The sequence below is a fragment of the Glycine max genome, chromosome 4, assembly GCF_000004515.6.
Source record: "Glycine max cultivar Williams 82 chromosome 4, Glycine_max_v4.0, whole genome shotgun sequence".
Classification (NCBI taxonomy): domain Eukaryota; kingdom Viridiplantae; phylum Streptophyta; class Magnoliopsida; order Fabales; family Fabaceae; genus Glycine; species Glycine max.
Genome location: NC_016091.4, coordinates 1,116,085 through 1,238,566, shown reverse-complemented (window position 1 = coordinate 1,238,566; position 122,482 = coordinate 1,116,085). Strand labels below are relative to the sequence as shown.

At 31.7% G+C, this 122,482-nt stretch overlaps 17 protein-coding genes, 1 non-coding gene and 1 pseudogene across 24 annotated transcripts in view; 13 read left to right on the top strand and 6 right to left on the bottom strand.

Annotated features, from left to right (window-relative positions):
- The first annotated feature begins 2,083 nt into the window (after window positions 1-2,083).
- Window positions 2,084-12,595, top strand: LOC102661518 (uncharacterized). The gene is made up of 8 exons (XM_006577867.4): window positions 2,084-2,126; window positions 9,212-9,227; window positions 9,322-9,391; window positions 9,607-9,664; window positions 10,415-10,466; window positions 10,605-10,629; window positions 10,727-10,818; window positions 12,155-12,595. The coding sequence occupies exons 1-8, from the start codon at window positions 2,084-2,086 to the stop codon at window positions 12,204-12,206; spliced, it is 408 nt and encodes a 135-aa protein (XP_006577930.2). The 3' UTR covers window positions 12,207-12,595.
- Window positions 12,596-13,219: 624 nt separating this feature from the next.
- On the bottom strand, window positions 13,220-16,596 carry LOC100811110 (probable protein phosphatase 2C 27; annotated as a pseudogene).
- A 4,979-nt stretch (window positions 16,597-21,575) lies between these two features.
- Window positions 21,576-26,092, top strand: LOC102661260 (glutamate receptor 3.3). Its single transcript, XM_006577866.4, has 6 exons — window positions 21,576-22,267; window positions 22,426-23,765; window positions 23,865-24,142; window positions 24,454-24,485; window positions 24,575-24,981; window positions 25,506-26,092. The coding sequence occupies exons 1-6, from the start codon at window positions 21,991-21,993 to the stop codon at window positions 25,947-25,949; spliced, it is 2,778 nt and encodes a 925-aa protein (XP_006577929.1). The 5' UTR covers window positions 21,576-21,990; the 3' UTR covers window positions 25,950-26,092.
- Window positions 26,093-29,659: 3,567 nt separating this feature from the next.
- LOC100806482 (glyceraldehyde-3-phosphate dehydrogenase B, chloroplastic-like) lies at window positions 29,660-32,932 on the bottom strand. 2 transcript variants are annotated; one of them, XM_006577787.4, is made up of 9 exons: window positions 32,695-32,932; window positions 32,485-32,598; window positions 31,939-32,103; window positions 31,678-31,845; window positions 31,420-31,580; window positions 31,219-31,280; window positions 31,076-31,125; window positions 30,326-30,732; window positions 29,660-29,965 (listed from the first exon to the last, which is right to left on the bottom strand). In XM_006577787.4, the coding sequence occupies exons 1-9, from the start codon at window positions 32,791-32,793 to the stop codon at window positions 29,833-29,835; spliced, it is 1,359 nt and encodes a 452-aa protein (XP_006577850.1). In that variant the 5' UTR covers window positions 32,794-32,932; the 3' UTR covers window positions 29,660-29,832. The 2 variants fall into 2 exon arrangements, with proteins under 2 accessions (XP_006577850.1, NP_001240080.1); NM_001253151.2 differs by having other exon boundaries at window positions 31,939-32,100; window positions 32,695-32,841.
- A 2,287-nt stretch (window positions 32,933-35,219) lies between these two features.
- On the bottom strand, window positions 35,220-37,918 carry LOC100306344 (uncharacterized). Of its 2 annotated transcripts, none has more exons than NM_001250407.2 (5): window positions 37,666-37,918; window positions 36,877-37,009; window positions 36,323-36,419; window positions 35,936-36,022; window positions 35,220-35,596 (listed from the first exon to the last, which is right to left on the bottom strand). In NM_001250407.2, the coding sequence occupies exons 1-5, from the start codon at window positions 37,703-37,705 to the stop codon at window positions 35,462-35,464; spliced, it is 492 nt and encodes a 163-aa protein (NP_001237336.1). In that variant the 5' UTR covers window positions 37,706-37,918; the 3' UTR covers window positions 35,220-35,461. The 2 variants fall into 2 exon arrangements, with proteins under 2 accessions (NP_001237336.1, XP_040870427.1); XM_041014493.1 differs by having other exon boundaries at window positions 37,487-37,709.
- A 4,102-nt stretch (window positions 37,919-42,020) lies between these two features.
- LOC100810044 (MLO protein homolog 1) lies at window positions 42,021-45,763 on the top strand. 2 transcript variants are annotated; one of them, XM_006578962.4, is made up of 14 exons: window positions 42,021-42,213; window positions 42,300-42,357; window positions 42,450-42,685; window positions 42,792-42,908; window positions 43,312-43,372; window positions 43,477-43,562; window positions 43,666-43,740; window positions 43,843-43,931; window positions 44,033-44,082; window positions 44,196-44,236; window positions 44,323-44,496; window positions 44,788-44,823; window positions 44,931-45,059; window positions 45,251-45,763. In XM_006578962.4, exons 1-14 carry the CDS (start codon window positions 42,085-42,087, stop codon window positions 45,611-45,613), a joined length of 1,644 nt encoding a protein of 547 aa, XP_006579025.2. In that variant the 5' UTR covers window positions 42,021-42,084; the 3' UTR covers window positions 45,614-45,763. The 2 variants fall into 2 exon arrangements, with proteins under 2 accessions (XP_006579025.2, XP_040870674.1); XM_041014740.1 differs by having other exon boundaries at window positions 42,073-42,213; window positions 42,512-42,685.
- Window positions 45,764-49,881: 4,118 nt separating this feature from the next.
- LOC100798857 (protein S-acyltransferase 21) lies at window positions 49,882-56,185 on the top strand. The gene is made up of 10 exons (XM_003522961.5): window positions 49,882-50,217; window positions 51,063-51,176; window positions 51,290-51,410; window positions 52,233-52,420; window positions 52,909-52,977; window positions 53,399-53,470; window positions 53,600-53,728; window positions 54,289-54,369; window positions 54,433-54,639; window positions 55,043-56,185. The coding sequence occupies exons 1-10, from the start codon at window positions 50,173-50,175 to the stop codon at window positions 55,943-55,945; spliced, it is 1,929 nt and encodes a 642-aa protein (XP_003523009.1). The 5' UTR covers window positions 49,882-50,172; the 3' UTR covers window positions 55,946-56,185.
- Window positions 56,186-56,930: 745 nt separating this feature from the next.
- Window positions 56,931-57,002, top strand: TRNAD-GUC (transfer RNA aspartic acid (anticodon GUC)). The gene has a single exon. It is a non-coding gene; the product is annotated as a tRNA-Asp (tRNA).
- Window positions 57,003-57,202: 200 nt separating this feature from the next.
- LOC100809512 (MLO-like protein 9) lies at window positions 57,203-61,909 on the top strand. Its single transcript, XM_003523476.4, has 15 exons — window positions 57,203-57,512; window positions 57,641-57,698; window positions 57,797-58,047; window positions 58,376-58,492; window positions 58,602-58,659; window positions 58,753-58,841; window positions 59,231-59,305; window positions 59,397-59,485; window positions 59,631-59,680; window positions 59,764-59,804; window positions 59,882-60,055; window positions 60,181-60,216; window positions 60,297-60,364; window positions 61,267-61,327; window positions 61,409-61,909. Exons 1-15 carry the CDS (start codon window positions 57,381-57,383, stop codon window positions 61,682-61,684), a joined length of 1,575 nt encoding a protein of 524 aa, XP_003523524.1. The 5' UTR covers window positions 57,203-57,380; the 3' UTR covers window positions 61,685-61,909.
- A 128-nt stretch (window positions 61,910-62,037) lies between these two features.
- On the top strand, window positions 62,038-64,147 carry LOC100527183 (uncharacterized). 2 transcript variants are annotated; one of them, XM_006577723.4, is made up of 6 exons: window positions 62,038-62,481; window positions 62,552-62,625; window positions 62,700-62,786; window positions 63,418-63,567; window positions 63,655-63,714; window positions 63,798-64,147. In XM_006577723.4, exons 1-6 carry the CDS (start codon window positions 62,220-62,222, stop codon window positions 63,849-63,851), a joined length of 687 nt encoding a protein of 228 aa, XP_006577786.1. In that variant the 5' UTR covers window positions 62,038-62,219; the 3' UTR covers window positions 63,852-64,147.
- Window positions 64,148-66,246: 2,099 nt separating this feature from the next.
- Window positions 66,247-70,768, top strand: LOC100796192 (dolichyl-diphosphooligosaccharide--protein glycosyltransferase subunit 1A). The gene is made up of 10 exons (XM_003522955.5): window positions 66,247-66,474; window positions 66,671-66,715; window positions 67,155-67,792; window positions 67,873-68,020; window positions 68,109-68,285; window positions 68,736-68,804; window positions 68,892-68,981; window positions 69,834-69,992; window positions 70,086-70,310; window positions 70,387-70,768. Exons 1-10 carry the CDS (start codon window positions 66,355-66,357, stop codon window positions 70,573-70,575), a joined length of 1,860 nt encoding a protein of 619 aa, XP_003523003.1. The 5' UTR covers window positions 66,247-66,354; the 3' UTR covers window positions 70,576-70,768.
- A 1,881-nt stretch (window positions 70,769-72,649) lies between these two features.
- LOC100794614 (RING-H2 finger protein ATL80-like) lies at window positions 72,650-73,563 on the top strand. Its single transcript, NM_001254654.2, has one exon. It carries the CDS (start codon window positions 72,721-72,723, stop codon window positions 73,273-73,275), a length of 555 nt encoding a protein of 184 aa, NP_001241583.1. The 5' UTR covers window positions 72,650-72,720; the 3' UTR covers window positions 73,276-73,563.
- Window positions 73,564-79,936: 6,373 nt separating this feature from the next.
- LOC100793031 (protein MULTIPLE CHLOROPLAST DIVISION SITE 1) lies at window positions 79,937-82,433 on the top strand. Its single transcript, XM_003522950.5, has 6 exons — window positions 79,937-80,110; window positions 80,204-80,380; window positions 80,463-80,626; window positions 80,864-81,251; window positions 81,875-81,991; window positions 82,092-82,433. The coding sequence occupies exons 1-6, from the start codon at window positions 80,066-80,068 to the stop codon at window positions 82,284-82,286; spliced, it is 1,086 nt and encodes a 361-aa protein (XP_003522998.1). The 5' UTR covers window positions 79,937-80,065; the 3' UTR covers window positions 82,287-82,433.
- A 2,118-nt stretch (window positions 82,434-84,551) lies between these two features.
- LOC100791976 (monosaccharide-sensing protein 2) lies at window positions 84,552-89,965 on the bottom strand. The gene is made up of 5 exons (XM_006577865.4): window positions 89,290-89,965; window positions 88,269-88,829; window positions 86,494-87,437; window positions 85,711-85,898; window positions 84,552-85,153 (listed from the first exon to the last, which is right to left on the bottom strand). Exons 1-5 carry the CDS (start codon window positions 89,366-89,368, stop codon window positions 84,709-84,711), a joined length of 2,217 nt encoding a protein of 738 aa, XP_006577928.1. The 5' UTR covers window positions 89,369-89,965; the 3' UTR covers window positions 84,552-84,708.
- A 10,873-nt stretch (window positions 89,966-100,838) lies between these two features.
- On the bottom strand, window positions 100,839-103,761 carry NAC157 (NAC domain-containing protein 157). Its single transcript, XM_003523475.5, has 3 exons — window positions 103,152-103,761; window positions 101,970-102,250; window positions 100,839-101,686 (listed from the first exon to the last, which is right to left on the bottom strand). The coding sequence occupies exons 1-3, from the start codon at window positions 103,354-103,356 to the stop codon at window positions 101,120-101,122; spliced, it is 1,053 nt and encodes a 350-aa protein (XP_003523523.1). The 5' UTR covers window positions 103,357-103,761; the 3' UTR covers window positions 100,839-101,119.
- Window positions 103,762-109,152: 5,391 nt separating this feature from the next.
- On the top strand, window positions 109,153-110,859 carry LOC100788466 (cysteine protease XCP2). The gene is made up of 4 exons (XM_003522941.5): window positions 109,153-109,657; window positions 109,890-110,125; window positions 110,226-110,366; window positions 110,491-110,859. The coding sequence occupies exons 1-4, from the start codon at window positions 109,201-109,203 to the stop codon at window positions 110,704-110,706; spliced, it is 1,050 nt and encodes a 349-aa protein (XP_003522989.3). The 5' UTR covers window positions 109,153-109,200; the 3' UTR covers window positions 110,707-110,859.
- Window positions 110,860-113,252: 2,393 nt separating this feature from the next.
- On the top strand, window positions 113,253-114,900 carry LOC121174759 (cysteine protease XCP2). Its single transcript, XM_041014739.1, has 4 exons — window positions 113,253-113,769; window positions 113,995-114,230; window positions 114,322-114,462; window positions 114,586-114,900. The coding sequence occupies exons 1-4, from the start codon at window positions 113,313-113,315 to the stop codon at window positions 114,799-114,801; spliced, it is 1,050 nt and encodes a 349-aa protein (XP_040870673.1). The 5' UTR covers window positions 113,253-113,312; the 3' UTR covers window positions 114,802-114,900.
- Window positions 114,901-115,416: 516 nt separating this feature from the next.
- LOC100808432 (AT-hook motif nuclear-localized protein 10) lies at window positions 115,417-119,442 on the bottom strand. Of its 2 annotated transcripts, XM_003523474.4 has the most exons (6): window positions 119,295-119,442; window positions 118,209-118,769; window positions 117,575-117,624; window positions 116,819-116,950; window positions 116,235-116,384; window positions 115,417-116,053 (listed from the first exon to the last, which is right to left on the bottom strand). In XM_003523474.4, exons 2-6 carry the CDS (start codon window positions 118,705-118,707, stop codon window positions 115,811-115,813), a joined length of 1,074 nt encoding a protein of 357 aa, XP_003523522.1. In that variant the 5' UTR covers window positions 118,708-118,769; window positions 119,295-119,442; the 3' UTR covers window positions 115,417-115,810. The 2 variants fall into 2 exon arrangements, with proteins under 2 accessions (XP_003523522.1, XP_014629892.1); XM_014774406.2 differs by lacking the exon at window positions 119,295-119,442 and having other exon boundaries at window positions 118,209-119,171.
- A 2,713-nt stretch (window positions 119,443-122,155) lies between these two features.
- LOC100785276 (psbP domain-containing protein 3, chloroplastic) overlaps window positions 122,156-122,482 on the top strand; it is a 2,385-nt gene continuing 2,058 nt past the window's right edge. The window contains exons 1-2 of one of the 2 annotated variants that reach the window (XM_003522937.5): window positions 122,156-122,317; window positions 122,393-122,450. In XM_003522937.5, coding sequence (XP_003522985.1) covers window positions 122,248-122,317; window positions 122,393-122,450 — 128 coding nt within the window. In that variant the 5' untranslated portion in view covers window positions 122,156-122,247. The remainder of the gene's footprint in view (window positions 122,318-122,392; window positions 122,451-122,482) is intronic. The other variant, XM_041014738.1, reaches the window with a different exon arrangement.

The following is a 122,482-nucleotide window of genomic DNA, read 5'->3' as shown; positions in this document are numbered from 1 at the left end:
CATGTGTGTGATTTATTATGCCACGTTTCAAGCTCAACGTGGTATAAAATATTTATATATTTTATTGATTATTAATTTTTATTGAAAAATTTGAATGATTATTTATGGGATTTTTTTAATTATATCTTTTTCATTCACAAAATTCAAATATAAAATTTTGTTTAAAAAAATTAAGCTCGGTTCCGATCAATAACATGATGGTGAATCTTTTGAGATTTAATCATGTGTCATGGTCATTTTTTTATCCTTTTAGTGAGGAGTGAGAAGTAAATATTATTAATTAACAAATTAATTCATAAAAAGAATTGAAAGAAAAAAAAAGAGTGACCTAAATGACAAGATAAGAAAACCCAAACATAACATAAAATGGATCCCCAATGGGTATGGATTGTTTGATGGCAATGTGACAGACACGACAACACAGTCCACACTCGACAAGAAACATGCTAATGGATGAGTTTGGGCTGAAAAGACAACCGCAAGTGGTGGATGGTGAAAATGGAATTAGGAGGAAGTTAAAGATGTTTTTAGTATTTATTAAGGTAACTTTCTTTTAATTCATCTATTCTAAAGCATCTCTAATAGACGTAATTTAAGCAACCAAGTTTATATTCTTTATCTCACTTAAGTAATCTCTCACCATGTACATTATAATTAAATAATTTATATATATTTTACGCCAATAATATATTCCATCCGTCTTAAAATAAACATTGTTCTAAATTATTTTACACATAAAAAATAATAAATAAATAATAAATTATTTTACAAAATTAATTTTATGTCATAATTAATGATATAAATTTTGTTAGCTACCATTAAATTATAAATGATATAAATCAAAAAAGATAATTAATGTTACATAGAAAATAAAATAATAATTATTTTAGAATAATTTTTTTTATACAATAATTATAATGAGATGGAGAATAATTTTAAACAGCTCTTAAATGATTCTCGTTAGATTACCTTTAAACGATAAAACAATATTCTTTTACCCATAAGTAACATTTGCTTATAGATTCTGAAAAAAAAAAAAAAACAGTTGCTTGTTGAAGCAACTAAAACTCAAAATTAAGCCATTTTAAAATAATGGTTTAATTTCAGAATGGTGAAAATGAGGAGAAGACTACACAGATGGCCGGTTTACGACTTTATCTATTATTCGTTTCTAACAGCAAATGCAGCAATTGTACACAAGAATTAAGGGTTCTTCTAAAGCACAATCCTCCTTGGATTGATTCTTGCAATATAAAAATATGTCAGCATTATTGTATTTTGTATCAGTATGTACTCTCTTTATATTTCTCAGATTGTTCAGGTTATTATATAAATTAAACTACATACTACAAGACATTTTAGGCAACCACCGCTCCCAATCTTTGTTGATTCAGATCAACACAGAAAATCCCTTTTGCCTTCACAATCCAGGCTATAATTGATATTACTACGTGCACATATAGCCAATGTACGTAACGTGCAAATTGCTAATTTTTTAGTGTAGAGAAGAAAATCACATCGCCTTAAAAGTAAGCGACAGAAATTTCAGTTTTTGTATGGATATAAGCTAGTTTGCACGTTTATTTCTCTACTATCTAAGAATCATATAAGATATATATGTTATGTACGTTAGAGTTCTGAAGTTCGGTTGAAATGTTATAATTCGTGCAACGAATTTACATATAGTCAAATTTTACTCAATTAAGATCTGTAAGAACTTGAAAAGTAGTGGTACATGATATTAATATGCAAGAAAAAAAAATGATAGGACACTCTTGAAATAAATTATCAAACGAAAAGATATAGAAACTAAACTGACCAGACTTGTATGTATATCATACCCCACAACAACGATACAAATCACAAATAACACAGAGAATATGTAAGGATATTTGTTATCCTACACACATGCATATATATATTAATCGCTGCTAGCAAGACATGAGCACAGCAACATGAGACAAAACCAAGCTTCATACACTGGAAAATGCTTAGAATTCTTCACTTTCAATCAAGGACTTGCGGATGAAGGGGTTGGAGAGAGGAATGGAATGGAGGGAATATCATAGTTGTGATTGCGGGAATGTTTGGAAATGAAGCTGGTGGCAATGGAGGGACTAATGATGGTATGGTTGGGATGGTAGGCAAGGGTAGCAGTGGCACATTCCCCTGATAAGGATTAGAGATATGAAACTTGTACCGTAATGGTTATTTGTTGGTCATCTAATTTTATTATTCTTAGAGTTATTTTGTCTGTTATCAGTTTCTGCCCATTTCAAATATGAAAATAAGAATAGTTTATTTCAGTTTGTTGGCGTTGAAATTAAGTCTGATTTGTTGATACTTGATAAGGCATAGTAAACTTGCAAGGAACAATTTTCATTGGCAAATATCTCTAATAATCCTTGGTTTTGTGGTAGCTTTCTCATGGAGAGTATTGACTTTTGTGACAAAATTGTCTTCATTCCTTTCTATTAATGCTGATGCAGATAGATTAGTTGACCAACAACTGTTCTGATTAAAGTTTGCTATATGGAATACTGTGTGGGTAACTTAGAAGTTGAGCTAAGAATACTAACACCATCCCACCAACTAACCATGCGTACCTCATTAGACAGTTTTGTCTATAAAAGTCCCACATACAACATCTTCAGTACACATTCACAAAACATATCTAAACACTTACAAAGATCTCCAACTCCTATTGATCCTCTTGAAAGTTCTTGTATTCAACCATGGCTACTTACAGTTTGTCGACAGTGTTTTTTTCATTTGTGGCTCTAACATTATTGTCTGCAAGCAGTCACACAATAGCTGTTGGAGCACACAATCTTCTAGAATTGACGTTGTCAAAGCTAGAAGTGCCCTAACTTCCCAAACCTGAGCTGCCACCTCCACCAAAAGTTCCTGAATTACCAAAGCTAGAGATGTCTAAAGTCCTTGAATTGTCTAACGTTCCTAAATTGTTAAAAGTAGAGCGGTCTAAGGTCCCAAAAATGCCTAAAGTACCTGAGCTGAGCTGCCTAAGGTCCCCGAATTGTCAAAACTTGAGCTGTCTAATATGCCTGAGATTCCTAAGGTCCCTGAAGTATCTAAAGCATTTCCAAGCACAAATCCTTGAGTTTGAATTATGTCTTTTGCTGTCTTGTCTTCTGTCACTGTTTGGATTCCAGTGTTTTTTTAGTTCATGCTTATATGATATCATTTATGTTCATTTCCACTTGGGCGTAATTTGTTGTAGCTACTTGAGAGTGATTGTCTCAGTTTACTAGTATTTTAAATCATACTAGAAGTTATGTTCAGTTTTGAAGCTATTCAAATCGAATATAGTTATACCACATTTTTTGTGAAGCATATCGGGGAAAAAGGGATAGCGAACAGGAAAATAACTAGTAGACATGACGAATGACTTGGTCCAGGTCCAAGATGACTGCGCTTTGTAGTCTTTCATGATCCACAATACAGTCCTAAAACTCATGAAACAGATACACAGGAATCCTCTCATCACCATCAAATGATATGTTTTATAGTCCAATCCATTGGCTATACTATCTGACACTCAAATCAAATGCAATAATCACGCGACGATTTCCATTGGATTTAACCATCAACCAATGAAGAGCCCCATTCAAGAGCAATACAATCCGTGACTGGGCTGAAACCCAATATAATGCGGAACAGTATCCTTAGTTAAACTCCATAAATTGGTTCTGAGAGAGAAACAATAGACCTTCGTGGACGACACTGTTACGATTAGCACCACGTAGTCATCAGTTGACGGGCCATGCCCAATGCCAAATAGACGTTCAACGTAGTCACAGGTTGACGACACATTGTTGATTCGTTTATGAAAACCGGTAGACGGATTCCATATGACAAAATAGTATAAGAGTATAAATCCAATGCAAGAACCCACGATATCCACCCTGCTTATAGATTCGGGAGCGGATGACGGAGGTGGAATATTAAAGATTACTTCCGCAGAATCACCATCACCGTGAAGTGATGCCCTTACAAACACATTTGGAACGCAGCCTCAACAGAATATTCACGATCAAATCATCAGGGACCCCCTAATCTTTATCATTCTTTTTTTATTCTTGAAAACTATAAGAATAAAATTAAAACTTAAAACTATTATAATCTTAATTAACCCTAAAAATTAAAAAATGGTCGTAATCTTGATCTTTTATTAGTAAAGCAAAAAGTTCCGCGTATATTTTTTTCTCCAATTTTGCATGTATTATCCCGCCCAAAATTTTACATAAAATCACGTAAATCATGTAAAATCCAGCATTATTATATTGGACGATCATGTCGAAAGGTGCTTGATTCTACACTGATCTCTTTGAACTCCACTTCTAACCTCGCATATTTAATGCACAGTTAATAGCTAGAAATTCTCTCTATTTAATGCACAATATTTTATGTTGAACGGTGCTTAATTCCAATAAGCAAGTGGAGAGCACGCCTCTTTAATGCATCTTTAGAAACATTCTCTCTAATCTTATTATGCATCGTTATTGGAATTAAGAAGAAGGATACCTAAATAGACTCAATAAACCAAATGGAGTAACGAATGGTATTATCATTTTAACGTTTATTATTGAAAAAATAAACCAAATAAATACACTATCGAAAATGCATAAGGCCTTCGATAAAATGCAAAGCATTCATAGCATCCAGTATATATATATATATATATATATATATATATATATATATATATATATATATATATATATATATATATATATATATATATATATATATATATATATATATCCATCATCTGTTCATATTTAGTCCAATTTAGCATCAAAATTTTGTGAGTAGTTATTCCTGTCAAATAAGGAAAAGGGTGACAGAGATTTCAAAGATTGTGCCTCGAAGGATTGGTTGGAGGTTGCAGGTTAGTGTAATTTGTTTGTGGTTCATTTCCAGATTTTAAAAATGTTGCTGAGATGAATAGCATAAAGATGCTTTTGGTTAAAGGTATTGAGTTCTTTTTCAACACCGTTGAGATGAAAGGAAAAAGATTGGTTGGAGGTTGTAGGTTGTAGGTTAGTGTAATCTGTAATTTGTTTTGTTTCTAAAAAATGTGGTGATCACGAGAATATGTTGATTGTGGGTAGTTTTCTTTCTTTGTAGGATAAAGATGATGAGTTTTTTGTGATAAAGAAAAGTTGGAGGAGTAGGTAATATTTTAATGTGAAGTAGTTTTTCATTTCCTTTCTTCTTATATCTCAAAAAGACATTTTTTTTCTGAGAGAAAAAAATACATCAAGGAGAAGAATAGACAATACCTTTTCACTTTTTTTTTTTTTGAAGAATTAAAAAGAAAACTTATTCAATTAGGTTAGCTATTAGCCTACTCATTCAAGGAGAAGAATAGACAATACCTTTTCCCTTTTCCTTTTTTTTTTTTTGAAGAATTAAGAAAAAAAACTTATTCAATTAGGTTAGCTATTAGCCTACTCATTCAAATTTCTTTTACCGATATCAACTAATCCATTTTCATTTGTCATGTTTTATGTCCGGTCACAGACTTTTTTCTCAGAATACAATATATTGTTTAACTTAAAATCCTAGACATGGCGGTAATTTACGTCGCTCATACCTGTACGATAAATGCTAACATGTGTTTTGCAGTAATTCACGTTTCTCATTTCTTTTTGATGCACAACATGGTAAGACCATCAACATAATTGTTTATTACTTCTAACGAATTTTTTTATTCGGTATGCATTGAAAATGATCGCCTTCTCATTATATAACCACAATGTTTTGGATAATAGGATTGTTGAAGTATAAATATAAAATGAAGTCCAACATCATAGAAATGAAAATTTTAAGTACGATATAAATAATAAAATTTAATTTATAAATCTGAATCTTAAGATTTGAAATTAAAATGTGATAATAAATTTATTTACGTGATTGTTTATAACCATTTATAAATCTTCTCATGTTTATCATTACTTCTTTGTGGATAATGTTTTCTAAAATATGTTTTAAGTTTTAACTTATAGTCATTTGCTTATTGGTTTCTTAAAATCATTTTGTATTTCTTTAGGCTACTAAATTTAAGATAGAAAACATTATCCAAAAGAAATGAGAAAATAGGTTGAGAATTGATTATTCAAAAGACTTGAAACTAAAATCATTTAGTGTGCTAATTTTGAAGTCAATCTAAATGTGTCTCAATTTATTAAGATTATTCAAAAGTGTGATTGAAAACTATATTCTCTGGCTTTTTATAAGATTAATTCTTGTTGGCTTTTTACATCATCATCTCTCATTTTATTTTCTCTTTCTATCTCCAGATTCTTATTCTCCCTGCTTATCTCACATGGAGATTCAAATGTAAGATCATAGTTCTCTTTCTTTTCTAATAATTTAAGAAAAAGGGGGAATGAGAACCCATTTTGGCAAGGGGGTCCATGCAATGGTTACCCTCGCCGAGGATATGCTTTAGGGAGACTATCCAATCATAGTGTAAGATATCACAAATAGCCTGAAGAATGGAAGCAAATTAATGGTAGAGGAGGCATCCACCTTAATGAGTGGCATTGCCATCAGAGAGTCTGGGAGGTAAAGGACTTCGTGATATCCTTCCCTCCGAGTCATGAGAAGCCATGGAAGATGGATTAAAGTTCTGCATGGACGTTTATGGAGTGGCCAATACGACCATGATTGTTGAATAGCCACACACTACATGGCCAATATGGAGTGGCATTACCTAAACAACTACCATCAACATTAACAATGGTCAAGAAGTCAAAGTCTTGCGCCAATTGATCCACCTAGCTAATATGGGCTAGGGTGTATTGGCATAAAAATTGGCCTCAACAGAATTTTCAAGGACGCAATTTGCTACAGTTTTGGTATTAGTTGCAGTTATCACCTTGCATGCAATCTAATAAAAAAAAAATCTTCAACTTAATATGGTATATCGAGATTTAAAATTAGCTTAAATATGTTTTTTTCTTTCAAATGTGGAGCAAATTTGATTTTATGAATTTTGAAAATAACTACTTTTATTTCATCGTTACGAACAGTGTTACACTTGTTTCTGAAATGGCTAACAATTTCATGTTATCAAATGGCACGCAGTCATCATAATTTTTTGACTTATAAAGAAAACCTAATTTGATAAAACTTCATGAAAATTTCACACCTATATGACATGGCTAGATCTTACACGTACAATCCTTGTTGCCTTCACAATCTAGGTTAAAACTTTTTTTTTTTTTGGTGAAATGCATTATCCGTTCAACCTAGAAATCTATATGAATGAGATACAAACTATATCCACTCTACGAGTACTACAAATAAATTAGTGCTATATCGAAAAACATGAAACTAACTTAAAGAATCATGCTCAACTAATTTATCATTAACTTGGTTTGCCTCGTGGAAAACATGCATCTAAATGATACTCCTTTAAAAATTATAAATATCATGAATACTCTTAACCAAAGAATAATAAGGACAAGCGACTATAACCTTTCACCAAAAGATTAATAACCACTTAAGAATCCAACCGTACCTTAATACGACAAAAACTTCTCGCCCAAGCAAGTTTAAGTCCGTGAACAATTCCCTAAAGTTCTTCCATCAAGATACTACGTGAACCCAATTTGAGATTAAAATCCCCAGACAAAATCCCATATTTATCTCGAAGAACACCACCACAATTTGGGATATATCTGATATTATAACTAACAGATACACACACAAAAAAGAAGAAATGATGTGAATTTGTTGCCAATTAAAATGAGTTTTGGACCAAGCATACTCAATCAATACGTTAAAAATATCTATATTTTTTTTATTCAGTATATTGAAGCTTGATTATTAGATCAATTGGTTAATTCATAATAATGACTGAGCGCATGGATGGACGGAGAGATTTTTCCATACTTATCTTACCCAATTGAATCGGGATCGTCTCTTATATTTGTGGTTAATGAAAAAAAGGTTAAAATATAAGAATTGTCTCTTATCTTATTTTTGGGTTATAATTTAATCCCTTGATTTTTATAAATTCTTAAATGATTTTCTTATTTAATTCATGACAAGTTAATCTCGTTTAAAAATTGATAATTTTTTTTTTATTTTTGAACATAATTTTAAACATTTTTATTTATTTATTGAAGAAGTCAAATTTATCCCATTAAATTCATGGATATGAAACTATACGAATCAACTCATGTTTAAAACAAAAAATAATATAATATAATAAAAATTGTATGAAAAATAAGAAAAAAAAGTGACTTTTTTAGGTTTTCGGTTGTTAATGAGATTTACTTTTGATGCATTTTTTCTTATTTATGTTACTTTTGATGCATTTTCACATAGATATAGATTTCAAATTTTTATATCATTAAAAAAAAATTAAATTGTGCCTAAAAATTAAAAATAAATAATTTTTCAAAAGGACTAATTTATCACGAATTAAATAAATAAAATGATTATTTTAGAACTTTTAAAAATTAAGAAATCAATCTAGAAAGAAAAAAATTTAATAATCCATTTATATATATATATATATATATATATATATATATATATATATATATATATATATTCTTCCTACAATTTTTCTTATTATTTTATTAAAAAAATATTAAATAAAAATAAACACATTTAATATCTTGAAAAGCAATAATTACTCTATAACTATTGTACTATTAAAAAGGATAAGAAAAATAATAGGAAGTATAAAGTTGTAAGAAAATATAGAGTTATTCTAATTAAAAAAATGTATTTCTTTACCGTAAAAAAATAAAATTAAAAATGTATTAATACGCGGAGAAGTGGAGAGAGGCCGTTTATCTGTTATTGAATTTTGTATGTGTGTGGTGGGAATGTTAGTGCTATCTGATGCCAAAGTCCTAAACTAATAGATCCATTATGCTTCATTTACGATCCATTGTTACACATTGCGTTTCTTCCGCAGGAGAGGCCACGGAATCACTTGGATATGCATTCAAAATTATGTAATCGAATGGGAAGATACTATGTTCCCTTCAATTGGACGGTGTTAGATCAAAGTCCACTCACAATTTTTTATTAGAAAATTAACATTGAAAATTGTTGAAATGGTAGGGAGTTGTTGGCAACTGAATCCTCTACTTTTTCATTTTCAGAATTCAATCTCACATCTGACACTGAAACATTTGGTCTTCTGATTTCTTCAAAACAGTTATAATTACATCTCTGTATGTTGATCTCTGGAAGATAAATGTATTTGTTCTACTTAGTTACTAACATCTTATGACTGTAACTGTGAAACTGTTTTTGTACAATATACAGGGTTAGCGAACTAAGAGTCGTTGAACTTCTTGATGGCCTTTGCGAAAAGATGCAAGATTATACACTCAAGGTGCTTAGTTATTTACTTTACATTTGTTCTTCTTCACTGTTCCAGTTTCTAAAATTGTAGCTATTTGTTGTGTTACTGTTTACATTTCTGTATGGTATTTTAGTTATAAATGCATCATACTTCTTTATCTACTACCACTTCTTTGCCCCTTTGCTTCTGCTGCATATTTAGATATTCCAGAGTGGGTGCCATTCTGTTTCCATCTGTTTTTGCAGATAGATACAAATACCTATGAATGGTTCAAAGTGGATAGCTGGGATAACCTCACAACAAGTACGCACTTTATTTCATCCAGTATAGATTTAGCACACTTGACTTCATGCAATTTCTCCTTATGTTTTCTGACCTGCCCATACATTTCTAGATGGGTTTTTCAAACATACGAAAAAACATATTAGAGTTTTCATGGAAAACAGCTAAGAAGCATAGTTAAGATTTAAGAAAACGTTTAAACTATATTTTAATCCTACACCTGTCCGTTCTAGAATATGTGGGCTTTATGTTACCCAGCATTGTACTGATATGTTGAACAATTAAAAATGATAAGAGATTAACCATTACTTTTCTTGTTGTGGAAGAAAGAATAAGAGTGTTAAATTGTAACTAATACAAAAATTTACACATACAGGATAAGAATATATATTTCATGTGCTTGTCTTGAATAACTGGAAAGATAACTGCAATTTAATTGGATTAATCAAGTATTTTTAGAGTCACGTTTTCTGATATGTTTGCATATTAAATTTATAAATTTGTCACCTAGGATACACATGTCTTGTTTTGAAGTCCTTATTTCATGATGTGGCATGCGTTCTTTGATGACTATTGTCGGCATCTTACTATATCAAACTAACCTGTCAAATATTTCAGTTTGTTGCATTGTGATGGTTATTCTTGTGTTTATCATTTTAGTTATCTGCTTCTCTTTTTTTAATTCTTTAGCAAATAAAAATTTAGTTTTTTTTTTAATTCTCATCCTAGTTTTCTTAACAAATACTCTATTCTAAATTCTTCTATTGACAGATAAGCAAGAAGCTCGGGCATATTCAAAAGATATATCTTCTTATTGTGGAAGGTAAGAGGCACTAGTTTTATGCCTTTACTCTAATTATATTTTTTAACAGGGATACTTATGGCATCAAAGCTTTGCCTTTATCTTTTGCAACAAGTGAGTACTGCATTTGTGCACTAACCATCTATGCACTATGACCAGGTTACTTGAAGAAACAGAGGATGAGGTGATTTTTCTGATTTTTCAGCATTTAATGTATATATGTTCATTTGCATTATTTGGCTATGATTTTATTTTTTTTTCAAATGATGCCAATCTTGCAGTTGGCTGAATTGATCAAAAAAGGATCTGTAAAAGTGGGAGGTGTGAGCAAAGTTCTTTGTCAAGATTTGAGCAAACATTGCAGTCAAATGAGGTAACTTCAATGATAATTGTAGGAATTTAATATTAACTTATTGGTCTGCTTGATAAGCCGAGACATATTTGTTGAATTTATGTTCTAAAATCATTATTTGGGTGTCCAATCAGGTTTTATGTTCTAAAGATAATATCATCGTTTATTGATTATGAACATTCTAACATGCTTTTAGCATTTACTGAAGTGACCTTCCTTCTGGCCTATCCTCCTAGTATTTTGGAATGAGTTTGAGTGTATCATAGAGGACCTGCATGTAGGACAGTTTCGCACATGCTTTACAAAGCTGTTGCTACTCTCCCGAGAATTTCCCTACATCCATTTCGCAAGTGACATTGTTATTGTGTATAGTGAAATAAACACATATGCCTCTTCCAAGGATCTGAAATGTTACATATAGTCCGTAAAGATACACTACACCCACCTGCCATTGGACATTAAAATCAATTTTCAAAGAGTAAAATAAAATACACTTTCATCCTCTAAGAAATGCTTAAATCATAGTTGTCAACGGCTGCTATAGCTGGATGGTGGAGCGGAGCAGCCCAGACCACTATTGGATTCAAATAGCCAAGCGGTTTTCACTACTGTTATATAGACCTAAAAATCCATTTTTACCACCCCTGGAACATCATTGTTTGGGTTTTTCTTGGGTGAAATATTTCACAAAAAATTATCTGTTTTGACCTCTATTCCTTCACACATTGTTGGACTATTTTTTATCCTATGTTCCATTCTTCCTTTAGACTTCCCACCTCGTTCACATTATGCTAATTTTTTTATCCAATTTGGTATGTTCTTTTTCTGTTAATTTCACCGTTGTCTTCCATTTTCTGACTTCATTATAATGTCCTTATTGCTCCTAGATTGATGGTGATTGTGTGTGTAAACTGTGACTTATTATTTATCATGAATTTCTTTAATTTTGGGTTTTTTGTTTTGTTTAATTCAGTATAAATTATTTAGTTTCAATTATAATGTTTAAAATAGCGGTCATCCCGCTATAGCATTTTCACAGTTAGCCATTACATGCTGCTATCTGTGATTGATAACTATGGCTTAAATTGTAGTGTCCTATCCTCTTATTTTAAAAGTTAAACTCCCTTTGAGAGCTGAATATGTGCTACACTTTAATTGTTAATGTAAACAAGGTTGTTACTGATGGTGAACGTATTATTATTGAATTTCGGATTATAATAAAAGAAATGATGTTTTTTATACTCCCAATATTAGCTTTAAATCTTAGAATTTTCATTTATTCTTCCGAAGTCTCAAAATTCATTTACATTAAATTCGTAGTATATGGAGATGACTAGAAATGGCTATATTTATGCAGTGTATCATATGCAGCAGAGGTTGATGAGGATGGACATGATGGAGAGCTCTAAAACCATGGATGTTAGGGTGGCTGAAAATATCAGCTTTTTGGGCAATTAATTATTGACAGAATGGATCCCAAAATTGATAGTGTTGGAATGATCTTTTTTCCCATTACAAAAAGAAGACTCTTTCAGCAATATGGTGGATCGGACTCTAATCACGTAATTATTAAGGGTTTGTGCCCAGCGCTCTAAAATTTTTTTTTTTTTTTTTTTGTATTTTATAAAATACTTAGTTATACCTAGTAATTCAGAGACATATTACGTCTACCGTTAAGTAATAGATACATAGACAAGATACCTGACCAATGGAGAATTCATCTAGGGATTCTTTAACTTATTTTTAGTGGACCTTACGCTATATAGAACTTAATGGTAGAAACTCAGTCTTAAAATAACTCCTACAATGGACTCCACATCTTAATGTTTTTTTTTTTTTTTGCTGGTTCTGTAATGCCAAATAATTTTTTAATGTTATAGAGTCGGTTCTTATATAAAAAATAATTCAGTTTCAATGATTAAAATTCATAATAAGTTCTCATTTTTAACCACAGTTGGAGATGGCCAGCTTATTTGTCTGATGTTGAATATTACCCATAGCCTTCTATAACTTTGATCTTGACTATAAATTGGATATTGCTTGGCATATTGCGATTTGCGAAAATGTTTCATCCATATCCGAGATCAACACATTACTATTAAACTGCTAATTTCCGAATTACTCTCTAAGATTTGAAAGTTATTCTGGGTGTGTTAATCTGATCTCTGGTGTTCTGATCCATGATGTTCACTGTCGGAGTATACCTATCACCGCTTACTGGGGCAAAAGCCTTCAACGATGTTACCACCACCACCACCTTTATTCCTTATGTGAAGAGAATAAAGGAAAAGAAAATAGACAAGTGGAAAGCATTATGCCCACCTATCGCGTGTTTCTCACTTGTATTATACCGTTCTTGGGAGGAAAGGAATCGCAACTATTGGATATAATTCATGAAAGTGAAGAAACTAACGATCTGCTATGTACAACAAAACAGTTCTAAGTAATGTTAGGAAGGTCAAAGGTGAACAAATAAAATAAGCTTGAAATGTATGGGAGAGCAGTGGAGGGCGAGGATCCTCCAACAACCTCGACATCAATAATCGATAATAATTTTATACACACAACAATAACAATATCCATCCTTTCTAAACCTCTAAATATAATCATCACGAGCTAACACTAACAGTCCAATACACCCTTAAGTAAATTGAGGCCTTCTGCCGATATACTCCTCCTGACTCGAGAAGGAGGTGTCTCTTTTCCTAGGAGGGAGGATCTGGGGGAGAAAACATATTCACGATAACTGTCAAAATTATCACACGAAGTTACGCTTTAAGAAGCCTTCTCTGAACCAACTCTCTTTGAAACCCTTTTGAGGATCATTATGTATCATCAATTCTTTCCTTGCCATGGTTACAGCACATTGGTTACTCATTACATCCCATAGGCCGTCGCAGCCCATAATCAAGAACTCATCATCCTCAGTCAGGTTGATTTCCTGCAGCTCTGGCTCAGCACTCAAGGGGTAGGCAGAACCCTTGTGACCCTTCATGTGCCAGTCTCCTAAGGCACGGGAAACAGATAACTGGCCATTCAAGTATCCATCATATACCACCCCGCCAAGTTTCTCAATCCTTAGCCTTTCTGAAATGCAATTTGGTTTCTGGTCTTTTGACATCTCAATTGCTCTACCACGCCTCCCCAGTACAGCTCTACAATCCCCAGCATTGGCAACTATCATGGTCCTGTCAACAATGAAATTTCGCAAATTGAGAAAGATAGCCAATAAAAAAAGAAATCATGCAACTAGGTGCATTTGCAGTCTCCTCATGGGATAATATAAATGTATGTTGATAACTCATAAGTTTCTTCCACTAACTTTTTGTCTTTCATCTACGAAGAGGGAAAAAAATCACTTCGACTGTTTCTTAAAATTTTGGATTTGGTTCCTTAATAGTAATAAGGATAAAGTAAGTAATCTCAGACATTGATGAAAAAATCAAAGTTTGATATCTAAGTTTTAAAACATTTATGATTTACTATGTATATGTACGCAATAATGATGAAGACTACTAACTTTATCCTTTAAAGTGAATTACTCACTTTAAAAAAAGTAAGATCCTAGAATTTTTTTTCCATATAAATTATGATTAAACAAGTAAAAGCCACTACAATACAATGTTGCTGAATGCTGCTAGGGGGCTATGTACTAACGTACCAACTTCCATTTATAAATTTTAGGATCGAAAAACCAAATATGCTAGGAAGGCAACTAATACTTGCCATAATTAGTGTAGTTGATACTGAATCATGGAAATTAATATAATCATAATGGAAGTTGATTACCTTCCGAATACAAGAGCAGTTAAAGCAGTGGTGCCAGATGAGATATCAAGCGAACTAGAATCTGCAAATGCATAATCAGCTTTTACAAACGCACTTGTAATTGCCTCCCCCACGCAAGTTGGAAAATGGGAGTCCTCAACTATGAATCTGAGGATGTTATTTCTTATGAACAAAGCTGCATCTGTACCCCCATGGCCATCAAACACCTGAACAATGAGTAGAAGTTAATCAATTGTTGAACTTAACATGCAAACAAAAAAATTGAGTCTGAAACACCCCAGACGAGCAACAAAATAAACGGAATATAACAGTATCTCCCAGCAAAAAATTAAATTATTTGCACTCTAATCTATATAACTAGTTTGAACTAATTTTCAGCTGTGCCAAATTTTAATGGATATCAAACATCAGATATAATACATTTCATGAGTATTACAGGAGCCAAGAAAGGTTGGATTCAAAACAGTGGTTATAGAACACAAACTTTCTGATTAAGCATATGATCCTAATTCCTGAGGAGGGCAAGAACAAATGTATCCAAGTAACTTGTAAGCCATGTATTAATGGAAAAATCAAACTTTATCGTCATAGCAATGTATGTAAACTAAAAAGTCAGGTAAAACAAAAACAAAATATATACAAACCCCATAAAAAGCTCCAGGTAAAGGAATAGTTGAAGCAGGACCTATATGCTGAATAAGATTATCTATACATATGTGTTCGTCTTCCATATATTGTTTAGGTCCTCTTTCAGCACAGCTTCCTGACCGAAGTATTGGTAGAAACTCCGTGTTTTCTTCAGAAGATGACTTGCTCCCAGTAACCCCCACATCCAAACTCTTAAAAAAGGGGAGAGAAACAAACAAAATTAGATAATCAAAGCTTTCCAAGTTACTATGACAAAAGGACCAGAAGAATTATACATGTGTGCTAAAATTGAACTGAAATTTCAGAAGCAGTTGGAAATAATATCAAATCTTCACATCATGTAAAGTTTATATTAGTTCTGCAAGATGAATCATAAATATTGACAAAAGCATTACAAGAAAATTACAAAAATTATAAGCCAACAGAGAAAGGAGATAAAAGACCAACTGAAAATAGTAGCTAGCAACAAAAGACAGTGATATCAAGAAGCTTTTTAAACCAAATTGTCAAAACATAGCAACAAAAGATTAACAAAGACATAGCTGATGAAGATGACAAACTTACCAAATCTGATATGGCCAGCAATCTGGTGTTGCTAATGCTGTGCCTCAAAGTCGAAGCATGGCGTGGAGGCTTACCCTTAGTCATCGGTTTTATATCATTCAAATCCCCTGATTTCTGATCATCCACCACAAATGCACTGTCTTTGGCCTCTAACATAGTAAACGGAGGAGGAAAATCCATTCCCACAGGCATAGTCGCTCCCAAATCGTACATATAAAAACCCACAACCGAAAAGAGAAACTTTTTTCCACAATTATGTGTAGTAGTGTATTTCACAGTAGATCATGAACTGAACAGTTATTAGGGTCCCAGTAAAGTAAATGTATGGTGGGTCTCAAGTGAAATGTTTGGATCCTGTAGGTATGAGAATTCTAACTGAATTGGGTATTGAAAATAGAAGGTACCAAGGAATGATTGGATCCAACCCAATATTCTTCTAATAATGATGTAAAAAGACGACCAAGTCTTAGAACACAGTATTGGGATCAGGTAAAGGAAGGAGGGAGGGAGTAGGTCATGGAAAACATTAAATTATGCTAAAATTTTCACATTAGAGATGGAAATAGGAACGAAAATTGTGGTTGAAGGAAGCGTCCACGTCCACAAACCAAGAAAGAAAAGAAACCAAAGGAGTTAGCCACCTAACCTCCAAAGCAACTACTAATCTTATGGGAAAAAAGGAACAGTCTATAGGAAATGGTGACGATGAAGGAAGGAAAGCAGGGAAACCTAAAACGATTGTTCCAACAAACAAACCCAGAGTAGGAGGAAAAAAAAAATAACTATGCACGGTTTTGCTTTGCGACCGGCGATTCCAGGTAAAATATTTGGTGCGTATGGGGTTCTGGATGGGGATTGTGCCACGTGGATCGTTCTTATTGGGTGTTATGGATGGCCTAGAGCGGATTGCGTCCTAGCCGTTGGATTTGTGTTCAGGGAAATGGACGGTTGAGCCTGAGTATGTCCTTTTAAACGTGCTAAAGGCTAGGGAAAGGCCTCGGATTCTCAAAGTACACGCGTTTAGACATGATTGGGTGGTAGTGAGAGTAAGCTAAGATAAAAAAATAAAAAAAGCATAAATGATTGGGTATGCTTTTTCGATTATCCTTGCGTCCACGTGTCCAAGACAAGGGTTTCAAAAAGCATAAATAATTTCTGTTGCTTGTTTTCTAATTTAGCGTAACATATATAGCTCGTACGTGTGTAAGAATTGAGATATGATTTTGTGTGCTTACCCTTTTGACCAATTAAAGGATACATCGTATGGTTATTTTATTTCTCGGGTAGGACTTTTCTATTGCTAGCAAAGGAATGAACATTTATCATCTGTCTATTGGGATTGGGTAGTTTTCTAATCCTTTTGCGATATGATGTTTTGTCTAGAGGTGAGGATTGTGTAGAATTTAAGGAGATTGTCGGAATTGAATATTGTTTGTTTCAACAAATGATTGCCTAAGCTATTATTTATGAACACATTCTACTGTACTAGTAGTATTGTGTTAGCCAACTGTAAGAAATCGTTTGTTATTCAAGTAATGGTACAGTTACTTATAAAAAAGGGGCCTCAACTTGTACGATGGAAGACAAAGTAGATAGCAAAGGAATCAAAGAAAATGGTGGGCGTCCAACAAGTGATCACATGTGCATGGACAGCATGGTGATGCTCATTATTGTCGACACAAAATCTTATTAACAGTCACAATCCTGCAAGTGGGCGTAGACTTAGTATGCTAGTTGGTGGGTTGGGTGTTTGAAAGTAAGGTTTTTTTTATCTATTAATGTTAGTTCTTATTGAGATGATTTCGAATACAAGTCTCCTTCCTCTCTTCTTACTTCAACCTTATAACTTTTGTTTGAAAGTAATTGGGAGTGCAAAGTGGTGAAACAGTGGGTTATGAAGAATTATGATCAAAGTCATAAAGGGATACTCACTCATTCCCCATGATCACTCAAGTTGGTTTAGTGTAAAAAACATATCAGCTTAGTATTTTTAAATAATTAAGACAAGTTTCAAGTCTTAAATTATTAAAAAAAAAAATTGTGTCTCAAAATTAAAAATATTCTTGTCTTGAAAATATCATTTTAACTCACTTGAAAAATTAAATTAAATCAAACTAAATTTAATCATAAATATAAAAGACTAAAAATGTATTTTAATCTTCTCTTTTTTTAGTTGTTATGTAGTGATGAATGAAAGACTGAGATATTGACAAAAGGCTGAGCGTGCACTGATACTCATTAATTGACACCTGAATTTGATATCTATAGCTACTACTCAATCATCAATATATATGTCCTGCTGAACACATTTGTCATGTGTGCACTGATACTCATTCACACCTGGACTTGAGAAGAGATGCAATTCATCATCTAAATGATATGCTACCCTTCAGCTTAATGGAGGACCCATCAATTCCCAAGCATCGCTATTCTTATGTTACTTTTGGGTGATTTAATAATTAATAGTACCCCTTGAAATTCAACACTGATGCTCTATACAAATTGACAGAATTATTTTTTATATATATACAAATGTAAGCAGGGACGGAAGTTGAAACTTGAAACAGGGGCAGTCACCCCCTTATCCACAAAATGTGGTTAATTATTAATTTCTCTCCTTTGGAATTTACATCTTTCTCTTCCTTCGCCCCCTTCCCCTTAGTGCAACTAGTCTTCATTTCGATATGTTTGTTTTAAAGGAATGAAATGAATGTGAATGTGAATGAGATGAGATGAGAAAGAAAGAAAGTTATTTGGTAAGAAAGAAAGTAAAAGAAAAGAAAATAAACGAGGGAAAAAAACATAACTAACAAAACATTTTTTTTCTATTTTTTAAAAGAGAAAATGAAAGAAAAAGTTATTTTCTAGATACAAAAATTTAAAATTTATTTTCTTTCCGAATCAAATTTTAAATTTTTTTTTTCTTTTCCTATTAAGTTCACAGAAAATTGACACCAGTATCGGTACACTAATTTATCTCCATCTGCCAAAATTATTTTCAGCTTTTACTTGAATACCAAACAAGCCACAAACGTAAAACTGCAAATCCATGAGTGTCCAAGTACGTACGGAAGATTAGTTTTTGCATTTTTACGATGAGTTAAAGTGGTCGGATTGATCGAACTATGTGCAAATGCAAATCAAAGCTGGCTAATGGCTATGGCGATGAAGATTAAAATATTAAAAGAAAAAGGAAAATTTTGTGCCAATACTGTATATGAACAAAAGAAGATTTTATTATTTGGACGCCGTCAACAGGCAATTTTATTTCATGTTATTTATACCATTTTTCGCTTTATTCTTTTCTTTTTATGAAAGTGTTGTATTATTTATATAACATTTTTTCTATTTTTTTGTTACAGTAACTATTTTATCTCGATTTTTATACCAAAAAAAAGAGAGGAAAGGACGGTGCCTTTGCTTTGCTCCCCACACAAATCTTCATCTTTATTCCAATACATATCTATCTTTTATTTCCCCAACATGATGCTAAAGCTACAATTCTACAAAAGTGTCCGCAAATCACATACTTTTAGATTTAGGCGCAAATTGTTAATTATGCATTGTAATCAGTGTTAATCTAAATCAAATATAAAAATATAGATATGAAAATTATTCTAGAAAATGTTAGTGTTTAATTAAAAAAAATTAAGGAGAAGGAATAATGTTATACTTTAAAATAGAAAAAATTATGGACTCAAAAATTATAAATTTTAGATTATTCTTGGTGTGTTTCATGGGAAAAAGGATAAAACTTTTTAATTGTGCTCACGGAAAGCAAATTAAAAGTAAAAAACAGAAATTTCTAAAGGTCATATTTAATTATCTTAATCCGCCACTTAATTTTATCTTTTTCCTGTACGCACGTCAACAAATATTGCTTCAAAATAACTGGAAAAAAAATTAATTCTGGCACGTAATACTTAAATAAGACAAATGTTATCTGGTGGATTTTTTTCCTACACTATACCTTCTTTTTTCTTTTTTTTTCTTTTTTCAAAATACACCTACATCAAAAATATTTTTCAAACTACACTTGTTTTGAGAGAGAAGTCGAGGTTAGGGAACCCGACTTCTCTTTGGTCCCTTTTTTAATTTTTTTAAAATTAATTCACTTGTTTTTATAAATATTATTTTCACATTATAAAAATAATTAAAAAATTTAATATTATTATTTTATTTTTTTAAATAATGAGAATATTTTTTGTTTAATTATTTATTAACAGTTTTAAAATAAATTAAAAAAATATATAAAATGATTAAAAAAATAGATTGATTAAAAACATAATGAATATATAGTTATCACATCTTAATTATATTATATGAAGAAATTAAAACACTCAACTAATAAAAAATACTAACCATTAGAAAGACAAGCATAATAAATGAAACATAACAAAACAAAAGTAACAGAATATATTAACAATAACAATTGAAATATGAAAATGACGAAATTAATCATAGTTTAAAAAATGTTATGTAGTGGATATGTTTTTTTTTTCAATAATTGAATTACTGGTTTGTTAAAAAAAGTTAAAATTTATATTAGACAAAAACGTTTTTAGTGATTGAATTTTGTTAACACCTTTAACATGTTCGTTATTTTTCAACTCTATTATTTGATATTTAATTAATTTTTTTGAATATTTTGCATAACTGTCGTCAAAGAACAATGGTCTCTGACAGCATGTAATTCGTGAATTACATAAGAAAAACCCCTGGAGGGACAACTTGCTTGATGACATTCATGAGTTTTTAATCAATCTATTTTTTTAATCATTTTGTCTTTTTATTTATTTATTTTAAGAGTATTAACAAATAATTAAACAAAAAATATTCTCATTATTTAAAAAATAAAATAATAATATTAAAATTTTATTTATTTTTTAATGTAAAAATAATATTTTAAAAAAGTAAGGAAATTATTTTTTTAAATAAAAATTTTAAACAAATAAAAAAATAAATTTTTATTTTAAATTAAAAGAAAAAACAAGACCATAGAGAAGTCGAGATCTCCAATCCCTACAAACTCAAAACAAGTGTAGTTTAAAATACTTTTCCTAGTAGGTGTATTTTGGATAAAATAAAAAAAAGGGTGTAGTACAAGAAAGAAAGAAACCTATCTTGTGTCTCTTCAAAAATTGGTTAAGAAATTAAAAGAATTTTTTTACCGAGATGTGCAAAATTGTATTATTTATGTTTTTTTTCTTACGTTTTCATATGATTTTTATAATAAATATATTTTTTTAATTTCTTGATAAATGTTTTAAGAAGCTTGGTTAACAATATCCTTTAAATAAGAAAAATGTTAATTAATATCTTAAAAATACTAGTTAATGAACTTAAAGTTGAAATACGGAAGATAAAAAATTACAATGTTCATATTTTTTATGATTTATGCATTTAATATTTTTTTTCTTTTAATTTCTTAACTAATATCTAAAAGCGCTAATTAACAAGAACCATAAAAGTAAACCAATGAGTAACTAACAATCCCGTTATAAAAAAAAAGGTTATCATCATGTCTTTTTTGGACTAATCATATCATCCTATGATTTCATTTGACAAATAATAAAGTTAAAAATGAATTGAAATTAAAATACATAGGACCGAAAAGGAGTTATGAGTTAATATATTTAATTAAGAAACATATCTGTTAACAAAATTGATACAGCATGAATGAATAAGGCGTCTCAGTGAACAAAATCTTGATGGTTTGGCGGGCCAATAGCACGGTTTAAATTGGAGATTTATTAAGGAGAATCTAGGAAGCTTCAGCTTCATGTGCTGTGTTCTGGGACACCACACACAGCGCTTTATTATTAATTAATTATTCACAATTTCCCACTAGCAACATTTTTTTACATTCCCAACACAGTATTAGTCCACCACCATAGACAAGCCGACATTCACCTCTTATGTTTTCTTTTCCACCTCGTATCCAATTTCTAAATCTAGTACTACTATTTTACTAAGTATTTCTTCTGTGCTTCGCTTAATGACCACCTTGCATCCTGCGTGTTGCAGTTTTCCATAATCCTTTCGACATGGGTTCGCTGCTCTGACTAAGGGAGAAACATATTTTAGATTTTGAAATTCTTTCCTTTGATCGGTTTGTACAAGGTTACCGTTGGAATCGGGTGCAATGAGTGGGTGGTTAAAAAATTAGAGGCAAATTCGTTGTTGGTTAAGATGAATTTGTTCTGGGTTGTTTGTTGGGTGGTGTCGTGTTTGGGAGTATCATCAGTAACTCCTTTTGTGGCGGCTGCAAATTTGTCATCCTCAAGACCCGCCTTTGTGCACATTGGAGCAATCTTCAGCATGGATTCTGTTCTTGGGAAAGTCGCTAAAATTACATTGGAGGAAGCCGTCAAAGATGTAAACGCCGACAAAACCATTCTACATGGAACTCAACTTGTTCTCTCTATGCAAAATTCCAATCACAGTGGTTTCGTAGGCATGGTTCAAGGTAATCTTTTCTATTCTATTCTTCAATTTAATGCAGATTACTCTAATTCTGATTTGAAGAAAAGTACCAAAAACACCTTTGTCCTTTAATTTTATATATAATTATTTGTTTGTGTCGCTTAAATTAGGTGATAAATAAGTATGTTGTATTGATTGCAGCTTTGCGGTTCATGGAGACTGATGTGATTGCTATAATAGGGCCACAATCTTCTGTGACTGCCCACATAATATCCCATGTTGCAAATGAACTCCGGGTTCCTTTAGTGTCATTTGCGGCTACAGACCCCACCCTTTCATCGCTGCAGTTCCCTTTCTTTGTGAGGACAACACAGAGTGATTTGTACCAAATGAAGGCAGTTGCTGAAATTATTGATTATTATGGTTGGAAGGAGGTGATTGCCATATATGTGGATGATGATTATGGGCGAAATGGCGTGGCCGCATTGGATGATGAACTAGCTTCAAGGCGTTGTAGAATCTCCTTCAAAGAAGGAATTAAATCAGGAACCAAAGTTGACCGGGGTGAAATTACAAGTTTACTTGTGAAAGTGGCACTGATGCAATCTCGGGTCATTGTTCTCCATGCACAAACTGATTCTGGATTTATGATTTTCAATTTGGCGCGTTATCTTGGGATGACAGACAATGGCTATGTGTGGATAGTCACAGACTGGCTCTCTTCTTTTCTGGATTCCTCTTCTCTCCCTTCAGAGACAATGGATGTTCTCCAAGGAGTGCTTGTTTTGCGCCAGCATACACCTGATTCGGATAGAAAAAGGGCATTTCTCTCTAGGTGGAAGAAGTTAACTGGTGGCTCTTTGGGGTTACATTCTTATGGCCTCTATGCTTATGATTCTGTTTGGCTAGTTGCACGGGCTATTGATGCTTTTTTCAGTCAGGGTGGGATTGTTTCGTGTACCAATTACACAAGTTTAGGTGGTGATAAGGGAGGTGATCTTAACCTTGATGCAATGAGCATTTTTGACAATGGAACTCTTCTGTTGAAGAACATATTGCAGAGTGACTTTGTTGGATTATCAGGTCAAATGAAATTTGAACCAGACCGGTCTCTTGTTCATCCTGCCTATGACGTCCTTAATGTGGTTGGAAATGGCCTTAGGAGGGTTGGTTACTGGTCCAACTATTCTGGTCTGTCAATTGTATCTCCTGAGATATTCTATGCAAAGCCACCTAATAGATCAAGTGCAAATCAGAAGCTATACAGTGTGATATGGCCTGGAGAAACATTATCTAAACCTCGTGGGTGGGTCTTCCCAAACAATGGTAGACAATTGAGAATTGGTGTGCCTATCCGAGTCAGTTACCGTGAATTTGTGGCACCGGTGCAGGGAACAGAGATGTTTAAAGGTTTCTGTGTTGATGTATTCACAGCAGCAGTAAACTTGTTGCCTTATGCTGTTCCTTACCGTTTCGTCCCATTTGGAGACGGCCACAAAAATCCAAGCTACACACAACTTGTCAACTTAATCACAACTGGTGTAAATAATGCCTCATGAATCTGATCCTTTATGTATGCTAACATTTTCTGGCATTGTTATTTTATTCAATTGGTTAATTCATTCATTTCCTTGGTGCAGTACTTTGATGGCGCCATTGGTGACATTGCTATTGTCACAAACCGGACAAGGATTGTAGATTTTACACAGCCATATGCTGCGTCTGGACTTGTTGTGGTGGCCCCTTTCAAGAAAATCAATTCTGGTGGTTGGTCTTTCTTGCAGCCATTTACTCCTCTTATGTGGATTGTGACTGGTTGTTTATTCCTTTTCATTGGGATAGTTGTATGGATTCTGGAACACAGGATAAATGATGAGTTCAGGGGTCCACCTAGGCAGCAAATTATAACCATGTTGTGGTCAGTTATTTATTTCATTATCTTACTGTTGTACATAGCATAATAGTTGCATACCTTTTACATATTCAAGCTATAAACGAAAACTACAACTAAAAGTAGCTTTGCTTGGTCCATGGAAAACAACATTGGCAGCACCTGTCTGTTTGTTAGCATCATATATACTGGATTTTCATGCCATTATGCTTATCAATAGGATGGAAAAAGCATTTTAGAATTAAAACTATGGCATTTACTTTTGTGTGGAGCAGTTGCATGACATGATTCTCCGCAATCAATTGTGTCTGATCCATCTATTTTAACCATGCCTGCAGGTTTAGCCTATCAACTCTGTTTTTTTCCCACAGTAAGTGATACTTCAGTTATTTTTTGTTTGGTGGAAGGACACAATGAAGCTAGTTTATTGGTTTTTTATTTTTTTCATTGCTTCTGCAGGAGAGAATACCATGAGTTCTCTTGGTCGGTTGGTGATGCTCATATGGTTATTTGTGGTTTTGATCCTCACTTCCAGCTACACTGCAAGTTTAACATCCATACTCACAGTGCAGCAGTTATATTCTCCTATCAGTGGAATAGAGAGCTTAAAAGCTAGTGACGAACCTATAGGGTTCCCAGTGGGTTCATTTGCAGAACATTACTTGATTCAAGATTTAGGAATAGCCAAATCTAGGCTTATTCCACTTGGATCTCCAGAAGAATATGCTAAGGCACTCCAGCTTGGTCCTAAAAGAGGAGGAGTTGCTGCTATTGTTGATGAACGACCCTATGTCGAAATCTTCTTATCAAGCCAGTGCACATTCAGGATTGTAGGTCAGGAGTTCACCAGAAGTGGCTGGGGTTTTGTGAGTATCTCTAGTTCTCTATCTTTTAGATCGATAATCAGTGGAATCAAAAAAGGATATTTGAATGCCCTGTCACAACTGTGGTTATTGCGTGTCTTTCGAAAGTTTTTATGTGAAGAGTGAATCAAAATTTGGTTGGCCAAGATTGAACTTAAATCTTCATCCTCAGTTAATTGCCTTTTCTTTTCACCATCGTTGTTCTCTTTAATATGCTTATATATGCCTGTGGCTGAGGCCAACTCATTATTTAATCTATTCAATAATGTTTTTCACAACAGAAGACTCATTTTGTTTTAATTATGTTAAGATGGATATTAGGTGATTAGATTGTCTTTCAAATATCTTTAATTGAAAAAATTGAATCAATCATATCAGCTGCATTTTCCCTTGATTTTCTTTTCTTCCTTACCCATTCAAGTTGCTTAAAGATATGGAGTTTTTTTAATATATATGCATCTGACTAACTCATCATAAGGTGTTTGTGTTATCAAAATTAATAATTCTCGTTTTGTTTGCCATGCTAGGCATTCCCTAGGGACTCTCCTTTGGCTGTAGACATGTCAACTGCCATTCTACAGCTTTCTGAAACTGGTGATCTACAGCGGATTCATGATAAGTGGATGACACGAAGCTCTTGTAGTTTAGAGAATGCTGAAATTGATTCAGATCGTCTTCAGCTTAAAAGCTTCTGGGGTCTCTTTCTCATTTGCGGGATAGCTTGCTTTATTGCTCTTGTTTTGCATTTTATGCAGCTTATGTTCCAGTTATGGCAATCTCCTCCTTCTGAACCTGCTTCTAGTGCTAGCTCAATTTCTGGTCGTTTTCAAAGATTTCTTACACTCATTGATGAGAAGGAAGATCCATCTAAGAGTAAAGGAAGAAAGAGGAATGGAGATGAAAGATCGCTTGAAGATCAACTGGGAAGGCAGCCAAAGAGGGTACAGACAGAAATAAAGTTTTCCACATAGGATATATATCTTGGGAGTTTTCCGGGAAAGTTTACATGATTTAAAAGATGTGGAGTCATTGAAGATATACATGACTATGTAATTTGAAGATATACATGACTATGTAATTTGTTTTATATCACAAAGAACATGTTAACACTTCACTTGTAAGCAGAAAATGTTAACACTTCACTTATATTGCATTCCACATAGGTACCACTAATGTCATGGAACCTCCTCCTATCAAGTTTATTTCATAGATAAAGTAATTATTTCATTTCTAATACGATTTATTTCATAATTAAAGATTAATTAATTAATATCATTATCAAGTTTAGTGCCTCTATATATTTAGAATTGTGAACATGAATGCTCCACTGCCCAGTACGGTTGTGCAAATTTGATTTTTATTTAACATTAAATCATTATTATATTAATTTAAAAAAAATATATAAATGATGTGATAGAAGATGGAGATGCAAACAAAATGGGGAGCGACTTATCAAAAGTGGGATGAATGAGTCATGAACACTCATTGTGCACAATCTAATTTAACATCTTATAGCAGGAGATATTTTTTATGGGGTCTCACGTATATTGTTACTTCTCTCCTTATTTCAATCTCAAACAAATGGTGTTTCTCATTTTCCTTTTCTCCTACCCAAAGAGTGTTCATGATTCAATCTGAAAGGCTTTTGACGAATTCCACTTGGAGGAATTAGATTCAATAGATTTTGAGGATACGTTTGAGTTATAGTTCGGGTTCTTCCAATCCTAGTCCAATTAAGATATTTATTAAATTTTAATTTTACTTAGACAAATTTAATAAATTTTTAATGAAATGTATTAATTAATAAAAATGAACTTTATTATTAAAGATGATAAGTATAATTAAGTTATCATCTTAATTTAACTAATAAATTTTACATAATTTAGTAAATAAAAGTGTAATTAATAAATACAATAATAGTATATATATATATATATATAAAAAGAATTATCTTTAAATTTGATAAGGTAAATGGCTTGTTGACCTTAGTAGTATTGTGTAAAAAAGGAGTTAGGGATCCAAACTTTATCTCCAATAATTTTACAAATTTATTAAAGACGCAATTATATTTTTTTCCTTTTGATTTAAAAACTTAGTGAGTTTTATTCCTAATTGTACGTGTTACGTTAGCATGTTAATATAACATTAACTTTATATCAATGTCACATGTATTGTAACCTCTTTTTTTTTTTCAACGTACATGCATTGTAACATTAACAAGAAAGTATCACTTCAAAATCAACTAACGATAATAGATTATCAATAAGGGGAAAATAAAATTCATAGAATTTAGAAATTGAGAGCAAAATATGTGAAAAAATTAGAAGCAATACTCACAAAATCATAGAATTAAACCTTTAAAGTATTATTATTCTCAAATAATATACAAAAAGTAACTCATCAGTAAGCATTAATATTTATATTAGTTGTAGACATTAATAAATACAATAGTTACTCGTAATGCCATGCCAGTACAGCTGAGTTCGTAACTCCAGAGGCAGAGAAAATAGTCAATGAAATATAACTTTATTCAACAAAAAGCCAGAGATCGAGGATTTTTCAAGACAGAACAGAAGGACCAAATATTCAAAATTCTACAGAAACGAACAGTGCGGAAAGTAGAAAATTTTGGATCCTCTCTCTTTCTGAATTATCATGATTCATGACATTCCTGGCGAGGATACCGGCACGCTGCAAAGCCTGTTCATGATCCTCACTGGACTTGAAGTCGCAGTTCCAGTAGTTTCTGCCATGCATCTGATAGTAAGCATTGATGGCGTAAGAAGGGTGGTTTCCTAAGGTGCTGAAACAAGGGTGGTTTGTGATCAAAATGGCCAGCACTAGTGTACGTGACTGCCACCTTCGCTGCTGCGTATTTGCATATATATCTTCTGCATTGCCTAGCTAGCTTGGAATGGATTTCAATATAGTATTTCCCCTTGCACCAAAAATACCTATAGTGACTGAGTGAAAGTATATATAGTAAAACAAGTCAGAAAGAAGGCCAATCATGATTTAACATGACGGAATATCAATAGTGGATGATTTGCTTGTTTTGTGGGACTCGTTGGCATCAAACCTTGTCTATATTGCCCAAAAGTTCGCGTTTCAAGACACTTCTCATCCTTTTTTTTTTTAATCTTTTTCCTCCTGTGGCATCATAAAACTCTTTGATAGCTGTATCTTTTTTTTCTTTATATTTTTTTTATTGACAAATATTAGGTTATTAGTAGAAGGTTAGTTTTATTAACAAATGAAATAGAATTCATCACTTTTCTTTCTCTTTTTTTTTTAATCATCCAGATCACCTTGTAGCTCTCTTTTAATTATCCGTTGAATTCAACCTACCTAACATTTTCCTAAATCAAATCTGTACAAGATAATGCATGGTCACAGGATTTGGCTTCCGAAATTTGATTTGTTGGACTTCTTTTGGCTTCAGCAACTCTCCTTCCAGCTCAAATTAACAGGCACGATTAGATGGATATCTGAAAGAAAAAAAAAAAACTAGCGTTCAAGTTAACTGAGACTCCAACTGAAAGCCAAAGGATATCTAAACATGATTGCATATACTTCATGGCAGATTTGGTTTAAGAGAAAAGAAAATGGAAAAGGAAAGAAAATAATAATATATAAAGTGAGACAATTATATAAGTTAATATTCTTACTTCTAGTTATGTAGAAAGTAAAACAAAAAAATTGCATGTATAAAATAACATAAATAACTCTAATGTACAAAAATGCGTAAAAGTAAACGTAATTTAATTTCTATTGTAATTTACTTGTTCGTCTTTCTTTCTCCAAAACCAATGGATTGAAATTGGTCGTGAATTTACAATTTTTTTTTGTTTTTTTCACTTCATCGATCTATTTTCAATTAACCAGGATTCATTCGTTCATCATGTGGGGCTTACCAAAAATTATTTACTTCTATTTCATTTCAACGATAAACAAACAATGGAAGTTAATAACTTTCATCTTGCTTCTATCCTCCTTAATTCTTTTCATCCTTTTCCCATTTAAATAAACAATGGGTTAGAGTGTATCTTAATTTCTTATTATATATGATTGTATCATATTGTAATTACTATACTGGGAAAGAGCATTTTTCCGGTAGCTCCATATAATGATCCCAATTTAACCTACATTTTACTCTTATACTATATCTCTAGATCTCAAGAAGGAAGGAGAAGAAAACTCTAAAAAAAACAATATCAAAATGATGGTGGAGGGACATGGTCATCGAGCCATCAGTCATGTGAGTGAGACAGTGAGTCGTATGGTCAACAGTGAATTATTTTCATGAGTTTCAAAAAGGGACATTGCCCTTAAAATAGAAGTTTTTTTTATAATAAGTGTTCATGAGTTTCGAGCCAGAAGCCTAGGCGAGCAACTGGGCCATATTTCTTCTACTGGATGGGCCTGCTGACCCAATTCGATTCCCAGTAAAGTTTTTAAATATATACTTGGCTAGTTTGCTACTTTGCTTTGGTTCATATCATATGTGTGGTTGCACCAAATATATATCATGTGTGGTTGGTGGAGGAAGTATTGTTTTGTTTTGTTTAACTAAATAGTTAAAGATGTATTGAGTTCCAATATCTATAGCTTGCATGTTTACTGTCTAGCCTTCCACTTAACACTGAGCAATGATTAAAAGATTCGAAGAATTGCAAATCAGTTACAAGAATTCAGAAATTCAATATCAATCAATATATGGGTGATATTCATTCAGTCACGCCAAAACTTATTATTGGCTGCAAATAAATATAAACTTTGAAAATCTCTCCTCAGATAGACTGTCTGAACAATTTCCTTCTTTTTCACATGATACGTTAGAAAAGGAGCTCTCCTCTATTCATAAACTTTGCATTCCTCATCAGCAGGGTTTGTCTCGCAGAAATCCTCCAATGGGTCTCCACTCCCCGCTTTAGGTGCCCCTGGCCACTTGCTTGCTACTAGATGTGCCAAATCGACCACTCTTTGGCTGCAATCCCCAACACAGTAACCATCAATAGCGTGATCCATTATAACAAGTAGCTTCAATTCAACCAATTGAATACTGAGACACACAATAACAACTAATAAAAAGAGATATGATTATGAATGTTTTAAGACTTTAGTTTCTATCCAATGCAATGTTAGCACAACGAGAAATCGACCTTAGTATAACTTCTAAAATAATTATTATAGAAATTAACAAACTCACTAAATAATAGTTTATGATTGAATAATAATGTAAAAATCAAATTACAAATGTTCTTATCTAATTCTATCTAGTGAGTATAATGTTTAAAAAATGAGTCAGTGATGAGAGTTTATTATACCAAGTCATGTTCCAACTAACCTGTAACCCCATTCATTGTCATACCAAGCAACCACTTTAACCATATCATCTCCCATGACCATAGTCAAGGAGGAGTCAATAGTAGAGGAAACATCAGAGCAGCGGAAGTCGATAGACACAAGTGGAACATCACACACGTCCAATACACCTTTGAGCGGCCCCTCAGCTGCCTTTCTGAATGCTGCATTCACATCTTCAGCAGTAAGACCCTTCTTCTCAACATTCACAACAAGGTCAACAACTGAAACATTGGGTGTAGGCACACGGAGCGCTATTCCATTGAGCTTGCCCTTCAGCTGTGGCAACACTAGAGACACGGCCTTGGCAGCTCCTGTGCTGGTTGGGACAATGTTAAGTGCTGCAGCCCTGGCTCTTCTCAAGTCACGGTGTGAAGCATCCAAAAGCCTCTGCACAAACACATACACAATTCTTCCTTAGCTCTATATAACTAGTTATTCATTCTCAGTTGGTAGAAATCATTATATCGAGTAAGAATGTTATTTTATATAAAAATGAGAAAAGTAAATATGGATCATATAACTAAAAAAAGTGACGTGACTCTCTAAAAACTCTCAGGATGACTTGTGTATTTTAATTTTGATGATTTATGATAAGATCTAAAGACTAATAGTTATTCTTCTCATTCTCACATCAAAAACCATTCTCACTAGATACATCCCCTTTGAACACATATATTGTAAGTAAAGTAAGGTTGGATTCCAACTAACTTGTGATTGATCAATATTGTACCTGGTCTCCAGTGTAGGAATGCGTGGTTGTCATGGTTCCCTTCACAATTCCTGGAAACATAGACCAAAGGGAAGTGACTTTGAGTCTGGAATATCTCTCTTAAATAATAACTGCCAGTATGATGTTGATGAGTGTTTGCTTACCAAACTCTGCATCCAGGATCTTCACAAAGGGAGCAAGACAGTTTGTGGTGCAGGAAGCGTTGCTGCACGTTGAAGAAACAGTATATAAGAAAAAGAAAATTTAACCGCTAAATAGGAATGAAATATGAATAATCAATCAATTGGCACAAAAACAATGTTTCGTTCACACACACACAGAGCAATGCTTTGGTTGTCACGGACCTTATAATGTTAGAGATCTCATGAGTGTAGTCCCCTTCATTTACTCCGACAACATAAGTTGGAATATCAGCACCCTTTGCTGGAGCAGTGATGATAACCTTCTTAGCACCTGCTTGGATGTGTTTGCCAGCCCCAGGGCCATCCACAAACACTCCCGTTCCCTGAACAAAAATTCACTCATTGATCTTTTTAGGAGCTCTTCAATAAGTAAACAATATTGGATCGTGTTTGAAATAAGTCAAGTAATGGGGACTTTACCTCAATAACAATGTCAATTCCAAGCTCAGCCCATGGAAGCTTAAGAGGGTCCCTGCTTGAAACAACCTTGATGGACTTACCATCAACAGTGATGGTTTCATTGTCTAGTATTTTCACATCTGCCTTAAAGGTTCCCAGCATAGAATCATATTTCAGCAGGTGCGAAGCCTGCAGGAATATATGTGAAGCAGAAGGTTTAGGTCACTAACTATTCTTTCTGTGCCAACAAAACAAACTCAGCCAAGCCAATTAAAAACTTACATTCTTGACACCACCACTGTCGTTGACAACAACGACTTCAAGGGGTGAGTCTTTTCGGCCGTGCCAGCAGCGAAGGAAGTTTCTACCAATGCGTCCGAAACCATTGATTGCCACCTTCAACTTGGCCACTGTCTCTCCCCTCACAGGAGTTGATCCATTGGTCTGCTTTTAATTTTTGCAATTTAGAAAATATAAACAAACATAGAAGGCTTACTTAAGGTGTCATCCATTTGTTATGAACTTATGATATTCCCTTCATAGCTTATTACGTAGTTTTAAAAGTAATAATTAAAAAGCTATGCATTTTTCATGGCAATTTCTGTAGCATACATGTTATGTTATGAATCTAACATTTTCTAGATATATATTGAGCTTATGTAAAAAAAGAAAGAAAGATATATATTGAGTTGTTTGAGATTCCCCAATGAAGAACACAAAGAAAGTAAGAGCTATTATATATCTATAATCCATACAAGCATGAAGGTAACTCTCATGATCATCCAATCAAATGGGAATGGATTCAAATATAACTATTAAGAAACTAACCTTGGGAGTGAGTTGGGAAGCTACAAGATCAAAAAAGGAAGATTCTCTAGCACTGTTAGCATATGTGACACATGAAGTGGATCTAAGCCCAGAGAATTCTGTCACCTCAAGTCTCTGCTAGCTCAAGCAAAGTGAAGTTAAAAATATATTAAGGTGATGAAACCAAAAAACCATGCAGGTGACATGTTAATAATTATGCAAGAAATAGACCTTTAAGGCGCATTGGGTTGGGAAAGAGTGAGAGGCCTTGGATGGGAACCTTGTGTTTGAAGGGATCCTTGTAGAAGCAAGAGCCGCGTGGGTGGCCATGGCAGCAACAAGGCTTTACAACAACTTTCTCTCTGTGAAGTTTATATCAACAAGTAAGTTGCATTTCCTCCTCTTGTTTTATTCTTTGCAGATTTTTCTAGAGCTGCTTGTCAAAAAAATAATAAAATGAAAATTATGGTTGCTGGGGAGTAACGGGAACGAGTGGTGAATAAGTTGTAAGAAAAATCTATAGGATAAGATAATGTTTGGACCTCAATGTTTTCCAATATACCGACTTCATTTTTCGAGCCACGTATTATTATTATTATGGCCCTTCATTAATTTCCTAGCTAGCTATATATGTCCCTGCTAATACTTAAAAAGTTTCTTTTTTGGCCTCAAGAGAAGAGGGAAAAAGAAAATGTCATACCACACAAACCATACTTTCCATCCGTACGTTCTTCTGATAAAGAAACTAGCTAGGGGATTATAAGATTTGGTTAACAGTGAAGGGAGAAAGAAGAGGATGGAGTTTGAATCTCTTAATAACAAAAAATAATAAATAACACATTTATCGTTTAAAAAAAATATAGGAACTAACCAGTAAATATCTCGTATTTTATCTGGGAATTTATAAGTTTATTTAAATGGTAAAATTGAATTAAAAAACTTCAATTTTAATAATATAAATAAATACAATTAAAGAGAAAAAAACTAGAATGTTACAAAATAAATTAAAAAGTATATACATAAAAATTAGAAGTAATTATTTTTAAATGATGAAATATGAGGAAAAAGGAAATACTTGTTTCAAAGTTAACTAATAATGTAAGACATTTTGCAATATAAAAGTATTAAACAATCACATAAGGCAAAGATAATACAATAGAAAGTGTTCTCAATTTCAATAGTGAAGAATTTAATTTCCTTTTATAGGTGTGAATTTAAAAAACAATGTAGCATGAGGAAGAGATGAAAAACTAAATAATTATTTTTCATGTTTTTTTTTTAAATTAGAGTGATTATGAAATGTTAAAAAATAATAACTTTTAAAAGAAAACAAAATAAGCCTATTATTTCATTCCCTTCAGAATAAATTAAAATGTGGCAATTTATGTATTTCATAAGAAACAATAGTTGAAAAATAGCAACAAATTGTTCTAGCACTATATTTTTTCTAATTTGTCAACATCTAGCTGGGTTGATAAGTTTCTTACACTATTTTTAATTGCTACTGATACAAAAAATCTTCTCTCCAATTTATATTGGGTGTATTTCTCTTGGGAACAAAACAAAAAGCAAACACGAAACCAAGCCTTAATTATCATTTTCAGGAGTACTACCTTAATTCATGAATAGTTAAGACTTAATAAAAAAAATTAAAGTATACTAATAAAGTAAAAAAAAGTAATGTTTTATTAGTATAAGAAACGTCATTGGACCAAATTTTTTTCAATAAAAGACATATATGGATCAGTTATGACGAGAAACCAAAATAAAATATGAAAACAATATGTCTTTATTTTAAGAATTTAAATAACTTTACTTTATACGATAAATGTTCTTCACCTAATTAATTTAATATGCTTCTTTATTAAATTTATTTTTTTATACATTGAATCCAAATCTAATAGTCTAACTTTTTATACCTACAAATTCAATTTAAATTGTTTAAATTAATTTTTACTAAGGATCCTAACTAAGTTGATTGAGCCGTGTGTGGTTGAGTAATTATAAACTCCCTAATATTGTATTTGATTCCTATAAATAAAAATATATATATTAGTCATATTTTAATTATTTTTAAATAGAATACAAAACTTCATCAGCTGACTCGCTGAGTACCTCTGTGCCACAAAAATAACCACATTATTACGAAATCCTCATCGTAATACATAAAAGCTAAAACATATGATAAATATTGAAGAATATGAGACTTGTGTTAATTAGTCTATAAATTTGTTATAAAAAAAACACTTCAAGAACCATTCAAGTTTCCCTTCTACAAAGAAGTTTAATTTCGATGCAGTACAGAAATATAATAATTTATTGCAAATAATACAATGCATTCAAATTACATTTTAAAAAACTGAGGCACTTTTATAAGAATTTCGAACTAATTTATTAAAATCTCTAAGAATTTAACTCTTTGTAAAATGAAAGATGTACTTTATCGGTGAAATTATTAAAATTCTAACTAGCAATTTTTAATAAATTAAAATACTCGTCGTCTTATACAAGCCAGATTCAATCTTCAACATGATATGCAACCTCTGTATTTGGAAGAGGGGGAAGGGATCAAAATGCTTGTTTTTAACTTATTGTTTACGCACGATTAAATATAGATTGACAGCTTATCGATTTCATGGTTGCTGCAAAAGTGACAACATCCTAGTATGGAGAATCCAAAGTGACATTGTTCACTATCTAGAGCAATCATCAATAGAAAGATACAAACCAGAAAAGGTTAACTAGAAATTCCAGTATTATGCCAATCATGGAAACTTTTCACTATAACTAAATGGCCAATAGAACACAAGAAATCAGCCATAAAAACAGTACGACTATATACCCACAGTAGCGGTGGCCAAAAACAGAAAACAACTTAGTTTATTATTAAGAAGAAATAGAAAGATATTACAAGAAATTCAAATACATTTTGTACCAACAAGATTTTTACTGGACAGAGTAATAGCCGATTGTGTACCATGACATCACTGCAGCAGTCTCATGTGGCAGCTTCAATTTCATCAGAGTTCACAGCTACTCCATTTGAGGCCTCCTCTGACCTTAGCTGAGCAGAAACATCATCTATGGCAGCATTCAGTTGTTCAATCTTCTCAGCCAGTACTTTCCGGGTTTTCTGCAAATCAAGCAAGCAAATTTTGCCAGCCATTAAAGGAATACCCTTCTCTTAAAACCAACATGTTGCAGCAAGTACCATGTAACATAAGGGCCTCCCAGGAGCAATTCCTCTCATAATATTAGGACTAATTTCATGTAAACTTTTTCAACAGTGTAATCATTATATAAATTTGCCATATAAGTCTTAACTCTTAAGATACAATTGATAAAAAAAATTGAAATTAATCACACAGCAGTTATGGCCTCCAAGCAAAAGGCTACAGCAAGATCAACTATGGCAAGTGCCCTTCATAAAGACAAACATGAAGGATAATATCAAGAGCAAGCAACTGCTCACCTCTAAAGCCTTTTCTTCATCATATATAAACTTTGGCAATTTTCTCATTAACTCCTTCCTGTCAGCTCCAGCTAGGGCCTTGCTGATCTGTGGAAGAATATTTAAGCAATAAAAAAATATTGGTCTGCATCATATAAATTTTACAAAAAAAATTACAATGCAAATCCTACCATCTTTAAAATTTTTAAGATATGTAAAGCCATTGCCAACTACTTGTAATTATGCTACATACATTGTTGACTGGATAAATAAAAGAGGTTAACCAATTTAATTTCAGTATGCAGTTACACAATTGATGAATTGAAGAGCAAGACAAACATCTGAATGTATCCCATTGAACACCAACATCTAGTACTTGAAAAAGTATATTTCAGTAACAAATACTACCTGAGGTGCATACACGCAACCAAGAGTACCAACTATTAATCCTCCCAAGAGAAACCCACCAACAAATACACTAGCACTGCTGGGCCTTCCACCATCACTGTAGTTCCAGAACAAGTAGTAGGTCAAATTAATAACAAATTCATCTAACAACTTCCACGATCAATTTTTTTTTTTTAACTCAAGAATATTTGCAGTAGTGATTTGATGGCACCTGATAATAACAAAAACAACAATAACTACCACTACTATACTATCACCTTCCACAATATGTATAAATATCTAAAAAGTTCAACTTCCTAAAACGGTTCTTCACCATGTTTTTATGTTTCTCCATATGTTCCCACCAAACAACAAAGATAAAATACTTTTCAGTGTATAAATAAGAAAGTTATAGCATGTGTGAAGGAGAAAGTTATAGCACAACAATGAAACACACAGGCCCCAATGTTTGAATAAATAAATAACTGACATTTAAGACCATTGTTGGCAGCTATTTACTGTACTCACGCAGACTTAAAGTTGTCATAACAAAACCAGAAAAACAAAGAGAATACCTATACGTAGCTTGAATTGTTAGAGGCCTTCTGGTTAAAGATGTTTGCATGGTCCCTTGACGATTTAGATTGAGAGAGAAGTTGTATGGTTTGATCTTGACCAGAGAGTGGTCCACCTTGTTTATGGAGGATGCTAGCAAAAGTTTTTGCAACAGTAGACGCTCAGTTAGGAAAAAACATACACAAATGATAGATGAGTCTAGTTGTAGCCAAAGCTTTTGCCAGAGTGCAGAAGCTAGCAAGCGAGTGATATTGAATAGAAGCATGGCAACATTGCATGAAACAAGTATACATAAATCTTTATATAATCTCCCCCTTCCCACCAAGCATGGGGAAAAGAATTGATATAGGTAAAGCATGATTTATAGCTGTAAGTGAATAGATGATCGTAACAAGTAACAACCATACTGCTATATATTTGTATTGTAGCATGCTGAAATCCAAATTGTTACAGAACACTGACCCCAAGAAAAACTCCTCCCATAAAATTAATGGGGGCAAGACAGGGAATTCCCATAAATGAGTGTTGAGCAATCTCAGGTGATAATAACCCAATCAATCATGAAAGAATAACAGGGAAAAAAAATCCAGAAATTCAAAGAAAAATTACATTTTTGAAACACTGACATCGTTAAGGCAGAAACCAGAATTTGAAAACCCTGGAACAAGAACCCACGTAGCTAATCAAATCAGGGGAATGCGCCTGGGTTATTTATTTTATGCTCCAATCCGTTAAAATTGATGAAGAATGTTGAAAAGGAGAAAAAAAAAATTGGAGAGAGAGGTTACCAGATTTGGTTATAGCGAAAGTGGTGGGAAGAGAAGCCATGGCGGAGTTAGGTGCGAGTGAGTATGAACAATGAAATGAATAATTTGTTAGATAATATCACAGCGAGCAAGTGATGATGTAAGTAAGAGAAAGCTAAACACTTTCTTCTCTGGCGATGGGTTCAGACTTCAGACAAATGCGGATATACCCAACTCCTTAAATCTCATCTAAATATTCGGTGCCATATATCTTTTTACATTTTCTATTTTTCATCATCAACAATTCATTTCATTTGCCTTTAAGTCTCAAATGAAAACAAAAAATCAATTAAAAATCTTTATTATATTATAACCTCAGACCTTGGTTTTTTCGTAAAGAAATCTTTATTTTTTTCTAAATAATTTTTTTGTTGACTTCTTTCTAAATAAATTACTTACTTCATAGAGATTATTTTTTAATAATGAAACTGGATAAGTTTGTTAGATGTTGCTTTCGGCTAATTTGTCAATATATTTTTAGTATTTATTAAATAATAAATTAGTTTTTTTTCACGCGAACTAATGTTAATAATTCATTAAACATATCCTGCTTTAGGTAAATCATTAAAATCAGTCAAAAAAAAGGTAAGTCATTGAAAACTGTTGAACATTATATCAATTAATTTTTAAAGATGAACTGGGGTTGGAAAAACAAGTGTTTTCAATTGTCGCTGATCACGATTTATTAAGGTGAATGAGATTAATTGAACAATTGAATCATTGAGCCAAAATAGTAAAAGACAAATACTCTTTCCTTCCCTAATTGTAAAATATAATTGATTAATTAATAGTATTAAATTTATTTTACTTTTTAAATGTATCCTTAATTTTATAGAAAACTTATTCATCTTCTTCAATCTGAAAGAAAAAAAGATAATTAATGTACAATAAAAATGAAATAAAATCTTATAATAAGAAAAAATGTTAATTATATCTTATGAATAGGGATGAAAGTAATACTAATTAATTTGTTAAAAAATTAAATTAAAAATTTATCAAAATAATATTATTAATGTGTTTTATTATAATTTTCAATGTATCTCTATTTTAATTTATTATGATCAGAATGAGTATTATTAATTCTTTAGTTAGCATTCTGAAATATTAGGACACCGATTAACAAGATCAAAAATAAATAAAAATATATATTTTTTAATTCCTAGTTGTTAACTATGATTTCTGTCATTTTTACTATTTTCTCAACAATTAATAAAAATATTAAATATGATAATGCATTTCGTATCTCAAAATGTAAAAGTTGGTAAATATTTCTATATGCAATAATGGGTTTTTTCATCTTGTGATAAAAGTCTTGAACGCCAAACATTAATTTGGTTGTGATTAAACGCTTGAATTTTTTTACAAATTATTTATTTTGGATAATTTGAAAAGTATGCGCTATTAAATATTGCATTAGGGCTCTATTTCGTTGTAAATATTTTACTTATAACTATTAAAGGGATGTTCATAAAGATTCAAAGTTATTCTTTCCTCTTAAAAATAACTGTCGTAAAAGATTTTGTAAATAATTAAGAAAGTTATTAAATAATTTCAATTCTAATTTGTCTGTTTTTTTTCAATCCATTAACATTTTACTATTTCAGTTGTTGAAAATATTAAGAAATAGAATAACAATTCAGTTTTAATTTTTTGAATGGTAAGTAATTATTTTTTTTAAAGTCTAGTTATTATATGATGTTTATTAGAGATTTAAGAGTACAAATGTTTTAACATATTAATAATGTATTCTGATTTTTCTTATACTTTTTTTTAAAATCCTCTTAAAACGCTCATTATCAATATTTTACTCTTTGTTTCATTTATTTGTTCACTTTTGAATTTGAAAGAATATTTTATTTCTATTAAGAAGTTGAAAACAATATTAATTGTTAGGATTTTTTTGTTTTTTACATTTTCAAGTAATCTAAAATTATTGTAGGTATGATTTTTAAATTAAATTTATCATACATAACAATTTTTAATTAGATGATAGCATAATTAAATGTTTATTGTTATCTTTTTATTATATCTTTTCTTTACTTAATTATTAAATATTTTGCACATTTATTATAAGTAAGTGAAAATAACAACGGAATTAATATTAGAAAGTTAAGTGTTGTTTTGATATATATAAAGGCATTAATTGTAAAGTTAATTTATATTTGATCTTTTAAAGTGGATTTTTTTTATAAAAAAAAAAAAAAGCAATACCATGAATGGACGATTCATTGGATATCGTTGGCTGTTGTGGGGGGATAGAATCATATAACGAGACTTGCCTCAGTCAACTCTGATGAAGATTGAGGCATAGCAATAATGGGAATGACCAATATTTTGCAGCTTTTAGTGAGTGGAATGGGTTTAGTTTTCATTGGATTTGGGTTTGACCTTTGTTAACCTAAGCCCATAATAATACCGTCATTATACGCATTTGAGATATTGACACCCAAAAAATGAAAAGGGCCAATGGAGATGTCGTCAATGAACAATAGCAGCTCAAACCCGTTCTCCGGCTTTTTAAACATTAACGAATGTCTTGAATTAGTCAGATTGAACAGACCGAGTAAAGTGAATTAGTCATATTGTTGAGTTGAATTATTCAAATTGAACAAAACAAGTGAGAGGGAACACTTTGCAGTTTGTCCACAATCTGAGGTTATTTCTTATTAAGTACTACTGATTTGTTAATATATGTTTTTTTTAAAAAATAACCATTTTAAAACTTTTTTTAAAAAAAAAATCAAATATCTGAAATTTAAAATAAATTCATTCATCAAAATATGTAATAATTATCAATGTTAACAAAAATTTAGACTTGCGACCAAAAAAATAGTGATGAATTTAAATTAAATATCTTATACATTCAATTAAAAAGAAAACCTTTGTATTGGACGTACATGGGTAGTAAATTATTTGTATACATACTCATTTATAAAAAAAAAAAGAGTAAATACATGTATACTTGGACTAAAATCTATTTAGCGCGAGTAATTCTTTTCCGGTTATCAAAAGAAAAAGAAAAAAAGAAATTCATGGCTATTTTTATAAGTATTTATTGAACTTGATCAAGTTTAATTATCACATCTACTCATTAAAATATAAGTAGAAATTAATTAAAGTAGTCCAAAGTTAATGAAAATTTGGAATTTGAACTAATTACTTTTATTATTTAATTCAATCAAAAAATATTTTAATCAAATAAAGATCTAATGTCAAATTATAAAATCTATGTATGAAGTTCAATATCAATTATTATTATTATTACTAGGGGAAGAGAGGCATGGAGTGCCTCTCTAATTTTTTTTAAATAATAAAAAAGTAGAAGTTAAATATATTTAATAAAAAATAATAGAATAAAAAAAAACAATAATATAAGAATAGTGAGAAGTTAATCTAAGTTAAAAGAAAATTTTAAAATTTAAGAAATTATTTAAAGATAAAATTGTCCCATGGAAGTAATGAGTGATTAGTGGGTGATTAGTTAGTGAGTCAGTTTTAATCTACATATTTAGAGATGATTAATGATTATTGTTACTTTAATATTATTAAAAATAAAGATAAAATAATCTAAAAAAATGTAAATATCAAAAACAGTAACGCAACATATTCTCTTCTTTATATATTGCTATACATTATATTTCATTTTACATTAATGAATTGTTTAATATGTTATATAAATATTATACCCATATACTAATTATTATCAACCAACGAATCCTAAATTAATACTTGGTCCAACAATTTCGAAGGACACGTTCAATATTAAGTCATCAAATCCAACAATTAAATTTACTCGTGGCTGCGGTGTCTCCTAAGATGCAGTAAATGCCCATCAACGACCATCAAGAATATATCACCACTTTCCTCAAAAAATAGGAAAAATATTTCATCACTGAAAACTGATCCAAGAATAAGACTCCACGCATAATAGAACAAACAAGTAAACGATAAGGCTTGTTGCAAACTAAATGAGTAATTAATTGATTGGATCACCAAAACTTTGCCTCAGGTATGATGATTGTTAACTGGCTCAAATGATAAATAAGTAGTATATTACAAACAAGAAAAATAATTTAATGGCATTATTTAGACCTAAACCCCGTGAAACTTAAACATGTAAATCTTCCAAGGGCCGGCTTTAACATTATTATCATATGCTTATTAATTAATTAACGTATTGTTTTCTAGGTACGTATGATTCCCGCAAGAGTAATATATACCATTACCGGTTACGGCCTCGGCGGATAAAACCTGGAAGCATATGATAAAACACCATTCTCTATAGAACTGAATATATATATATATATATATATATATATATATATATATATATAGCATTCTTAACTTAACTCGTACGTCGAGGGTAGAGAAATTGCATTGGTTGTTTGAGAGAAAATTAACATGGCTGGTGGTGCTGCTACTGCAGAAAGAAGCTTAAAGGAGACACCCACATGGGCAGTAGCTGCTGTTTGTTCAGTGTTCATCATCATCTCTGTATTAATTGAACACGGAATCCATTCACTTGGAAAGGTGCTTCATCCTTTATTTATTACTTGAATATCATTTTCCTTTCACTTTCACACACACTCTTGATTATAATTACTTTCTAATTACAGTGGTTTCAAAAACGACATAAGAAGGCCATGAATGAAGCCTTGGAGAAAATCAAATCGGGTAAGCAAAATTACAACGAGGCAAAGTTTTTTTTTTTTGAACTCCCTTCAAATTTTAATTATATGTACGTATATGGTTTTTGTGTTTTGCAGAATTAATGTTATTAGGATTCATATCCCTATTAATAACTTTTGGTACAAAATACATTGCAAAGATATGCATCCCTGTGTCAGCTGGTGACATAATGCTTCCATGCAAGAAGGTGGAAGTGTCAGATTCAGATGATGACTCAAATGACAGAAGGAAGCTACTTTCTTTTGACGACAACGTGGTGGAATGGCGTCGAGTTTTAGCAGCTGCATCTGGGGGTGACTATTGCTCACAAAAAGTAATTAAGAATCGATCCTTAATTAACTCTCATACTAATACTACCCCTTTTCTCAATTAATTAACTCTTAATTGTATGTATTATATGCATTGTTAATTTCTCTCAGGGTAAAGTGCCTTTGATCTCTCAGTCTGGGGTGCACCAGTTGCATATATTTATATTTGTCCTCGCTGTTTTTCACATTTTCTACAGCGTCATGACCATGGTTCTAGCCAGAGCAAAAGTAAGTTAATTAATTACTTTTCCAAATCTAAGATTTTTAATTTACGGTTCTTGATCAGAGCGCATGAATATGATTAATATTCTAAGATGTTCATAAATGAATTGACTGCCTTTTTAAGTTAATATTAAGTCAACTCATTAGAATCAAACAAGTGAATTGGTTTATTTGTATAAGTAAAATGATTAGTTACAACAAATAAGGTCCCAGCATAGTTACTAGATGATTAGATTCTTTAAACATATTTTATTTTCAGAAAAAAATGATTTGCTACATTATGAGAAATAATAATTTTTTATATATCAAATTATATATTTTAAAATGTAGTTAAATGCATAATGAGTCTATACTACCAAACTTTTTTTGACAAAAAAAAAAAAAACACCACCGATATATTGCTTAACAGATGAAGAAATGGAAGGCTTGGGAAGCAGAAACATCTTCCCTGGAGTATCAATTTACAAATGGTAATTCTTATTGCAATTTGTGAAAGCTCTTAATACATATAAATATATACAAAAATATAACATACAATGGAGCTTTGTCTTATGTATTTTCATGATTAACGCAGATCCTGCAAGGTTCAGGTTAGCGCATCAAACATCATTCGTTAGGCGTCACTCTGGTTGGTCTAGGATGCCAGGAATTCGATGGATAGTGAGTTTCATCCATTGTTCCTCAGGAATAAAATGAAAAAAAATATATAATTTATACAATAATTAACAATAAACCATTTTAACTATTTGCCTTTTTTTGATAGGTGGCATTCTTCAGGCAATTTTTCGGGTCTGTCACTAAGGTGGATTACATGACCATGCGGCACGGATTTATTAACGTGGGTGCCAATGCTTACATGTATAGTATATAATTAAATAAATGCAACTGTTTTTAATTAATTGAGTTTGTTACGGAAACCCAAAAACGTGACCAAATGCAGGCACATTTTGCTCCCGATAGCAAATTTGACTTTCAAAAATACATTAAAAGATCCATGGAGGACGACTTTAAAGTGGTCGTGGGTATAAGGTATCTGTCATCTGACCTAAAAGTCACTAACGCATTAATCTTACAAGACTTTTTAATGCCAAGTGTTTTTTTTTTTTACTATATTAGTTTTTGTTTTGCAGCATTCCGTTATGGGTTTTTGCAATCGTCTTTATGCTTGTGAACGTTTACAGTAACTCTCTCTTCATGATATCCCTCTTTTTTAACTGTACACCAACTCACACACGCAACGCACAAACCCGTGTTGTTATTGGCTTACTATTGTTAATTACTTTGTTCCTGCAGAATGGTACACGCTCACTTGGCTATCATTAGCACCACTAGTGGTAGTTCATAATTGAAAAGTTATTAATTATTAACCTGAAAAGAAAATTAATACTACTAACATCCATCGAACTTCATTGCTTTGCAGATACTTCTATTAGTGGGCACCAAGCTTGAACTTATAATCATGGAAATGGCCCAACAAATCCAAGACCGAGCCACAATTGTTAGAGGAGTCCCTATTGTAGAGCCAAACAACAAGTATTTTTGGTTTAACCGGCCCCAGTGGATTATCTTCTTAATTCATTTTACCTTGTTCGAGGTGATAGCTTGTGTCTCTGTATATAAATATAAATTGGGGGTTCGTGTCACTGGAAAATTTATCATATGATTCGAGATTATAACATGTCTATCGTCTCAATTAATTTTTACATGATATATGACTATAAATGTAAATTTACGGGAAAAAGTTAATAAAATTTAGTATCACTTAAAGATTGGTTAAAATTATAATAATTTTGAATCATATAATATTTTCTTTCTCTTTTGTGATTGTGACATGCTTAACTTGTAATACAATTTCATTCAAAGTTATTTATTTGTTGTTTTGCAGAATGCATTCCAAATAGCCTTTTTCTTGTGGACATGGGTAAGTAACCTATATAACCGAGATATTTATTTATTATGAGAAATTTTAAGTTTTGGGGTTTCAAATTTAGAGGATTCATTAATTTTAATGATGTTTTCAAAGTGCAGTATGAGTTTAAGATCACATCTTGCTTCCATGAAAACTTGCCCCTAATACTGACAAGGGTTGTCCTTGGGATAGCCTTACAAGTCGTATGCAGTTACATCACATTCCCTCTCTATTCCCTAGTAACACAGGTATATAATGTCAAACTAACCATCAAATTACTTAATTAAGACATTATTATCCTTTTTTTGTTGCACAATGATCACATTCAGATTCAATCGTATGACCTTATGTATACAATCCTAATTCTTCACCACTAGACCGACTCTAGTGGTTATAAATTATTTCCCTTCTCTTACTATATATATATATTACCTTGAAGATGGGATCTCACATGAAGAAAACAATCTTTGAGGAGCAAACTGCAAAGGCACTTAAGAAATGGCAAAAGGCTGCAAAGGACAAGAGAAAGTTAAGGAAAGCAGGAATAGATATTCCTTCAGGGACTATGAGTGGGGAAACAACACCAAGCCAAGGCACATCACCCTTGCATTTGCTTCACAAGTACAAGCCAAGCCACACAGACACAGATAGTGTTCTTTATTCTCCACGATCATACCAATCTGACACTGACTTGTCCGAGACAGAGGGATCTTCACACCAATTGAATGAAATAACACAAACGCGTCAAGCTTCAAGAAATGGAGAAACTCATAATATCGATTTTTCCTTTGTGAAGCCTTAACGATGACTAATTCTGAAGGACGTGTGCCTGTGTCAACAAAATTAATGGTTAATATATATCAACCAAGATTTCTGTTCAAATTACCACATAAACATGATTAATATAGCAATACAATAGTATAACTGCCCATAAGAGTCATGGGTTGCCCAACCTCTTTCGCAGGCTGATATTCAAATACTCAGCTAGGTCATTTTTTTGCTTTAATATTCTTTTATGACATTCTTAACCAAATAATTTAAGTTACAACCCAAGCAAGGTTTACTGGCTTTCCGGAAGAGGAAAAAAAATCTCAAGTAAAATTTGCTTAGCGTCTATCCATGTGACTATCACATGATTTTCATATCACTTAATGGCTTGAGGTTTTAGACTAAGAGGTGATTCTTTTTAACAATATGTGACCAGTGATTTTTTTTTTTACGAGTTAAAAATGAAATTTGAAAAAAAAAAAGGATCAAATTCATATTTATTATCTATGACTTCTTACTTCTATTTATTTAAAGTCTTCCTTTGCCTTCCAGTGTTAATATCTCATAAAAAAATTTCCAGCCCAACTCCATCTCCTGTTAAGTGTGTAAGCAGTAAGGGACAAAGGCAAAGAGCTATCAACAAACAAAACCACATAAATTAAAACTACAGAAAAATCAAATTACATGTTTTTTTGCGGGTGCGCGATTTTTATCCTTTTGTAGCGGTTCAATGAAAATTGTGCCTTTTCATAACATATTGTCGCGATATTTTTTAATATATACAAACAAAAAAAAAACTTTTTAACAAAATTAATTTAATTATTTATTACTCTTTCCTGTTACCTAATCACTTTAATTCAGATATTTCATCTCTTTTATCTCAAACAAATAATTTATTTTTCACTCTCTTAATCTCTTTCATATTTTTTTATTCATTTTCATTCCTCACAATTTCATATATTTTCTTAACTTTCTACCAAAGATAGGCTAACTCTTAAAAGTAATATAATGAGTGTGTTTTTATTTTATAAATAACATTGAGTATAATTTTTTATTGAATAATTTGTAAATAAAGTTTTTTATTCTAACATTTTATGTTTCATAATAAATAATAATTTTTATCTATCTTTTTGTTTTTATCTGATTTTAAGCTAAAAAATATTGTTAAAACTCAGTATGTATTTGGATCAATTTATTTTAGGAGTAAAAAAAGTAAGTTTTAACACTTATGTTTTATAAACTAATTCTCTTAAAAAATCTAAACATGTACTTCAATTTAACTTTTTTATTTTACACTTTTTTAAGAGCAAAGTAATTTTTTTTTAAAAAAAAAGTAATTTGCAAAAGCATTAAATAATCTAATTGCGGTTGGTAAGTCAAATCGGTATGCTTTTCATTCTTTTCTCTTTCCGTTCTGCATATATGTTATCGGCATATTATTAAACGTTGCTAACAAGTTTCAGCAACTCACGGTATTGCTTTTGTCACTATCATATGAAAGTGACATCGGAAGGAACGGTTTGAACAAAAAGATGATTAGTTGGAAGATTCCAAATCATTATGTTCTAAGTGAGGACGGCTGATTAAATAATTAATTATTGCCTCTGGTAGATTAATAGAGTGATTATATAAAGCTAGTCATCAAAGTATTTCACTAATAAAATAAATAGATTTGAATGCGAGTATTTTTTTTAAGTTAATAAATAAAAGAGTATTTATTATTAAATTAAACTTATCATTAAATTGAACTAATAATAAATGCATCCTTCCTTCTTTACTTTTTTTAAAATAAATTTTAATTTAAATACACTAATGTAAAATTTGTTTAGTCTATCATCCAATCATATATTCTTATATATATATATATAAATTATTAACTCTAAAGAATATGACTTCTTAACTATCATATATTTTCTGTAAAAATAAAATAAAGTCATATGCGTTCATTCTTATTTGATTTACAATAATTTAGTTGAGTTATATATTAAAGATTAATTGAAGTCAAAATAAGCTTCAAAGTAGTATTTATGGAAAACTTATTCATTAATAAGATTTTCATATTAACAATAAAAAAATCAAATCTACATTCTTACTTGTCAATTAAACATTCTTTGTTGGCTATCAGATATCTCCGTACAACAACAAATTCATCCAGACATATTCCAACATTATGTAGAAACGTAACAGTCACACTCAAATGGGGATTTTCAGCAAGTCAGAGTTTATTTTATGAAAAACTGATATAATATCATATCAATCGGTCTCTAACCGACATGTAAATATGTGACACCTAACACGGATAATTTATGTTCAGATAAACATTATTAATAAAGTTGTTAAAAAAAGTTTATATAACATGAGAAAGTGTTAAATAGAAGAGGTTTTTTTTTCAGTCAAAAAGCAAGAGTTTAATTTTTTGTTAGGAAAACATTTCTGTACAAACATTTATAACTAAGTAACCTAGTTTGACAATCACTAATTAAGAATATTAGTTTTTTTTTGTTTCATAATTAAAAAAATTAGTTTGATATATACGTAAGAAAAAAATTAATTTTGTAAAATTTTAATGATTTTTTTATCTCGACATGTAATGTAATTGAGTACTCCAAAATAGTATTCTTTTGAAAAATAATTTAATTTTCTTCCCATTTTATTTAACTATTTTCCACATGTATGCCAATAATACTTCATGTGAAAATTGTTTACGTGGACAAAAGTCTCCACCAGAAAGGGAAAGTCATTTTTTAAAAATTTCCACATCAATTAATATGTTTACATGCCATTGTTCTATTAACTTTTATCTAAAGATTAACAATGTGAGATGTTCACTTATAATAGATTTTGATCCTGGTCCTCTATCATCTATCTAGCCTCTCTTTTAGGGGACATAGGATTGATTTGAGTAATTAAGAAAGAAGAAATTAACTATTAATATTTATCAATAAAAAACAACATCACCTTTTTTCAAACACGACTGAGCCACTCACATCTCTGTAGGCGGACAGCACCTCCGTTAACCACCTTAATAGAATACTTATCATATACTAGTATTACTTCAGGTATCATTAATACCAATAACAGAAAATGAATAATAAAAATAAAGAAACTGAATATCTACCGAGCATGTTTTAAAATTTATTTTTGCCAAAAATTATATTATTTCTACACTTGGAATACATATTTTGAGTTTAAATCTTCATATATTATTTGTTTAAATTTTGTTTACACTGTTAAATAATTAAATAACATCTTTATTTTATTTTCTTTATTTTCTATAAGTATTCTTATTCGGAAGCAATTTTATTTGAGACACAATTAGACACTAAATATAGATATTTTTCTAAAAGAATTCAAATCTTGATTCATTATAGACTCAACTTGTATTTTAAATAAAATATTTATTACAAAAATTAATGATTTTTAATGATATGATAATTCAAGATTAGTTGATAATATATATATATATATATATATATATTCTATCAGTTTATTTTAATTAAATTAATATATTTTTAAAATTAAATGATCTATAATTTAATGATTATAATTATGATATTAAAAAGGAAGAAACCTAGGATTTTTATTTGCATATAATTGATACACGTTATTATACTGATAACCAACTAACTTTTTAATATACAATTACTTATTACTTTAATTGAGTTAAAAAATAAAGTATTGAAAATGAAAATATAAACGGACATTAATATTTCCCAATTCAATTTTGTTAGGAGTAGGTTGTGAGAAAATGTTTGATGTGAGTGTGACTTTCATATTTCATATTTCATTCCAGTTGAACAAATGAATGAATACAAAGACAAGGAATTAAAGGGTATAGGAGAGGAGAGTAATTACGAAGGAGTAGAAATGAAATGAATAAAATACGGTCCATTCTTCAAGAGACAGTGATCATTTCTTCATCATAAATAATTTATTTATTCCTTAAATGATCTGGTTTAATAAGTAAATTTTAATTTATTGGATCTTTTAATAAAATCAAATAAAAAGCTCCAAAGACATCATCCTGGGAGCCCAAACAAAAAATATATATAAACCGATAATATTTCCTCCCAAAATAATATTCTTACATGATTTTACATATATACAATAAAAATAAAAAATAATAATAATTAAAAAAACTAACCTTACGCCATCATTAATTTATTTATAAATTTATTATCTTCATTATTAATATTATAAACAATATAAATAAAAAACATAATCAATGTTACCTTAAAAAAATAAAAGATAACAATTAAAGTTTTCCTACCATTGCAAAGAGCAATAATGTATAATAATAGTGGGAGAGTGGGAGAGTGAGTGAGTGCCCTCATCTCACCTTACTCTTTATTCTCTCATCCTTTCTCACTCTCACATCACCCAACAACCTCTTACATTACTTCTCTCTCTCTCTCTCTCGGGTTGAATTTGACTTGGCAAACCCTAGCCTGGGAATTCAGAGAACTGGTTGCTCTGCTATTCCGAATCGGTTTCGAGTTTGCAGCATTAGGAGCAAAGTTTGAAGAGGGAAGTGGATGCTCCTTTTGTGTGGAAATGCTTCTGATTTGGTAGTAGTCCGTTAGAGTTTCGGTCATGGCTAGGCGTCATGGATGGGAGCTCCCCTTTCACACTTTTCAGGTACACTGGTTTTTCAATGCCGCAATCATGTGCAACTTTATTTTTTTCTCAGTTTCAGATGAGGTCTTTCTTTCAACTTTCCTCCAAATTTTCCATCTTCTTCTACCCTTTTGACTTTCTCCTTTACCTCTTTCCCATTTGATCCAACTGCATTGTTTTTCTCTGTGGTTTATTATGTTTTTCCGCTGTCAATTGATGTTCTATATTTATGCGGAATCTCATGCGTTTTGTCGTTTCCACGCCTTTTCTCTCTCACTTTCTGGGGGCGATTCTGTTTTTTCAAATCCAATATCCATCTACCAAATATTCTTTTTTTTTCCTTCCTTTTTCCAGCATAGAAACCACGCCAATTACTTTAGCATTATTGTGCTTCTTCATTTCAGGCTATGAATGTAGTGTTATCATAATATTTTCTCATTTGCAGAAAGATAAGTTTAAGAGTCATCATGTAGATGGAGTGACACTAAAAATTAAACCACAACCCTTCACCATATTCTTTTGTAGGTGTGGTAAATTCTTGGGTATAAATATTTTGAAATGTTGATTTTAGTCCCGAAAAAATTAGTATGTTTTTAGCCCCTACAATCTAACAAGAAACACATTTTAAACACATTTTTGTAGTCCTGACGAGGGACTAAAACTACATCACTTTTGGTAAATGTGTGGACTAAAAACACCTTAAATTTTTCTAGGAACTAGAATCAACAGTTCAAACTTTTTTGGTGAACCTAAATACTTTCACAATGCTGCAAATTGCCTAGTATTATTTTAGTTTTCATGTTTTAGAATTGAATATTTGTGTATTCTCATATAGTTTTTTTTCCCTGCTTATGATTCATGAACAGGTCGTGGCTATAACAGTATTTTTCTTGCTATCTATAGCATATTATGCTTTCTTTGCTCCTTTTCTTGGAAAGGACATCTATGAATATTTGGCTATTGGTGTTTACTCTGTATTGGTAAGCGGTACTCTGATTCTTCTCTGCTCATGTGTTTTTTCATACTGCAGATTCGTTCTAACAATGGGATTCAATATTCCTTCATTGACTTGAACTTAAATGTTGAACTGCAGGCTCTCTCCGTGTTCTTTCTTTATGTTCGATGCACTGCCATTGATCCTGCTGATAAGGGAGTCATGGTTGATTGTGACAAGACATCAAAGAATAGATCAAAACTTGATGAAGAGTTGGCAGGTTGGACTTTGAATGCTACTGACATCTATTGATTTTTAAGTTTATTCTTGGGAACAGATTTGTTAGAAATAATGTAATTATAGGAATAGAGCAGATAATACATTATGTAATTATGTTAATTAGAGTAACTGTATATTCTTGTAGTTGTTTTGTAATTATCGTTGTATTTAGGACTCTTGTATTGTTTTGTAATTATGTAATTATGTTAATTAGAGTAACTGTATATTCTTGTAGTTGTTTTGTAATTATCCTTGTATTTTGGACTCTTGATATAAATACCTGCTCTGTTATGTTAGTCAACACACGGAATTCATCCTATGCTTTTTGTTCTCTCTCTTTTCTCAACAAGATTCAAATTATGATTCAATCACAACTGTTGACAGGTCCCATAAATTTAGTATATTTTTTGTTTGATCAACAGTGCTTGCTAAAACACCAAAATAAAAGAAGTGCACTGAATTTAATTTTACAGTAATGACACTGTTGGACTAGGTTGTTTCTTGTTAATGGTTGCACACAAAACCCTAAATCAGTTGTAACAGATTTATATATGCCTTTTTTGTAGGTCTGGAACTTCTTATTTAGACTTTTACTTGCCCTATGAAATTATGAATGTACAGTCACTTTGTTTGTTACTTCCTATATTGGCTTATAGCTTTACAGACAAATTGTCATATGAATTTATTATCTTAATTGATTTGACCATGATACTTGCTTAGAATATATTGGGATATGATGGCAGCAATTGATATTTTCCTATGCCTTTAATAGCAATTTCTAGTGTAATTTGATAGTTTATTTAGTTTGCATCTCCTATTGCAGAACCCAGCAAGATGGGACTAAAGGGTGATGGAATGTCTGATCGGCACAATTCAAATTGGTGCTCTAAAGTTGGATGTTTCTTCTGTGGTTTCCTTGTTAGAGAAGATTGCTGTAGTAATGAAGAAATTAGTCTACAGCAACAGTCTGGGGAAGAGGAGGCTTTGTTCTGCACTTTGTGCAATGCTGAGGTTGATACGAGCTATCTGAAAAATCTTATTTAGTTTTCCATTACTTCTTCAAATAAATCAAAAAGAGAAAAACAAGTGATGAAAGGAAAATAGAGAAGAAAAATATAATATATATGGTCTCGTAGAATGCAACACAGTTTGATTCTAAGTAGAATAATCCAAATTTATTTCCTAAAACTGCCATGCTTATAGGCAAAACAGGAAAAGTTCTGTTATAGAGATCCCTTTCTTGATGCTTCATGTTTGTTCAAGAATAAATACAGCCCCTTTCAATGAATAGTAAGTCAGAGTCTTTTTGATTTGAGAAAACATTTTCTGTTTTAATTTTCTGTTTTCGTAAATAATTATAAAATACCTCCTTGATTTCACTTTGTTTCTTGTTTTTTTTATTTTAAAATATCTAGTTGAAGAGTTTTCTTTCCTTTCCTTACCTCACCAGAGTATTGAAAACCATGATGTATTTACATCTTTTTAATTATATTTTGCAGGTGCAGAAGTTTAGTAAGCATTGTCGAAGTTGTGACAAATGTGTTGATGGATTTGATCACCATTGTCGGGTAAATTGTGTTCTAATCCCACCCTAAGTCAGTTATTGGGTATTTTTATACTCACTTTTGTAGTGTCCTAGCCTGAGGTCTAATGGTCCATTGTCATACTAATAAAAAATTGATAATAAAAAAAGAGGTCAGGTCAACCTTTTAAATGCTCACTTTTACAGTTGTCCCTTTCAGAAAAGATTTTTTCCCCCTTCTGTTCTTTGGAGTTATTGTTTGTCTAATTGTCTCTAATGCATGATAATTATTTTTCTTCGAAGTTATTTTGCCTGTAATACTTGCAAGTTGCAATGTATAATTTTTTGATGTTTTGGACTTGAGATGTTGTGTGCAGTTGTGCACTTGTCATTACTCACGTGTTTTCCGTACCTATTAGGTTCTTCAAAAATTCATTATCATCTTATACTTTCTTTGTTTTGTTCAGTGGTTGAACAATTGTGTTGGAAAGAAGAATTACATCACGTTTGTGTGTCTTATGGCAGTGAGCCTAGTTTGGGTAAGTTGCATAAAGTTCATCTTGAATCTAGTTCCTCACCCCCCCTCTGGTCCTTCAGTTTCACAGAGAAAATTCCTTCCAGATTAGAATTTTTGTATTTTTCTTACTTAATCCTCATACATGTCACAGCTTATAGTTGAATGTGGAGTTGGGATTGCAGTACTTGTCAGATGTTTCGTTGATAAGAAAGGTACAGAGAATCAGATAGCTGAAAAACTTGGAGCTGGTTTCTCTCGAGTCCCATTTGCTATTATTGTGGTACATTCACTCTTTTTCTTTCAGATTTTTATTCTCCATTTTTATATAGGATAAACTGAAATAAACTTTACCTGACAAATGCTACTTTTGTATATGCTATGAGTTCTGTTTGCAGGAATGGTGCATAATGAGCTATGGGCCTTGTATGGGTTTTCAATAGACTTTTTCATTTGCATCTTCTATTGGTGCACATCTCATGTTAACTTAAAATGCTGGATTCTTTCTACTGATGGGACCCCTTATTTGGCTTGAAATGTCAAAAATATGCATTGATATAAAACATTTAATTCAATCTCATACATACTTTTTTCTTAAAAACATTAGTTCTTTTGTTGTTGGTTAGTGATCCTGATTGGAAAATTTATTGGTTGTGTTTGCCAAAATTATTCAACATAAACTTAAACTAATTATCATTATCCATTCTTTGAACATCATTAACTATTTGAATGGTTAATTGTTCCTAAATGATAATGTTCTTTACCAAGAATTTCTTTCTTGTTATTTTCACTTCAATAAAGTATGAATTGCTATTTTTTACATAATTTTCAATCCTTTAACAGGCCATATGCACAGCAGTTTCATTCCTTGCAACTGTACCTTTGGGAGAATTATTCTTTTTCCATATGATCCTGATACGAAAGGTATATTCATGAACTTTTCCTCCTATTGACATGTATATTCTAAGCTGTCTTTTTCTTTTACAGGGTATCACAACTTACGAGTATGTTGTTGCCATGAGAACTCTAAGTGAACCACCTGGGCCTTCAGTTGATGGGGGTGAACAGCAGAGTCTACCATCGTCTCCTACTAGTTCAGCTGTCACTGCAATGAGTGGAAGAAGCTCCGTTGGAATGAGTATACAGTACAAAGGTGCCTGGTGTACACCGCCAAGGATCTTTATGGACCACCCGGTACTGCCATCTTTGTGTAATTTGCCTGAATCACATATGACCAGTAATTTCATTGAAAGATGTCTTTCCCATCATTGAACATTACATATAGACAATTATGGTGAGAGAGATAGGACAGGAGAGTTGAGTGGAACAAAATGATTTTGCAAAACACAATATGCAATAGCTCTATTATAGGAAGCTGTTGTTCTTTGAGACAGTATGTTCTATATTTTTGCTTATATAGTATGAATTTCCATGGTCAATAGAAATAAACAACTGCTATAGGTGAACAGTTAAAAGCAAAAGTGGTGCATTGTTTAAATGCATGCCCTATAAGAACTGTCACAAGAGCTACTGTGCTTTCTGCAATAAATTAAGTTCTCATTTTATGTTGATTAACTATCTGGCCTTGGATAAGCAGGATGAAATTATACCACATTTGGAGCCGGGACGCCTACCATCCACTGTTGATCCAGATGCCGTACAACCACCTGACAAAGGGAGAAAAATGAACCAGCGCCCTGTGCGTATAAGTGCATGGAAACTTGCAAAATTGGATTCTAATGAGGCAACTAAGGCAGCTGCTAAGGCCAGAGCATCATCGTCTGTGCTTCGTCCAATTAGTTCTCGACCTCATGCGTATGATGTTGATCATGTATCCAGTAGCAATGTGAGTGGAAGAAGCAGCCCAATCAGCAATCAAGGATTTCATATAAAAAATGATACAGTGGGGACATCAAGGTTATCTCCTTCCAAGAGCTCGTACCCTCCTAGTCAAGCAAGCAAGGATGACATAGATGCATCATGCCAACACAGTATGAGTAACTTTAGCAGTCCACGAGTCTCCAACCTTACTCCTTCACCAATGCAGAGGCCAGGTTTGAACAGAGACCATTTCAACCCCATGTATCAACAACCATCGGGAAACCAGTCTCCTTCGTCAGCTAAAGGAAGTGAAGGGAACATAAATCCAGTTCACGACAATGTGCCACGTGTACCAATGAGAAGCAACACCTTAGCTGTTTCAGATAATAGAAGATCGTCAGTGTTTTGGGATCAAGCAGCTGGACGCTTTGTCTCGTCCTCATCAAGAGGTCCCGGAACAGAATTATTGTACACGGGCCGTTCTATATTTTTTGGCAGCCCCGTTGTGAATGAACAGCCAAGTACAGGAACAAGAAGTAGCAGTTCAGTAGTAGCTGGTATTCCGGATAGAGATTCTTCTACATTAAGGGATTTTCAGCAAGGTAGATCACATAGGGGTGGCCAGCTTCCTGTGTTTGTTCCTGGTTGTGGTTATGCCCAGCAAAACAAGTTTCCTTAGATTGCCTCCTTGTTACGGCAACTGTTTTTTATCCTTTTTTATTTTATTTTTTTTAAATTAACTAAACTTTTTAAATGTCCGTCTTTTTACTTCATCGTTTCCCCCTTATGACGGTATGAGTGCATTCGCCTTTCCATCTGTATAGGCTAATGAATGGATCACGACCTTTTACTGTACAAAATTATTGACCACTATCTTTGCATTTTAAGTTTGAATATGAACGTGAATATTCAGAGAGTAGTAGTTCACATGTAGCTTTGAGTACTGAGTAGTTTATAAGTTTATTTTATTAACTTAAAGTGGTTGTAATTTTTTTCCTTACTATTTTAGTACATTTCCTTTCTTTTATCTTTTTTTTTTCTTAATGGTTTTCAAAAGAAATGTATAAATGAATAGAAATAAATTATTTTAATTATTATTTTCTTTTTACTATTTTTTTTTTGGGGGGGGGGGGTTCATATAATATTATTTATATTAATGGTTACACAATGTTTAATAATTTTTTATCTTTTAAAAAATTAAAAGGATTTTAAAATCAATAAAAAAACTAAAACTAATTAAAAATGTCTATAAAACAAAACTGGGTTTTATATAAAAAAAAGTCTTATAAAATGTTTATTTATGTTATTTTAAATTTATTAATTTCTTAAATAACTTATTTTATCAAATGCATTTAATTTAAAAATTATCTTACAAGTTTTCAGGTTTTAGCCAGTAATTATAAGGTTTGAATCTAATTTATTATGATAAAAAATTAGGGTGTGATAAAATAATAATAATAATAAACTTAACATTTTAAAAGTTCACAAAATAATTTCAGTTTGTATTTTAAATTTGATCCTAAGTCTTTTGCTATGGCTGTAACATGAGGATATTGTAGTAAAATTGCTAGGGGAAATAAATTGAAAATGACTGAAATATATATAGGATTCATCTTAAAATAGAAATTGTTTAATATCTTTTGTATTTGAAAAGTATCATCCAAGTCGTTGTAGTATAGTGGTAAGTATTTCCGCCTGTCACGCGGACGATCCGGGTTCGATCCCCGGCAACGGCGAAATTTATAATTTTTTGCCTGATATTTGCATAATTTAATTCTTTTTGTTCATAATCATAAAAAACTAGAGGCGGGGAAACAATTATTATAAGAGTAAAAATGGATGAGACCGAAATTAGTTGATAGGTAGACAAATGGCGATGGGTGTAAAATCCAGAGTTGTTCCTCTCCGTTCATTTGGATCGCTGTTAGAATTCTGCAACATAGGAAACCAGTTCCATTCACGCTTGCATGAAGAACATGAACAATGTTCTGATTTTCATTTTCAACACAAAACTCACGCACACCATTAATAATTAAAACTCTGCTCATCACAAAACACATTATATAATCATCACTGTTACAACTTTTTTCTTGCCAACAATTGATTGAATATATATGGCGGGAGGAGGAGAAGGAGGTGACACCAGGCAGCTAGATCTCACACCTACATGGGCCGTCGCTGCGGTTTGTGCAATTATCGTTATCATTTCTATACTCTTGGAAAAAATTATACACAAATTCGCAAAGGTATATTACATTACGTATAATAATAACTACTTATAACAATGTACATATTTTTGTTAAATAGATTCATGCATGATGGGTGATTTACGTGATCATGATTGATGAATCAATTTCTTTGCTATTGGTCTCAGATGTTTGAAGAGAGAAAGCAGCATGCATTGCTAGAAGCTCTTGAAAAGATTAAAGCCGGTGAGCAACCTCATTAATATATAGTAATGTTTTTCTTGTTCGTTTGTTTGCTCCCATGAATAATGAATTATTTCCTTCTTGTTTTTGTTGGTATGCAGAGCTTATGGTTTTGGGATTTATTTCTTTGCTCTTAACATTTGGCCAAAATTACATTTCTAAAATGTGTATTCCCTCCAAGTATGCGAAAACAATGCTCCCCTGTGTCCCCCCTGAAGAACGTCATGGAGCTGGACATCACACAGAGGAGGCGGGTGGTGGTGAGGCCAAAGATGGTGGCCATCGCCGCAGGCTTTTATCGTATGAACGTAGGTTTCTAGCATCTGGGGGTGGAGGCCAAAGTTGTAAACCGGTAATCAACTCTTCCCAATCAATATTCTAACTTTTTTTTTGTTTGTTACGAGACTACACGAAAAACAATCCTACTTGAACCAGATAAAATCAAACTCTTCTGAAGTTACATACTTAAGTCTCAAACTCAAGATACTAATTAAGTTGGAACAACCCTGTACCAGGTTCGGTGGTTAAAACCTGTTTTTTTAGTATAGTATAGCATTTTAATACTTCCACCTATAGTAAAATTACAGGTTGCACCACATCAGAGTAGTTGCACATTTCCTATTTAGGTCAGACCTTAGTAGTTTGTGAAAAGCTCATGCTATTGAATGTTGGTTGTGTAGGGGTACACACCTCTTATATCAGTGACCGGACTGCATCAACTACACATTTTTATATTTTTCTTGGCTGTCTTCCATGTGATATACAGTGCCATAACAATGACGCTTGGAAGAGCAAAGGTTGGTTGGTATTGATTCAGGCTTAAAAATCTAGATTCATTCAAGGAATCGGACAATAGGTGAACCAGTTTTTCATTATATATAGTAAAACCTTCCTTTCTTCTGACAGATTCGTGGATGGAAGGCATGGGAAGCAGACCATATCGTGGATCAAGATGCCTTGAATGGTAAAGTAATGACTCATTAACAAGTAGTTTCTAGCTTCAAGTATCATCAGTACTAGGTCCTCACAGTTTTTAACATCTTCAATATCTGTTCAGATCCTAGAAGATTCAGACTTACTCATGAGACATCATTTGTGAGGGATCACAACAGTATCTGGACTAAAACACCAGTTTCGTTCTATCTTGTAAGCAATTATCACTGGCAACTCTCTTTCTAGTATTAGATTATTAAACGGTTATTGAAGGTATCACCAAAGACCTCAAACCTATGTTTTTGGTTTAGAAAGTTGTATCTCCCCACCCATGGAGTATTCATTCGTTTACGAATAATTCTTGTTAGACATATTGAAGTTGTATCCTTTTAAATGTAGTTTATTTGTTATATTGAAAGAGGTTATCGAGGTTGGTTCATTTTCAATTCTTAGTTTTTGGTACATATGATTGGAAAATCATGAATGAAGTTAACCAAGATAGATGGGGGGAACAAAAGTGTGATATTAATATCACAATTTATTATTCTTTTCATTTTTTGCTTTAATCCACGGTCAATAATATGTTCTTGATCAATTTTCAGGTATGCTTTTTTCGACAATTTTTCAGATCTGTTCGTAGGGCCGACTACTTGACCATGAGACATGGATTTGTGACTGTTAGTAGTTTTGGCAATGCAACTTCAGTAATATGCTTGCACTGTTTGTCTTTATCATTAACTAAGGTTAATGCCCCCTTCATTTTTGCAGGTTCATTTAGCACCGGGAAGTAAGTTTGATTTTCAAAAATATATCAAGAGGTCATTAGAAGATGACTTTAAGGTAGTTGTAGGAATCAGGTAATTTTGACAAGTTTGCCATGACTTTGGTTTTATGTGTTATAGTAATTTAGCTTCATGGAGTGATGTTGTTAAGAGGTACTTCATTCCTTACTCCCTTAATCTTTGGTTTCTTCTAATGAGGATACATTTGTGCTTTTGATAGTCCATTACTTTGGGGATCAGTGGTGTTATTCTTGCTTGTGAATGTCCATGGTTTGTCATTCACCTAATTGTCAATTGGTTTCCTTATTTTGCACTCAAATTCTTATTGAACGTAATTGCTAACTTCTTTTCAGGATGGCATGCTGCTTTCTGGGTGTCTTTTCTTCCACTACTGGTGAGCAGATATATCTTCAGTGCCAATTGCGCGTGTGTATTTCAGTTTAGACTAATAATTAATTGATTAACTTGAAGGTGATTCTGGCCGTTGGAACAAAGCTTCAAGGAATTATAACTCGAATGGCACTTGACATATCAGAAAGGCATGCTGTAGTGCAAGGGATCCCTCTTGTGCAAGTCTCTGACAAGTATTTTTGGTTTGCATGGCCTCAGTTAGTTCTTTATCTCATCCATTATGTCCTCTTTCAGGTACTCAGTCCTGTGCTGTTCTTTTTACTATAGTTTAGTAGCTTGACAAATACTCTATGCATATCTGAGATCCTTAAATATTTGAAGAATTTCTCACAACTTGATGTTTTGCTTCACATGCCCAGAATGCATTTGAGCTGACATACTTCTGGTGGACATGGGTAATTAACAAACACTTCATAATTCCTTTGTTTTCTTCTCAAACTCATAATTGTGTATTTGACTCTTGCTTCTGGTGCAGTATGAGTTTGGTTGGGCATCTTGCTTCTACGAGGATGATAGTCTCATGATTGTCAGAGTAGCTCTCGGGTAAGTCGTATCCCATGGCAGTGATGCACATTTAACATAACAGTTACACAAACAGAGAATTTTATGTAATTATTTAGGATTAATCACTTCATTCTACAATTTATTCCACACATTAATTTAAGAAAAACAAGTAACAAAAGATACGAGGTTGATCTAATGGTTAGAAAATGACTAAGGAAAAAAGGGTAGGAGAGAGATTAGGAGTTCAAATCTTTCTAACTAACATTCTTTGGCTTAAAATAATAATAAAAAAAAAACAAGGAACAATATATAAAGTAGATCCTAGTTATCAATGATGGAAAAAGGAGAAAAAAGAAATCATAGGTATGATTATTTCTAACTCATTAACTCTTTTAATTTTAGGACTTTATATAAATAAAATAAGTTAATTCTCTAAATAAATATTTTTTTTTTAAAACTTATATTAACCCCACAATGACAATATTTTATCATGACTCATAATTTTAAGAAATTAACTTTTTTTAAAAATGTTCTCACTTTGATAACTTATGTTTTTATTTTTATGAATTTATATATAATTTGGTCATTTGTATATTTTGATCTTATTTAATATTAATATTCTGTTACACTTTTTTATTATTGTGATTTGCTATTTGGTTTTATTATGAAGTTAAAATGTTAAATTATTGTTGTGTTAAGAATATTTTGCTAAGTGTATATGTTATTAATAGATTTTTTAATATTATTTTTTCTACTAGTCAAATTTATAAAATTAAAATTTACAAGTTTACGAAAACTCTAAAATAAATACAAAAGTAACCTACATTTATGTAACAACTTGAATTGGCAATATTAGATTTGAAAGGCAAGATACCATTGCAGTGTTTTACAACCTAGGATTTCATCAGACATTAAAGTTTGTTTAACTTGAACTTTTGCAGGTTAGGAGCTCAAGTGGTTTGCAGTTATGTGACACTTCCACTCTATGCGCTTGTTACTCAGGTGCATTCAATATAATATTATTTTAGCTTTGGACTTTGGGCTCCGAGGAGTTTCAATAGATATTGAATGAATTTGTTTCAGATGGGATCCACGATGAAGAAGTCAATATTTGATGAGCAAACATCCAAGGCACTGAAACAGTGGCATAAGAATGCTCTAAAGAAGAAACCATCCAAGGGACGCACCGAAACTCAAACGTTAGGTGCGACTGGGGGCCCAAGAGATCATTCGCCGGAGCAGTCGCCGCGGCGTCCATCGGGAGCCGGAGATACAGAAATGGCTGAGCAGAGCGCCACCATAGTCACCGCCGTGGATCACGAACCCTACGATAACCGCGACCTACTAAGTGGGCCGTGACACGTGTCAGAACGTCCTTTCACAAAGTTGTCATGATTGTTTTGTTTGCTGTAAAAACACAATTAACCCCCTTCATCATGGGTATAAAATAGGTCAATTAGAACTAGTAGTAAACTAGCTATTGCATTCTTTAATCAATTTTGTAGCGCAGTTTAGATTAGTTATATACGTATGCTTGTAAGCCAATTATCTTCATCAATGTATCATCGTCACATTGTAGAGAATGTCATTCTTTATTTTATTTTTTTATCTTCTTAGCCATGCCAGTAATTATTATGTCACAAAAGAAATATTTAAACCTTAAGAAGTCTTAATTGAAATAAAGTAAATGTTAATCCAGGAGAACCCTAATAAAGAAACTTAAGACATAATTTTTTATATAAATTTATATTGTCCCATGATTTTCACAATAAATATACAATTATAAATAGGTGGGCAAGAAGTAAGAGAAAGAGAGAAAAGGGCAAATGGGTAATTGTAGGGAGTGGATAGGCTAAAACGAAAGCAGAGGTGGAGGAGGAGTAGTGTAGTGGCAATGAGTTCCCCTTGCAGTTGCGCTTGCGCTTCTACTAATTGGAGCGTTGATTATGGTTATGGAGGTGGTGGCGTGCTTTCAAATTCAAAGGTAAGAAGCAGGAGGTCCAAAGAAATATCCATGGCACATTCAGTTTGTGGTTCGAGAAGGTCCACTGCACTTGTGATTTCATCCTTGCCTTTCGGCTTCCTTTTCCTATCTCCGCCAGCTGAGGCCAGACGCAACAAGAAGGCCATCCCCGAAGACCAATACATTACTAGCCGTGAGTTGATTCTTGTCTATTTCCTTTCCTGTATTAATCAATTCCAATCTTATAAATGTGGTTTTTAAAGCAGCTGATGGATTGAAATACTATGATTTGGTTGAGGGCAAAGGTCCAGTCGCTGAAAAAGGAACAACTGTTCAGGTTTGTCAACATCTCATCTCTATTTCTTTGTTTACTTTTCATTTCTAGTTCTTAGTTCTTACTGGCATTGGCAGGTACACTTTGATTGCTTATATCGCGGAATCACAGCTGTCTCCAGTCGAGAATCTAAACTCCTAGCTGGAAATCGTATCATTGCTCAGGTTCCATTCTTTTTCCTTGTCTGCTTTCTAAGACAACGCAACTATTCATATTATGCTAGCAGAGCTTTTCAGACCACTCTAAGTTTCTTTCCCTATTTTATCTCGCAAGTTTAAATACACTTCTTCCCAAGCACTTATAAAACAAAACAACTAAAATTTAACATAAACTTATATATTTTTTAATCTTTAATAAATATTTAATTTTTCACTTTTCTTCTTAATAAATTTTTATTTTACATTGAATCCTTGATAAAACAATAATTTTGTTTTTATCTTTAATATTTTTTTTAGTCTCTAATAAATTAATTAGCAAATTTTATATTTATTTATCTAATAAAATTTATTCATTTGATATCAGGTAGAATTAAAATAAAATTTATTAATTTATTAGGAAATAAAAATAAAATTCATTATTTCACTTAAAATATCAGATGATATAACTTCTATTAAAAGCTAATTGCCTAAGGGTTGATTTCAGTAGAAACACAATTTCACTTCAGTTTCTTATTTTATTGTTCTAGAAGTGTTTATAAAAAGTTTATTCCAACAACAGAACATAAATTTCGTAGATACTATTAGAAGGTACTTGAGTGGTGCTGAATCTGATGCGTGGGTGCTTTGTTCTCTTAAGCCATATGAATTCAAAGTGGGAGCTCCACCGGGAAAGGAAAGGAAGCGCGAATTTGTTGACAACCCAAATGGTTTATTCTCTGCTCAAGCAGCACCAAAACCTCCCCCTGCTGTGTATATAATAGTTGAAGGAATGCGAGTTGGTGGAAAGGTGACTCAAACTTCCTTCTATGTTTTGTCATCTTATACTGTTATTACTTATTAGTTTAGTCATGTGTCATTTCTTGAATGGTGACAGCGAACTGTGATTGTTCCTCCTGAAAATGGCTATGGTCAAAAGGGAATGAATGAGATTCCGGTAAATACTCTCTTATTGGTTTATGGTCATTTTATGCCTACAAGCTGTGCTTGTTAAACTATAAGTTCTTTATGATGTTGCAGCCTGGAGCTACATTTGAACTAAATGTTGAGCTTCTGCAAGTTGTAGCTACCTGAAGACTAGACCTCAGCTTGACTCCATTCTTATGAACCGGTTGATAATTTTGACTTCAGAATTTGTAGCCTGTGAAGCTGCGACTATTATTGTTTTTTACCCTATGTTTGGATAAAGAAAAATAAGATAGAGAAGAAATAAAAAATTTGAAATACAAAAGAGAAAATGAAGAAAAAGAAGAGAAAAAAAGTTGAGTTTAAGAATAATCTTTTTTTAAGTAGGAAAAGAATATTTATATTATTTATTTATTGAAATTGTAATGGACTCATCTTCTGCGATTCTAAAACTAATCTTAGTATATATTGAATTGATTTTATTTTTTTCTTTATAAGAACTTTTCAGCAATAGTATTTATTATTATAATTGTTTAATTCATAGGAATTAAACTCAGATATTAAAAGTTTACAATAACTTATATATTGTTTAGTAAAAAAAAAACATTGTCCAATCAATTAAGTTAAAGTTTCTTAACGTATAACATTTTAATTTAGATAGATAGATCGATAAACCATCAATTTTATTTTTTTTTATAAAATATTAGCCTCTCTACTAAATGATTCTAAATATAAGAAATTTCTCAAGTATTGAAAATTATGTTAAGTAGTCTTTCAAGCATTAAATTTTTTTCAAATTGATTTCTGAATATTAGTAAAATATATCAACTTACATACTAAATGGATGGATATTTAACACTTAGGATATTATTTATATACACTTTATTTATTTATTTTAGGGACTATTTATGAAAAAGAATAATATTTTAAGGATTAAATTGATAAGTTATTCTAGATAAATAAATAAAGGACGATCCTTATGACTAATTGACTGCATTTTGACACAATTGTCGATTGACTATGTGCATGTTTGTTTAAGCGTTAGAAGCTCCGTTAAACGAAATTTTATGCTGTCAGAGGGGGAAAATAAAACTTTTATGGTTCAATGCAAAATCAACGTGCATTCAATCAAAGCTTTGTAACTCAGCTTGGATCACAAATGTGGCCAATGTTTGACCATACTCTTGTCTTAATTACTTGTATAAACCTGTGACGCTAACATGAGCCTAGTGTTCTATCATATATAAATTAGGATAATTATACTGGGTAGGAATGTTTTTAGAAGTTATTAACGTGAGTGTTTTTTAAGAGTTATTCATCTATGAAAACATTTTTGAAGATTTTTTTAACCATTTTATCTCTTTCAATTTATCTTTTTTTTAAAATCTTTGTTTCCAAATTAAATTTCAATATTATTAAAATAAATTATCAATAGTTAAAAAAATAGTTATAGAAAATTTAGGTGAACTGAATCTTCAACTTTACTAAAATCAAAACATGTTTCAAAACTTAAACAATACTTATATTTTACAAATTTTTTACCAATCTTTTTAACAATATATTTGAATCATGTTATTTTTTTAATGTATATTCAAACTATGTTATTGTGAGATATGAGTTGAATATTTATCAAGAATACTAACCTTTGTTGGCATCTAATACTTTTAATTATTGATATCAAAGATATTTATATATTATACATTTTATTTATTTAAAATAACATTATTTTATTATATGTAATGTGAAAATTAAATTACTAATTAAAAATATTTAAAAATATTTATGCGTTATAATAAAATTAAATTTTATTTTGATGTCTTTCCAGAATTTTAATTTTGTAACACGCATATATATTTATTTGTTAATAAAAAATGGTCATAAAATTTAAACCAACTCCGTATAAATTATAGAAGTTCTTCATGCAAAATAACTTATACATATATAATTTAATCATGTGCATAATATTAAAAATAAAAAATCAACTAATTATTTTATTCCGTTTCTTATTATTGTTTTGATATTACTGTTTTTGAAAAATATTTCGTGGAACTGCTGATTTTTTTAATCAATAAATAAAGTGCTGATTTTTGTACGCTAAGAATAACTTGAATTTATTATTTTACTTGTTATTTTTAGGCTTAATTGTACTTCTTACTCTTAAGTTTTAAATTTTTGATGAAATTTACTCCAACAATTTATTTTGGTGCATTTTATCTTCAATTTTCTGTGAATTTTATTTTCTGTTTTTTTTTACTCATGATATAATAATATTTTTTTACCTTATTTTTTATGTTTTACAAATTTTATACTTAATTTTTTATTTTTGGTAAATTTTATCTTTAATTTTTTAATATTTTTTTAACAAATTTTACTCCAACTTTTATGCTTATTAATGAATAAGTAAAAGAGGGGAAAATTAGTAAGTTCATTAAAAGTTGAGAATAAAATATGTAAAATTAATTTGTTTGTAATAATATTAGTAAAAAAACAAAAAAAAATGGGTGTAAAAATGGAATTAAGCCTTTTTTTTTTATTTTTTTATCAAGAGTGGACATACTGGGAAGTGGTAAAATACTGGCTAACAGGTGAGTTGAACAAGAAACAGCAGTGGCTGTTGGGCTGTTTGGTGTTGAGTGCAGTGAATGAGTTGAAGAAGAAGATAAAGAAAACAATGAAAAGAGGCATCATGAGTTCGAATCTGTTTCTGTTTCCAATTCTCTTTTCATTTGCCTTTCTGTCCTCGCCCGTCCTCTCTGCTTCGGATCTGATCCTCGCCAAGGTTGACCGTCGCGTAAGTCTTCTCACATCTCTTCACCTTTTAGGGTTTCGATCTCGTATCCTTTAGTCTTTCTCTTTTCTTCACTACACATTACAAATTACCCGCTCCCAAGGGTTTCGGTTTCAAATTTCCTCCGATCTACATTTTTTATATATCGCTTGCAGGTGTATGCTTCTTCTTCTGACAATCTTTTCCTTGTGCTTTGCAGATTGATCTGACTTCACAGATTGTGCGCATCACTACTTCACTAAAGGTGCTCAAAATATCTTTCATTTTCTGTCTTTCGTATATTTAGTGTAATTTCTTCATTTATTCTTGAATTTTTTTCTGTGTGAGTTTTGATCCTACTTGTCTCCAAAACATTGTAATTTACCTCACTAAACTGTTAATTACAAAGACACAGGTACTGTAGGTGGTAACTGACAACCTAACTTCTGGAAGAAACACTTCATAAACTCTAGTTTGGAAATTTTGACTGAATAATAATAAATGCATTTTGAGCTTGAACCGATTCCTTCTTCTGAAAATTAGAGGTTTAAATTTGAAAGAAAAACTTTTGTTAAAGCCACTTACCAAATAATAATTTTTCTTAGCATGCCATATCCTATCTCCTCTCAACTTTCATTTTCTAATATGATTCTCTTTCTTATTTTATTCGTTTTTATGTCACACTTTGTGTCCATTTTTTGCAGGTACAGAATACGGGATCTGATGTTGTATCTGAGATTTTGCTGTCCTTTCCTGAGAACCAGACAAGTAACTTGGCATACTTGAAGGCAGCACTTGGTGAAGGGAAGGGAAAAGCAAAACCATCTTCTGGTGTTGGTTTACCCGTCGAAGTTGTCCACCTGAAAGATGTGCCGCCTGCCTTGACAATTTATTCCGTATCTTTACCTAAGGGGCTTGGGAAGGGAGATATTCTGACGCTGGATGTCTTGGCTGTTTTTACCCACTCATTGCAACCATTTCCAGAGAAAATCAACCAGGCTGACATCCAGCTTCTACTATTTCAAGAAAGTGCACGCTATCTCTCCCCATATGCAGTCAAGGTCCAATCACTCACTGTTAAATTGCCTGATGCAAGAATAGAGTCCTATACAAAACTAGGAAATGCAAAACTTCAGGGATCTGAATTAAAATATGGTCCATATGAGAATCTTCCTCCATTTTCATACTTGCCAATAGTTGTTCACTTTGAGAATAACCAACCCTTCGCTGTTGCTAAAGAGTTGGTGCGAGAGATCGAAATTTCCCATTGGGGCAATATACAGATCACAGAGCATTACAGTATTATCCATGCTGGTGCTCAGAGCAAAGGAGAATTTTCTAGGTCACCTTGTTTCTTTGATTCGGAGTTATTTGATTGTTTTGTTAGTTGGGCATGTCATAATAGTTTGTTTTCTGCTACAGGCTTGACTATCAGACCAGGCAATTTTTAAGAGGTGCATCAGCCTTTAGGCGTCTTGTTGCCAAGCTACCACCAAGAGCTCATTCTGTGTACTACAGGGATGAAATTGGCAACATTTCCACTTCTAGTTTATGGGGTGACTCAAAAAAGGTGGATATGTTCACATTTGATAAATTTTTACTGTGAAATACGTTTTAAAAAACATTTGCCAAAAATAATTATTCTTTAAAAATCACAGACAGAACTGGAGATTGAACCTAGGTACCCTATGTTTGGTGGCTGGAAAACTGCCTTTACCATTGGATATGGCTTGCCACTTCGAGACTTCTTATTTGGATCGGATGGAAAGCGCTTCCTTAATATCTCTTTTGGTGCCCCTATTAGTGAGTTGGTCATTGACACACTCTTTGTGAAGGTGATCGAGTTTATTTTACCTTGATAATATATATTTCACTTCTTTTTATTTTTTCATTTTTGTTGGTTGGAAACTTGGAATGTGATCTTACAATGGAGAATTCATCAGTGTGGCTTGTGAAACACCGCATTTCACTTTTACCTTTTCAAGGGAGGAAGAAATATACCTGGGGAAAATGAATTTCTTTATCTAAATATGATCATTCAGTTGTCTATGATTAAATTATGAGAATATAATTGTGATTTTATTATTGTAATTAATTGGCACCTGAGTTGTTAACAAATAATCACTTCTTGACAATTTTTCCTAAATTGGAAATGTTTTTTTTATCAATAATTCTTCTTTTTGCTTTGCAATTTACCCTACACTCTCTCCCTCTCCCAATTGTAGTCTTTGTAATATTACCAGTTTGAATAACTATTTCATCTGCCTGATGCTTGTAAATTCCAGGTTGTTTTGCCAGAGGGTTCTAAAGATATTTCAGTATCTGTTCCATTTCCTGTGAAACAATCGCAGGAGGTATTTCTATATTGATATCTCCTGCCAAATCATAGTTTTTTCATTCCCTTGATTAGGTTTTATAGTCCTTCCATGTAATTGTTGCAGACAAAGCTTTCCCACTTGGATATTGTTGGTAGACCTGTTGTTGTGCTGGAGAAGAACAATGTTGTACCTGAGCATAATGAGCATTTTCAGGTATTACTGTTGCATCTGTTCATGAAGCTAAAAGTGCTAAATTTATACTATCTAGCCACCAAAAAAACAGAATGCTTTGTCAACTTGATATGATCCATAAAGGTCATGTTTTCAAGGGTGATATTAGCACTATTCAGATTTTGAAGAACATGACAAAAGTAACACAATTTTCTTAGATTTTTATCACAAGAAAAGAAAAATTGATATCCCTAAATTTCATGGACTTGCCACCTTATTGAATTGGGTGCTCACTGCCAATATATTTGTAAGTGGAGTTTTTTCGTTTGTTTTTATAGAACCTGCTTCCAATGTTTCAAGTATACCCATCAGAAAATGAAATACAAGGGTTAGTGAGAGTTGCCAGAGCAGGAACTAAGGACAAGAGAAATTATGATTTGATTACTTAGTATACAATATTTTTTTTCCTTCTGATATTTGATTGGGATGAGGATGTTGCGGTGGATGTGTGGTAAGACTCGACAGGATAAAATTAGAAACGAAGCTATTAGAGAGAGGGTTGGAGTAGCGCCTATTGTAGAGAAGATGGTGGAAAATAGACTTAGGTGGTTTGGGCATGTAGAGAGAAGACCGGTAGACTCTGTAGTGAGGAGAGTAGACCAGATGGAGAGAAGACAAACAATTCGAGGCAGAGGAAGACCCAAAAAGACTATAAGAGAGGTTATAAAAAAGGATCTCGAAATTAATGGTTTGGATAGAAGTATGGTACTTGATAGAACATTATGGCGGAAGTTGATCCATGTAGCCGACCCCACCTAGTGGGATAAGGCGTTGTTGTTGTTGTTGTTGATATTTGATTGGGCATACTACTTATTACCATTGCTTGTATTGCAGGTCTACTATAAGTTCAACAGTCTTTCTATGCTCAGGGAGCCTTTGATGTTGATTTCTGGCTTTTTATTTCTGTTTGTTGCGTGCATTGTCTACACGCATGCAGATATATCAATCTCCAAATCTTCTGCATCTTATTTGGCAAAGCTCCAGTGGGACGAGGTGATCAACTTGTTGTATCATGTACAGAGTTCAGTATTTGCAGATGAATGTAGTACTTATACTGTACATTTGTAATTTTGTTTTGCTATGCAGGTGCAAGCAACTATTCAGCAGGTCCATGGTATCATTGGCCGCTGCTTAACTGCACATGACAAGCTAGAAGCGTCATTACACGATCTTTCCAGGACAGGAGACACTCAAGCCTGTAAAGCAACTCGAAAATCAGTTGATAGCTCGTTGAAAGAGCTCTCTAAAGAGTTGAAGCAACCATTGGCAATTTTGCAATCTTCTCCGCAAGCTGCTCAAATATTACCCAAGGTTATGTTGTAAATATTTTATTCTATGTATTATTTCCCTCTCCATTTATAGTTATATAATTTATGTTTGTTTTCAGGTGGAGGAACTTGTTACTAAGGAGAGAGAGTTGCAGGATAAACTTCTAGTAAAACACTCTACAATTGTAGACGCCTATGAGAAGAAAGCAGGAAGGGAAATTGAGAATCGGATTGCTTCACAACAGCAGAAAATTACTGCTTTGAGACGGGAGATTGATGATCTTATGGACTTGATTGATGAGATATGATAGGTGACTATGCTGCTCGAGATAATAATGTGCTCCCATTTTGTCCTTGTTTTATTTTATTTAGGTCAGGGGTTTGTTGCGGTTTTATAATTGCAAAGAGATTAGTGATACTTCTGACGGTTGGAATTTTGGTGCAGTTCATTGTCTTTAGTATTATGGTAACATTTAGCATAAAGATCGCTAATTTAATATCCATGCTTATCTATACCTATGTGAAAACATGGATTGCATGCACTCTTAAATGGTCGTTAATACGCTTAATCCCTTTGTTTCAAGTTATGACTCGAATCTTGTGTTTCTCAAATTTACTAAATCGCTCGAGTGCATGTCTGGAAAAATGATTTTTTAAAGGATAATTTTTTTTTCAAAAGTTCTTAAGATTGTGTAATCTTGGGCTTGATTATAATATTGCTGGTTTTTAATATCTTGCGAATTTTTTAGACAAATAATATTTAGACTTATCTTCATTAATAAATTCACCACTATCTTTCCATTAATTTTGCTAATTCTTGGGCTTAATGTTACATTCCATCTTAAAACTATTGTTTCAGGTTCCTTACCTGTAGATTAGGGAGAATAATTAGACAATAAATGCAGATTACAAAGGTAGATGGAACGTGAGATATGACTTGTGAGAACTGCAGAGAGCTTTTTCTGTAGACGGTGTTCTGCTTGTCATGTTTTTTGTAGACGTGTTCTGTTTCTCACCCCAACCTTAAGCCCCGCCCTTAAAAAAGGGACCATGCATAAATTTATGTTTAGTCATGCGAGTTACTTTGCATGAGGAACTAAAGTGATATTGATTGGTTGAAAATGAAGTTCGCATATGATTTAATAGTTATTCACTGCGTATGTAGGAGTAGGATGTCATCAGCTGGAATTGGATGAAACCACATGTATGAATAACTTGTGTGCTGGAATTGGATACATTTTCAATAAAGACTTGGTGTAAAAATATATGAAATAATAATTCTTTCTTCGAGTTAAAATTTATGTACTTTTAACATTTAAAAGTTGATTTTTTTTCCTCGCATATGATTTTTTTTTTTTTTGTGTCTTTTTGATGCTTTGAATTTTTTTTCTTGGATATGATTTTTATTAAACATTAAGGTGTAAAATATCGATAGCTTGAACTTATTTGCACGTAACTTCTGTTTAGTTACTAACACAATGGTCTCTAATTCGTGGTTGGCTTTATTACCCTGGACTTTATATTATCCAATTTCAATTTTAGGTATACGTATAGCTTACGGGTTCTCTTTTTTTTTCCCCTTAAAAATAGATGATAAAGAATTTAACGATTCATTTTAGTCTAGATAAGTCGAATCTCCCTGATAATATAGTAGAATATTCTAATGAAATTGGAAATGAATTTGTCAACGGTGAAAGTAAAAAATAAAAACAGTCGATTAAATAGCATGAACTAAAAATAATTATATAGAAGGGATTATAAAATAAAAATATATAAGAAAGAGGGATGAAGATGTTCATGTGATCGGATCACCTTGAATCTAAATTGATTTAAATCAATTCAATCAGTTTGTGTTTGATGTTTTTTGTTTTTAAGTTAAATCTAATTCAATTAATTTATATCTGTTGAATTTTGAATTAGATGTAAGTTTTTATATTAGAATTAAGCATGTACTTCAATTGATACAAGATTATTTTAGTTTAATAGGTCTTAAGTTTGATTCCGTAAATTGTGGATAATAGTATAATAATATGATTCTTTTAGTGATATTTTATTTCACTATTTAATTGTATATAACAATTATTATTATTATTATTTGACTTGGAGTATTATATATGATATTTCATTTAATAAAAAATATTAAAATTTTAAAAATAACAAACAAAAATTTAAATGTTTTGACATGTCAATTAAATATAATCCAAATAATTTGATTTGATTTTGATTTTTTTTTTTTAAATCAACCCAACCAGCTTATTTAATTTGATTATATTTAATCAGGAATTTTGTCAGCCTCAACACAAGAATCCGTACAGCCAAAAGAGAGGTGCAGCGCGGTAGTAGTAGTAGTTACTTATAGTGCTAGTCCAACGCAAGCAAGCTAAACTTGAAACGCATACTCTTTTCATCTCTCTCTCTCTCTCTCCAAAGCAAACAGAAACAGCTACAATCACATGACTCGTGCCTTGAGATATTTAGGCGAGCGAAACTCGTCCACCGACTCCGCTGTCGTCGATTCCGACTTCGTCGTCATCCTCGCCGCCCTCCTCTGCGCTCTCATCTGCGTTCTCGGCCTCGTCGCCGTCGCCCGCTGCGGCTGTCTCCGCCGCCTCCGCCTCTCCTCCTCTGCAACCACTCCCCAGTCTCCTACCTCCGCCGCCAACAAAGGCGTCAAGAAGAAGGTCCTCCGCTCCCTCCCCAAGCTCACCGCCACAGCGGAATCGGCGGTCAAGTTTGCGGACTGCGCGATCTGCCTCACGGAGTTCGCCGCCGGAGACGAAATCCGAGTGCTGCCTCAGTGCGGACATGGCTTCCACGTCAGCTGCATCGACGCCTGGCTCAGATCGCATTCCTCGTGTCCGTCATGCCGTCAGATTCTGGTGGTTTCTCGCTGCGACAAGTGCGGCGGGATCCCGGCTCCGGCGAGCTCCAGCTCCGATCCGCCGCCGCCGGACTCCGAGGCCAGATTTAAGGGAAGGGAGGACGACGCCAATAGGTTTTTGCCTTAGCTTCTGCTTTGGGTTTATATTAATTCTAAATTCATGAATCCTTTTCTTTTTTTAAAAAAACAGTCTGTGGAATAGCATCTCGTGTGTAATGTTATTTTTATAATTCGATTAGGGAGTAGTTAATTAGTGTTAGATCATATGGTTAGGGCTGTAAGTAGTAGCTGTATTATTATTGCATTTGTGGTCTCCCAGTACCAGGCAGGGCAATTGTGTCATATCTGATTCTCTCTGCAACTTGCATCAGTTCAGGTGAATTTCGTTCTTAATTCGGATTACGATACTTTTTTATTTTTGCTCTGGTTGGATCGGACTTCGTTTGCGTATCGTATCTTTTCAACTTCACCTCTGAGTTTCTGAGTGTGAGAATTAGGGCGTGGTATTAATCTTTAGTTTAACATTAAAAAAAAAAACAGTTGCTTGTTTTTACCTAATTTAAAACAATTATTTAGTATTTTTCAAAAACAAGTAATCATTTTCTTGAAATAAGTCTATCCAAATATATAAAAAAAAAGTTGGCAAAAAAATAATTATTATTTTTAAGTAGGTTATGTAAGCAATCTTTTTTTTAAAGAAAAATATGTTGAACTAAAGATTCATTATCCCTCTTTTTGTCAAATTCTTTGAGTGTTTTTGAAAAATAAGGTACTATTTTCTTGAAATAAATCTATCCAAATGTTCTGAGGCATAAAAAAAATATAATCTATCCAAATGTGCTATAAATTTTTGGAATGCATTACCAACATCATCGGAGTGTTACTCTTAAAAGGTCAAACGCATGATTTTGAAAATTCAATCGGACTAATTATTTTGATGGGTTGGATCGAAATAAACTAAAAAATTATTGATTGGATTTGAGGATTGGGTAAAATGAGAAAACAAATGATTAATCAAAGAAAATTAATTCTGTGTTATATAATTTTCAATTTTTGCAATTAAAAAATATGAAAGAGGGGTTTGTGAAGGGAACCAATTACTTTTATTTGCCACTGACTAGTGATTGGCAACAGAACTACCTGGGAATCTTGGGTGGGCGGTGGGTCTCATGGCGGAAAGTGGTGAAGGGTGGGGACCATCAAGCAGTAAAGAAATTTCAGTTGGGACCCCTTTTATTTTTATTATTTATTTTATCATATTTTTCTCTTTTTATTGTATTTTTCTTTATAAAGATATTAATTTGTTTTAACAATGTGACTTTTACTTTGACCGTGTCAGTATCAACATGCCGTGTGCTGATCGCTACCAAATGACGCCACTAAATTCACAGAGAAATGATTTTGACACCAATAGTTTAACTTTAATACCTGTACTATTAATTAATTAAAAATAATTAGAAATAATGTAGAAAATAATATTATAAAATGTTACAATTTTATTATATGTAATTAATTATGCTTGGTCATAGTAAATTGTTTTTACATTATATGTGTATTTAAATTAATAATATAAATTATATTAGTTATTTTACCAGCACCTTGACGAGTAATTTATCAATTGAAAAAAATATCATTTAATGATTTTTTTCATACATTAATTATTGAATACAAGAAATCTAAATGAAAGAATAAACAAATATAAGATTTTAAGAAAAGGAAATGTTTTTAATAAGTTTGAAGAATGAAGGTATTAAACTTAATGAGAAGATATATGAAATGGAACAAAATAAAATCAATATCAGTTATTATTATATAAATTATTTAAATTAAAATATAATAGATTTTATTGTTGTTGTAGTTATATTTGTAAAAGATAACAATTATGATGTTTAATATCTCATTGTTAATATTTTATCTAACAAAATATATAACATGATTATTGATTTTAATTTAAAATTTATTTAATTTATTAATAAGTTATTGGTTTTAGTGGTTCCTGAAGTCTTATATTTAAGTGTTTTGAGAGGAAAAATTTCATCAAAACTCAAGAGAAGAGATCTCACTAAAAAAAATGTGAACATCAAAATCATTTAAATATGATTGGTTGGTATGAATTGAATTTTGAGGATTCAAGTTCTCCGAGGACCGAAAAATTAAAGTCTACTCTACTGTTTTTTTGGGCCAAGCTTATGATTTGGAGTTTCTTTTATATTTAAATTTTTCTTTCAAAATATAAGCTAAAAAAAGTAAAGTCCTAGGACAACTTATAAGAAATTGTAAAAATAAAGTGAACATATATATATATATATATTCTTGACGAACTGCACTCAGTGTCGTTTGAGGTTATTTATTCTACGCTTTTGAATTCGGACACAATTGCTCTTTTAAGTTTCAACATCTGTCAAAAATAAATAATACTATATAAGACTTGAAATTGCCCTTTATTCTAAATAAACAGTGTGACCATGTACTGATGTACATCTAATTATAATGATTTAGAGGGAATTATTTCTTTGATAGGAAATGAAATGCTAGTAGATAGATAACTTTTTTTATTTGTTTGGTTATGAATACATATCCACAACATAACCATGAATACATATCTTAATATTGACCTCATTGTTCAGTGTGTTGTTTTATGTAGTATTTTATGGGATTCTTGTAGTGGTTTTGCACACACGGCATTTCCACAACAAGAGAAGAGCAGAGGCCACAATTTGCTGATTGTAAAAGACCTCTCTGCTAAATGAAAGGCCACAACACAACCCATGATTGAGGCAAAGTCAATCCCATGCATGAAAATTCTTGAGTGCTATTTTAGTGCTAGCTTAGCCTACAAAACCAAACACACTTTTCGGTTGACTTTTGATTGCATTAAAATTAGCCACCAAATGATGGAGGACATTATGGTGGGTGTTTCTGTGACAGTTACAACAACCAAATCAATGTGTAATAGTTTGTACACGATGAAGTTAATCCGATCATCACAGTCTAAATTTTGGAAATGAATTTTGAAGTCTCCTTATGTTGTATTGGAATTTGATGCTCTATAGACTTGAACGAGGTCTTCACACAAATTAATTTGCACTACAAAAATACGGAATTTGAGTATTAAAATGAATAATGTGGTGGCACTGCCATGCCATCCAAATATATGAAAACGGGTGGCGTAATTTGATTCTTAAAGGAATCAAACTAGTCCATTTCGAAACCAATTATGGTAATGAGAAGTTGATATCCCACTTACAATCAATAATTGGGGAATTAGCTAAAAAAGAGAGCTTTATATTCTAAGACGCCATATATCATTAAATAATTTATTGACTTTCGTTAAAAGTGATTCCATCGGGACGGCTATTTTTTGTCACTACCTAACTAAAGATGATGTTCCAATTCCTTTATTGATAACCATACATTTTCTTACTTTTTATTTTATTATTTTAAACAAAATCAATCGCTTGGTTATAACAATAAAAAATAAATCAATCACGCGATTTTGTTTTTCGCTCAATATGTTAAACATATGATATATAAATCTATCATATCATTAAACTTTTCGTAGGAGGTTTTTAAATTTAAATAAAAAAATTAAATTATTATTATTATGAAAACAAATCATTTGAATCAAGACACATCATCCTTATTGATACAGTATATTAAATTTCAAATTTCAAGAGTCAAAATTAAATTAAGATTATTTTGATTAAAATTATAACAATTTTAGCATTTAGATTATCTAAAAATGAAACTTATTTAATCTGACATAGTATATAAATATTTTAAATTTAATTTAAATTAAAAATAAAATTCAGTAATACTATTTAAAATGAATAAGAAATTTTAAATATAAAAGAAGTTTTTTTATAATTAATGACAATTATTTTGTTACATTAAATATAAATAAATTAAAAATATAAAACAAATAAAATTAACAAAAAGTTTATGAAAATAAATTATTTTGATCCGAGGCACTTCATCTTTCTTTTCTCATCATTTGCAATAATAATTTATTTACACTGAATAGTAACTAACACTCCAATTCTTCATCTTTAGAATATTCTCTTAGAGCTCTTGTTACTATAGGATGTCAATAGCAACAACTTTTCTCTACTCGCACGACTTCTCCGTCTTGAGTATGAGGAATGTACACGTTATTGATTTTGATGTACAACTTTTGTGAGCAGATCTTGATGAAGATGCATTCATCATGTCATGACTCATCATTAGTGAACCTCCATCTGCTAATACAAGGAAGTGAGGAAGAATAAGTATTTTTCCATGTGTTAATCATGCAAATTTTACTTACTCTTCGAAAAAAATATATTTTTATAATAAATTAAGTAATTTTAACTAAATAATTTTATTAATAAATAAAAGTTTAAAGATGAGACATAGCTAGAATCCATTTTTTTTTGTAATTTTTTTTAATCAAATAAGTAAATTCATAAGTTTCAACTTATCAAAAAATTATCTAATATTTAATGCATGTAATAACAATAATTTTGATAAAGATATCCATTTTTAATTATAGTAATATTATATAATGGTATATAAGATAATTTGTAAGTAATTTTTATAATAGTGTTTTCGATTATGATTAATTTTGATAATTACTATACTCCGATAATAATTTTCATAGTAACTAAAAATAGTGATTGAAAAAATAAAGGTTAAAAAAATGAGAATTGAAAAAAGTACAAAATTTAAAAATGTGCAACAAAATAAAAAGACATAAATTCATAAAAGATATGAATTGAATATATATACGATGATCTATTATTGAACCTTTAGTCAATTTTGATGAAACGCTTGTTGGTGTTTTAAGGAATTGAATGGTTGTGTTTTAATCCCCCAAATTTGATAATCAACCATTTTATTTATAGACTTTTAACATTAACAAATTACAATATTAATATTGTTAATTACATTAATATGATACTAATAACTGTCTTTACATAACTTTTCTATGATTGTGATAACTAATACTTTCATTTTTTGAAAAATATTTTATTTTTTTAGCATTTTTCAATCTCAAATGCATGAATGGAATTATTGAACTTAGCAATATCAATCCAAATGATTTTCTTCGATTCCACAATCAAGTTTCTTGAATTTATGTAATATTCTGTTTATTTTTGAAGAAATTCTTCTATTCATTTCTTAGATACAATATATATAAATTTAATTTTTATAACTTAAATCAAATTTACGTAACAAAAGTAACACCATGTCCGTGAGGTGAGGGTGCAGTGGCGAGGGAAAGTTTGCAACGAACTAAAGTCATGGGAGACAATTAGCTTCAATGTATTGGATACAAATTAAAGTTAACACATTATTCCACGTTAACATTGAGTGAGGATAAGGTGCAAACTAATAAATGACCATATGGCAAATCATTTGTCACATAAATAAGCCTACTAATTAGTGAGGAGTGAATAGAGTTAAAAAATTACCGGGACCTAAAACACATTCTCCCTTTAAGATATAAGACTTAACATAAACCCCTCAGTACAAGAATTTAACAATGCATGTGGGTATTTAAGAGGATGTCATGTTTTGCACAATCTCATTTTGCTCTCGTCCATCGCTTCGATCATTTTAGACAACTCTTACTTTCCTTTTCCTGTTTGTTGTTTTTTTCCCATTAAACGAACCAATGGTGATGTTATAGGTCATATTCATAACTTGTTGATTTACTATTTTAAATTAATGAGTTTCGAAATCCATTAAGGTTGGCCTAGTAAAGAATTTGGATAATATCCATGAAGCTATATGTTCTAATCTTAATTTCACCATTTTATAACCAAAAAGTTAATGAGGTTTGGACAAATAATCATTTTTTTTTCTCTCCATATAAATTAAAATAATTATTTTGAATAACGAAACTATTTATCAACGAGAACATTTTCTTACCTCGTTTTTGTCTGATCTATCATTTTATTTTTAAATTAAAATTCAATGATTTAAGAATAATTTATCAATGTTAAAAATAACTTTATATCATAATATAAGTTATTAATCATAAAAGTGTAACTTATATATTCAAAAATATTATTTATTATATATTTTAATTATATAAAATAAATATTTATGTTGTACATTATGTAGACTAAAATACAAATTTAACATAAGTTAACTGAATCAACATGTGAATATTTTAAATAAAAAAATCTTAGAAAATTTAAATAAAATCCACCAAGTAAAACTTAAGAAATGAAAATTAAATAGAATTCAAATTAATGAAAAGTGTGAATTTGTATTTGAGATTAGTCATAACAAAAAGTTGATAAATATTTCATAACATGATAAAAAAACAAAAAAAAAATATATTAACATGATGTGTGATATGATTAAAAAATATTTTTCTTTTCTTAAACACATCATTGAAATTCTTGAGAATTATTTTGAATTAAAAAAATAAGTTTAATAAAAAATCTGAAAACCTAAATAAAGATGTAAACTTTAGTAGTAATTATAACTGATAAGGTCTAAGTTAGTTAGTTAAATGATATGTGAGTTATTATAAATTTTTTAATATTTTTTTATTTTAATTCTTATAAATAAAAAAATCACAAATGTTAATAAATATTTTTAGGAGAAGTAAAAAGAATTTTTTTTATTAAAATGCACAAAATTACGTTGATTTCTTATTTTCATTCTCCTATAATTTTTACACTAAATATTTTATTCATTCAATTTCTTAATTAATGTCTAAGGTCACTTATTAGCATCTAGGAAGACCAAAAAATAATAATAGTAGTAGTAGCCAACCGTGGATCGAACGGCGAGCATTTTATAGGATCTGTCTTTTTTTTGTAGCCCTAAGATTTTAGCTTGAGCTTGGATTGGAGGAGATAGAGAAATGGGAATGGAAGCGGAAACCTCTAATTGAGTTGCCATTCCCACCACCATTTCCCATGGCCTCTGTTTGGACACTGCACTTTCGCTCGCTTTCTCTTCGTGTAAGTCTTTAATTCAATTCAACTTTCCTCACTTTATTCACACACAGTGACCACGATGATTATTTATTAACGTTCAAAATTGAATAATTGTAGCCATGCCTCTACATTAGTCGCAGTAACAGTAGCACTGCCACTAGAAATTGCATTAGCATCAGAAATGGAATCTCCAATTGGCGCTCTGGCACCCAACAACTCAAACACGATTCCATCAATTCCATTACCAAATTTCACCATCAACTCGTTAATTCCGTCGCCATTCCTCCCTTTCTGGTACCCTTTTCATTTCACACCCTAATTTTTATTAATTAATTAATTATTATTATCATTATAATTGTTGTATTCTTATTTGTAGTTGAATCGAAACGGTGGAGGCAATTTTCCTATTTGGGTATGTGTTGCGGTTGTGGTTTTGGTTGTAGCGGTGAGAGTGAGGGTAGTTTCCAGAAAAAAGGAGCGTCCTGGTTCCGTGGCTGATCTAGTAAGACGTGGCCAACTTAGATCTGATAGAAGAGGCATGTATGATTTTTATCCATACCCACTTATTCTTACTCTTTTTGCTTTCACTCTTTCATTGGTATTATGTATTTTTCTACCTAATATGCATATAAAGTAAGTAACAGACAGTAATTAGCATTACACACATTACTACTAGTTGGTTAGGTTTGCATAGTGAGATTGAGTTTCCTGCCTAACAAGTAACAAAACCATGATCCACCCATTTGTCTATCTGCATTTTTCTATGCATGTTTTCAGTTCGAGGCCTCTCAAGTATGAAGACCCCTTCAATAATCCCTTCGTCAAGGTTGGTAAAAGTGACTCAACTGTTGAGATGTGCGGAAAGGTTTACCGTTTAGCCCCTGTTACTCTTACTCAAGAGCAACAGGCTACTCACCAGAAGAGGAGATTGCGGGCCTACCAGTGGAAGCGACCCACCATCTTCCTTAGAGAAGGGGACTTGGTTCCTCCGGATGTTGATCCTGACACTGTCAGGTGGATTCCAGCTAATCATCCCTTTGCTACCACTGCCACTGATTTGGATGAGGACTTGGCACAAAACAATGTGTATCAAAAGCATGGAGTTCCTTTTCGGATTCAAGCCGAACACGAGGCCCTGCAGAAAAAGCTCGAAGCCCTACAAAATGTAAGCTCTAGCAAGATAAAGAAATTCAAAGTCACATGCTTTTGATGTGGTTTTAGAATTTCTTTTGTAAATGCTGTCATGTTTTCATCCTAATTCTTAAGCTTTTGGGGGTTTAGCTTTAGCATTCTGTCAGTCTTTCACAGATATATTGATTTTGAGAATCGTCTGTAGTTCAACTAATGTAGCCCACTCTTTTATTACCATATATCAAAATCCATTACAAAACTAAGCAAAGAAGATACTCTCTGATTTTGGTGTATTAGTATTATGGAATGTCATTTGGGTTAGAGAATAGTTTTCCAAACCAGGCTTTGTTTCTTACCCAGCATGAATTAACATTTTAATTATTGGTATTTTGGTTATTTGACCCAGATCGTTGATATCAGAAATTGGCTAACCATATATATAGACACACACATGTGACTTTTTTAAGTGGTTATTTGACTTTTAGTAGCTTTTAGTCTTTGACCATTTATATGGGCAAAATTTGTTCACTCATTCTCGTATTAAAGTAATCCTCTCACTAGATACATCACACAGACATGTATATTGCTGATTCATGCTGAAGTGCTTTTACCTAATTTGGTGCACCATTGAAACCTTTTGTTTTATTTATGCTACAGGACCAGAAACTGAATAAACTAGTGATAGATCCTATCAATGCTAAAGAATTTGAGAGGCCATTCAACTCCCACGCCAGATTAAATGATCAAGCAGATAAGAGCTCTGTAAACAATCAGGTTAGTGGTCCTACCAATGCTAAACAATCACACACACACACACACACTGTTCAAGTGCCTTTCCCACCACTGAAAACCTTTTGTATTATTTATGATACAGGAGCAGAAACACAATAAACTAGTGATAGATCCTATTGATGCTAAAGAAATTGAGAGACCATTCAACTCCGACACCAGATTAAATGATCAAGCCGAAAAGAGCTCTGTAAACAATCAGGCGAGTGCTTCTGACTCCCCAAGAGTAGATAGTGGCCCAAATCACTTTGATAGTACATCATCAGAAGATTCAAGTTAAAAGTGCTGTGAGGCGGGCTATAAATCTCCAGTAACACTAAAAATATAGATTTGAATTTGCTCAAAATTTTTGTACTATTCGTCTTGGAGTCTTAGAACTTTCGAATTGTATAGGTGAGGACTGTAAATATAATTTTATTGCTGCTTATTGTTATGTTGTTACTCAGATTTCACCGAACATGTCTTTTTTTTTTTTGCGGGGAATTGTACAATTCCTCCTGCCCCCGAACCCAATTTATCCATAATGCAATTTGATTGTTCATAAAAACTCGATTAAAGTTTCTGGTTCTGCAACCTGATAATTGGCTAACAGTTTTAGCCTGGAAAACGACGAAGGACGAAAACACTTTTTACAATGTTGTGTATGTTGAAGAGTTACTACTAATAAGGTTGAACCGTTATAGTTAAATTACTTTTTTTTCCTGGATACAACACTGACTGTAGACATCATCAGTTTATCACCACTTACCATTGCTGCCAAATCTAGAGAGTAGAGAGTAACTTCACTCATGATTACCTTTATTAAAGGTATCTAACATAAAATTTGAATTCATCCTAAAATTATAATTATATTTTTTAATTTTTTGTCCTATCCAAATATAAAAATTATGTTCTAAAGTAATTTCAACTTTGACAAGATTTAAGAATATTAAATTGAGCACGAGAATTTCCTAAAAGTTGGGAAGGTTTGATAACTTAGTACAAGTGGAAATAAAGTTGCACTTGCCCTGTTGTCGACACGGAACCGGCATAAGTGGAACATACACGATTTGTTGAAAAATCATTTGGAAAAAAATTAAAAAATGTGAACACTACGCATTTAAAAAAGAATTATATTAGGCGCCTAATTTTTATGTACGGTAAGTGTAAAGAATTTTACACTCCACCAATTAGAATTCACCCTAAACATGGTTTTTAAAATAGTTATTATAAAAATGTTAATAATTTATCCTACATGAAATATTAAATTTATGAGTTTAATTGATAATTTTATAAGATTATCTAATTATAAATTATCATTGATATTATAAAGAAGTTATCATAAAAATTAAAAAAATATTATATATGATAAACTACGATTAAATAATAGTGTAAATCTGTTTTATATTATGCATGCAGATATTGTTATCTCAAATTTTATATTAATGTTCCTATCTTTTTTGGTCATATTAAGTTATCACTTATCAACCATTTTATCGAATATTCTTTCTCTTTTCTTTTGTTTCTCTTTGTTATTCAATCTTTTAGTAAAGAGATTGAGTGAATGCAACTTGTCTTAAAATAAAAGAGAGAAATGGCCAAAAGCAAAGCAAAAACAGGGAATTGAGGTTGTCTTAAAGGAAGTAGTCCCTCTAAAATCGCAAAATGATTATAAAAAAAAACTAAAGTATGCAGTAGCGTAATTGGGCAGTGTACAGTGGGCACTGGCCCCTAGGACAAAAATGCGCATTAATATCAGAGGTGACCCGACACAAAATCCCCTTCCTACATGAATGAATCAATTTTGGAGTATAATGCCAACATAGTTTGGTCACACTCGGTCAACGATGGCCAAGGGCAGACTGACGGTACTTGAACAAAATCTTCTCTCATTTTTTGGATCTGCACCACTATCTTTCTCTTACATTATGGTTGGTTGTAATCAAAATAAAAAGAAAAGAAAGATAGAGAACGAAATAAGAGAAAAGAAAGTGGTTTTCCTCGTCTGATTGACACATAAATTAAAAAGGAAAGACCAATGTGGTGGATTTCATGCTGAAAATTGGTTCTTTCTAATTTAAGAAGAGAGAGAAACGGTAAATTGAATTAAAAGATAAAAATATCTGACTCATAAAATATTGTTATTTTTATTTTAATTGGTATTTTTTTTATTCTTTTAATTTATCCTGTATCTTGAGCGTACATTTTGTGTTTTATTTTTTTATTATATATTATTTTTTGTTTAAGAATATTAATATCATTTTATAAATAATTTTTTCTCATTTTCTACTCAATTAAATAAGAGAAGAGAAAACTTTAACTTTCCCTTTTTTTCCCCTCTTCTTTTCTACCAAACCATTGAACAATCATCTCATTTTTTACTCTTACTCTTTCCTTATATACTTTCTTTTCCGTCCACTTTCCTTTGTAAATCATAGTGTTAGTCATGTTTTTATTGTTTTATAACAAGGCAAACTCTTAAATTCTCATAACGAGCAAAGCAAACTTTTCATCAAAGGCGTTATCATACTTCTAAAGTGGAAAATCCAAAAGGCTATTTTCACTCTAAAAATGCAAAATTTTATATTTATGAAAGAATAATACATCCATATGTTTCAACATATCTTCCTCCAAATAAACTTATGACAAGCAAAATCTGTAAAGACGAGAGATGATGGCTTTAACAACTAAAGTTACGGAGTATATAACGGACTTGTGTTGTGTCACTCATTCTTGGCAGAAGCAGCCTGCTTTGCTCCAACAGAAAAGAATTCAGAGATGACTTCAAGGGGCATGCCCTTTGTTTCTGGAACCTTCAAAAACACAAATATCCACGAGATGAAACAAACAACTGCGTAAATGGCGAATACACCACCAAGTCCTAAAGAGCCCAGCATCACAGGCAGCGAGTATGTGATGATGATGTCTCCAATCCAGAACACTAATGCACAGATAGCAATGCAGAGGCCACGCACCCTAGTGGGGAAAATCTCTGAGCAAAGGATGTTTGGAATTGGTCCATAACCCATCACAAAGCAGCAGAAATAAACCACAACGCATACTGTTGAGATTGCTGCATGGGCGACATTGCCAAAATTTACCAGGCTTCCAATGACCAAAATAATGAGTGACCCAATCAGCACGGGGATTGTAGTAAGTAACAACTGCCTGCAAATGACGGAGTATGTAAATGACAATAAATCAAGATGCACAGAAGAAAAATATTAAAACATGTGTTTTGATAAAAGAAAAATAAAATCTGTAACTTAGCTTGAGTAGAAACCAGGGCTATTCATTTTTTTTCCCATTAGAATGCACATGTCTGGGAAACACTAGTGGTCTTACTTCTCGACTAATCTTTTAAGTAACCGAATGAAACAAAGGTTAAATATTTGTGGGTTCCAGAGTTGTGTTACATAACCAGAACACACACTAAATTCTACGGGATTTCTCTTTCCTTGGTATTTATGCTTCTACTTGTGTTGTGCAATGAAACGCATTTGATATATATACCTCAAGGAGAACAGCGACAAATTCAGTTTTTGCCCTCATCCACCAAACCGATGTCATTAAATTAATGAGGTATCAATCGAGTTCGGTATTAATTATCACTTTACCAAATGCATGAAAAAGAAGAGATCCTAGAATACAGGCAACCAAAAATGTAAAACAGGGATACATCGAGAAAACTGCAGATTAGGGTAAAAAACAGAGAGCGTGCGTACCTTCTGCCTGAAACATCCATGAGCTTCATGGCTACGCCTATACAGGGAAGCATCAAGAAGGTTGTGAAAGCACTGATAAGGAATGATGCCGACTCTGAGCCAATGCCTATATCTGAAAGAAGAACTTCAACACCGGCCTCTTCAAGGATTTGAGGTGTGTAATATAGAACCCCATTTATCCCTGAAAACTGCACAAAAATGAAGAATTAGGTGTCAGTCATTTATACGAAGACGTAAACCAATAAAATTGTTGCACTAAACTGGAGAAGCAAACATGGAATAGTAAGATTATACAGACTTAAGTAGCTTTGAATACTTGAAGAAAAGAGTATAAAAAATTCTAAATCACTAACAATGATGTCATGACTTAAGTTTACTCCATCTGAATTTTATTCACATGACATGAGCATGATTATTGAAGTTCTTCACAAATGTTCTTTGTAAATTACTAGGGAATAACAAACAGTATTACAAGATAAGTAATCTAACATTTACGTGCTAGAATAATAAACACTAGAACAACATAAGCAGACTTCAAAGCAGAAGGCTTATGTAAGGTTTTTGGACCGATTAGGTTGAAGTATTGCTATTGAAATCCCCTGCTTCCCAACATTGCTCCCCTGACCCCCTCCCCAAAATAAAATAAAAGGAAGAAAAGCAAACAAAAAGTGCGAGTGAGTATGGAAAAGATGACGAATGGGAAGAATACTAAATACCACCCTTCTATCATGATAATAAACAAGGCCAACGAAGAAGATAATATGAATAGTAACCACACATTACCTGCTGAAGTATTTGTATTCCAACTCCAACAACCAATGCATGCTTAACCCCTGGTTCAAGAAGAGCTTTCCAACTTGGCCCCTTTGAAGCTGTCTCAGATGGGTGAACCATTGCAGGCCCAACTGGGTGTCCATCAATAAGCTCCTTGGAGTAAAGAGCGGGTTGGCTTACCAAGGCAGCAGCCTGGACAAATTCGCCTTCACCGGGAATCGATACAATGGATCCACGACGAGATGCAGAAACTCCCTCCTCATGTAAATAAATCCTTTTAAACCCTCCTTGTTGTTTTCCATCCTCACCTTTATCAGTCCATTTCCATGCCAGTTGCCAGCCACCACCAATACCTGTACTACCACCTTGCTCACCTGACCCTTGCATGAGACTACTGTGACGCCTCATGCTGCCAAGGATACTGCCATGGGAAGGAGGAGGAGGAGGCAAGTCTTTTTCAAGGCTTGTTGTTTGGCGTGAGATTAAAGGACTGTGCAAATTATCATCAGAGTCCCCACCGGCTGCATCTGACATGTAGTCCTCACCTTCCCTTTGTAAGCTCTCTTCATCCCACTGTTCATTTTTAGCATGCGGCTCAGCAGTGCTGAACATGCTTCCAAAATTTGGAAACAGAGTGCTTCGCATGCTTCCTCCTGCTCCTGTCTCGGGGAGCTTCTCATGAATGCTACCAAACAGTGTCACCAGAGGATCCATGAGGGGCATGCTTTGGTTGATGATGCTTCCATGGCGTGACGCAAGGCCAATAGAACTCTGTCCAGTGACAGGTTTTGCTAACCAAGAAAGGCCTGCTTGGGATCCATATAATCGAATTTTATCTTTCTCTGTTGCATGTTCATGACCATCAGCCACCTCGTCAGCAGGGCCAATTATGTACTCTTCGATAGATGTATCACCCCCAATCCCGAGACCTTCAACCAGCAATGCCATCTCGCCTGTATGAATTAATAAAATCATAAAATGATTCATCATAGCATTTACAAATTTCAATAGAGGTTGAAAATTACGTACTAATTATATAGTCATGTAACTATTCCAGAGTCTCAGTATGGCAAAAACCGTCATCTTTACAATATATAGCATGTAACAAGTATGGTATCAGAAGCACAGTGGACATGACACAGGAAATATATAAACACGAGCTAGCTCTCTCTTGCAGATCTAATTACTTCTTACGGTCATTACTTAGGAGTTGGGAGTATAACTAACTATCGTAGATACCTTCGATTTCTCACAATGTTAATAATAAAAAAATCCAATGGTTTTGAAAAAGATTCACCAACCACTATTGCGGTCTCAACATCAAGTAGGGAATTGCATCAGCCGCATCTATTAACAATTTTTTGACACTATCAAAAACTTCAACTCAAATTTAAAACCTTGCACAAGTGCTCTAGAGGAGAGAATAAACCCCATCCCAGGTCTGTAAATTTGTATGAGCAAAAATTTAGGAAGAGCTGGGATAACACTGAGTAGCAAACAGAGGTTGGCAAGAAGGAGATATGCAACAATGAGCAGTTGTTTGGGTCCCAAAAAATCTGAAGATGGTATAATAGTGTACTGTAATAAAAACGTCAAAGGTTTTATGTTACAGTTGCAATTTTATCCCAATCCTTAATATTTTTAGAAAATTACATAAATGTGGTTGATGTAGTGACGACAATTATGATTGTGGACCGTATCTTAAAAAATCCTGATCCCGATATTACAGCGAATTCAGATCAAGGTAAATCATAACTAGTGATTGGTGTAAATAATAACATTACCTGACACATCCTCCCTTCCGCGCAATCTTTGGAGCACCTTCTTAGCCTCGAGCATCCTTCCTTTGCTGACCAGCCACCGAGGAGACTCGGGCAAGAAAAAAATGGTCAATGCAAAATACAAGAGAGAAGGAATAGACAGAACCCCAAGCATGAGCCTCCAGCTAGGCGCGGGACTCAATGACATGCCAAAAACCATACAGTACGACAAAAACATTCCTCCAGAGCCACTGAACTGAGGAAGCGTATTCAACGACCCCCTTATTTCAGACGGCGCCGTTTCAGATATATAGACCGGGACAAGAGTCACAGCAAGGCCAATCCCAAATCCATCAAGTAGCCTCGCCAAGCACAACACATACACATTTGGGGACCACAGCATCACCAAACCACCCAAGAAATAGAGCACAGATGAGATTATCATCATGGGTCGCCGACCGAGCCAATCCGCTATAGGACCAGAGCATGTGGTGATTACCGTTGCTCCAATCAGGGACATGGCCACCACAAGCCCTTCCATAGTTGTTTGCAACGCAAGGTCTTTCTTAATGTAAACAATGGCCCCTGCACAACAAGAATCAGTAATCTGCTAAGCAATTTTGATCATATACCTTAAAAAATTGAACGATAATAATCACTTGTCAGTGATAAAAGATACTGAGAACAAAGAGAGCAGAGACCGTATCAGATTCAAAGAATATTAAAATAACATCTAATTAATCTTATGGAGTAAGACTAGATGCAGCAGTTCTTCAGGTGATTTGGCTAATCAGAATACAAGTTTTAATTGGTTAATCCGCATAAATAAAGGTTCGTATAAAAGTCAATCTAGATTGTGGAGCTAAAACTCTTAATTCTGTTGGGAGAATTACGCAACTAACTGTATCTAAAATTTGTTCAATATTCAATTTCTTGCGAGCAAGGATGGATCATAAACTTTGAGATAGAAACAGAATGAGTATTTCACAGCAGGATCCATAATGATTGATTAGAGAAAAAGAAGGAGTAGGGATTGGAATCATACCGGCGATGGTAGCATTATCCCATCCCTGGAGGAAATTGCCGATGGAAGCGGCAATGGCGACGAGGACGGCACCTTTCATTTCGGAGATATGGTGAAGCTGCGAAAAGGAACCTGTTAAATAAGAAGCAACAAAAACGATTTTCTCTCTTTATTCAACCAACCAACCAACAAAAAGGAAGAAGAGAGGTAGTTAGTTGGGATTGAGGTTGACGGAGTATCTATAAATTGAGTTCGGACGGTGAAAGCGAGAGAAGCAATTAAAGAATCCGAAAATTCAGATCGCTATTCCTCCATTTGCTTACTCACTCAACAGAGTGATAGAAAGAAACGCTGGACAGTGATTAAGAGAAAGAGAGAGTCACGAAAATATATTTTCTTAGTTTTGTTGTACTTGTACTAGTAGTCTCTGTAGTTTATAATATCTTTTCTGCTTGATGGTAAAAGAGGAGAAGGCAATAAAAAGAGTATGAAGTGGATGGAATCTGTTAGTGTGTTGTGTACGCGGACAAAAAGGGCTCCAGCAAGTGCCAGATCACTCCAATTATGCACAACACAACACTAAACCCTGAAATCATGGCCAAAAAGTTAAAATAATTCTGGTTTTGAGTCAACTAAATAATTTTACTTGAAGCGGTGCCTGTGAATTCTTGCAAGTCGAACCTGTTTTTCCTTTTTCAGACACCTCCAACCTTTCTTGCATTACATATATCCCCATTTATTATTCTAATTCTAATATTCTACGCTATTTGTCTCTCGCCGTTGGCATGGCATAATCGAACGGACAATTTTTTCCTTTCTATTTTCCGTGCTCTTTTTTACAAGTTTGTTCTATATTTTTTTTCTTCCAATTTCGTCTTACGTTCCGTATATTTTTTTTCCAACTTATTCTAATTCTTAACAATCATTATTTGGCGAATTTGGACGGTAGCAATTAATTTGCCTTTCCCATTTCTTCTTTTAGTGAAGCTGTTACTCTTTTTTGAGATATTCTTATGCAAGCACACCACTCAACATCTCATTTATAAAAAAATTAACAAATTTTAAAATATAAAGAAAAAATATTCTTTATTTATTATATTTAATTAGATTCCTTCTAATAAGAAAATAATATAAATAATTTCCTTTCATAAATATTTCACATATTTTTGTGAGATCAAATCTTTATTTAAGAAAACTAATTGGATTGAACGATTTTTCATTTCCTATAATATTTTTTCCTCAAAAAAAAAATATTTCTTTCCTATTTACCAATTCCTTTGGTAAAAAAACAAATTCAATTCCTATAATATTTCTTCCTCCAAAATAAAATAAAAACTATACTTCTTTTTGTTTTTTTTTTTTTACAAGAAACAAACTTATTTTATTTCAGAAACCGGAATAGGATGAATACAATGATAAATACAATCAAAAATCGAAATTCTGGAAGCTAACTAATGATCTTAACGCTTTTGCTAAACAATGAGCGACATAATTGACTCACCTCCTAAAAAAAACTCACCAGAGAGTTTGAAGAACTAAGAAGATAATGTTTACATCTTGAAAGAATGTCATTAAATTTTATCATGTCAATGACAATTTTTCAATCTAATTCAAATACTCCTTTAATTTTATTTCTATTCTACATGAATCACTCACGTTGTTCTGCGGTCAACTTTTGAATCTCATAACCTCTTAAAAGTGTTGTAAACAATCTTGAATAGAAGATGTAAGCTGGACAATAACAGATAGACGAAAAAAAAAGTATTATTATATTATTTTTACTTCTTTTAAGGTAGATGATAAATTGATGAATATAATTATGACATTGAATATTATTTTAACTTTTTTCAAAAAGTGCAAAATTATTATTTTTTTAAAAAAAGAGAGAAAAAAGATACTGCTACTCTTTACAATCAATTATTTATTGTTTTATCATTCTAACATGTGTAACATTGCCCACAATAAGTAATCGATAACTTAATTTTACCTAATCTAGATTAATACTTATTACTAATGATTATTTTAAATTAGATATTATATTTTTCTTTTTTAGACTTTTTCAATCAAAATAATAAATATCTCTTTCATTTATTGAATAGATTAATTTTTTATAATATATTTTTGGAGGAAGAGATATTATAGGAATTGAATTTTATTTTTACCAAGGGAATTGACTTTATTTAATAAAAAAGAAAGAGATATTATTTTTTAGGAAAAATATTATAGGAAATGAAAAGTCGACGAATTTATTTTTATTTTTTTTTAGAAAGAGAATAATTATTTTTGTAGGAACAAAATTATAGAAAATAAATCTATTTAATGAATGAGATAGATATATTTATTATTTTGATTGAAAGTAAATCTATTCATCTAAATAAAAATAAAAATATTTAATTTATAAGAATCATTAGTAATAAGTACTACTATTACATATTTGCATATTCCTTTCTAAATATGGGATTTCTATTTAAAAGGTTGAATGATATTATTAGAAAGTTGGTATCTATATCTCTTTGACCGCACGCTTATAATTATTATCTCTTCGACCGCATGCTTGTAACTATTATCTCACAAACCACAAGTTTAGAAAATCAGACTTTTCTTTTTGTTGTGAATTAAGAAAATATGTAGTACAGTATGATATAAGTGTATGATTTATGAATGTAATTATTATTCTTTCTTTATTCAAAAAATAAATAAAAAAATTATATAAAAAATAATATAGTTATTCATCTTTTGTAATAAGGTGTATGAATATAATAACTGTATTATTCTTTAAAATATATTATACTCATTATGTATGTTTACTCTTTCTCCCTATTGGACAGGTGAGAATCAATTTACCTGTGTTCTTATTAAGATTGAAATGTGATATAGTGAATATTGTAAACTCAATATTAACCCAACCAAGACTCAATAGATATGGAAGGGTAGCCTTTTTTATTTAATTGAATTTCAAATCAATAAATCTATTGATTTGAAATTCAATTAAATAAAAAAGTCTAGACTTCAGTCTTTATAACTAGTTATACAGTTTGATCTACTACCAAAGAAGCTAGACAAGAACTGCCACAGGAGAGGGCTCAAGCTTGCTTACTTCTTAGAGTAAGGTCAACCCAACTAATTCACATAGTATGTTAATCTCAACATTACATATAATTAATAATCAAAGAAATATATAATTATAGTTAAGGTATATTTTAAGATAAATATAATATCGTGTTCGATAAAATGTTGTTATTACTTTGGTCTTAAGTATAAGTTAAAAAAAATCATATATTTTGGTCTCAAACATAAATAAATATTAACTAATTTTATTATATTTAATATGAGATTAATTCTAAAATATTCTTCATTTAATTAAAAAATTATTTTCAATGATTTTTTATATCATATTCCAACGAAGGTTTATTTGTAAAGAAAACTTATGTTTTGTGTGGGATTAACAAAATTAAATAATATTAAATATTTTTTAAAATAAATATTATAATTATAAATAAAATTTGTTACAGCTATAAATAAGAACTAAAAGGATGATTAAACCTATAAATTACAATAACTTTTTTAAATACTTATTATAGATATTTTGCAAATGCCTCACATTATTTTTTTTTCACCCTAAAAATATTTTCTACTTGATACTTCATCTTAAAAGTTAAATAAGTGAGAAAATGTAGTTAATAATGATTGACATAAATGATAGTGATTCATATCTCTTAATTGTGTGATATAAAATTTAAATCTCGATTGATTTCTGCATTAAAAAAATAATAATAATAAATTTTGTCATTTTTAATTACTAGGCCGCTGTCGACATTTTCTTGATGTTTATATACTTTGCTTGAATAGCCCGTTTGGGATCGTAACCTAAACGCCTTTAATCAAACCTCTTACTCACATCAACTGGTTTAATAATCCGTAAGTCTTGTTGGAAAGGGGGTTGATCACCTTCTTTGGCATTTTCCACGTTCTCCCTCTGATTCTAAATCAATTCCCCTTTTTTCTTTTAAGACCATAGTTTGCCCCAAATACAAAATTGGATCAGTTTACTAATGAAGACAACTGAGGCAACGGAAATTTTATGACTTGCAAAATATATACTACAACCGGGGTATCTCTCCAAAATGATATTCACTCTTCAAACATAAATTTATTAACTTTTATATTAATTAAGAAAGTTAATTAACATTATTTAATTATACTAATTATATTTAAAAAAATTAAAAATAGTCATTAAAAAGAAAATTTTAATTAATTGAAAAGTATTTTTAGGGTGACATCATTAGATAAGGTAGTTAAAATTTATTTATATTTAAGTCTAATCAACCTTTTTTTTTAATTTTAATTGAGTCTGGAAAGATTAGTACTTTATTTTTAAAATTAATTAAAATGTTTGAAAAACTAGTGATATTTTATACCAAAAAAATTGAATATGCATCTACTTCCACTGATAAAAAAAAAGGAAAACAAGGCATTTTGTTTGAGTAAAAATGGGTTCGGATTCTTTAAGAAAGTTTTTGATTCGAAATTTGTGATTTGGAAGGAAAACTACTAAAAATGACCGATTAAATTTTTTGACAAAAAATATTATCAGTAAAATTAATAAATGCTTCGATAGTGTAATTATAAAATCGTTGTTAATTATTCAATCGTTAAACTTATTTTTTATGGTAAGATGATGAGGGGGAAATTAAAGTATAAAAAAGTTTGAGATAAAAGAAAGTATTATAAAATATTAATTAGTCCCATGTGATACATTATGATTTATGTGATCTTACGTGAACTTGGCTATTATATAAAATAAAAAGCTTGCACTAAACCTTTACGTGTACGTTGTGTTTGTCTAAAAATTAAAATACGACAATTTTATTAATTCAACATATGTTTAGAAACACATGTGGTTCCTGCATCTTCAATCATGATTGATCTTTTGAGCCTGAATGAGTCACTCGGATCTTAAAGACGAATTAGATGCGGTAGTACCTCTATATTAATGGCGCACATAAATAAATAAAAAAACTGATAAAATAATTCAATTTATTAAATAATCATGCAACATACATAATTCGAAATCACTATTTGAATAAAATTAAATAGTCCATGTACTTGTTAGCCAAATATAAATTGTCATATGTGATTCTTTTAAAAAAATATTATATTATAAGTTTTTTAATTTTTATAATAATTAATTTTTTCAACACAAAAATATTTTATTATTATAGCTTTGATTTGAACACAAGTTGTGTCAAAGTCAATCTGCAAACAGAATTGCAAGAAAGTCTCCATAAAGACAAAGAAAGCTCCCCACCCAACTTACAACAGATGCAAATTTATAAACATCCAATACCCTAAAATTTACAATAATTAACTTAAAAATAATATTTATTATTATTTCTTATAAGTAAACTAAGTAAAATACTACACATAACAATACGCGGAAGTTAAACTCTTGCAGCCAAAAAAAATAAATTAAACACTTTGAATTAACATTGCCAAAAAAATAATTAAGTTAACAATCAAGTATTAACACAAATAATATGCTGTAAATAAACAACATTTAATACATATCCTAAATCATACTAAATTAAACCTACTTATATAAGATTTCAAATTAATGGTGAAAATAAGTGTAAGCTGCCAACAATTAAACGCGGTTGACCAGATCCAATAGAACAAAAAAATAAAGAAAAATACAAGCAAAATGAAAAATAAAAATAACTTCAAATTTTAACTAAATCCTAAAATTATTTTCGTTCAGTTGACAAAAAAAATCAGCATAGAAATAACAAAATAAAAAAAATGATGAAGACAGAAGGAATGGGAGAAAACAATTGTATTTAAATATAAAGTGGGGGGCCAGAATGAATACTAGGTAGTTGATAGCTGGGTTGGGGGTACAAATGTCACTAGTCAAAGTAGTAATGTTGTTTGACATGCACCACATGAGGCATACTAGGCAGGAAAATGTTTGATAAACATTGATTGGGATGTGAAACATTTAAGGAGAGAGAAGAAAAAAGGGGAAAAAAATATAAGTATAATAGGATATGCAATGTGATAAAAAGAAAAAAAATAAAAATTATTGGTGAGACATTTAAAATAAAAAATACTTGCATATCATTACTTTATTAGATAAATGACACAATTTCAGGTATTGTCATCTAATAACTTAGGACGTAAAATTGTGTTTTTAGTATTCTTTTCATTTCGATTTCATACCATATGTCACTTTAAGATTTTTAATTTATTTTAAAATTACTAGAATATTTATTATTTTAATAATATTCTTATTTATTGATATATAATCTAAATACTTAATTCATAATTATATTCTTACTCGTTCAAAAAAGATGTTTTAGTCAAATAAAACTATTTTCTTATAGTAATTAATATAATTTATAATCTATTCAATACATGTTAATTATTTAAAATAAAAAAGTTGTGTAAGATAAAAATATAAAAAAATAATTGAAAACGCATGATTAAAAAGGCTATTTTGATATCCGTTGAAAACTCAATTTCAATGCCACAACAATTTTTTTATTTGATGAAAATTACTTTGAAATGTGTATTTTGACCACTAAAAATTGTTTAAATCCAATCAGGTTCGTTTTTAAAATACCCTATATTTAGATGGCTCTTAAAAACCCTACTTCAGTCATGTATAAAAGTCGATGAAAAAGGAAATGATTCTAGTTAGTGTAACATTCCCGTACGTAAGTTCACGTGACGACTTAATTAAGAATTAATTTGAAATTTTGAATCCTTACATTTATAAGTTTTTCCCAAATGATGAGAGCGTCCGGACCTTTCTACCAATAAAGTGTAACTTATTTTTAAAGTATTAAATTAATATAATTTTTAAAGTTATAAATTTTATAAGAATGAGTTTTTTACACAAACATTTTTTTGCAATTTATAAGAATTTTGATAAAGTTAAACATCATACTCATAAAAATCGATATATCTCATTTTTTTTAATTTCAAAAACTACATTAATTTCACCATTTTAAAAAACAAATTATACTAGTTTAATTAATGGAGAAAAACGATTCCAGGAGAATCGGAATCTATAAACCAGCTTAGAGGTATATATATTGTGGGCAACGCAATATATCTACATCTGAAACAGGCATAAGAGCACTGGATAGTGATACTCGAGAAAGAATGATGGAACTATAGTAGTATAATTTTCAAAATCTACATTAATTTGATAATTTTAAAAACAAATTATATTAATCTGGTAAAAAAAAAAAAAAAAACCGTTTGCAAGAGAATTTAAATCCTTAGAATGCCAACATAGAGGTGTATTGTCGGCACCGCAATTAATTTATATGCCTCTGAAATAGGCATAAGAGGGGCGGAGAAAATGAAATTAGGCATTCCGATCTGAAATGATTTCAATTTAACTCAAACTCCAACGCTAGAATAGAATCTGAACGCCAAATCTAGAATATACCACTCTCTATTCTTGTGGACCACAATGGTAGGTCCTTTCTCCATGTGCCATGCATATGCTTCATGTCTCGCGCACAATCCTGATGCACTACTTGATCGCGATTTTTGTTCTGTTTTACCATGCCAGACCCAATTTGTAATTGAAAACTTTCAAGTTTCAAGAGACTTTTTTTCCCCTTTTGATGAAATCAAGATATATCCTCCAGTAAGAGTAAAAGATTAATTTTTCAAGACAATGAGATTTATTTAATGGCTTAACGCTGTATTAGTTGAAAACTTTCAAGAGAATGAATAGCTGTTATAGAGCTCTTCAAATTGGCTTGAAGGAATTTAATCTTATAAGGGTACATAGTATTTAGTTTGTTAACTAACCTTTTTTTTTTCGGAAAGAGATAATTTTATTTTAAAATTACTGACATAGTGTAGAGTTTAAATTAATTTTCAAAATAGAAAGTCGTTATTCGTATTTTTGATTTGTAAAGTGAAGTAGTAAATATGAATAACTAATTATTTTAATTACAAAAAAGAAAACAATAAAATAAATGAAATTATTGATAAAATTAATGATTTTGATTTTACATTTTATTTTTTAATAATAAAATACAAAATTGTACTTGACATAATTTATTATTTTTATTTAAAATGTTTTAAAGTCATAATTGTTACTGTATTATATATGACTTATATTTAACTTTTTTATTTATTTATACACTTCTGAAGTCATATATGTACGACTTTTAATTCATAAATAATGATTCCTGGAGTGAATGAATTCACACAGTTACTAATATACACCGCAAAAGAATATGGGAAGAGGAATGAAGACAAACACACTCACAAGGTAAAAGAAAATACTTTACAAAAAATGTTGTCTCGTTGCAAAAACTATGTCTTTGAAAGTAAATTCTGGCAATTTTCTGGTATCACTTGATATCACAATGGCGTGTATGGATCCATCATCCATTGGAGAAGACTAAAAGTACATTGAAATCACACAAATAATTTCAAGAACAAAAAGACAAGTCACAAGACATACATATAAGGTTAATCTAATGATTGATAAAGAAAACTTAGAGGTAAAGGAAGAAGAAAAGTTGTAATTTCAAATCCTTCTACTAAAAATTTTAATAAAATTAATAAATTAATATTTATTGATAAAAAATAAGAAAGACAAGGGAAAAAAATGGTGAGACAGGGAGATAGAGTATTTGCTTATGTATTTTAAAGTTCTAAGATGCCAATCTTTTATTTAATTTTTATGAGTTTGTTCTATTGGAAAAAGGTTTTTAAAATGAATATAAAAGAGAGACTAATGAAGTCATTTAATTGTAATTCTAAGGTGGCGGATGTAGCTGAATTGTAGGTTATGGGGAATGATCGAATGGAGGGGAAAGTTGTTGTTGACGCATATTGAACGGGTCAAGTGGCATGCATGGTTTATGGATCATTACGTACTTTGGTGCATGAATAAGTAAAGTGCCCTTAAAATTAATTAATACTGTTAATGACAAGCAGCGTAGCCGCGAAGAGAGAGGAAAATTAAACTGGAAGGGTTGCCACTAGAGAACGTGAAATACGATGATATATATAGAAGAAATGAAGAATACAATAGCTAATAATAATGCTTTTGGCCACCTTCAACCAAAACCAAACCAAGCTCAAGCTGGTGGAGCCACAGATGCCCCCACTCGGGTTGGAGTATTGATGACGTGTAATTTTTAATGGGCTTGGGTCTAAATTAATTAATCAAGTTTCTAAATTTTCAAACTTACGCCAAACATTCAATGAGTTTTATATTTCTTCCGAAAACACAAGGGAATTAATGAGATTGAAACAGTCACTAATTAATTTATCATTTAGATTTCTAATTGTTCTTGATCGAGATCCAACAATACTACTATAACATGGTTACTTTTCGACAGATATGATATAAGAATTTGAGTGTACGTGTAGGAATTAATTTCTTAACAGAAACATACTAACTAAATTTAAAATGATAGGAGTAACAGATTAGAGCCGAGAGATGCGCAAATAAAGACGAAGGTAAAGAAAAGAAAAATCTGACTCATATATATGCTCAATATTAATGGCAATTGGCTGGCTGTTTAAATAAGGGCAATGATCATTTGACAGGGATGTGTATACCTTCGGGCAAGAGAGATTGGAAGAAATCCAAGACGGATATAAATATAGATAAGATAGACAATGTATGTGATAGAAAGAAAGAAAAAAAAATATAAATTGGGTGTAAAAATATAGAGTGATGTGTTATGTTTTATTTCATATTTTGTCTATTTATTCATGTAGATATGCATTCATTTTTGTGTTAATTAGAACTAATTGCCTATTTATTATGATTTTTTTTGTCATTGAAAAGGTGAATTATTTAATAATATTGTGATAGATATGTTTGAGGTTCTATGCTTAGAATCACTTTTGATCTAAAGGAACAGCATTTGAAACTTCCAAATTTTTATTTTATCTAATTCTTGATATTCTCTTTTATTTTACTCAGTATTTTCTCTTTTTAATCAAATAAAATATGTCGTATTATGTTTTCAATCATGATACTTTTTGCTGCACTAATTTGTAAAAAAACATTAAAAAATATATGTATTGATATAATTTTATCATCATTAAAAATGTTATATATACATAAAGTTCCTTGTCTGAAGTCCACACCCACACCTGTAGTATTATTTACGATTTAGAAATTAGAACTGCTACAAGCTAGGAAAGAAAAGGAATAAGAAAAATATTGAGTACTGAATTGAAGAAACAGTGACATTGATCATGACTGGTGAGGAAGCAGCCACCCTACTGGCTATTGTGCTGGCATGATTGCTGTTCCATGCTGGTAGTCGTTGTATGCCCCTTTCAACAAAAACAAAAAAAATATAATAATTAATTAACTTGGAGCTATATTATTATTTATATAAAGTTATATAACAAAATTAGTACATCTTTTAACACTATTTTCCTCTGTAATTTTTTTCACGCATAACTGATTTCGTCACATTTATTTCTCTTTCTTTTACCGTAGCTCATTTTTTATATAAAAAATGTGGGTACACTTTAATTAAATCAATAATATATCGTATTGTCATACTTAGGGGGTGATGCTGGAATGTCACAAATTCTTGCGCTGTGGTTTTTCAACTATGTTTCAAGTTTTAACATTCCTTCTCCATATCTGATTAATTGGTAGTTAATTTTATAATTATAACATGAGTGTATGCTGTTGAGAAATTATCCATTATGTACTTAATCCAATGAGCACTTAGATTTGATTAGCCTGAATCGTCACGGAACAGTATTTCAAGATGATGTTTTATTGCTTGATGTAGAGAACGAGGTTTCACAAGTTGAATGGAAGGTTAGACTTCTATTATTGGAATTTTTGGAAATAATTCCACGCTCGTTGTTATCTTTCACAAGTATAGTCACGAGGGACACCTGTTGCTCTCGAGCATTATAGTTCTAATGTAACATATGTATCTCTTAACAAGCAAAAAACAAACACTTTAGGATGTTACATGAACAATAACGATTTTTACAAATAACATAACTTTGTAAGAATTCATACAACTTGGAACTTTCTCGATTTAACTTATCCTAATAAGCTTTTATGCATTACAAATTATTCATTTATGGACAAAAAAATACTAAGCCTTGTTGTTTGAGTTAATTAGTCTTTGTTAATAGAAATTAAGTTATTAATATAATATTATAAATCCATACTAATGATATAAAAGTATCATCTGAATACTTAATACTTTTAATTACACACCATTTTTTTATAATAATTAAAAGTTAATTTAATGCTAAACCCTTATTGAGTGTGTTTAAATTGACAGTAACAAAATTAATTTTAAATAAAATTGATTATTATAGAATTGATTTTGATGAATATAAAAATGATTTTTACTTATTTCAATTATATAATGATTTTTATGTATTATAATTGATTTTATCATGATTTTGAGAATAATTTAAATATATAAAATTTCATCAAAATCAAAATTAACCCAACTTACCATAATCAGTCATGATTTTAGAAACTTATGACATGCATGCATGATCTCTTATCATAATAAGCAAATAAATAAACACTCAAATCACTTAACCCAATTGCGCGCACCAATATTGAATGGTGGATCAGACGTCCGAGAATCTGTTAGAGATACGTCTTGTCCGTGTCTCAGGTTGTAGTCACAGAACGTTACAAACCTAGTAGAAGATCTAGCTTGACATAGGCATAGGCTTACATGCATACACGAGTTATTTAATTAATCATGTAGTATATTATGCATGGTTCAAACACCTTAATTACTAGGGGGTCTGTATATAGAACAGTAATTATATATATACATACACACATATTTTAAACATGCTAGGTCAGAGGCCAAGAATCAAGCATCTGCTGCAAGGCTACCCTATTAAAGGGTGTTGAAGCTGTGGATATTTCCCTAGCTTGAGCATTTGCAGCTCCTGAGAATGCCATCAAGCCAGCGTCCACCTCAAGAGGGAAAGTGTTGAGGAAATTACTTGGATTTTGATTCAACTTGTTCACACAGCGCATGTTATTATGGTCATCTAGTAATTGATGATAGAATGTAGCGTCCTCCGTTTTGATCACTTTTGGAATAATAGTTTGTTCCTTGGTCTTCAGGGTGCAATTTTGCTGGAGGGGCTTGAAGAGTAGGTCCGATGGGTGGTTTCTGGCGTTGGAGATTTCCAATGGGAAAAGATGAGGGTGAGAGAGGCCATTTTGGTCTTGTTGGTGAATCAGAACCGGGCTTTGGAAGTCTCGCAGCTGAGAATGAGATGAGCTTGCAAGTAATGGAGATAAAGAACTTTTTATTGGGGACGAAGAAGCATCTGAATGTCCTTGGACTTGGAGCACTGGAGTTCTCTTTTCCCCAGATTTATGAAATATCCTGCATATCACCCACTCCTCCTGTGAAAAAGAAAAACAATATAATTTGAAAGGATAAGCTAGGATCATTAACAATTTCACATGTTGCTAGTAAATATCAATTCAATCACATCCAAAAAGGTTAATAAATTGTTAAGGAAGTGAAAAGGGTCAAGTTTGGTAGGTGAAAAGGAAATGACATAGGGGTATACACTGTAGACGTAGGTGGGTCAACCCAGAAGCAGACAAAAATTAAAGAGGAATGGGAGATAACTTGATTGGCACGGCGCATGCAGTGGCATAGATCGAGAACTTGATTCTGTACCTTAGATGGGTAAGTATGGGGAAGGGAAAAGTGAGCGTCCAAACGGTACTCGTGCATGACCCATTTGGTCTTTTCACCACGAGGGGCCCTGCCTTTGTAGAAAACAAGGGTCTTCTTCATTCCAAGTAGGGTTCCACTGGATGCACTGTACACTTCCTTGTCCTTCCCAGTGGCTTTCCAGTACCCAGCTCCGGTTGCTCTGTTTGTTCTTAGTCCAGTTGGGTATTTTCTGTCCCTCAAGCTGAACAGATACCATTCTCTCTCCCCCATCTTTGCCACATCTGCTTCCTCACACAACATTAATTAGTAATTAACATTAACACTACACTTGTTGAATCCAGGGCATGGAAAAATGTTCGAGATTATAAATATGCTTATCATTATTATTATTGAAGAATTGAATCATGTCCTCCACTAATCTCTACTTCTCTTGTTTTAATTCTTTCACATATGCATTTTAAATCTATATATTATAAATGAACCAAGTTGGTTAGTATACCCGCAAACGAATCTTTCTCCCACAAGCTTAATTAGGCAGGCACTTCAGCAATTTTATATTTCTAACATAACATATGGTGATGCAATTTTTTTCTTTTTCTTTCTTTTTTTTTTTTTGCTTCTAAATAGTATGTTGGATGGATTAAATTTTCACGACATTTAAAATTAATGCATGGTGGCGATTATCTAGGGCGGCATAAATTAGTAAACATGTAATGGAAATCTAACTAGATATGGTATTTAACAAGTGAAAAATTACTACAGTAAGAAAAAATTAATAGCAGCTAGTGGGCCTGAGTAGCTCAAATTTTGTTCAAACTTTGTTAGAATTAAGTTACGGTCATTCAGCACACTCTAAAATTAGGGACAAGGAAAAACAACAAGAAGACCCCAAGCGAGGAAGCTGATGACGCCATTAGAAATTTGAAGCGACATGCCAGTAGATAGCCCACAATATATGCCTTAGGCTCACGAATTAACCTAAATATAAGACCAGAGCCAGCAGGAATTGAAACTAACAACGAGAAAACATTCTAGCTAAATAACATAACATACACCTTACATCTGTCTCTAAAAAATTCTAACTATTTAGTAAATATATTTTTTTCTCTTTTATTTTGGTTGATGGAAATTAATCAACGGGTGTGAGGGTTTGGACAGGAGAAAATATATGATATATGATACCTGGAAGTTCCCAAGGCTCACATCTATTGAGGTCAACCTCAGCAAACTTGAGGTTAGAGAAAGTGTCATTAAAGACCTTAGAAGCCAAGTAAAAGGTTATAAGTTCTTCATCAGTGGGGTGAAACCTGAAACCCGGGGGCAGACCTTGCTCGTTTCTCTTTTCATGATCACTAAGTTCACACAGTAGCTCTTCCATTGCCAACATGACCCTTTTCTTTTTAATTTGTGCTAACACTCAAACAAGAGGAAACTATTGGATGAGGTAAAAGGGGTTGTTGGAATGAGATATATAATGAATGTTTTAAAGGGAGTTCTGAAAACGAGGGGATCGGAGGAGTAGAATAGATAACAGGTATACGTATGAACCTCAACGTGGACATACAGATATAGTACACAACCAATTTTCTCCATAGAGTAAATTTATCAAAAACTGGAGACCATTCTTATACTTACATGTGTTTGAAAAACTATACTGTATTTAGTGAGTGTTGTTAACCAAAAACTAAGGCACTCGTTACGATTATATATCCTTTTTGAAAAGAGTTTTCTTTTTTCTTTTTTTGTAATTTTTTTTCAATGTTTATTTTCATAATTAGGAGAGATAGGACAAGAAAAGATAGAAGTGTGGGGTAAAATGGATAATGTGGTGGAAAAAAATTAAAAAATAATATTATAGAAAATATATATTGTAAAACAAATTGTATACATTGTAAAACTCATCTCAAGATATCGTAATTGTTATATATATATAAAAGCTAAATATTTGTAATAAAATATATATTAATAACAATGGCTCCCTACCTTTCCTCAATAATCGAATATGAGATTAAAAAACACCATCAAAAAGACTAATAACAAATATACTTAAATATGAATCTATTTATTTATTCAATTTTGGTATTCATACATTAAAAGTTAACCCAAGTTGTAAAAATGAAGTAAATAAATAGGTCTAAATTTGAGTAAACGTTCTTAATTGTAGTGGTCCACTTAGGATATATAACGTGCGTTAACTCCATTTATTTGAGGTAAGTTAACCAACCATTTAAAAAAATGGCTTTAACAATACCATTCTTCAAAAGAGTTGATTTTGAGGCTTCTAAACAACTAAAATGGAAAGGTTTTTAGTACATAAAAATATAAAAAGTATAATAAGTACTATTTTTCTTTTAAAAAAGGACAATAGTTGAAAAAGATCATTTTAATCCTAGAAAGTGTAAGATAATAATAAATTGATCATTAATAGATAAAAAATTTAAATTTAATTTTCTTATGACCAATTTAAAATTAAATTATAAATTTATGAATCAATTTATCATTAAATTAATTATAAGATCAATGTCTTACACTTTTTACACATTTGAAAATTAAATTTAAATTTTCAAATGTTTTAAAGAACAATTTATCATTATCTTACATTGGTGTGACTAAAATAGATCATTGTATCACACCTTCGAAGGTGATTGTTTGCGGGTTAAAGTAAAGATTGCATTAAATGCAAGGCTAGTTGCACACTTTAATTTTCTTTGGTTTGTTGCGATATATGGCAATGGGGTTGAATTGCAGTGTGAGGGTTCCAATTCAGAAAGAAGGGCATAGGATGAAACTGCGTGGCCTCTAAAAAGCGATTATCTTATCACGTCACCTATAATTCTCCTGATCTTACCAGCAAGTTTCAATTTCATAGGCCAGAAACATTTATAAATCCTTTTAATTAGCCACTCTAATTTCGAAGTGGTGGATTAGTTCTGTGTGAAAAATCATAAACGGCGAGCTTATGTTGTAGTGGTAATTTTTCAAGAATCAATTTGAAGTGAAAAAGCTGAAGATTAATTGACTCAAGATTAAATTCATCAAGAGAGTATATAATGGCGAGGTGCTTTAATTTATTATCACCACGCAGAAGCTGAAATAATTGAATGTGATTAATTACTAGTATAGTAAATGATTGTGGTTGGAACCAAATAGGAAATAGCTACTCCCTGAGCCCTTGTATGATGCATGTAGCTAGGTAGGTAGGTAGGTAGCTAGTAAGTAGTAAACCGTAACAGTAGAATGCAGCAGCGTGGGTGTAGCTGATCAGAAGGTGGTAGGACGTACACGTACTAAATTGTTACTTAATTAAAATGGAGAGTGCACGTGTATAAGTATAATAATAGATAATAATGTGTATAAGACTATAGTATAGTATGAAGGCATCAGCACACGGCATTGAGCAGCATTTAGAATGGTGCAGGAGCAGGCGCATGTGCCTACCTTAGATCTTTAGTGACTCGGCCAAGTAAAAGATATATAACAGGAACAGCAGAACAAGAATCCAATACGCCATAGGCTACAGTATATGTAGGTTACATAAGCCTATGCTCTTAGCCACTGGATGGTATCTGAATTTTCATAATATCTCGCCTTGTTTTGCTTCAATTCCTGCAATCTGCACATATCCCCATCCTGAGGTATAGCTATAGCAGACTAGAGTGATTTCTCGTTTTCCTTAACAGAACACCTTCTTGGTCACTGTAGACTGCTGACTCATCACCTGCCATACAGTAATATTTACAGCCTGCTTATTTGGTGGGTTTCCAAATTCATTCATTCATTCACAACTTTTTTCAAGGTTAAATTACCTTTATCTCCATTCATTTCACACTTTCTTATAGTATTACAGTGTGTTTGAATTTAAGTAGCTTAACATGTGAAATTTATATCATATGTTTGATTATGAAATCTATTAAAATAAATTTTAAAAAGAGTTTTAATATCATAAATTTGTTTTCATAAGATCAAATAAGTTTTAGCTTGTGTTTGATTAAAGTAAAAGGGTGAATGATGAAAGTGAAAAGAGTTGAAAAGGAACCAATAGATAAAAAATGAATATGTTTGATTGAGGTGAAAGTGATATAAAAGTTTTTTCTTTAAAAATATAGGTGCCACAAAACGATATTTACACGCAAATATAAGATAAAATAATGTGAAATATATAATAAATATGAAAGAGAGACACACCGTCGTATTATTTTTACACAAAAATAAATTTAGTCTCTAGTTAGACATTTAGTGCAACACATGTCTTTGTTAAAAAATAACTGGTTTAGAAAGTTTCGTATTAAAAATAAAATTAAAAACAACTTTGTAATAAGGAAAAATGTATTTTTATACATGCACTAATTTTTTAAATTATTAAATCATTTTAATTTACATATATATTTATTTTTCTATTTTAGTTCTTTCTTTTCTTTCTCACATTCTTATTTTATTTCCTCCGAACCAAACACAATATTAAAGAAAATCTATTGGGGTGAACCTAGGTTCTAACTTCAATATAACTATTGTGAAAAAAAAAGTTTTAAAGAAATTGTTTTTAATACTTCCATATTCTAATAGTATTTTTCCATTGCTAAACTCCTTTTAATTTCCTTATTTTTACTCCATATATAATTACTGTTTTAGATTTATTGATAATGACCTTAACTAGCATTATTCAACCATACAAGAAGAGTAGAAGGAGGTAACTTGAGAAAATCTATCAAGATATATGTTTCAATATTTTTCTAATTTCAGCCACAAATTAGCTTTACTTTCTCGCCTTATATAAGCATATCCAACTGAAATTTATATAATTTGAAGACATAAAATTTCAAAAGATGATATTTAATTATGTATAATTTGGATTATAAATTCAAGATTCTTTTCAAATTTCTGGAAAGCAACTGCATCATAGAAAGAAAAAATGATGGTAATAAATGTTGTGAATTTTTTTATATAAAGTTTATAAAAAAAATATAAAAAATAGAACGTCTAACAAAAAGTCCTTCCGTACGGATCTATACAAGAAATCGGTAACCGTTAGGACTTAGGATATGTACTAAGATAGCGTATAAACTACGTGTACGTACACTGCACGTACTCTCTGTTATCATAACTTGGGCCGTGTTCAAAGACCCATTGACAGAACGCATACATACCAAAAGAACAATAATAACAACGTTAAATCCACCAAAAAAATAAAATAATAACAACGTTAAATATTGAAAGCCAAAATAATTAAAAAAAATAAAGTTAAATATTTACAAAAATTCTGGAAAACGGTTAAATTTATTTAAGGTAATTATATAAAATTCAATAAAGTTATCATATGTCACAAATTATTATTAACGTATATATTACTTACTCTTAGAATATATGCTAAAAAAATCTCCAAGAGACATAGAATTTCCTCTAAATCTAGAGCACTCGTGGCCCGTAGGATTTAATTGAGTTCAGCAATCAACACGCCAAGTTAAGGACATTAGCTAGTATAAAGAAATATCGCCAGCGGGAGTTTAAATTTAAATGTCCTTAAAATCTCTTCAACTTCAAATATGTAACAAGTTTATCATCTAATAGTTGTTTTATGTATCTGATCTAATTTTCTACTGTATGTCTGTATCGGATCTTATTCTAAGAACTCGGAGTAATTCTTCTCTATTTCTTATGAGTAAGAACCACATATATCATCACTTTCTTGTTAATTTACATTGATGATATTATTATTGGTAGCATTAATTTATGAGCTCATCCATAAACAATTGAATGTCAAATTTGCCTTAAAAGAACTTGAAAGATTAGATTATATTCTAAGGGAAATATGTAGAGATCCAAATGGAATTATATCTAGCTTAAACAAACTAAGTATATCTCCCACCTTCTATAAAGGTTCAGCGCGAAGAATGCTTCTCCTTGTCCATCACCTGTGGTGATTGGCAAAATGATATCAACAGATTGAGAAGAAAAATATATAACACAGATTATAGAAGAGAAATTGGTGTACTACAATGCTTAACAAACACCAAGCCAAATATTTCATATTCTATGAATTGGCTTAGTCAATACATACAGGATCCAACCGTCTCCTACTCTAGCAATGTATAAAATGCATCTTTAGATACTTAAGAGAAAAAATGGATTATGGTCTTCATATAAAACTTTCAACAGACGTTGACATTTTAGGAATTTTTATGCTGATTAGGCACCTAATTTGGATGATAGAAAATCTAGAGCAGGATAATATGTATTCTTAGGAGATTGTTTGGTGGGTAGGTCCTCTAAAAAGCATATAACCGTATCTAGGTCAAGCATAGAAGCGGATTGAGCACTTAATGATCTTGTAGAAGAATTAGCTTGGATTCTCATTGCTATAGGAAATTAAGTTGGCTATACAGAGGACACCAATTTTATGGTATGACAACCTCAAACCCTCAATGCTAAAGCCTTGGCTTTCTAATCCAGTATATGGTGATAAACAACACAATTACTTTAATTCTCTTCATTATTTTCTATCATGACACGAGGAAACAACTTGAGAAAATTTATAATTTCATAAAGGCGATACATTTCAAGTATTATTTTAATCTAACGGTAGCTTTTATAAAATAGTCATTATCGTTAGTGAATATTAATGCGCATATTTTTCCTAATTACATCATTAGATTATTTTATACAAAAAGTAATACTATCATGTCAAATTCTAATTACTCCAATATTGAACCATAAATCTAGTGAATACTCATGCACATATTTTATTTTTCTATATTATCTTGGCAAACATGTCTCATATATGTGTGTGTTGAAGTATAAAATCATTGGCGCATAAATAATGACAAATGTTTTCAAATTTATAACAAAAAAAATGAAGTAGTTGTTCAGTCAATATTATTTTTTCATATTTAAGAAAATTGCTAATTTTGTTTATCCTTCTCCCACAGTTTTTTTTTTCCGTTCTCCAAAAAGAATTGTGAACGTTCTCCTACTGCACCGAAATATGTATTCTATTTCTTCCATACACTATGCTGTGCCCACATAATTAAGGCATGTGATATTATGCTTTAATGTAAAGCCACCTACAAAAATATACTTAAAGACTACTACTACTTAGTGTACCGTGGTATAACAATCTCAACAGACTTTACTTGAAAGTAACATCTAAAGCACAACCTATATATATTGCTCTCTTTGCCCATTCTTCCTCATCCTTTCACTCTTCTCTTGAATTCACATTTCAACAACCATAGCCATGGCTTTCTCCTTCTCCAAAGCACTTGTCCTTGCCTGCTCCTTCTGCTTATTTGCGTCTTTGGCTTTTGGACGCGATTTCTCCATTGTGGGCTATTCATCGGAGGACTTAAAGTCCATGGATAAGCTCATTGAACTCTTTGAATCATGGATGTCAAAACATGGCAAGATTTACCAAAGCATTGAGGAGAAGCTTCTTAGGTTCGAGATTTTCAAGGATAACCTAAAGCACATTGATGAGAGAAACAAGGTGGTCAGCAACTACTGGCTTGGCTTGAATGAGTTTGCTGATTTGAGCCACCAAGAGTTCAAGAACAAGTATCTGGGGCTTAAGGTGGACTACTCTCGAAGGAGAGAGTCTCCTGAAGAATTCACTTACAAAGATGTTGAATTGCCTAAGTCAGTGGATTGGAGAAAGAAAGGTGCTGTGGCCCCAGTCAAGAACCAAGGTTCATGTGGTAAGTATTATATTTGTTTATTATCTATGCCGCTACTCAATACCTAATAGTATGTATAAGTGGTAGCTAGCTAGCAATAATCATCCCATTAGCTAGTTGTTGCATTGAAATAACTTCAAATCCAAATTCTAAAATGATATTAGAACCACCCACACATATTTCAAACTTCATTCTCCTTTGTTAATCTAGCCATTAATACTGACATGCATGGTGATCATGTTGATTGTTGCAGGTAGCTGCTGGGCATTTTCCACTGTTGCAGCAGTTGAGGGTATAAACCAGATAGTCACGGGAAATTTGACATCACTGTCTGAGCAAGAGTTGATTGACTGTGACAGAACATACAACAATGGTTGCAATGGGGGTCTCATGGACTATGCATTCTCCTTTATTGTAGAAAACGGTGGACTCCACAAAGAGGAAGATTATCCTTACATTATGGAGGAAGGTACTTGCGAGATGACTAAGGTAATTAAGCTGAAAAATATTTAAGTCTAATATCTCTATCAGATGGTTCCAATTGATGATAACATAGAAACTAAACTTTTTTCACTTGTTTCATTGCCAGGAAGAAACCGAAGTTGTCACCATTAGCGGGTACCATGATGTGCCACAAAACAATGAACAGAGCCTATTGAAGGCACTTGCAAACCAACCCCTCAGTGTGGCCATAGAGGCTTCAGGCAGAGATTTCCAATTTTACAGTGGGGTATATATATATTTAATCACGCATAAACTTTTTGTTATTATGGCTAATATGGTTAAATTTTATAAGAGAAACTACTTTTATTAATATAATTTGTTAAATTGATTGGATTACCTACCATATGTAGGGTGTTTTCGACGGGCATTGCGGAAGTGACTTAGATCATGGTGTGGCAGCTGTTGGATACGGAACTGCGAAAGGTGTGGATTATATCATAGTGAAAAATTCATGGGGATCTAAGTGGGGAGAGAAAGGATACATAAGAATGAGGAGGAACATTGGAAAACCCGAGGGAATCTGCGGTATCTACAAGATGGCTTCTTATCCCACTAAGAAGAAATAAGATTCATTCCCTCTATCGCTTACTACATTGTTGTTTCTGAATTTCTTTCCTTCTTCTGATCAATTCTCTATTGTCGGCCTATTTCAGCTTTTCCTTGAAAACAATGTAACGTTTTCCATACAATAATAAAAACTTGATTAACTCTTTTCATTATTCCCTTGAGGGACTTTCCCTTTTCATTATTCCATTGTTGGAAATGTTGCTACAAATATCTGGAGTTAAAAGTGTACGTAAAGTTCATTGGTCAGTACTCAGTACAATTCATTCCCAAAACCAAAAGCACAGAAATGAGACCACTGACCAGTGATCACCCTAATTTAAAGATTGCAATAATGAACTAATTCACCGTTTGACAAGGCAGCAACACGCCCTTCATTTCGGATTGCCTTTATAAAAATTTATCTAATACATTGTAAAAGAAAATGTGTAACTTCAAATTCTGGGATAAGCTCTAGTATTCTGGATATGCAGAAAACAGAATACCATTGCCCTATCCAGCGTAGAACCTGAATACATCTTGGCAGTAAGCTGTTGTCTACAGATGCTACGAATCAAACATCAATGGGAGGATTACAACTACAGATTGCGTGTCTTTCTCATTTTACGTCTTCTATTTTCTTATTTGATACAGTAGTTATGACTTAAACTAACCCATATGCTATAACAACAAACATTATTCTGAAGAAAGAAAGAATTTAAATATTTAATAGCAACAATCATGAATCAAAGCGTTCCAAAGAATCCATATGTAGCCTTGTCAAATAAAAATGGTCTAAGCAACCTTCTATTGTGTGCAAGACAAACATCCTGTTAAGTGAAGCATAAAAGCATTAACCAATCCGTATAATTTGAAGTTTGTAAAAATTTTAATTGTTCTATCTGTCTTTCGCCCTTAGCCCAATATAATAGAAAATCCATGAGCAATGTCAAGTACGAAAATTGTTTAACTATTGGAATCAATAACACCGTATGCTCATGGCTTTATATGCTGGCTGGGATGGAGCCATGCAGCTATGCGGTAGTGGTGGCGGTGAGATTCAGTTTGAGGGTAGGAGTAGATAGAAGAAGATGAAACATAGAAGAGGACCTTCGTTATTTTATTTTGCTTTCATATTTTAAATTTTTTTTGAGGTTGTGCCATACAAGTCTTACTCTAGAATAATAGATTATGTATTTAATTTTATGTCAGAGAATTGATTTTGACTTTAAAATTAATTTTTGATAGATTTTTATATGTTTACATAAGAATAATAATAATAATTAATTCTAAATTAAAATAACTTTTGAATTATTTTAAATTTAATTTCATTCAAATTCAGTTTTATACCTGATTGATTGAGATGTTAGTGGTAGGAAACAAAAAATTTAAATTCAAATGTCCCTAATACCTCTTCAAATAGCCTACAACCATATGACCCTATAGCTATTTTACATGCATATCTTTTCTATCTATGCTATATATAATGTCCAACCACAATTTCTATATTTATAGTTTCACTTTCATAAATATGATACGTTTATAATTTGATTTTATAATTTGTTCAATAAAAAATTCTAGTTTAAAATGGTGAATGTTTGTATTTGTTTTAAAAAATATATTATATATAGAGAGAGAGAGTGAGAGAGAGAAAAAGAATGTGTAAAAGCTCTTAATTATTATGAGAAATAAAATCATATTGTAAATCATGTATTTAAATTATCAACATCATTAAAAGATAATTCTACTTGATTTTTAAGTACTTATTTCATCATTAACTAATTTTTAGTTTTAATCATATATATAATTAATTGTATAATTCAAATTTATAATTTCACACACACATGTAAATATGTGTTATTGGAACAGTAAATCATTTAGATTAGTGTAAATTTTACTGGAATGAAAATCAAATGTTGTCTTTCAGCTTTATTATGAAAACTTAAATATAGTTGTTTTTCTTTTAAGAAAGGTCAAAATATAAGAATGGCTCTTTAAATTAACAATTTTTTCTCTCTCTAAATCTCCTAATTTATTTTATTAATATTAATCACACATTTATCCTTTGAAAACATCTATTATTTTTAACGTTGGGGCATAATTTTAAGCTTTTTTATTGAGTCGGGACGTAAAAATTATTTTATTAAATAAATATATATAAAGATTATGAGAATTGTCTAATTATTGGAGCTATACTAATGAAGAAAAAAGAAAAAAATTGAGCAATGTTTGGATAAAAAATAAACATGAACAAAATAAAAATTATTCTCATGAGAAAAAAAAAAACTTAAAAAATCTGATACCATATATTTTATCTATAAGAAAGATCTCAAGCAACTGAAGCAAGTAATCCTTCCGACACGGTTTTTTTTCCTTTCTCCATAAAGATAGGAAGGTTCTACTTCACCGAAATATATATTCTATCACATAATTAAGGCGATATTATGCTTTGATGTAAAGACACGTCAAAAGAACATGCTTGAAGACTTACCGTCGCATGACATTTCCAACAGACTTTACTTTCAAACTATATAACATCTAAAACATAACCTATATATACTGCTCTCTTTGCCCATTCTTCCTCATCCTTTCCCTCTTCTCTTGTATTCACATTTCAACAACTATAACCATGGCTTTCTCCTCCTCCAAGGCACTTTTCCTTGCCTGCTCTTTTTGCCTATTTGCATCTTTGGCTGTTGCTGGCGATTTCTCCATTGTGGGCTATTCATCAGAGGACTTAAAGTCCATGGATAAGCTCATTGAACTCTTTGAGTCATGGATGTCAAGACATGGCAAGATTTACCAAAGCATTGAGGAGAAGCTGCACAGGTTCGATATTTTCAAGGACAACCTAAAGCACATTGATGAGAGAAACAAGGTGGTCAGCAACTACTGGCTTGGCTTGAATGAGTTTGCTGATTTGAGCCACCAAGAGTTCAAGAACAAATATCTCGGGCTTAAGGTAGACTACTCTAGAAGGAGAGAGTCCCCTGAAGAATTCACTTACAAAGATTTTGAATTGCCTAAGTCAGTGGATTGGAGAAAGAAAGGTGCCGTAACCCAAGTCAAGAACCAAGGTTCATGTGGTAAGTATTATATTTATTGTCTATGCCCCCAGTCAACAAATCATTTCGAGATCACGTGGTCCTCACTAATCTTTTATGTGACACATTATTAATTCTTGTTCATAAATTTAAAAAAATGTAATTATGTTATACGTAGAAATTGACAGGGATCAGATATTCTCGGACCATATAATAATTTTTCCCTACTCATGTTATTCGATTGTTTTGTGTTCATCTTTGTTGCAGGTAGCTGCTGGGCATTTTCCACTGTTGCAGCAGTTGAGGGAATAAACCAGATTGTGACCGGAAATTTAACATCACTGTCTGAGCAAGAGTTGATTGACTGTGACAGAACATACAACAATGGTTGCAATGGGGGTCTCATGGACTATGCCTTCTCCTTTATTGTAGAAAACGGTGGGCTCCACAAAGAGGAAGATTATCCTTACATTATGGAGGAAGGTACTTGCGAGATGACTAAGGTAAGCTAAACAAAAATGGAGTCTAACGTCGCTATCAGATAGATCCAATCCAATAACGTCGACACTAAACTTTCATTTGTTCCATCTCCAGGAAGAAACTGAAGTTGTTACTATTAGCGGATACCATGATGTGCCACAAAACAATGAACAGAGCCTATTGAAGGCACTTGTAAACCAACCCCTCAGTGTGGCCATAGAGGCTTCAGGCAGAGATTTCCAATTTTACAGTGGGGTATATATTTAATCACGCATAAACTTTTTGTTATTATGGCTAATATGGTTAACTTTTTATCAGAGAAACTACTTTTATTAATATAATTTGTTAAATTGATTGGATTACCTACCATATGTATAGGGTGTTTTCGATGGGCATTGTGGAAGTGACCTAGATCACGGTGTGGCTGCTGTTGGATATGGAACTTCGAAGGGAGTGAATTATATCATAGTGAAAAATTCATGGGGATCTAAGTGGGGAGAGAAAGGATACATAAGAATGAGGAGGAACATTGGAAAACCCGAGGGAATCTGCGGTATCTATAAGATGGCTTCTTATCCCACTAAGAAGAAATAAGATTCATTCCCATTCTTTTGTCTGAATATCTTTCAGCTTTTCCTTGGAAACAATGTAACGTTTTCCATATAATAATAGATTGATTGACTCTTTTCATTATTCCCTTGAGCGAATGTCCCTTTTTCATATCATACATACATTTATGCAGCTTTTCTTTATCCCATTGCTGGAAATGTTGCTAGAGATATCTAGTGTTAAAGGTGTAAATGAAGTTTATGGGTCATTGCTCAGTACAATTCATTATACCGAGTAATTTAAAGATTATAGTAATAATGAACAACGTATTACAACATTTAAAATTGAAAATGAAAATCACTACTACCAAAAAGAAACATTTAAAAATGAAAACCATATTTCAATGATTTTGAACAACTTTTTTGAATGATTCTGAAGGAAAAAAAAAAACTATTAATACAGTGACATAATAAAATATAATTTTTTTAATTTTCACCAAACAAAATAATTTGTTTTATATAAAATCTAAAAAAAAACATTTTTTATACAACTTTAAAATTACATTTTTTAAAAGCTAAACAATCGGCCCTTAGTTTTAGTAATTTTTTGCAGAAAAGTGTTTGCCAATCATGATAGATTTAACAATAACAACCTAACGGATGAAAGGATAAACAGATTATTACCACCAAACAACTGGGTAACAAGGAGAAAGTTTCGGCACATGGACAACCAACAAATTACAACTAACGGATGACAAAGTCACCGCCATCTCATCATAATGATCCTGCATGCTCCTAGAACACAACCCGGTTCTGCCAGAACCTCTTGAATCACCCAAGTGAACACAATATCTAACCAAACTAAGCTACGAGACCAAGTACTTTATCCCTGAAATGTTGTTCCTCCAACTAATATTACATAAAGCTAATATAACAGGTGTGCATCCTCAATGCTTAAAGGATAAAAGACACAAAGTAATAGCATAACAAGTAGAGCCTGATGTGTCTTTCACCACACCAAACCTACTACACAAACATGTGAGGTGAGTCAAGTTCTACTTCCAGGGCATGCCTTGAAAGCTTTGTGTTGGGGTGGTACAGTTGTTCATGGTGTTGTTGCAGGCTCCTGTGCTTTGGTTTAGTGGGCTCCCACTCCCAACCCCACCTGAAGACTCACTGAGAGTGCCTCTTGATGGTGAGCTGCTTTGGCCTGCTGCTATGGAAACCTTTGCATTCTGCATCTGCTTTGCATGCTTGAAGTGCTTGCGTACATCAGAAACAAAGCTTGCCAAAACAATCTGCAAAAATATATCATACACCATGTTTACAGACAAAACAAACTGTCAAATATATGCAAAGATAAAATGTTTTGATGTTATTGTAGGGTTCGACATGCACTATTCTTCTGGATATATAATACTCTATTCTTCTTTTATATGTTTGAATAAAAACAGACACAAATCAACAAAGAATATGTACCTGAACAGGGGAAGCAGCTACCAAAAGACCTGCAACTCCACCGCCCAAGACACGGCCATCTGGCCCTGACAAGGACACACTCAGCCCCCCAGCCCTTTCAGTTCCAGCAAGAAAAAAAGAACCTCCAAGTGATAGGATCTCAAATCGCCCCTGAAAACCAAAATATGACAAACTGAGGCCAGGTCCACTTGCCCACCACTGGGGTATTTAACTTGTTTATAGTGGCATCATAGTAGCAGCAAACCGTACCCAAATAAACAACATTTGATTTTGGACAACTTTTTAAAATCAATTTTCTCATATAAAGCCATGAAATAATTATCAAAGTTGATGTATTTTTCACTAGGATATGAAAACAAATATAATTAATAAGAATGTTTTAACTAAGTTTGATAAAACAGAAGAATGCATAATAAAATTTGTTCAAAATGCTCCCCCAATGGGATAATTTACTAGAGATAGACAAAAACATTTACAGTGACAAAATAATTGATAGATCTAAGGGCTGGTATATATAATTTTGGCTTGAAAACGAGGGTTATCAGAAGGGGATAAAAAGAAAAGATGCTAGAACGTTTATGAACCTCATAAGTCACAGTTCCTCCAGATGAGGCAGGTTGTCGAAGTGTCACATTAGATATGGCTCCATTTGCTGTTAAGATGCAAATATTTCTTGAACTACTCTGGGAAATTGTCATAATTCTTGCTGACAAATCCTGAATATCAAAATATATATTAAAAAAAATCAATATTAGGTCCCAGGAGAATGAAATCAGAAATGCTTGGGGATTACTAGACTTTAAAACCCCCACCACCCCTTTTTTTCTCCCAAAAGACAAGATCGATCCAATATAATGAAAAGTCATAACATGAAAGATAAAAGTGACAATAGTCATAACATTGTTCCATGTTGCATTTCTACTTTTCATTGGGGGTGCCTTGTACAAGCGATAACATTTTCTAGATAAATCTTTCATTAATTAACTTCATGTGATCCATCCAAAGTTACAAAATATTTTATCTAAATTAGCTCCTATTTAGCAATCAAATTTCATAAAGTTCACAAAAAGATGTGAGTGAAGAAATTTATTGATTGCAATATCACCTTCACAAACAACAATATTCATCATAGCAAACAAAATTACTAGTTCAATTAAAATATAGAGTACTAATAAGAGGCATAAATCAGAAGTTATTGAATAAGGAATGCAAATAAAAGAAAACATAATTGTGTAGAAAATAAAAGACAACACAGCAGACAGCAGTCATTCCCAATGAAAACAATTTAGTTCACGCATTTCATATATTTCATATAGTATTTTGTAAGATTAAGCAGATACCTCTCCAGCTTTCACGGTAATGACATGCGGAGTAAACCAAGATCCTGGCCCTGCAAAAAGATCCCATTAGAGGATACCATTACATGTACATGAAATTCAATCTTTAACTTCATGAGTGAAACAAAGGATTTTCAAATAATATATCATGCAAATCAAAAAGTATAACATGCAGATATCCAATAGAACAGTGGACGCAAGCAAATAAGAAATTAGCATATTCAGGGCAAACAAAAATAAAAATACACCGAAGAAACGGGAACAGCAGCACATGACACACGGGCAAAAGAGTAATTTTGAAAATCAGGGAACCGATAATGCATCCGATGGAATAGAATAGGTCCCAAATCATAGTTCAAACACATAGATAAATAAATAAATAAAAAATTAAATACAATAACAATTAACAAGTATCCCACCACAGACACACACTCCGTATGTGAGGGAAGCAAAAACGTAAAAAAAAAATAAGACATGTCCTTGAAAACAAAAACAAGTTAAAATAAAAAACATGCTGCGGTCGGAAGGAACTCCATTTTAATATATATTTTCAGAAAGAAAGGAAAAAAAAACTGTAAAGCTTACTTACTCTATAAAACAACAAAAAAAAGAGGAAAATTGAAGAAGAGAAAGTTACCAGAATACTTAGAGCTGTTATTCTTCTTATTCTTGTTGACAGAACCACGAGGTCTGCCCCTGCGCTTCACGATACCAGCTGAGGCCGAATCCGAAAGAGGAGCCGGTGGAAATGCCCCACCGGACTGGCCAACCGGCACGGCGGCGCCGCCAGGAGGAGTGGTGGTGTTCAAAGCCAAGGCCATGCCACCGTGAGGCCCATATTTCCTGGGCCTTCCCCTCTTTCTCTTGATTGGTTCGGAGGAGTTAACCATCATGGGCTGGGGCTGGGGCTGGGGCTGGGCCAGGCCCAGGCCCGGAGGCACCGCCGGAGAGGATTCTCCGCCGTTAATGTTAACGGTAACGGTAGGAGGGGCGAAAACAGCGGTGCCGTCAGCAGCAGCATAGTCCATACGCATGTTGTTTTGATGAAGCTGAGGTTGTTGTTGTTGGGGTTGGGGTTGGGGTTTGTGCATCCCAACCGTGAATTGCTCCCTGCTTGCCATGTCAGATCCCGACATGCTTATGTTTTGGTCGAATGAATCGGTGTCTGGTGCGGCAGATTCAACAACAATAACAACAACTGCAATTTGAACATTTGTTTCAGCAGCTTATTATAAAACCCTAGCCTGATCCTACTATGGTACTGAAACTATGAGTTAGTATCATATTTGGAATTGAACAAATCCTCTCTCTACACGCCGCAATACAATCATCATCTTTCCTTTTTTTACTCTCATCGTACGTCTACAATTCAAATTCAAATTTCAAAATCTACTACCATTCATTCATAAATGAAACCCACGCATCCTTTTACTCTCCTTCTGTGATTGCAAATTTTTTTACCTCGCTCCCTCCCAAAATCTAAACGCCAAAGGAAAGAGGGAAAACAAGAGACAAAATCCAAAAACCCTAGTTTCTGCAATCCAGCCAAGCAGTAAAAAAAAAACTTCACAAATTGGATGAAATTACAGGTTTTACTTGAGGAGATCTTGAATATAATGTTCAATTAAGGTTGTGGTTTACATTGAATATTCAATTTTCGATAAATGGAATTATTTTTTTTTTATGGGCAAAAAATTATAAAAAAAAAATGTCTTTAACTTACCAATGACTTTGAAGGAAAATAATATTGCGGAGAGTGAGAATTATGAAAAGGGAAAATGGTAGGATTTAGGATAGAAAACCCAACGGCGCTCCCTTCGGACAATAGATTTGATTTTGTATTTTATTTAAATTTATTCCTAAATAGGTTTTGAAAATATATTTCCTTGTATGCCCCTCCTAATTAATAAATTAATATTTTGGTAAAAAGTTAGCGAATTGGGTTTTGGTTTAGTACGAAAAAGAAAATGTGATAAAAGAATGAGATTCAGTTTCGATAAGCTTATCCGGTCGATACGCTGCCGTTTCTGGATAAATGCCGCCTTTATTTTTGCCAACTGTCCATTTCGTTTCCGTGTCTCTATCTCATTCACTCATTCCTCTCAATTACAGCAATAATAATTTACCGAGTTATTTTGGTCTTTTTTTGGGTACATACGTCATTTTGGTATTTAATATATATTGTATTCTTTAATATTTTTACGAAATTGAATCTTAAATACATTGAATGATATTTATTGCATAATCAAACCATTCAATACTGTCATCAATAATATGCAAAAAATATTGATAAAAATTCAAGCTTAACATTTGTGAAAAAATATTTAATAATATAAAGAAGTGAGTAATTATAATACATAATATACTATTTTTTTTACTGCAATATACTATTTATTATATATAAGATTTTTTTCATCAATAGATAATATTAATAATATAATACAATTAAATATATTCTACCATATGAATAACAATGAATTAATATTAATTATTAATATTTTATTTATATATAAGAAACTTATATATATGATAGTTAATAAATAATATTATATTATATTTTTAAATTCTTTGAAGTAGTCATTATTATACCTAATATATTATTTATATATCAGATTTTCTTCTTTAATAGTTATAATTAATATTAAATAATATTAAGAAATATAATGTACTGCATAAATTATATTGAAAAAATATTAATTATTGATATTTTATTTATAAGTATGAAAATTAATATTTAATAGTAAATAAGTAATAAAATTTTATACTATTAAATTCTTTTAAAGTATAAGTATAATACCTAATATCCTATTTATATATGAGATTTTCTCTTTAATAGCTAATATTAATAATGTATAATATAGTTAAATATATTTTACGGTATAAATAATATAGTATTTTTTTAATGTTTTCTTCATTATACATAGTTGTGAACGTTTATGTAGGAGTTTAACAACCCTAATAAAATGTGATGAATTGATATAATTTATTTTATTTGTATAACATGCAAAAATATCCAAAAAAATATATATTATTATTAAATACTCTTAACGTATTTAAATAATGATTAATTTAATTTTTTTACAAGTAGTTAAAAACAAAATATAGTGTAATTAAGTTTTTTTACAAGTAAAAAATAAAAAGTTTTGTCATTAGTTTCCATGAGAACTTTGTTAATAATAATTGGAAATCTTAAATAAGATTTTCGTCCCATTTAGTGTTAATTCATTTTTTAATCTTGTAAAAAAATTCAGAACAATAATAGTAAGTTTTAAATATTTCATTTTTTATTCTTATTATTAAAATTTGTTGTCACTATTATTTTGTTGACATTAATAGGTGTGACATAAGCAAAAATGTCATGTCATGAAAGTAGGCTAGAGATGTCATATTATCATTACAATATATGAATTTTTTTACAAAGACTTAAAAAAAAGAATTTACAGGAATTAAAAAAAGAATTTATAGGAATAAAGAATTTTAAAAATTATACTAAATTAAAAAAAAGTGACAAATTTATAGGCATGAAAAAAATTAAGCCTTAAATAAAACATAATTTTAATTAAAAATTAATATAAAATAAAATCTTAAATAACAAAAAATATTTCTTGATAATTACGCATTTTCTCAACTTTTGCTTTTTTCTTTCTTTCTTGGTTATCACTATAAGACCACTTGCACGTTATATAAACACACTAGACTCTCTTCCACTTGGTTATCACTATAATACTCACTCATAGATTGTGTATTATTTTTTAAAAGTCTAAATTGGTGTTTAAAGTGTGTATTATTTATTTTTGTGTGGTGAATGAATGTTAAAGAGGAAAAGAATAATGTAGATGGTGAGGGAGAGTTTGGAGTGTTTCTGTAGTTTTTGAGTGATCTTATAGTGATAAACAAAGAAAAAAAAAGTAAAGAAGGTTGAGAAAATGATTGATTATTAACAAATATTTTTTTTTTATTTAAGATTTTTATTTTATATTAATTTTTAATTAAAACCACACATTGTATTTAAGGCTTAATTTTGTTGGTGCTTCCAAATTTGTCACTTTTTATTTTTACTCTATGCAATCTTTTTCCATTTTTCGTCTTTGTATTTTTTTTTTTCATTTTTAATTCATGTAAAAAAAAAATTCATTTTTAGTCCTGGTTAATTATTTCTTATTTTTAGATGCTATAAAAAATTATTTTTAGTTCTTGTAAATTCTTTTTTTTTCTTTTTTAATTCCGGTTTTTTTTTTTTCATTTTGTTTTTCTATAATAAATGATATAACAAAAAATAACAGTAACCTAACAAATTTTAACAGCAGAAACTAAAAATGAAACATTTGGAATCTACTGGAACTATTTCTGAAGAAGAAGAAAATTACATGGACGAGAACCAAAATACGTTAAATTATAAGAATCAAAATCTTAATTAAGTTTGATTAATCATATTAAAATTATAAAATTGACTGAATGGTTAAAGAGGAAAAAAATAAAAGAAATTATGAGTTTAAATATCTTGCATCTACTAACAAAAACAATTAACAATCGATAAAAAAAATTGTGAATAATAATCAGAACAAAACCAACCAAACCAGAATCGTAGATATGCAAACTAAAATTACTATTATTTAAAAAAAAAATGTAAAAATAATAAAAATAGAAATGGAGGCAGAGAAGCTGATCTGAAAGGAATGGCGTCCATTTCGCGGTTCTGTTGTGTGCATATGCGAGCGTCTCTATGCAACTTCACAGCCCAGAAAGGTCCTTCTCCTTCACTACCCTCCCCATTAACTCATTTTTCTTCTACTTCCAACATCCCTCGTCGTTTTTGTTCAGGTCCATCACCTCCCACAACCTTGGACTTGGAGCATCATAAAACAACACCATGTTTGCTGTAAGAATTCAACTATAACTTTTTGCTTCTCA

What these genes read in the sequence shown, in the direction of transcription:
- LOC100306344 (NM_001250407.2), bottom strand. Translation starts at nt 37,705, where the DNA reads ATGGCTTCTCTTCCCACCACTTTCGCTATAACCAAATCTG. An exon ending in ACAATTCAAGCTACGTATAG is followed by an intron (nt 36,420 to 36,876) that starts GTATTCTCTTTG and finishes CTGGAACTACAG; the next exon opens with TGATGGTGGAAGGCCCAGCA. An exon ending in ATGAAGAAAAGGCTTTAGAG is followed by an intron (nt 35,597 to 35,935) that starts GTGAGCAGTTGC and finishes CTTGATTTGCAG; the next exon opens with AAAACCCGGAAAGTACTGGC.
- LOC100794614 (NM_001254654.2), top strand. Translation starts at nt 72,721, where the DNA reads ATGACTCGTGCCTTGAGATATTTAGGCGAGCGAAACTCGTCCACCGAC.
- LOC100527183 (XM_006577723.4), top strand. Translation starts at nt 62,220, where the DNA reads ATGAGTTCCCCTTGCAGTTGCGCTTGCGCTTCTACTAATTGGAGCGTT. An exon ending in AGACCAATACATTACTAGCC is followed by an intron (nt 62,482 to 62,551) that starts GTGAGTTGATTC and finishes TGGTTTTTAAAG; the next exon opens with CAGCTGATGGATTGAAATAC. An exon ending in GAATGCGAGTTGGTGGAAAG is followed by an intron (nt 63,568 to 63,654) that starts GTGACTCAAACT and finishes GAATGGTGACAG; the next exon opens with CGAACTGTGATTGTTCCTCC.
- LOC100796192 (XM_003522955.5), top strand. Translation starts at nt 66,355, where the DNA reads ATGAAAAGAGGCATCATGAGTTCGAATCTGTTTCTGTTTCCAATTCTC. An exon ending in TATGGGGTGACTCAAAAAAG is followed by an intron (nt 68,021 to 68,108) that starts GTGGATATGTTC and finishes TAAAAATCACAG; the next exon opens with ACAGAACTGGAGATTGAACC. An exon ending in TTGACACACTCTTTGTGAAG is followed by an intron (nt 68,286 to 68,735) that starts GTGATCGAGTTT and finishes TGTAAATTCCAG; the next exon opens with GTTGTTTTGCCAGAGGGTTC.
- LOC102661518 (XM_006577867.4), top strand. Translation starts at nt 2,084, where the DNA reads ATGTTTGGAAATGAAGCTGGTGGCAATGGAGGGACTAATGATG. An exon ending in TTGAAGAAACAGAGGATGAG is followed by an intron (nt 10,630 to 10,726) that starts GTGATTTTTCTG and finishes CCAATCTTGCAG; the next exon opens with TTGGCTGAATTGATCAAAAA. An exon ending in AAACATTGCAGTCAAATGAG is followed by an intron (nt 10,819 to 12,154) that starts GTAACTTCAATG and finishes ATATTTATGCAG; the next exon opens with TGTATCATATGCAGCAGAGG.
- LOC100788466 (XM_003522941.5), top strand. Translation starts at nt 109,201, where the DNA reads ATGGCTTTCTCCTTCTCCAAAGCACTTGTCCTTGCCTGCTCCTTCTGC. An exon ending in CAAGAACCAAGGTTCATGTG is followed by an intron (nt 109,658 to 109,889) that starts GTAAGTATTATA and finishes TGATTGTTGCAG; the next exon opens with GTAGCTGCTGGGCATTTTCC. An exon ending in GTACTTGCGAGATGACTAAG is followed by an intron (nt 110,126 to 110,225) that starts GTAATTAAGCTG and finishes TTTCATTGCCAG; the next exon opens with GAAGAAACCGAAGTTGTCAC.
- LOC100798857 (XM_003522961.5), top strand. Translation starts at nt 50,173, where the DNA reads ATGGCTAGGCGTCATGGATGGGAGCTCCCCTTTCACACTTTTCAG. An exon ending in ACTTGATGAAGAGTTGGCAG is followed by an intron (nt 51,411 to 52,232) that starts GTTGGACTTTGA and finishes CTCCTATTGCAG; the next exon opens with AACCCAGCAAGATGGGACTA. An exon ending in TGGCAGTGAGCCTAGTTTGG is followed by an intron (nt 53,471 to 53,599) that starts GTAAGTTGCATA and finishes TACATGTCACAG; the next exon opens with CTTATAGTTGAATGTGGAGT.
- LOC121174759 (XM_041014739.1), top strand. Translation starts at nt 113,313, where the DNA reads ATGGCTTTCTCCTCCTCCAAGGCACTTTTCCTTGCCTGCTCTTTTTGC. An exon ending in CAAGAACCAAGGTTCATGTG is followed by an intron (nt 113,770 to 113,994) that starts GTAAGTATTATA and finishes TCTTTGTTGCAG; the next exon opens with GTAGCTGCTGGGCATTTTCC. An exon ending in ATTTCCAATTTTACAGTGGG is followed by an intron (nt 114,463 to 114,585) that starts GTATATATTTAA and finishes CCATATGTATAG; the next exon opens with GGTGTTTTCGATGGGCATTG.
- LOC100793031 (XM_003522950.5), top strand. Translation starts at nt 80,066, where the DNA reads ATGGCCTCTGTTTGGACACTGCACTTTCGCTCGCTTTCTCTTCGT. An exon ending in TTCGCTCGCTTTCTCTTCGT is followed by an intron (nt 80,111 to 80,203) that starts GTAAGTCTTTAA and finishes GAATAATTGTAG; the next exon opens with CCATGCCTCTACATTAGTCG. An exon ending in TCGCCATTCCTCCCTTTCTG is followed by an intron (nt 80,381 to 80,462) that starts GTACCCTTTTCA and finishes TCTTATTTGTAG; the next exon opens with TTGAATCGAAACGGTGGAGG.
- LOC100810044 (XM_006578962.4), top strand. Translation starts at nt 42,085, where the DNA reads ATGGCTGGTGGTGCTGCTACTGCAGAAAGAAGCTTAAAGGAGACACCC. An exon ending in TTCATTTTACCTTGTTCGAG is followed by an intron (nt 44,497 to 44,787) that starts GTGATAGCTTGT and finishes GTTGTTTTGCAG; the next exon opens with AATGCATTCCAAATAGCCTT. An exon ending in TCTATTCCCTAGTAACACAG is followed by an intron (nt 45,060 to 45,250) that starts GTATATAATGTC and finishes ATTACCTTGAAG; the next exon opens with ATGGGATCTCACATGAAGAA.
- LOC100809512 (XM_003523476.4), top strand. Translation starts at nt 57,381, where the DNA reads ATGGCGGGAGGAGGAGAAGGAGGTGACACCAGGCAGCTAGATCTCACA. An exon ending in GAGGCCAAAGTTGTAAACCG is followed by an intron (nt 58,048 to 58,375) that starts GTAATCAACTCT and finishes TTGGTTGTGTAG; the next exon opens with GGGTACACACCTCTTATATC. An exon ending in TGTCTTTTCTTCCACTACTG is followed by an intron (nt 59,805 to 59,881) that starts GTGAGCAGATAT and finishes ATTAACTTGAAG; the next exon opens with GTGATTCTGGCCGTTGGAAC.
- LOC100808432 (XM_003523474.4), bottom strand. Translation starts at nt 118,707, where the DNA reads ATGTCGGGATCTGACATGGCAAGCAGGGAGCAATTCACGGTTGGGATG. An exon ending in TTACCGTGAAAGCTGGAGAG is followed by an intron (nt 116,951 to 117,574) that starts GTATCTGCTTAA and finishes TTTGATATTCAG; the next exon opens with GATTTGTCAGCAAGAATTAT. An exon ending in TAGCTGCTTCCCCTGTTCAG is followed by an intron (nt 116,054 to 116,234) that starts GTACATATTCTT and finishes ATATTTTTGCAG; the next exon opens with ATTGTTTTGGCAAGCTTTGT.
- NAC157 (XM_003523475.5), bottom strand. Translation starts at nt 103,356, where the DNA reads ATGTTGGCAATGGAAGAGCTACTGTGTGAACTTAGTGATCATGAAAAG. An exon ending in TGAGCCTTGGGAACTTCCAG is followed by an intron (nt 102,251 to 103,151) that starts GTATCATATATC and finishes GTGAGGAAGCAG; the next exon opens with ATGTGGCAAAGATGGGGGAG. An exon ending in CCCATACTTACCCATCTAAG is followed by an intron (nt 101,687 to 101,969) that starts GTACAGAATCAA and finishes TCTTTTTCACAG; the next exon opens with GAGGAGTGGGTGATATGCAG.
- LOC102661260 (XM_006577866.4), top strand. Translation starts at nt 21,991, where the DNA reads ATGAATTTGTTCTGGGTTGTTTGTTGGGTGGTGTCGTGTTTGGGAGTA. An exon ending in TTTCGTAGGCATGGTTCAAG is followed by an intron (nt 22,268 to 22,425) that starts GTAATCTTTTCT and finishes TATTGATTGCAG; the next exon opens with CTTTGCGGTTCATGGAGACT. An exon ending in CAAATTATAACCATGTTGTG is followed by an intron (nt 24,143 to 24,453) that starts GTCAGTTATTTA and finishes CCATGCCTGCAG; the next exon opens with GTTTAGCCTATCAACTCTGT.
- LOC100806482 (XM_006577787.4), bottom strand. Translation starts at nt 32,793, where the DNA reads ATGGCCACCCACGCGGCTCTTGCTTCTACAAGGATCCCTTCAAACACA. An exon ending in CTTCCCAACTCACTCCCAAG is followed by an intron (nt 32,104 to 32,484) that starts GTTAGTTTCTTA and finishes AAAAATTAAAAG; the next exon opens with CAGACCAATGGATCAACTCC. An exon ending in ACAGTGGTGGTGTCAAGAAT is followed by an intron (nt 31,846 to 31,938) that starts GTAAGTTTTTAA and finishes ATATTCCTGCAG; the next exon opens with GCTTCGCACCTGCTGAAATA.
- LOC100791976 (XM_006577865.4), bottom strand. Translation starts at nt 89,368, where the DNA reads ATGAAAGGTGCCGTCCTCGTCGCCATTGCCGCTTCCATCGGCAATTTC. An exon ending in CGGAAGGGAGGATGTGTCAG is followed by an intron (nt 87,438 to 88,268) that starts GTAATGTTATTA and finishes TAATTCATACAG; the next exon opens with GCGAGATGGCATTGCTGGTT. An exon ending in GAATACAAATACTTCAGCAG is followed by an intron (nt 85,899 to 86,493) that starts GTAATGTGTGGT and finishes ATTTTTGTGCAG; the next exon opens with TTTTCAGGGATAAATGGGGT.